The following is a 143,129-nucleotide window of genomic DNA, read 5'->3' as shown; positions in this document are numbered from 1 at the left end:
AGCTAGACTAACAAAGAAAAAAAAGAGAGAAGATGCAAATAAATACAATCAGAAATGAAAGGGGAGAAGTTATGACTGACCCCACAGAAATAAAAGGGATAATAAGAGGATATTATGAGAAACTGTATGCCAACAAACTAGACAATGTAGATGAAATGAACACATTCCTAGAAATGAACCTGCACTGATGCTACAAGGAATACATGAATTTAACAAACCAATCACTTTAAAAGTGATTGAATCTGTCATCAAAAATCTCCCCCCCCCAAAAAAAAAGAGTCTATGAGTGGATGACTTCACAGGTGAATTCTATTAAGCATTTTGAAAAGAATTAACAGAAATCCTGTTTAAATTCTTCCAAAGAATTTAAAGAAGAGGGAAAACTGCCCAACACATTTTATGAAACCAGCATCACCCTAACACCAAAGCCAGATAAAGACACTACAAGAAAAGAAAATTACATACCAATCTTTCTAATCAACATATTAGGTACAAAAAATTCTCAAAAAAAAAAAAACTTGCAAAGTGAATCCAACAGCATATTAAAAGACTTATACACCACCATTAAGTGGGATTTCCTCCTGGTATGCAAGGCTGGTTCGACATAATAAAATCAATCAACATAACACAACATTAACAAATTAAAGGAAAAAATGATCATCTCAGTCAAAGCAGAAAAGGCATTCGACAAAATCCAGCATTCTTTCTTGATAAAAGCACTTCAAAGATAGGAATAGAAGGAAAATTCCTCAATGTGACAAAAGGCATATATGAAATACCCATAGTCAACTTTGTATTCGATGGAGAAAGGTTGAAACTTTCCCTCTGAGATCGGGAACAAGACAAGGATGCCCACTGTGTTAGTCAGCCAAAGGGATGCTGATGCAAAATACCAGAAATTGGTGAGTTTTTATAAAGAGTATTTATTTGGGGCAGGAGCTCACAGATACCAGGCCTTAAAGCACAAGTTATTTCCCTCACCAAAGTCTATTTGGAACAAGATGGCTGCCAACGTCTGTGAGGGTTCAGGCTTTCTGGGTTCCTGTGGGCTCAGCTCCTCTGTTTACTCCACAAGGTCAGCTGTAGACTATCAGGCAAATGACTATGTTTCTCTCTCTGGGGCTCCAACTTCAGCATCAAACTCCAACATCAAAACTCCAACATTAAAAAAAAAAAAGCCCTCAACTCTGTTCTTTGCCATATCTTTTATCTGTGAGTCCCCACCCCTTGGTGGGGCCCTAATCATAACTCAGTCATGGCCAGGTACAGATCAGATTACAAGCATAATCCAATATTTCTTTTTAGAATTTATCAATTATATCTAACTGCTACACCCACTGTCTCCATTGTTATTCAACATTGGACTAGATGTTCAAGTAGAGCAATTAGACAAGAAAAAAAGGCATGAAAATAGGAAAAGAGAAAGTAAAAATTTCACTATTTGCAGATGACATGATCCTATGTTTAGAAAGTTCTGAAAGCTATTTGAGCTAATAAATGTGTTCAGCAAAGAGGCAGGATGCAAGATCACAACACAAAAATCAGTAATGTTTTTGTACATTAACATTGAACAATTCTAGGAGGAAATTAGGGGGAAATCCTTTTACAATAGCAACAAAAAAACCTCAAATACTTAGGAATCAATTTCTATATACAGAAAACTATGAAACAAAACTAAAAGAAATTAATGAAGAATTAAACAAATGGAAAGACATTCCATGTTCATGGATTGGAAGACTAAGTATTGTGAAGATGTAAATCCTACCCAAACTGATTTATAGATTCAATGCAATTCCAATCAAAATTCCAACAGCTGACTTTGCAGAAATAGAAAAGACAATTACCAAATTCATTTGGAATGGAAAGTGCACCTAAATAGTCAAAAGCATTCTAAAAAGAAGAGTGACATGGGAGGGAAATGCCTGACCTTGTAACATATTACAAATCTACAGTGGTCAAAGCAACATGGTATGGTTAAAAGGATAGACACATCAATCAGTGGAATTGAATTGAGCATATGGAAAGAAACCCTCACCTATATGACCAACTGTTGTTTTGTTTTTTGTTTTTTGTGTTTACAAACCTTCCAAGTCCATGTTAATGAGACAAAACAGTCTTCAACAAATGGCGCTGGGAGAACTGGAGCTCTATAACCAAAGGAATGTAAGAGAACACCTGTAGCAGTTTAATATTATTGATGAATTCCAAAAAGAAATATTGGATTATGCTTGTAATCTGATCTGTACCTGGGCATGATTGACTTATGATTAGAGCATCGATTCCCCGCCCCTTGATGGATGGGGACTCACAGAAAAAGGGCATAGCAAAGGACAGAGTTGGAGTTTTTGATGCAAGGATTTCTGATGTTGGAGATTTGATGTTGGAGTTTGATGCTGAAGTCCTGAGAAGTAAGCTCACAGAGGAAAGAGAATCCAGCCCAAGGAAGAAAGAAACCTTGAACCCAGAGGAAAGCAAACCCCAAGAAGGTAGGAACCCAGGAAGCCTGAAGCTTCACAGATGTTGGCAGCCATCCTGCTCCAAATAGACTTTGGTGAGGGAAGTAACTTATGCTTTATGGCCTGATATCTCTAAGCTCCTACCCCAAATAAATATCATATATAAAAACCAACCAGTTTCTGATATTTTGCATCAGAACCCCTTTGGCTGACTAATAAAATGCCTGTCTCACTCTCTACAGAAGAATCAACACAAAATGGATCAAAGGCCTAAATATAAAAGCCAGGATCATAAAACTACTAAAAGAAAATGCGGGGGGACATTTTAAAGACCTAGTGGTAGGTGGTGGTTTCTTGGACCTTACACCCAAAGCACACACAACAGAAAAAAATAGATAAATGGGACCTCCTCAAAATTAAACACTTTTGCACCTTAAAGTACTTTCAAAAGGGTAAAAAGTCAACAGACTCAATGGGAGACTATTTGGAAATTACATGCCCAATAAGGGTTTAACATCCATGATATATAAAGAAATGTTATAACTCAACAATGAAAAGACAAACTATCCAATTAAAAAATGGGCAAAAGATTTGAATAGACATTTGTCCAAATAAGAAATACAAATGGCAAAAAAATGCAAAAAACTTTCAACATCACTGATGATTAGGGAAATGTAAATCAAAATTATAGTGAGATATCTTTCCACACCTATCAGAATGGCTGCTATTAAAAGACAGAGAACTACAAGTGTTGGAGATGATTTGGAGAGATAGGAACACTTATTCTCTGTTGGTGGGAATGTAGAATGGTACAGCTATTGTGGAGGACTGTTTGGCAGTTCCTAAAGAAGTTGAATATAGATTTGCCACATGACCCTGCAATTCCACTACTGGCTATATACCCAGAAGAACTGAGAGCAGTAACATGAACAGACATCTGCAATTTTCATAGTGGTGTTATTCATGATTGCCAAACTTTGGAAAACAACCCAGGAGCCCATCAGCCAATGAATGGATAAAGGAACACTCTCTCTTTCTCTTCCTTTGTGTATCTTCTAGGTTTCTGTGTGAGTGTCCATTTATATAGCCCACCAAGGGGCAGGGACTTAGCCTGAATTACATCCTACTGATGTAATAGTGAATCAAAGCCTTAATCTTAACATAATTTAAGCAAAGATATCTCAGCTGAATCTAATACAATCAAAGGAGATCAGACCCAGAGGAACAGAACAGTTTACAAACATAATCAATCTTTTTAGAATTCATAAATAGTCTCAAATGGCCACACTCCACCTTCTGAATCCCAATAAGACATTACAATATTCAAAAAAATCCTTAAATCAACAACAAATGCTAAGTTCAATGTCAGCCTACAGCTTAGGTTGGAAGAAGCTGGGCCCATGGAGCCTTAAGAGGAAGAAGGAGAGGCTGGGCCCACCATCTTACTTCAACACGTGGCAACTGACTTGGGTGAGAAAGTACCTCTCATGATATCTTGAGTTGGACTCCTTACGGCCTTGTAACTGTCAGCTTTTACCCCCAAATAAATACACTTTATAAAAACCAACAAATTTCTGATACTTCATATCAGCACCTCCTGACTGACTAATATAGAATTTGGTACCAGGAGTGTTGGTTACTATTTGCAAAGCCAATATGTGGCTTTCCAATTTTTCTGTAAATCTAAAACTATTCTAAAATAAGAAGTTTACCTTTGTAAAAAAACATTGTAGGAGAATGGGGAAAAGGCCACATATTGGGAGAAAATAATTCTAAATTCCATTGTATTAAAGGACACATATCCCAAATAATTTTTTTTAAGATTTATTTTTTATTTATTTCTCTCCCCTTCCCCACCCCACCCCCAGTTGTCTGCTCTCCATGTCCATTCACGTGTGTTCTTCTTGTGTCTGCTTGTATTCCTGTCAGCAGCACCCACATCAGCTCTCCATGTGTGCAGTGCCATTCCTGGGCAGGCTGCACTTTTTTCATGCTGGGTGGCTTTCCTTACAGGGAGTACTCCTTGTGCATGTGGGTCCCCTACATGGGGGACACCCCTGCATGGCACAGCACTCCTTGCATGTATAAGCACTGCACGAGGGCCAGCTCATCACACGGGTCAGGAGGCCCTGGGTTTGAACCTTGGACCTCCAATGTGGTAGGCAGATGCCCTATCCATTGGGCCCAATCCACTTCCCAGACAAATAAATTTTTAAAAAATCTTAAAACTCAACAATATGAAAAAAAACAATGAAAAATATGTAAACAATTTTAAGACATGACATCAAAAATGATATAGACGTTTTAAAAACTTCATTGAAGTATGTATTAGTCAGCCAAAGGGGTGCTGACACAAAATACCAGAAGCCTGTTGGCTTTTATAAAAGGTATTTATTTGGGGTAAGAGCCTACAGATACCAAAGCCATAAAGTATATGTTACTTCCTCACCAAAGTCTATTTTCACATGTTGGAGCAAGATGGCTGCTGATGTCTGCCAGGGTTCAGGCTTCCTGGGTTCCTCTCTTCTCAGGTCTTGCTTCTTTCCAGGATCAGGGTCCTCTCTTCCCAGGGATTGCTCCTTTTTGGGCTCAGGGTTCCTATCTTCCCAGGGCTTGCTTCTCTTTCCTCTGTGCACTTACATCCTGGTACTCCAGTTTAAGACTTCAGCATCAAACTTCAACATCAAAACTCCAACATTTAAAACCCTCCAACTCTGTCCTTTGCCATGCCTTTTATCTGTGAATCCACACCCACCAAGGGGTGGGGACTCAACACCCTACTGACATGACCCAATCAAAGCCTTAATCATATTTAATCATGCCCAAGTACAGACCAGTTTACAAACATGGTCCAATGTCTATTTTTTGAATTCATGACTATATCAAACTGCTACAAAATATATTATTCATACATGAAAATATATAAACAATAAGTATACATTAAAATTTGTGAACTTATAAAACAAAATGCATAACATCATACAGGGCTCCCATACACCACCCTATCAGCACCTTGCATTGTTATGAAACACTTGTTACAAATTATGAAAGGATATCATTAAAATCACTAACTTTGGTCCATATCTTACATTTGGTGTATTTTTCCCCCATCACACCCTATTATTATTTTTAAATATGTTTTTATTACAGAAGTTGTGAACTTACAAAAATCATGCATATTTGTAGAATTCCCATACAATACCCCTTCACCAACACATCACACCATGGTGGAACATTTGTTACATATTATGAGATAATATCATCAGACTATTATCACCAACCATGGTCAATAGCATACATTTGGCACACTTTTTCCATACCCCTGTATCAGTTTGATATGGTTATGAATTCCAAATATAGATACCAGATTATGTTTGTAATCTGGTCTGTATCTGGCTGTGATTAAGTTATGATTAGGGCTTTGATTGGGCCATGTCATTAGGGCATTGAGTCCCCATCCCTTGGTGGGTGGGGACCCACAGATAAAAGGCATGGCAAAGGACAGAGTTCAGGGCTTTTTCATGTTGGAGTTTGATGCTGAAGCCTTAAGCTGGGGCCTCAGGAAGTAATCTCACAGAGGAAAGAGAAGCAAGCCCCAGGAAAAGAGGGACCCTGAGCCCAGGAAGAAGCAATCCCTGGGAAGAGAGGAACCTTGAACACAGAAAAAAGCAAGACCCTGGAAGGGAGGAACCCAGGGAGCCTGAACCCTCACAGAGGTCAGCAACCATCTTTCTCCAACACATGAAAATAGACTTAGGTGAGGGAAGTAACTTATGCTTTATAGTCTGGTATCTGTAAGCTCCTACCCCAAATAAATACCCTTTATAAAAACCAACCAATTTCTGGTATTTTGCATCAGCACCCCTTTGGCTGAATAATACACACACACCCCTTACCATTACAGCACATCTTTGGCATTGATGCAGGAATATTACAGAATTGCTGTTAACCACAGTCCATATGTCACATCAATTGTATTTTTCCCATACTTCTCTACATTCTTACCACCCTGCAATAGTGACATACATCTGCTCTAGCTCACAGAAGAACACTCTTGCATCTGTACCATCAACCACAATTTTCATCCGCCTCTGAGTTAACTGTGTTAACACAGTCCCTATTCTCTAGCTTTCTTTCAATTGACATTTACATCCCTTGACTACCCTTTTCAGCTACAATCACATTTATAAACCAACTGCTGCTCACTATAATGTATTACCATCAACTCTATCCATTTCCACACTTTACAGTCAAGTTAATTAAAACTTCTACATACATTAAGCATCAGTAGTCCTTCTCAGCCCTCCTCTTAGCTCCTAATAACCTATACTCTGGGTTTTAACTCCATGCATTTATTTTTCATATTTAGTTCATATTAATGAGACAAGGCAATATCTGTCCTTTTATGTTTGGCTTACTTCACTTAGCATAATGTCTTCAAGATTCATCCATGTTTTGTGCCCCAATTTCATTTCTTACTGCAGCTTAGTCTTCCATCATATGCATATACCAAATTTTGTTTATCCATGCATTAGTTGATGGACACTTGGCTTGTTTCCATCTTTTGGCAATTGTGAATAATGCTGCTATGAACATCAGTGTGCAGATGTCTGTTCATGTCACAGTTTTCAGTTCTTCTGGATATATCCCTAGTAGAGGAATTGCTGGATTTTATGGGAGTTCTATATTTAGCTTCCAGAAGAACTGCCAAGCTGTCTTCCACAGAGGCTGCACCATTTTACAATTCCACCAACAGTGACGGAGTATTTCTATTTCTTCACATCCTTTCCAGCACTTACTGTTTTCTGTTTTTTTTAATAATGGTCATTCTATGTGATGTGAGATATTTCATTGTCATTTTGATTTGTATTTCCCCAAAATGATATGGAACATTTTTTCGTATGCTTTCTTTGGCCATTTGTATTTCCTCTTTGGAGAAATGTCTATTTATTTATTTTATTTTATTTTATTTTATTTTATTTACTTTGTAATAATATTACATTAAAAATATATATATATATGAGGTCCCATTGAACCCTACCTCCCCCACCCCACCTCTCCCCCCCCTCAGCAACACTCCCTCCCATCATCATGACACAGCCATTGCATTTGGCAAGTACATCTCTGGGCACCCCCTCACCCCATGGTCAACGGTCCACACCATGGCCCACACTCTCCCCCATTCCATCCAGTGGGCCCTGTGAGGATTTACAATGTCCAGTGATTGCCCCTGAAGCACCATCCAGGGCAGCTCCATGTCCCAAAGACACCTCCACCTCTCATCTCTTCCTGTCTTTCTCCATACCCATCAGCCATCATGTCCACTTTTCTCAATCCAATGCCACCTTTTCTATGTGGACATTGGATTGGTTGTGTCCATTGCACCTCTATGTCAAGAGGAGGCTCAGATTCCACCTGGATGCTGGATGCAATCCTCCCACTTTCAGTTGTAATCACTCTAGGCTCCATGGTGTGATGGTTGTCCTTCTTCAACTGCATCTTAGCTGAGTGTGGTGAGCCCAATAAGTCATATTGTAGGTGCTGGAGTCTGTTGAGGCTCAGGACCTGGCTATCACATTGTCAGTCCAGAGATTCAAATCCCCTAAATATATCTTAAACCCCGACACTAACTGCACCTCCAGCACATTAGCATGAAAGTCTTATGAAGAGAGATCCCATCTGAGTCCAGATTCGTCACACATAAACACCAGTTCCAAAGAGGGGCCATCTGACCTGGTAGTTAACCCCATCGGCCATGACCATAACTCCCATGGGTCTCTTTAGCCCTCGAAGGAACCGATATCTGGGGGTTGTATCTGCTTTATCTGTCTCTCTGACTCTGCTCAGTTGTGCATAAGGGCAATCCTTCTGACAGCCTCCAGACTCTTTTTTAGAGACTCGTAGCCATATAAACTCATTTCTCCTTTCCATTTCCCCCTTACATTAGGTCAAACAGCATTTTAAAGTCATGTTATTTTATGTAGACAGGGATATTCCGCTGATCTGCGTTGAACCTTCCGTATGAGGTCATTTTCCAGTTGCGTCATCAGTTGGTAGTTGATAGTGGTCCCTCGGTGCCAGGGAGACTCATCCCCGGGTGTCATGTCCCACGCTGGGGGGAAGGCATTGCATTTACATGCTGAGTTTGGCTTCAAGACTGGCCACATTTGAGTAACATGAAGGCTGACAGGAGGAAATTCCCAGGCACAATGCTGCTCTAGGCCTTGTTCTTATTTTAGGCTTATCAGCTCCCAAGCATAGTCATTAGCATTATGGGCTCACTGTTGAACCCTCACTCCCTCCCGGTCCCCGCCGCTGCACCTGGGAGACTGTCGCTGCTCCCCTAGGGACCACGACAGAGCACCACTGGCCAGGAACCCAGTACCCCCCCTGCTGTGGTTTTTAATTGTTGCCACTATGAGTATATCCAAAGATTGCCATGCACCCTGGACATATGTTCTGTACTATTTAAATCTTTTGCCCATTTTTAAATTAAGTTGCTTGCTCTTTTACTGTTGAGATGTATGATTTTTTTATATAGAATAGAAACCAAACCCTTATTGGATATGTGGTTTCCAAATATTTTCTCCCATTGAGTGTGTTGCCTTTTCACCTTCTTAATGAAGTCCTTTGAATCACAAAAGTTTGAGGAGGTCCCATTTATCCATGTTTTCTTTTGTTGCTCATGCTTCTGGTGTAAAGTTTAAGAATGTACTACTTACCTACCTGGAAGATCTTTTCCTACATTTCCATCTAGGAGCTTTATGGTTGTTGCTTTTATATTTAGGTCTTTGATACATTTTGAGTTAATTTTTTTGTATAAGGTGTCCTCTTTCTTTCTGATATGGATATCCAGTTCTCCCAGCACCATTTGTTGAATAGACTGTTCTGCCCCAGCTGGGTGGGTTTGACAGGCTTGTCAAAAATCGCCTGACTATAGATGTATCTATTTCTGGACCATCAATTCAGTTCCATTGGTCCATGTATCTACCTTTATGTGAATGCCATGCTGTTTTTACCACTGTAGCTAGGTAATACAATTTAAAGTCCAGAAGTGAAAATCCTCCAACCTCACTTTTACTTTAAGATGTTTCTGGCTATTTGGGGCCACTTATGTTTCCAAATAAATTTGATAATGGTGTTTTCCATTTGTCACTGGATGGACTGTGGGAGAGTGTGGGCTATGATGTGGACCATTGACCATGAGGTGCAGCGGTGCTCAGAGATGTATTACCAAATGCGATGAATGTCTCATAATGATTGAGGAGCTTGTTGTTATGGGGGGAGGAGCGGGGTGAGGGGGGTGGGGAGTATATGGGGACCTCATATTTTTTTAATGTAACATTAAAAACTAAATAAAGGCAAAAAAAATAAGAAACACACACAAAAAATGCTCTTGGAATTTTTATTGTGATTGCATTGAATCTATATATCAATTTGGGTAGAGTTGACATCTTAATGATATTTAGCCTTCCAATCCATGAGCATGGAATAATTCTTCCAATTACTTAGGTCTTTTTAAAAATTTCATTTAGCAATTTATTGTAGTTTTCTGAATAGAAGTGTCTTACATCCTTCGTTAAGTTTATTCCTATATATTTGATTCTTTTAGTAGCTATTTTAAGTGGAATTATTTTCCTGACTTCCTCCTAAGATTGCATTTTACTAGTGTATAGAAGCACAACTGATTTTTGCATATTGATCTTGTAGCCTGACACTCTATTCAAATGGTTTTAAAAAATCAAATGGTTTATTAGCTCTAGCAGCATTGTTGTAGATTTTGGGGACTTTCTAAATATAGGATCACATCATCTGTGAATAGCAAAGTTTTACTTCTTCCTTTCCAATTTGGATGCCTTTTTTCCCTGATTGCTCTAGCTAGAACTTCTAGCATTATATTGAACAACAGTAGTGAAGTGAGCATACTTGTCTTGTTCCTGATCTCAATGGGAAAGCTTTCAATCTTTCATCACTGAGTACAACGTTAGCTGTGGATTTTTCATATATGCCCTTTATCATGTTGAGACAGTTTCCTAAAAATCCTATCTTTTTCAGTATTACCAAGGATGTTGTATTTTGTCAAATGCCTTTTCTGTGTCAATCAATAGGATCATGTGATTTTTCTACTTTGATTTATTAAGTGGTGTATTACATTGATTGTTTTTCTTGTGTTCAACCACACTTGCAGGCCTAGTATAAAACCCACTTGGTCATGATGAATAATTCTTCTAAGGTGTTGTTGGATTCAATTAGTAAGTATTTTGTTGAGGATTTTAGGTAAATGAGTCTGTAATTTTCTTTATTTGTTATATCTTTACCTGGTTTTGGTATTAAGGTGAAATTGGCTTCATGGAATGAGTTTGGTAGTGTTCCTTCTTGTTCAATTTTTTGGAAGAGGTTGAATAAGACTGGTATTAAATCTTCTTGGAGTGCTTGGTAAGACTCACCTGTGAAACCATCTGGTCCTGGGCTTTGCATTTTGGATAGTTGGTTGATAACTGTTTCAACCTCTTTACTTGTGATTGGTTTGTTAAAGTCTCCTATTTCTTCTAGGATCCATGTAAGTTTTTCAGACATCCTAGGAATTTTTCCATTTCATCTACACTGTCTAGTTTTTTGGTGCACAGTTGTTCATAGTACCCTCTATGATTTCTTTCATTTGCATCTTCTATTTTTGTCAGTCTAGCTAAGGATTTGTTGATTTCATTAATCTTCTTGAAGAACCGACTTTAATTTTTTTAATTCTCCTTTTTTAAATTTTGGTTCTCATTTCATTTATTTCTGTTCTGATTTTTGTTATTTTATTCCTTCTACTTGCTTTGGGTTTAGTTTGCTGTTCTTTTTCTAGCTCCTCCAACTGTGGAGTTAGGTCTCTTTTTCTGCCTCTTGTTGATTTCCAAATTTATTCCATTATGATCAGAGAAAGTCCTTTGTATAATTTTGATCTTCTTAAATTTATTGAGATCTGCTTTGTGACCCAACATATGGTCTATCCTGGAGAAAGATCCATGAACACTTGAAATAATGTATATCTTGCTGTTTTGGGGTGCAATGTTCTGTATATGTCTATTAGGTTTAGCCCATTTATCATATTATTCAAGCTGTTTCTTTGTTGATCCTCTGCCCAGATGTTCTATGAAATACAGAGATTGTGTCTTGAAATCTCCAACTACTATTGTGGAGACATCTATTTCTCGCTTCAGTTTTGCAAGTGTTTGCTTCATGAATTTTGAGGCATCCTGGTTAGATGCATATACATTTATAATTGTTATTTCTTTCTGATGAATTGCCATTTTTATTAATATATAATGTCCTTTCTTGTCCCTAATAACAGATTTGCTTTTAACGTCTATTTCATCTAAGTGTAGTTACTCCAGCTTTTTTTTTTTTTTTTTTTGGATACTGCATGCATAGAATATCTTTTTCCAAACGTTCACTTTCAATCTATTAGTATCCTTGGATCTAAAGTGAGTCTCTAGTAGACAAAACATAGAGGGTTCACATTTTCCTATTCTTTCTACCAGTTTGTGTATTTTGACTGGGGAGTTTAATCCATTAACATTCAATGTTATTACTATAAAGGTAGTTCTTATTTCACTCATTTTGACCTTTGTATTTTATCTGTCTTATTTTATTTTCACTACTCTTTTTACATTTTTAGTTACTTTTACTGATACGATATTCATTTCTAGACTGTCTTCAAAGCTTCTCTCTCCTTTCTTTTCATGCTGCAGCACTCCCTTTATATTTCCTGCAAAGCTAGTCTCTTCATTATAAACTCTCTCAGTTTCTGTTTATCTGCAAATATTTTAAACTTGCTATCATTTTTGAAGGACAATCTTGCCAGATATAATATTCTTGGCTGGCAAAATTTTCTATTGCAGTATATTATACCATATAATAAATATATTATACCACTCTTTCTTGCCTCCATGGTTTCTGATGAGAAATCAGCACTTAATCTTATTGGGTATTCTTTACATATTATATATCACTTTTTTTCTTCCTGCTCTCAAAATTCTTTGTCTTTGGTATTTGACATTCTGATTAGCATGTGTCCTGGAATTGGTCTATTTGGATTTATTAAGATGGGTGTCTGTTGTGCTTCTTGGACATGGTTATCTATATCCTTCAATAGGGTCAAGAAATTTTTTCTATTATTTCTTCAAATATTCCTTCTTCCATTTTCCCTTCTTTTCTCCTTCTAGGACTCCCATGACACTTATGTTTGCATGTCTCTTTCCATCATTTAGTTCCCAGGGTCCATGTCCAATTTTTTCCATTCCTTTCTACATTTGTTCTTTGTATGTTCACTTTGGAGACCACATCTTCAAGCAGATTTGCCTCCTCAAATATACTGTCATATGCCTCTAATTTATTTTTTATTCCATTTATTGTACCTTTCATTCCCATAAGATCTGCTGTTTTTCTATGTATGTTTTCAAATTCTTTGTGCTCACCCAGTGTCTTCTTAATATCCTTACTCTCCTTAGCTATGTCATTGAATTTATTAAGGAAATTTGTTTGATCATCTATGATTAGTTGTCTCAATTCCTTTATATCATCTGGAGGCTTACCTTGTTCCTCTGACTGGGTTATATCTTCCTGTTTCTCTGTATGGATTGTAATTTTTTTTTTTGGTGTCTTGGCATCTGGCTTAGTAGATGCATTTATTCTGGGTACAGTTTTTCTCTTTAGTTTAGGGCTTTCTTGCACTTTCTTCCTTGCCGGTTATGCAGTCAGAGCTAAGGATGTAGTTGATGCTGTGAGCTGTGGAGGCTGAAGCTGCCTGTGTTGCTCCAGGAATCGATGAAGCTTCTCCCACTTTTCTCTTCTGCCAGGGGTAGGGACGGAGCCACAGCTGCGAGCAATAATCCAAGTTCAGTAGGCCAAGACCATCTGTAGTTTGCTTGGAGAGACTAATGAAGCTCCATGCCCCTTCCTCTCTGCCTGGGGCAGGGATGGAACTTCAGGCCTGGGCAGAAATCTATGCTGTATGGGTCCAAAATGACTGCAGTTGCCTGGGTAGACTGATGTAGCACCACCAACACCCCACCAGGGGTGGAGATGGACCCTCTGGGGTGCCCTACAATCTAATATGGGTGGGCTGAACATGCCTATAGTTGCCCTGAGAGGCTGAGTGAATACTGCCCCTTCGGCCCTTTTGAGAGTGGGAATAGAATCACTGCTTCCCAACAGTCTGTTCCATGCTGACCCAAAGTGCTTGTTGTTTCCCAGAGAGGCTGAGGAAAGACCAGCCCCCTCCTATTCTATTATGGGGTGGGAGTGGATTCATAGGTACCCACCAGTTCAGTTACTGCAGGCCAAATGTACCTGCTGTTGCCCAGATTTGCTGAGGAAACACCAGCCCCCTCTGATCCCATTAGAGGTTGTTGGTGCGTCCAGAGGTGTCTAACAGTTCAGTCTGTGTAGGCAAGTGCCTGCCATTACCCAGAGAGGCTGAGGAAACACCAGTCCCCTCCTATCTTATGGGGGGGATGGAGAGGTGGAGATGGAATTGAAGGCACCCAACAAATCAGTTTGTGTGGGCCAAAATTGCCTGCAGTTGCCTGGAGAGGCTGAGGAACACAGCTCCTCTCCTATCCTATTGGGGTTCAGGAATGGAGCCCTAGGTGTCTCGCCATTCATTCTATGCCAGCTAAAAGTACCTACAGATACCTGGAGAGGCTGGTACAGATCCCTGCAGCTTTCTCCCTGCCAGAGGTAGGGCTGGGGCTTAGGCTAGAGCTGCAGTCTAATCTGGGTGGAGAGAAGCTGGTCCCTACCAGAACTGTTGTTTTCAATCAGTCCCAGTTCCCTTCATGCCAGGTGGTGAGGGGTGTGTGGGGGGTAGGAGATAAAATAGTGGCTACTGGCCTCTTTTTGACTTGGACTTTAGCTGTTCTCAGGGTTATACTTTAGCTAGCCAAATTTACTAATCAGTAGCTGAAGTCAGTGCCCAATCATCTCTTCCTTCCCCACTGTTTCAAAATGGAGCTTCCAACTTGAGCCACAGAATAGCTCCCAAGCCAGCTTGCATTGCCAGTGGAGTATGGGCACCAGCCCATGTGGTGTGGAGTGCTCTACTCATGAATCTTCTCTGCAGATGGGTTGTGTTGCAGTTTGATATGGTTATGAATTCCAAAAATAGATACTGGATTATGTTTGTAATCTGTCTGTACCTGGGTGTGATTAAGTTATGATTAGGGCTTTGATTGGACCACATCATTAGGCCCTTGATGGGTGGGGACTCACACATAAAAGGCATGGCAAAGGGCAGAGTTTGAAGGTTTTTGATGTTGGCATTTGATGCTGAAGCCCCAGGAAGTAAGCACACAAAGGAAACTAAACTTGGAATTTGTAAATCAGGATTGAATATGCAGTCATCTCTGAAAGACTTATGGAATGTCTTACTGTCTGATGGCTTGGACACCTGCTTCTTGCATGCTAAACCAACAAGGTTTTTGAGAGAACTGTATGAACAAAATCACTGTTAGCTTGGACTAAAAGGGACTTGGAAAGGAGAGATTGAAGAAGAAACAGCTTTAGGAGGAAAATCATGGGAGCTGAGATCTGGATTTAAGACATTACCTTGCTCCAAGAGAAGAACCCCACCCATGTGTACAAAGAGGATGAGTTTGCCCCAGCAGTTGAAGAGGGTGGATATTCCAAAGTGATATTCTGGGAGAGTTTTGTCACCCCAGGGTACAGGAAGGGTGTAGCACATTCCCCAAGGATTAGGCAGTTAAGATCACCACCCCACAGGTCTGAGAGGGGTGGACCTGTCCACCATGGATTAGGGAAGGCCAGGTGGTCAACTTATTATCTGAGAGGGCTAAGCCTCCATGCCAGAGTTTAGGGAAGGCCATGTGGCCAACTCGGTGCTCTGAGTGGGTTAAGCCTGTTTGCCAAAGGTTAGGGGGAAAGTTGTCTTCACGTCACTGTACTAGGGGGATTAAGACTAACCCACAGATTTGGTAATGTGTGGCAATCACTCCAACACTTTTGGAGGGTGAGATCTGGAGCTTGGTCAACACTCAGGTGCTTGAAGATGGTGGAACCAAGAAAATAGGTGTTCGGGAAGCATGTGGAAAGGGTGGGTTCCCATAAAGCACCAAGGAGAAGAAAGCATGATCTTAAGAATGACTCTGACTGAAATCGAATGGAGGATGCCCTGCAGGTTTACTGAAATGTAGAGGACCTGTGACTCAGGTTTCCGATTTCTCCTTATTGTAATGAAAACATTTATCCTTTGTCCCTTTGTGTATTGGAAACAGATAAATTATTTTGTAAGTTTCAGAGGTCTATAGCAGACAGGACTTTGCCCCAAGACAAACTGTATTTCCTTAAATTGATTGTGATATGATTTAGTACTTGCATTGTTACCGATTTAAGGTTTTTTAAAAAATATTGTAGTCTTTTTGGATTTCAGAAGATGGAATGTAGAAGTTTGATATTCTTATGAATTCCAAAAATAGATATTGGATTATGTTTATAATCTGGTCTGTACTTGGGTGTGATTAAGTTATGATTAGGGCATTGAGTCTCCACCCCTTGATGGATGGGGACTCATAGATAAAAGACAAGGCAAAGGGCGGAGTTTAAGGGTTTTTGATGTTGGCATTTGATGCTGAAGTCTTAAGCTGAAGCCCCAGGAATTAAGGTCACAAAGGAAAGAGAAGCAAGCCCCAGGAAGATAGGAACCCTTAACCCAGAGAGAAGCAAGACCTTGGAAGGGAGGAACCCAGGAAGCTTGAACCCTCACAGATATTGGCAGCCATCTTGTTCCAACATGTGAAAATAGACTTAGGTGAAGGAAGTAACTTACGCTTTATAGTCTGGTACTGTAAGCTCCTACCCCAAATAAATATCCTTCATAAAAACCAACCAACTTCTGGTATTTTGCATCAGTATCCCTTTAGCGGACTAATACAGGCAGTCTCCTCCTTATTCTTTCAAGGATGTTGCAGGATGCTCTTCTTGTCTCTTGGAGCCCCCAAACAGGTGCTTTAGATAGCTGTGGGTGTTTACTGACTGCTGTGTAGCAGGAGCTCACTCTTGGAGCTTCTTAGTCTTAATAAACAGACTTTTAAAAAAACTTAAAAAGATTATCAGCATCATTTTTCATTAGAGAAATGCAAATATAAACTGCAATAAGATTATACCATACACTTTTAAGAATGGCTAAAGTGCAAACACTTAAAATCACCAAATACTGGAAAGAATGTGGAACTATCACTCATTGCTGGTGGTAAAAAATTGTATAGCCACTGTTGGGGATTGACCCATGCTCCCCACAAAAAGCATGTTCAGGTCCCAACCCCTTATCTGTGTTGTGGTTATGAATGCGTTTGTAAATAGGACCTTTGAAGATGTTATTAGTTAATGTGTGTGCAAACTGATTTAAGGTGGGTCTTAATTCAATATGACTGAAGTCCTTATAAGCAAAAGAAATTGAACACAGGATAGAAGCCATGGGAAGCAGCCAGAAGCCAGAAGTCAACAGAACCTGGAAGAGAAAGAAGACATGTCCATGTGCACTGCCATTTGATGGGAAAGCTGAGGGATTCCAAAGATTGTCCATAAGATACTGATGCCAGGAGGAAGCAAGCCTTCTAGCCTCTGAAATGGTGAGCCAATAAATTCCTGTTGTGAAGATAGCCCATTGTATGGTATTTGTCTTAGCACCAGGAAACTAAAGCAGTCACTTTAAAGATATATTTTATTTTATTTCATTTTTATTTATTTCTCTCCCCTTCCCCCACCACCCCAGTTGTCTGTTCTCTGTGTCCATTTGCTGTGTTATTCTTTTTGTCCGCCTCTGTTGTTGTTAGTGGCACAGGAATCTGTGTTTCTTTTTGTTGCGTCATCTTGTTGTGTCAGCTCTCAGTGTGTGCAGCGCCATTCTTGGGCAGGCTGCACCTTCTCTTGCACTGGGCGGCTCTCCTTATGGGGCATACTCCTTGCGCGTGGGGCTCCCCCACGTGCGGGACACCCCTGAGTGGCACAGCACTCCTTGTGTGCATCAGCGCTATGTGTGGGCCAGCTCCAAACGGGTCAAGGAGGCCCGGGGTTTGAACCGTGGACCTCCCATGTGGTAGACGGATGCCCTATCCACTGGGCCAAGTAAAGTTAAACATAGATATGATAGTTAATTTATGTGTCAACTTGGGTAGTTTGTGGTGTTCAGAAGTTTGGTCAAACACTGGCCTAGTTGTTGCTGTGGAGGTATTTCATAGTCAACAATGAGTTGACTTTAAGTAAAGGAGATTACCCTGAATAATGTGTGTGGGCCTCATCCAATCAATTGGAGCCCTTAAGAGACAGAACTTATGGTTTCAGGTAAAGAAAGAATTCTTCCTCAAGAATATAACATCCACTCCTCCCTGAATTTCTAGGGTAAGGAATTCAGACTCAGGTGCACAAAATTACTCTTACTGGAATTTCCAGCCTCCTGCCTGTCCTACAGAATCTGGACTTACTAGTTCCTACATATTACATGAGTCAATCAATTCCTTATAATAAATCTCCAACACACACACTCCCACACACATCCTGTTGGTTCTGTTTCTGACTGATACAATAAACCTACCACAAGACCCAGCAATTTTACACCTAGTTTTTACCTAAGTGACCTGAAAACTTATGTTCACAAAAAACTCTGTACACAAACATTTATAACACCTTTATTTATAATCATCAACCAAGACTTCCTACAAGAGGTGAATGGGTAAACAACTGTGGTACATGCACAGACCAAAACTGTATTCAAAGCTGAAGCCACCCTCAAACGTTCCAGGATGAGGAAGTTTGGGAGGCCACTTCTACCAACTAGTCAGGGAAAACTAAATGCCAGTTTTTAATAACACTTTCAAAAGCATACAAAAAGATAGGGAATTAGACAATTCATTTTCCCCAGCCAGCTCTCTTTGATTCAAAGATCAGAAAAAGACTGCCGGCCTTTTATGAAAAGAACACTTGAGCCAAGCTTACTTAAATATCAGCAAATATCCTAAATAAATTAGTAGCATATACAAAACAGTAGGGAATTAATGAATAAACAGGCTGTGCCCAAGAAGCAAAAATATTAAACGTTAGAAAAAAACTTTCAATTGTAATTCCCTACATACAAAATAGAAGAGGAAAAAAAATATAATGATCATATAAATGGGTAAAGAAAAAGTCTTTGAAAGAAATTCAACACAAGTTCAAGGTAAACACTCCTAGCAAACTAAAGTTAGAAGGGAACATCCATTTCCTAACATGTAAAGCAGCCTACATAAATGTCAAATGTTAGACGCACTCCCATTAAAGCCAGGGACAACGCATTGATGTATGCTACCTCTTTTACTATTCAAAATTGCTCTGGAACACAAATCCACAGTTATAGATATCAAAATAGATAATAAGTATGAATATTGGAAAGAAAGAGATAGTATTAGGTGACAATATTGTCATCTACCTAGAAAATTCAAATGAAGAGGCACATTGAATATTCAAATGAATAAACAACTTTAGAAAAATAGTATATGGAAGATCACTGGAGCAAAATCAAGAGACTTGCCACAGAAAAGCAATAACTATTTAGAATATGTAATAGAAAATATCCCATCCATAACAGCAAAAATATCCAAAAATTATTAAGAATAACAAAAATGTACTGATCTTTTTGGTGGCAAAAATAAATTTTCCAGGGCGGCGGACTTGGTCCAGTAGTTAGGGCATCTGTCTACCACATGGGAGATCCGTGGTTCAAACCCCGGGCCTCCTTGACCCGTGTGGAGCTGGCCCATGCACAGTGCTGATGCACACAAGGAGTGCCCTGCCATGCAGGGGTGTCCCCCGCTTAGGGGAGCCCCACATGCAAGGAGTGCACCCCGTAAGGAGAGCTGCCCAGCGCAAAAGGAAGTGCAGCCTGTTCAGGAATGGTGCCACACACACTGAGAGCTGACACAACAAGATGACGCAACAAAAGAAACAGATTCCCGTGCTGCTGACAACAGAAGTGGACAAAGAAGACACAGCAAATAGACACAGAGAACAGTCAAACGGGGGGGGGGGGGGGAGGGGAGGGGAGAGAAATAAATCTTAAAAAAAAAAAGAATAAAAGTTTCCAAATAGATTCAAGTAAAAGAGACCACAGAGAAAAATAGCAGGATTCCCTATTAATTGATGGGGACCAGAGCATTGCAAATATGTCAATTGTTCTTATATTATTTACATTCAAAAGAATGAAGTTAGACCTCCACCTCATACTATACACAAAAATTAACTTTAAATAGGTCAAGGACCTAAACATAAGGGCTAAAATAATACAAATCTAAGAAGAAAAAATAGGTGGAAATCTTCATAACCTTGAATTTGACAGTGATTTTGCAAATATGACAACAAAAGCATAAGCAACAAAAGAAAAAAATAGACAAAATAGACTTTAGCAAAATTATAAACTTTTGTATGTAAAAGGATATTATCGAGAAAGTGAAAAGACAGCCAACAGAATGGAAGAAAATAATTTCTAACCATATAGCTGATAAGGCTTTAATAACTAGAATATATAAAGAACTGCAACTTAAAACAACAAAAAAAAGACAAGCGACCCAACTAAAATATGAGCAAAGGACTTGAATATACCTTTCTCCAAAAATATATACAAATGGTTAATAAACACATGAAAAGATGCTCAAAATCATTGGTCATCAGGGAAATGCAAATCAAATCCACAAAGAGATATCATGTTACATCCACTAAGATGGCTATTATTTCAAAAAACAACAACACAAAATAAGTGTTGGTGAAGGTGTGGAGAAATTGGAACGCTTATACATTGTTGGTGGGATATCAGAGCTATCAGGCTAAGCTCTCCCCACACTTAGGCCTTAGGGGCTCAGGGAGTGAGGGCCTTGGTCTGTAGAGGGCAGATTTAGGTTAGTAGAGGGAGGAGGCCCAGGCCCTTACAGGTGTCAAGGTGAGGACCCTGAGGGAGAATTGAGGGGACCTCCCATCCCATATAGAGGAGCCCTCACAGAATCCATCTTTCTACCTGATGCCAAATCTGGGAGGCCTTGGGACATGTTGGCCAGATGTGGTATCCAATGAGTTCTGCCACAAGAGAGGGAGAGAGGCAATAGCCTTGGTCTGAGGGGCACTCCTTCAAGTATGCAGAGGTGGCCCTGGACCTACCAGACATCAAGGTGAGGATGAGGGAGGTCCCCACAGAATCCAGCTCCCTCATGGCTGTCAGTTCTGGAGAGCCCAGGGGCATGACTGCCTGGTGTGGCATGCCCTAAAGTCTGCCTCTGGGCTCGTAGAAAGGTTAGTACCTTGGTCTGAGGGACCCAGATTCAGGTCATCACAGGGAGAGGGATCAGGCCCTGCCAAGATTCAGTGGTGACCCTGAGGGAAGACTGATGGGGGCCCCCATCCCAGACACAGGGGGTCCCACAGAAACCCCTGCCTGCTAGCAGCATTGGGAGGCCTTGGACTGCGTTATCCTAGGCAGAGGTCCTCCTTCCACCCATTTCCTCTTCAGAGGTCTTGGGGACATGGTGGCATTGGTCTGCAGGACACATTATCAGGTCAGCGGAAGGGAGGCAGCCAAGAACCTCTAAGGAGTAAAAATGAATACACTGAGGAGGACTGAAGGTAATTTCCACCCCAGACAGATGGGGCCACACAAAAATCATTCTCACCCCTGTTATCAGTCCTGGGGACCTCGATCATGGCTGTGTGGATGTTCTGTGCCCTCACTTCTACCTTGAGGGTTTCAGGGAGGTGAGGGATTGGTTTGAGGGGTTGGATTCAGGTAAATAGAAGGAGGACCCCAGGTCCTGCCAGGTGTCCAGGTGAGGCTAGAGGGGAACCCAACCCTGCCCTGCCCCTTCTGTCAGCCATGGGGAAACCCAGGAAATCGTGGCTGGATGTGTTTCCCTCACTCCCTCCTCCAGTTTCTCATAGAGGTGAAACCTGGTCTTAGGAGGGTCAGCAGAGCAAAGAATCTCCTCAGATGAGGACAGAGGGGAGCCCCAACCCCAGGACAAAAGGATGCCCACTGAGTTTGGACAGCTCTTACTGTAAAAACTGGGAGGCCCTGGCAGGTGGGCCCAGCTGTGGGCCCCCCCTCACCTCCTCATCAGTCTCAGGGGTGTGAGCTCTTGTTCTGAGGGTGTCACCAGATGTCAGCAGAGGGGTGGAGTTGAGGGCCTGCTGGAGAAAAAGGATTCTGAGTGACCACTGTCGGGACCATCCACCCAGGGACAGTGTGAACCCCACAGAACCCAGCACGTGGAAACCCAGGGCCATTCTTGCAGTCTGCAGCCTGACGAGACCCCACCATTCTTACCGGGGAAAGAACTGAGAGGTGAGGGCCTTGGTGTGAGGGATGTGTCCTCAGGTGAGCTGAGTGGAGGCAGCCCAGGAAGTGCCAGGAGTCAAGGTGAGGTTCACACTCAGTGTTCAAGCGCCCCACCCGCCCGGCCACAGTGGGCCCCACAGCACCCAGCTCCACCCACCTTCACTCAGCTCTGGAAGCTGGCCAGCTGCACCCTGAGGAGCCCTCCTTCCTCCCTCAGGTTCTCTGGGGACAGGCCAACTGGGAGGCCCTCAGGAACCCCCTAAAGAGAAGACTTGTAAGTCGGCCTTCATTAAGGGTGCCAAGGTGGGGTTTCTCAGCTGAGATTACAGATGCTTTCCTTTTCTTCAGGCCTTTGGCCATCACCCACCTTCCTGTCTGCTGCCCCTGGCAGTCATCATGCCTCATGGTCAGAAGACTTGGCTCTGGAAGTGTGAGCAATGCCTTCAGGCCCAAAGGGAGACACAGGTAGGGCCTGGTGGGTGCAGGGCTGGAGGTCTCCTTCTCCTCCCCCCTCATATGCTCTAATGCCGGGCATACCAGAAATGATGCCTGCTACTGGGATCCTGAGTAATCCCCAGGATCCTTGGGGACCTTGCTCCACTGCCCTGGCAGCTGCTCCATGGAGCCCATCAGATCAAGACTCCAGCCGCCAAGGAGAGGAGGGTCCAGGCATGTCACAGTTCCAGCCAGACGCTGAGTCCTTGTTCAGAGATGAAACTGATGATAAGGTGGCTGATTTGGTGAAGTTCCTGCTCCTCAAATATCGAATGAAGGAGCCCTTCACTGGGGCAGAAATCACAACCCACAGGGACCACTTTTCAGTGATCTTTGGGGAAGCCTCTGAATGCCTGCAGCTGGTCTTTGGCATCAATGTGAAGAAAGTGGATCCTACCAGCCAGTGGTATGTCCTTGTCAGCATACTGGGCCTCACCTACGATTGGATCCTGAGTGATGGTCATAGCATGCCCAAGACCAGCCCTGGTGATGGTCCTGGGTGTGATCCTTCTGAAAGGCAACTGCCTCCTGGAGGAGGAAATCTGGAAATTGCTGAGTGTGATGGGGGTGTATCCAAGGAGGGAGCACTTCATCTTAGGGGAGCCCAGGAAGCTCCTCACCAGAGACTGTGTGTGGGAAAAGTACCTGAAGTACCGGCAGGTACCTGACAGTGAGCCTATATGCTATGAGTTCCTGTGGGGTCCCAGGGTCCATGGTGAAACCAGCAAGATGAAGGTCCTGGAGGTTTTGGCCAAGGTCTATGGTACTGTCCCCAGTGCCTTTCCAACACAGTATGAGGAGGCTTTGAGAGATGAGGAAGAGTAAGCCGTGAGCAGTGCAATTTCCAGGCCCTCCTCCAGCAACCTCTCCTCCCCCTAGAGAAGCCTGAAGCCGAGTACTCAGTCCCTGGCTGAACAGGGCAGTCAGCCGTCTAAGGAGTGGAGGGCCAGGCTGGGGCTGCAGGATACTGTGTATAACACCTTTGTTCCTCTTCTGTAGGGGTGAGTTAGAGATGAACCTTTTATTTTCCTTTCTGGTATTTCTCAAAAGTTGTTCATTTTAATAGAAGGTACATTAGCTAAAGAAGATAAGTTTATGAAAGACACTGAGTACACATTTTTGCTGTTTATCTAGCTCAGGGGAAGGACTTTTGTTATTTTGTAAAAGAAATTGGGAAACCTTCCATCTTATTTTGTGATCTGAAACAAGACAGCATGGCATTGGGGAACAGGTCTTTCTTTGGAAATGAAGAATTCAGCAATAAAATAGAGGAAAAACGTAAAAGATAGTTCATTGGTTACCCTTACCCTCCTCAATCTCCTATAAAATTATAAGCTATATACCTGGATTTTCTGGGCTTCTTCAAGAAGGTAGGCCAAAGTAAATCAGTAAGACCCCTGCTCACTGGCTTCTTTGTCTCCCAGACATGAACTGGGTGACTGTCTTCAGAAGGCCCTGTGTCAGGAGTGGAATACTACCATAAGCAAAACCCCCTCTATCTGTAGCATGGTAGAGAATAGGAGCAGCAACAGGATGAGGAATATGGTGAAATATTCTCTAAGACCTAAGAACAAGTAAAAAGAAGTAAGAACGTGAGACTCCAGGCGAGAACAGTCAAGTGTAAATGCCCTGAGTCAAGATATCTTGGGACTTTGAGAAACTGGACTTCTTTCTGTGAAAAGTACTTGTAATTCAGTCAGGTGGTGTGGCAGGGGCCAGACCCTCAGATAGGGTGTCTTAGAGATGAGAGAAAAATCTGGGGTGGAAAGCTACTCTTAGGAGCTACACTTGGATCCTGGATAACCCAGAGAGCACTGTTCACCTGGGGCAGGTATCGAAGGTGTCCTGTGTTCTTGTTCTAATGCAGTTGCACACAGTGCAGGAACTAGGTGTTTTGTAGGCATCGTCTGCAAGGACTTCACAAGAAATAAAGAGTCACTCACTCAAGGTGATGCCCAGAAGCCACTAGGCTCTTATCAAAGGACGTTTCAATTAGATTATTTTGAATGTAACTTGGCCAACTCTAGGCAAGGGCTAGATTTCTGGTGAGGATCTAATGAATGAATATAGTGGTTTGGATGGAAGATCAGCTGTAAAGGAGGGAAGGAATTGGCCCTTGACTGAAATTCTAGGAGCTTTGAGCTACATCTAGCTGCAAAAGATGCCCTGGCACCCAAATTAAATAACAGATCCTCTAAGAAGAAAGTTTACTGAGTCTTATTTATGAAGCAGCATTTTTGATTGATTATTCTGTGTCCTGTTGAGCTTCATATTCTCTGTGATCTCCTGGATAATAACAAAATTCCCAGAAGAAAGGGTGGTGGAGCCTAGGGTTAAAATAATACTACAAATAATTGTCATTTGTCAAAGATCCTATCTATGCCAGGCACTGTGCCATGTGCTGTAACACATTCCACAGACTCTATCAGTCCTAGGAGACAGGGTTCATCCAACCCATTTCACAGATGAAGAACTTAAGGCTCATCACGCTTGGTAATTTGTCATGATGACATGGCTAGTGAATGACAGAGCTGGGACTAGATGCCTGGTCTGAACTCATCTAGAGTCTTCACTGTTCCCACAAGGAACAGAGCTAGGAAACAAGGCCCAACAGGACATCCCTTGCTAATGAGGGGCATTGGGCAGTCAGGGCAGAGCAAGTGCCAGAGTTCATGAGAGAGACCACATGCAAGACCAAGTCCAGAGGACCCTAGGGAGGCTGTCATGCAGGGTTCTGAATCCCAAATTCAGCATAGATGGAGAAGGGAGCAGGAGGGGAGAAGACAGGGACTCTGAGTGGCGGGGGGGTGGGGGGCCTGTTATAGAAATGGGCTTGGGGAACCTCTGAAGCATCATTACCAGCTGTAAGCTGCAGGTGATTTGAGTGGGCAGGTCTATTGGATGAATAGGCCAGAAGCATGCCAGACATTTCCAACCCTCGCCCCCACCTCCTGTCAGAAAGAACGTAACTGGCTCCCCTGCAGCATTCAGGTGATCTATATCTATCTCTTGAATACTCTAGTGGTTCATTGCCCCCTAGCCAGTGTCCCAGGGCTGGGAGCAGTATTGCAGCTCACTGTACACAGATATTTCCCCCCTGTGTACAGTGGACTCCCTCCCCAAAAGTTGGGGCTATGAGTGACTGGGGTAGACAACTGATGACAGTTGAGACAGGCCAGGAATACCAATGGGCAGCAGAAGGGAGAGTGGAGATGCAAGGAGGGAGAAATTGGAGGGCGAATGCCCTGAGATTAGTTACCTCACAACTGGGTGTAGACATGTCTTGAAAACTGTTCCAGATGGTGTCCAAAGCTCAGACTACCTCCCAGTTTCTAAACTCTCAGCACAATAGAGGGCAGGAGTCTGGTGGCTATGATACCTGACCTACATTGTCACCATCTGGGATAGAGATTTGGCCCTAGGTGCAGTCATCTGTGGGGTACATGAAAAACCCAGAGAAATGGTGTGCTTTCCTATGAAACTGAGGTGACAGGGATGTGTGGGTTCCAAGGCAGGAAGCATCATGGATTTTCCCATTGAGAGCATTCCTAGATGTCTGGGGCTAGGGAGATGTCCAAAATGACATCCTTAGTGAGGCTATTCCATAGGAATTCTGAAGTTGAGTGAGCAGTGGTAGCACTTTGGGCTTCTTTCATGGAGGTTGAGGGCTCTGGCAGGCAGCAGTCTCCAAATTTTGAATCAGTGAATGTGACCCTTGGTACTTTCATTGAGTCATTCATTCCTTCACTCACTCATTCATTCTCTAGGAAACAAAGGCTGGTGCAGGGGGGACTAGTAAGGAAGAACCTCCTGCCACAAACCAGGGGGACAGGGGAAGAGGGCCTAAAGGAGGGAGGTGGCAGGCAAGGCCAAACAGCAAATCTTGCCCCATGGATGGCCTCAGACCTTGGAGCTCCATAGTCAAGAACTCAGCACTGTTCTCTTTTGCTGCAAGGTGGGGTTGAAGCCTCAGTGAGTCAAGACTGAAAACTTTCCTTTTGGGGCCGAGTCAGCTGTGCTCAGGTCTCCTGACCATGGTGATTTGGTTCAAAAGGCAGCAGAACATTGGGGTCATATCTAGGGGCTTTTGGGGCATGTGGGAAACAAAGGCATGCTATTTCCATGGTAGCAAGTTACTTTCTGACCACTGGGTCATGCTCTCCCTGGAGATGTACGTGCAGGTGGCTAATCTCTCTGGGAAACATAACATTCCAGTAGAATCCAGACTTGATATCTCAAGTAACCTGGGCAACAAGATTTATGAGTATACTTGTTTCAATAACATAATAGAACATCTTAGGCTTTAGTTACTCTCTTATCCACTGTGCACTGTGTTTTCATTAATGAAGTTATGGGAATAGTTAGCTAGAATAGTTGCTAGTTCTCACGGTTGCTTGAGGTATATAAAGAAGCCCCTGATGTTAATAAACTTGTCCGATGAGCTTGAGAAATCAATGCTCTCAGAAACCCTGATCCCAATCTCTCTTTGTCTTTCATTCCCGATACCCTTCAGGTCCGTGACTCTGACATTTGGCACCCACTGTGGGGACCGAAGTAGTGACTGCAGCAGAGATTCTTCCACAACAGTATCGGGAACGCGGAACTGAAAACCTTCCTGAAAGGTTGAGACGTCCATCAAAGGGTGACTCGAGTCTGACCACACAGTGGTAAGAATTTTAATTAATCCTGTTTTCCGCTAGCATCAGGGTATGGGTAATCTACCAGGATGGATGGAAGAATATTCACAGGTACTAAAATCTCTTTTAAATACTGTCGGAGTCTCAGTAAAAACTGCTAATTTACTTAAATTTTTTGCTCCAGTACAAAAAACACTGTTATTAGTTTCAGCCACAAGGAAAAAACCTTTTAAATCTTAAACAGTGGAAACAAGTAATGAAGGCGCCACTTAGAGCATACCAAAAAAGAAAAACTATACACCTGTCGGTGTGGGCTTTAGGACAACAAATTGCAGCAGCCTTAGATCCTTTATAGTCTAAAGAAGGAGAAAAAGATGAAATAACTATATTTTCTAAGCCCATAAGTAAATTTGAAATGAAAGAAAGTAAATTGGAACAAGACAGGAACTTGAGGTGAATGGGGAACCATCAGGTTTTTTCCCTCATCCTGATATTAACCCTTTCATCAATAAAAGCTCAGTGAAGTATCCTAATGAAATATCTTCTGTGTATCCAGTATAATCCTCTGCACCTACTGAATTGCCTTGTTACTAAGACTAAATTAGAAATATTTTCAGATGGTGCCGATGCTTTGCCTTATGTTAAACAATTATTATCTGCTTTCCCCATAACATTACATGTGATACCACCAGATACAAATAATTTGCAAGGGGGTGTCAAGTTTCATCCTGAGCCAATACCTTTTAAACTATTGAAAGATATAAAACGGGCAAAGACACTAAACAAAGTCCTTGTTAGTGAAATCAGGCTTGTAAGAAAACTCTCTGTTAAAGTGTTAACTAAGATAAGGAAACGGTTCTGGCAGCAACTCTGCAAACACTCTGCTGTCTATATGACAATGTAGCTGTGGGCTAGTGGGGGTTAATAGAGTTAAGCCACTGGAAAAACAAAACAAAACAAAACAAAACAAAACAAAAAACATGGCAACATTGGTGTTGTTTTATTTCCATGCTAATTCTAATTGGGCTTATTTAACCAAGATAATAAAATTAGTACAAAATTTTTATCAAGGTTTAAAAAGGAATTCTCAGTTTTAAATCAATAGTTTACTCCTTAACTTCAAGTCTCAGTATAGTCTTACAGAATAATCCAAAAATGTGTGTAAACGGTCTGTCTAAACTGCTAAATTAGAGCTTAACTACATTTATGCTGCTCAAGTTATCTTAACTGATTGCTGATAACTAATAAAAATGTTTCCAAGTACAAGCTTGCATGTTACAGGCAACATGGATTCCAGAAGAAATCCTAATAAGAACTTAAAAACAGCTATACCAAGAAAGTAAGAATTATGAGTTAATTGCAAACTGTATGTTTCTGTTAATGTGTTGTAATTGTTTTGTGTCTGTTCGTTCAATGTCAGTGTATATTTTGATACCTCCGGATGGTAATATAAATTAATAAAAATTTTTTAAAAAAGAGCTCTATTCAAATGGCCAAAAATTAAATAAGTGCTTATATTAATACTTAAGTTTAAATGTTAATAAGATCTCTACAATGATAAAAATTGTAAGTCTTGATTAACAAAATTACTGTAAGTCCTTTTATAAAAAGTTGTTCTTGCCTAGATTAAAATAACTTATTTTTCTTCACAGGATATGAAGAATGTAAAACTTAAATGAATATTAAAAAGATTAAAAGTTTGTGAGAATGCTAACTGAAATTTAATAAGTTTTTGCAAAAAGGTGTGTTTTGTCCTAAAGTAGGATGGTTAATTTTCATAAACTCTTGGAACTTAAATCCATGTAGCAAGTTATAGAAAGTATTGTGGTAACTTTAAGAAATATGTTATGTAAAGGTAAAATTTGTCTTAAAATAATATAATTATAGTCTATATGGTTATAAATAATTATAAAAGGTCTTATGAAGCATTGTTTAAATTAAAGTGTTTAAATGGCTAATCACAAAAAGTCATTATTAAGCAAACCTGAATTAATAATAATAATAATAATAATAAAAGGTAATTTTATAACAGGAAAGCTTGGCAGCAGCCAGCCTCCCCAGCCAACTTGCTTCTAGGGGACTGTTTCTAATATTGCATGCTAGTAAGTATTTAAAGTGAAGAAAAGTTTATTATTTTAACAAGCTTGTTTAGTGTTGATGGTTTATATGTTGTAAGAAGTTTACCTGGTAACTTAGTATGTAAGATATATAGAATGTGTTTTTATTATTAAGGAAATAGGAGATGATTTTGTCCTACGATAAAATGATTAATTATTGGGAAAGAGTAGAATGTGGAACAAAACCTAGGTGAATACTAAAAGTGTAGAAAGTTCGTGGAAAAGAAATTTTTATGATTAAAGTTAAATAAAATTTGATGGGTCTATCTATAAAATTTTAAAAGGTTTAGTATCAAATAGTATACTAATGCAAAGTTAAAACTTTGTTCTTTCTCAAAGCCTCTCAAATCATTAATCTGTTTTGGTAAAAGTTTCCTGAATAATCAGTATACAAAGAAAGTCTGTTTTATCAAAATAGCTTCTTGTGCTTTAACCTCATCATTTCCTCGGTGTTCCAAGAAGGAAAAGTTTTCTCTCTTTTAAAAGAACATAATGTTCAAAACTGCTTTCTCAAAACTAAATCCTGAAAAATAGCCTTTTATTCCAAACTAATTATAAGAGATTTGTTCTTTTACCTTGAAAGAAAAATTAAAGTAATAGTTAAGTTCATTTAATATGTTATAAGTCGAATAGAAGGTGTTTAAAAGTGTTATAAAATGAACAAGTTTTTTCTTTCCTTTAACCCTCTGTTAACTAAAGTTGTATGAGTAAAATGTTCCTATAAATGCTTAAGAGTGTATAAAGTTACCAATATTTCAGCATAATATTAAAGAGAAGTACAATGTGGTTAATTATGGTTTTAATAATTATAAGAGTATGTGTCACAGAAACAACCTCTTATCATAGATTAAAGTAACAACACTGTAGTATGCAGCTATCCCAGACATTGCTAGTTTATTGCAAGAAGTTAATGTCCAGCTGTGTTGCTATCACTTTGTTTTAAAACTTGCTAAAACTTTCTTTAGTGTCTTCTTAAACAACTCAAGCCAGCTGCATTCCTCTATCTGTAAAAAACCCAACAATAGACTTTTGCAGTGCTTTTCAGGGCTATGTGCATAGCCCAACCATCTTGTACAGTATTTACTGATAATAGTAGTAATGGAAAAGCAGCATACGTTACTTCTCAAAAAGAACAGGTTTGACAAACTCCTTATTTGCTCAACGCACAGAGCTTTCAGCCATCATTAAGGTTTTACAAAAATTTCAAAAACCCTTGAATATTGTCTCTGATTCTGAATATGTGTGTTTAACTGTAGCTCATATTGAAACAGCTCATATTTTTATTACTAATGAATTATCTCAACTTTTTGCCGGCCTTCAAGCTCTCATTCGGCAAAGAAGTCGGCCCATATATATTACTCATAGCTGGTCTCATTCTTCCCTTCCTGGTCCTTTAGCTACACAAAATGCAAGAGCTGATTTATTAGTAGGATGTTTGCAGGATGCCAATAAATATCATGCATTAACTCATATTAACACTAAAGGACTTAGACATAAATTTCCTCAATTAACAAAACTTCAAGCTCAAGAATTATTTGTACCTGTCCCACCTGTGGACCCTTAACTACAGTGCCTTTTCAGGCTGAGACTAATCCCAGAAGCCTGGCTCCTAATCAACTGTGGCAGATGGATGTTACTCACATACCATCATTTGGTAAATTACGATATGTCCATGTTTGCATTAATACTTACTCTCATTTTTTGTGGGCTACTGCACAAAGTGGTGAACATTTTCATCGTGTTCGTTCCCATTTATGGTCTGCTTTTGCTGTAATGGGACGCCCCTTGAAAATGAAAACTGATAATGGCCCTTCTTACACTAGTAAGTCTTCTGCTTCTTTTTGTTCTACGTATGCTGTTGAGCATATTACTGGTATTCCTTATAATACTACAGGTCAAGCCATAGTTGAACACAGCCATCATACCCTAAAAACTATGCTTTTAAAACAAAAAGGGGGAGATAATGGTATTATAACACCAAAAGATCAATTGGCAAAAACTTTATTTACTTTAAATTTTCTTAATGTTTATAATTCATTGACACCTGTGGAATGTCACTTTGGAAAATGTCAAACATCTACAGTGGATGCAGGAAATGAAGATCAACCAATATTCTGGAAAGATATTTTAAGTAATGAATGGAAAAAAGGCAGGATTAAAGTATGGGGGAGAGGCTGTGCTCTTGTCATTTCAGAAAATGGAGAACAAATCTGGTTACCTGCGAAGAGGATTAAACCTTGGAATGAAGAGATGGGGTCTCCTGCAACTTCTGATGATGGTGATCGTAAGTAATGAGGAAGCTGCCAGTAATTACACTTATTGGGCCTATCTACCTAACCACCCATTACTTAAAGTGTTAACCTGGAAAGATCCATTCTTTCATATATATCTGAATAAGACCCATATATTCCCTGGACCAAATGATGATCGATTGCCAATTAAACCCTATGAGGAAGGACAAAGAATCTATAATCTCTTATTACCATTTGATTATTGACCCTTATGCATTGGTAACCATCCTTCCTGTATGTATGTTAAAAATCGGGCCATAACTATCTTCAAATTAATTACAGGACATTGTAGATCCCCCCAGGGCCCACTGGATGGAACGTGGGAGAGTGTGGGCTATGATGTGGACCACTGACTACGCGGTGCAGTGATGTTCAGAGATGTACTTACTGGGTGCAATGGATGTCTCACGATGATGGGAGAGAGTGTTGCTGGGGGGGGGCGTGGGGGGTGGGGGCAGTGGGGTTGATTGGGACCTCATATTTTTTTAATATTTGTAAAAATAAATTTTTTTAATAAAAAATAATAATAATACTCAGTTTATTGTGACTTTATTTCCCTCTTACGATTTAATCATGACCAAAAATCCTTCTTATGATTGTCTGCAAAAAAAGTAGGGATAAAGAAGGATGGCAAGAGTGCCATATGGGAAGAGGATCTGTCGTTTTTAATGATTCCTATGGAATAGTGTGGGAGAGTGCCCCTATGGGTAGTCCCTCTCCACATAATGACAGATATATTGGTATGGTCTAAATAGTAAAGGACCGCAAATTAGTAATATACAATATCCATTTCATGAATCCTTAAATCATGATGAAAAAATAAATTATACTAAAAATAATAGTGCTTGGAAACAGAAAGGGAAATGGATCCCTTCTCGATGGTGTAATGTTACACCTATACATATTCAAGGGAACTTATGGAAAGTTTTTCTAGAAATAGCTCCTACTATAGAATGGATTGGGAATAATAGTAAGTATGGTCAGTATTTGCATTTAAATCAAATTCATCATCTTCAGGCGTGTGTAAGAGATCCTTATGTGTTTGTGATTGGAAAATTATAACAGAATGCTCTATTTTATGAAAGTGGGGCCTTGCATACTTGTTTGTCTGAGAATATTTTACAGAATGGAGATTTCATTACAATGGCTTGAAGGCAGCGGGGATCGTGGATTCCAGTGCGACTGAACCGAATTTGGCAATCATAAACTGAAAGTCAACTGCTGTTCCATAAGGCCCAAGAAATCCTGAAGCACTCAAAGCGATTTGTGGGACTGCTAATAGCTGGCATATTAGGACTGATTGGTGTCACTGCAGCTGCCGCTACAGCTACCGTGGCCTTTCATGAGATGGAGCAGACTCAACAATACGTGCATGAATGGCATAAGAATGCTAGTGACTTATGGCATAGTCAAGAACATATTGATGAAGAATTAAACAGTAGAGTTAGTGATTTAGAATCAGCAGTTTTACATCTCAGAGATCAAGTATATAACTTAAATCTACTAAGGGGATTGAAATGTGATTGGAATGAAAGTAACTTTTGTATTACTCCACTTGCTTATAATAAGTCTATGTTTGATTGGGAAAAGATTAAAAATCATTGAATAGGTCATAAAGATAATACGTCATTAGAAACAGAAGAATTACAGAAAAAGATATTAGAAATGTCTCATAATCAGATTTATGTAGCTGAAGATAAGGATATCTTTAATGATTTAATTTCTCATATTAATAAGTTTAATCCAGTAGATTGGTGGAAGTCTCAGCATTTTTTATCAGCATTAGGAATAGGACTTTGTGTATTAATCTTGTTGCTTATTGTGGTTGCTTGTCTGGGACGAGAAATATGCCGAAGACTGCACCATGTTGACGCAATGGGACAAGCTAATAATTTGGTACTTGTTAAAACCCTGATATAATTCCCCATGGTCAGAGCGCTTGGCTGGTAGTCAATGACGGGTAAGACTCTCAGAGGAGGGCAACCTAAGATAGGCACAGCCACCCTGACTAAAACAAAAAGGGGGAAATGTGGGAAACAAAGGCATGCTGTTTCCATGGTAGCAAGCTACTTTCTGACCACTGGGTCATGCTCTCCCTGGAGATGTACGTGCAGGTGGCTAATCTCTCTGGGAAACATAACATTCCAGTAGAATCCAGACTTGATATCTCAAGTAACCTGGGCAACAAGATTTATGAGTATACTTGTTTCAATAACATAATAGAACATCTTAGGCTTTAGTTACTCTCTTATCCACTGTGCACTGTGTTTTCATTAATGAAGTTATGGGAATAGTTAGCTAGAATAGTTGCTAGTTCTCACGGTTGCTTGGGGTATATAAAGAAGCCCCTGATGTTAATAAACTTGTCTGATGAGCTTGAGAAATCAATGCTCTCAGAACCCCTGATCCCAATCTCTCTTTGTCTTTCATTCCCGATACCCTTCGGGTCCGTGACTATGACAGGGGCACTGAAAAGCAAACCAATAATTTTTTTCTAAGGGTCTTGCTCTTGATAGACATCTAATAAAGAATGACTGATGGCCAAAGGCCCCCAGAGTTGAAATTCTGGGACCCAGAAGGCTTAACTGAGGGAGACCAACATTTCCATAACGTCTTTCTTAACTAGACTGAAGTTAGCACTGTGACTGTTTCACCTATAGGATTTAAGACAGGCCTGAAGCCTTAGATGCTTAATCCCAGTGGACACTCTTTGACTCTTAAAACAAAGAGGAAAGTTAGCTAACAGTCCTACGGAAGCCATAGGCCTATGCCAAACAAAACAAATACCTACTCTTTGCTGAATGCCAGTGCTGTGATTTCCCAAGTCATTTTGTTCAATACAATTTCCCTCCATTCAAATGGACAAATCAGCAGAACTCATGAGATAATGAAGGCCACACAAAACATCCTTTTCAGTCTTTTAATAACTCACTTAAGACAAGATAGCTGGGTATGTGACTGAAGGAAGTTGGCTATCTTAAATGAAGACACTAGGGGCATCTTTCAGAGATGCCACCAATGGCCTCCATTGAAATTCTCAGCCTATTACATGTCCCAATAGTGTAAAACTATATCCTTTAACGAAAGTTTTGTAAACCTCTGTTTAAAAGCATGACCAGTGACCAAACCTGGATCTACATGTGGGGGTACAATTCAGGATTATGTAAGGAAAGGGTTAAGGTGAATTTTCACATAAACGGGAAGCCATAGCTGGCTCTGCAGGTGAAGAGGGGAGGGAAAGGGGTTCTAGTGGCTTTGGCGCCAAGATTTTGAAAAGTGGTGCCAAAGTGAGGGGGGGCCAATGGAGAGAAGCAAGCGCGGGGCCAAAGTGAGAGGGGCCAATAGTGAGAAATGAAGGCGGGGCCAAAGCGAGGGTGGGGCCAAAGTGAGGGGGACCAATGGTGAGAAATGAGGATGGAGCCAAAGTGATGGTGGCCAATGGTGAGAAACGAGGGTGGGGCCAAAGCAAGGGTGGCCAATGGTGAGAAGAGCGGTTGGGGCCAAAGTGAGAGTAGGGCCAAAGTGAAGGGGGCCACTTGTGAGAGGTGAGGGCGAGGCCAAATCATGGGCAGGGCCAAAGTGAGGGGGGCCAATGGTGAGAAGCAAGGGCAGAGCCAAAGTGAGGGTGGGGGTCAACGTGAGGGAGGGTCAAAAGTGAAGTTGGCCACTGGTGAGAAGTGAAGACAGGGCCAAAGCAAGGTCAGGGGTCAAATGGACTGTGGCCAATAGAGAAGAAGTGAGGGTGGGGGCAAAGAGAGGTTTGGGACCAAAGTGAAGGGAGCTACTTGTGAGAAGTGAGGGCTCAGCCAACATGAGGGGGGCCAATGGTGAAAGGCGAGGATGGAACCAAAAGAGGGCAGGGGTCAAAGCGAGGGTGTCCAATGGTGAGAAATGAGGGTGGAGCCAAAGCGAGGGTGGAGCCAAAGTGAGGGTGAACAATAGTATGAAGTGAGGGAGAGGCCACAGCGAGGGTGGGGCCAAAATGAGATGGGCCAATGGTTAGAAATGAAGGCGGGGCTAAGAGATGGCATGGGGAAAGTAAGGGGGCCAATAGTGAGAAGTGAGGCCAGGGACAAAGTGCAGGGGGGCCAAACTGAGGTGGCCAAAGGTAAGAAGTGAGGGTGGGGCCAAGGCAAATGTGGGGCCAAAGTGAGAGGGAGCAATAGTGAGAAGTGAAGTAAGTCTAAAGGGAGTGAGGCCAAAGCAAGGGTAGCCAATGGTGAAAAGTGAGGGTGAAGCCAATGCGAGGGTGGAGACAAAGCGAGGGTGGGCCCAAAGTGGAGGCCGCTATATTAGTCAGCCAAAGGGGTGCCGATGCAAAGCACCAGAAATTGGTTGGTTTTTATAAAGGGTATTTATTTGGGGTAGGAGCTTACAGATACCAGGCCACAAAGCATAAGCTACTTCACTCACCAAAGTCTATTGGGAGTAAGATGGCTGCTAACATCTGCAAGGGTTCAGGCTTCCTAGGTTGCTACATTCCTGGGGTTTGCTTTACTCTGGCTTCAAGGTTCCTTCATTCCTGGGGCTGCCTTCTCTTTCCTCTGCATGCTGATGTCCCAGGGCTCCAGTTTAAGTCTTCAGCATCCAACTCCAAAATCAAAACTCCAACATTAAAAGCCCTCAACTCTGTTCTTTGCCATATCTTTTATCTGTGAGTCCCCACCCAATAAGGGGTGGGGACTGGGTGGAGACTCAATGCTCTAATCAAAACTCAATCATGCCTAGGTACAGATAAGATTACCAGCATAATCCAATATTTCTTTTTGGAATTCATCAATTATATCAAACTGCTATAGGGTCCAATGGAGAGAAGTGAGGGTGAGCCAAAGAGAGGGTGGGGCCAAAGTGAGGGAGACCAATGGTGAGAATTGAGGGTGGAGGCAAAGAGGGCATGGTTCAAAGCGAGGGTAGACAATGATGAGAAGTGAAGGCAGGGCCAAAGTCAAGGTGGCCAATGGTGAGAAGTGAGGGTGTGACAAACAAGGGGGGCAAAAGTGAAGTGGGTCAATGCTGAGTAGGGTGAGTGGGGCAAAATGGAGGGCAGGAATTAAAGCCAGTTTGAAAAATAGTGAGAAGCAAGGGTGTGGCCAAAGAGAGGGGGGCCAATACTGAGAAGTGAGGGAGGGGCCAAAAGGAGGGGGGATCCAAAGTGAGGGTAGTCAATTGTGAGAAGTGAAGGTGAGGCCAAAGAGAGGGCATGGCCAAAGTGAGGGGGCCAATGGGCAGAAGTGAGGGCAGGGCCAAAGCGAGGATGGCCAAAGTGAAGGGGGGCCAATATTGAGAAGTAAGGACAGGTCCAATGTGAGGTTGGGGCCAAAGCAAGGGTGGCCAATGCTGAAAAGTGAGGATGGGGCCAAAGTGAGGGTGGGGCCAAAGTGAAAGGGGCCACTTATGAGAATTGAGGGTGAGGCCACATCTTGGGCAGGGCTAAAAGTGAGGGGAGCCAATGGTTAGAAGTGAGGGCGGAGCCAAGAGAGGGCAGAGCCAAAGAGAGGGTGGCCAATGGTGAGAAGTGAGGGCAGGGCCAAATAGAGGATGGGGCCAAGATGAGGGGGCCAAAGCTGAAAAATGAGGGCAGGGCCAAAGTGAAGGCTGCCAGTGATGAGAAGTTAGGGTATGGCCAAAGCGAGGATGGGGCCTAAGAAAGTGGGGCCAATAGTGAGAAATAAGGCGGATGCCAAAGCAAGGGTACAGCCAAAATGAAGGCAGCCAATGGTGAGAAATGAGGGTGTGGCCAAAGACAGGGGGACCAATGGGGGCAAGTGATTTCGATACCTAAGCGATAGCACAGGTCAAAGAGAGCGTAGCCAATAGTGAGAAGTAAGGGTATGGCCAAAGTGAAGGGTGGCGAAATGAAGGGACCCAATGGGGAGAAGGAAAGGCAGGACCAAAATGAGGATGAGGCCAAAGTGAGGGGGTCCAATGATTAAGAAGTGAGGGCAGGGCCAAAGTGAAGGTGGCCAATGTTGAGAAGCAAGGGTGTGGCCAAAGCGAGGTTGGGGCCAATGTGAAGGGGCTCCAGTTTAAGTCTTCAGCATCCAACTCCAAAATCAAAACTCCAACATTAAAAGCCCTCAACTATGTTCTTTGCCATGCCTTTTATCTGTGAGTCCCCAACCCACCAAAGGGTGTGGACTGGGTGGGGACTCAATGCCCTAATCATACCTCAATCATGCCCAGGTACAGATCAGATTACAAGCATAATCCAATATTTCTTTTTAGAATTCATCAATTATATCAAACTGCTACAGGGGCCAATGGGGAGAAGTGAGGGCAGGGACAAAGCGAGGGCAGGGATCAAAGCGAGGGTGGTCAATAGTGAAAAGCAAGAGCGCGACCAAAGTGAGTGTTGGGCCAAAATGATGGGGGCCAATGGTGAGAAGCGAGGTAGGGGCGAAAGCAAGGGTGGATCCAAAGCTAAGGGGGCCAATGCTGAAATGTGAGGGCAGGACCAAAGCGAGGGCAGGGGTCAAAAGAGCCTGGCCAATATTGAGAAGTGAGGGCAGGGCCAAAATTAGGGTGGGGCCAAAGTGAAGGGGGCCAATGGTGAGAAGTGAGGGCGGGGCCCAAGGGAGGGTAGAGCCAATAGTGAGAAGTGAAGGCGGGGCATATATGAAAGTGGCACTGAATTTGAAAAGCTCCACCAGGATTGAAAGTGGCACCGAGCCCACCCAGCCTCCTGGAAAGTATGGAAACTGGTAATTTCCTTAGACATCTCAGATAGGCTGTAGCCCCATTCAATGGGGAACAGGGGTGGGACCCTTATTTAGGTTTAAGGTATAAATGTCAGTGTTTCTTAGTTTGGCATGCCTGCCATTTTATCTGGGTGCACCCATTCTTGCAAGATCATTAATAAAATTCTTTTCTCCTCCACAATCAGATGAGCTTTTGTTATCTTACAGATGCTGCTTTCTTTCTAACAACTTTGGGGGCTCATCTGGAATCCGAAGCTTCAGATGGATCCCCCAGAGTGAACAAGAAGGCACACTCTGCTGATTGAATGGTCTCAGACTCCACCATTGGGGGCCTGCCTTTGACAGCTGGAAGGACCGGAGATCAGATATTTAGATAAACCAATTGTGGAAGAGAAAAGGGGAAGGGAAAATCTGCCTCTCAGTGACCAGGCAACCCTGTGCATGGGTCAAGGTAAGAAAAGGGACTGTCAAGTACTGCTTTGGTGGTGGGGAAATTCTGACGAGCCTGGGCTTGAAAGAAACCCAGACAACACTCAGAATGGGGAACAGAGGCAGTCAGTCCCAGGGAGGGGGTATCCTCCGTAAAGTCCATTAGGGAGGATGTCGGAACACTGCACCAATAATGATTGGACCAAGGGCAAGCAAATGACTGCCCAATGTATTCTGGCCAAAATATGCGGCAGACAAGGACTGGCTATGAGACGACCTTGCTTTCATAATTATTTTCGTGTTTTGTCTGTTTGTTCAGTGGATGTTTTAATACCTCCAGTTGGTAATATTAAAATGACAATGAAAATTCTTAAAAGAGCTCTATTCAAATGGCTAAAAATCAAAAAAGAACTTAATAAAGTACGGAAATCTTTGAAATACCCAAATTGAAATGAATAGTTTATTCTTTACTCACAGAATAGAATGAGGGATATGAGACTTAAGAAGATATAGAAAGAGGCAAAAGGATTGTGGGAGTGCTGACTAGAATTTGGTAAGTTTGTTTGAAGGAATGCATTTTTTCCCTAAGATAAGATTGCTGGTTTTCATAAAATCAAATTGGAAGTATGTAGGACAAAACTTGAATGTATATAGCAAGTTGTAGAAGGCATTGCAGAAGGTAGCATTAAGTAAAGGAATGTATTTTGTGAAGGCAGAATTTATCTTGAGATGAAGCATCTATTGTCCATGTGGTTATGGATAGTTTTTTAATTATTTTTTTCCTTATTTTTTTAAATGTTATATTCAAAAAATATGAGGTCCCCATAAACCCCCTCCCCTTTCACCCCACTCCTCCCAAATCAACAACCTATTTTATCAACATGGGACATTCATTGCATTTAGGAATACATTTTGGAGCACTGCTGCACCACATGGACAGTGGTCTACATTGTAGTGTACACTCTTCCCTAGTTATAAGAAGTTTGTAGAAGAAACGTTGAAACTGAAATATTTGAATGGCTTATGCCAGTAAGTCATTATTAAACAGAAACTGAATTGATTTTCATAACAAAAAGTAGTTTCATAACAGGAAAAACTGTCAGAGGACACCTCAATCTGCATTTGAAAGTGGTAGTAAAGGAGGATAATTTTTAATCCATTGGGCATCTGTAATGATGAGGTAAAATACTTGTTAATTAATGTCATCATGGTGAAGGTGTAGAAGTAAAAATCTCCATGGTGCTGAAGGGCGCTATGCACTAGGTCAGTTGAATACCACAGCCAATCTTCCTAGCTTCTCTCTAGGGTCACTGGTACTGCAGCATGCTGCCTTTGTGAAGGATATGCTAAGTGGAGCAGTGATTAGCAGAGTGCTGTGAGTAGAACTTAAACATAATTAGCATTATGGCCTGCTCCCATGTAGAGACAACTTGTCTGGTGTTACAAACCTGGAGCTTAGATCTATTAACTGCAACTCAAAAAGAAACTGATACATTTGTTAATGCACTGATTGGTATTATGTACTGTACCTGTATCTCTCCTATTCTAGATATATGCATGATGGTTATGGTGATATTTTTCAATATCATATGCAGACAAATATTGAACATGTTAAAAGGTCCTGGTAACTTCATTTTCTAAGTAGTTAATGAACATGCTTAATCCAAGTCTGCCTCCTAGCCCTCATTCTAAACCCTGTCCCTTCATATCCTGGGAAGGACTGGCACACCCACATGCCATCCTGCTAGGGCTAAGCATTTTCCCACCAGGAAGGAAACAGCAAATGACGTAGCTGGGAGCCAATTCAGCTTAACCCCGTGAAGAAAGTCTATGGGTAACCTTTTCTCAGCTAGGACCTGGAAACCAGTTTCTGATGAAAACCTGCAAAATAAAGCCCATCAGCTTTGAGAAGATGCAGCCTTTAGGCACCTGGCCTTTTCTATTTTTGTGGCCCACTGTCCTTTCAGTGAAACCCTATATCCTCAAAATTCTAATTAAGTTTATTTCTTCCATCTTGTTAGCCATACAGGGATTTCAGCCAGTTTCACCCAGGGTGCCATAGTCGTCTTCAACCATGATAGACTAGCAGGAGGGTTTTACACCTTGTGAGGTAAGGCCTCCTGCCCCTAACCAGCGGGAAGCAGTTACAAAAGGCTGACCATCATCCTTCACCACCCCTTTAAGAATGAAGGTTTAAGCTCTCAGGGGTAGATAGAAGCTTTAGAAGGGCTCAGAGATGTATTCACCAAATGCAATCAATGTCTCATGATGATGGAGGAGATTATTTTTATGGGGAAAGGAGTGGGGTGAGGAGGGTGGGCAGTATATGGGGACCTCATATTTTTTTAATGTAATATTAAAAAAATAAATAAAAGAAAATAAAATGAATAGAAGGTAAAAAAAAAAAAAGAAGGGCTCAAATGGGCACTGAAGCAGGCCCCTGTTCCAGCCATTCCATCCCTTAAGAAACCTTTCTCCAGGGGATGGCCTAGATGTGTTTAAGCTGTGGTGGCAACCACTCTCCTGACAGAAGAGAGCAGGAATCTGACTTTTGGGGGAGCCTTAGTCCATTAGCACCCCTCGTCAGGTCAGAACTATTCTGTCTCAGAAAGCAGGAAGCTGGTTGACTTATTCCCAAATTCTGAAGAATGAGGCGATCCTAATGGAAAAAAATGACTTGGTATTGACAACAGACCACAGCCTAAACCCAGCCTCCTTCCTTTGGAAGGGATTTGACCAAATGGAGGCTCCTGAGCATAACTGTTTAGACCGGATTGAGTATCAGACCCAAGTCCAATCTGACCTAGAGGAACTTCCCCTGCACTTGGGGGGAAAATTATTCATAGATGGGTCCTCCAGGGTCCTAGAAGGAAGGAGGCACAATGGCTATGCAATTGTAGATGGACTAACTTGTGAGGCGAAAGAAGCTGGCCGATTGCCCAGTGACCAGTCAGCTCAATCTTGTGAATTGTATGCGTGAAATCAAGCCCTCAAATTATTAGAAGAAAAGGATGGTACAGTCTACACTGACTCTAAGTATGCCTTTGGGGTAGTCAACACCTTTGGAAAAATTTGGGGAGAGGATAGAATAACAGCAAAGGAGAAGGGCCAGTCCACGGGGAATTAATAAAACAAGTATTGGCCAATCTACTCTTAACCAGGGAAATATCAGTGGTATGTGTAAACAGACACCAACAGGTCATACACTTGAAGCAAAGGGCAATAGGTTAGCAGATGAAGAGGTTAGGGAAGACTCCCTCAGTTCCCCTTTGAAGTTGATGATCCTGATACCATCCATTCCCAAAGAGTAAGCAGTCCCCACATTCTCTGAAAAGGAGATGAAAGAGCTGGAGCGGTTAGGAGTGACTCTAGATGATCAAGGAAGGTGGTTCCTGCTGAATGGAAAGCAAATGTTGAATAAATGAGTGATGAACAGGTATTAGCAGTCTTACACCAAGGGAGTCACAGGTCTTGTGTGATCTGTTTCTTAAATATGTTGGATGTGTGGGCCATTATACTACAGCTAAATGAATAAGTGAACGATGTATCATTTGCCAAAGGTCAATAAGAAAGTTTTATGGAAGCAAGATCGAGGGGGAAGGAGCCAGGCCTTAGGCCAGTCCAGAGCATTCAGGTTGATTACACTGAAATGCCCCTAGTGGTCAGCTAAAGTATGTTCTAGTTATTATAGATCATCCAAAAAGATGGGTGGAGGCATATTCTCTGTCCTCAGCTACAGCATCAGGAACTTCTAAAATTATCCTTGAACAAATCATTCTTCATTATGGCTAGTGGAAAATATAGACCCTGACAACGGTAGCCACTTAACCTCCTGTGTACTACAGGATGTTATGAGAAAGCAGGGTGTCACATGGAACTTCCATATACTGTGGCACCCACTGTTTTTAGAGAGAGTGGAGAGAATGAATCAACCTTTAAAGAAGCATCTTTCTAAATTGGTTTTAGAAACAAAGTTACTTTGGATTAAGGGCTTACCCATAGCCCTATTAAGGATTAGAACTGCCCCTAGGAAAGAACTGGGAATCTCTCCTAACAAAATGCCTTTTGGCTTGTTTTTTCCTAGGAGGATAGAGACCTCCCTTCCTTATAATAGAAGGATCTCTTCTTTAAGAATTATATACTGGCTTTGTTCTCTACTTTGTCATCCCCCAAGCATCGTCGATTGCTGGCCCAGATCCCTCCTCTCAAATTCACTGTCCATCAACACCAACCCAGCAGTTGAGCCTGAATCAAGTCATGGAAGGAGTCCAAACTTCAGCCAACCTGGGAAGGACCCTATCAAGTTTTGTTGACAACTGAAACTGCAGCACGGACAGCAGAAAAAGGCTGGACTTACTACTCTCGAGTAAAATGACCAGTACACGAACCAGACAATAAGTATCCAACACCGTCCAAGTCCTGGGAAATAACTCCAACTTCAGATCTCTTAAGCATCACTCTGAGAAGGCAATCGTTGGGAGGGCATATCAGAAAGGGAGAGGGACTGGTCAGACTCCATATCAGTGAACTTTGTGGGAAGATATCCCTCCACTTAGAGGGAAGGCTATTATTTATATCCACCTTGACTAGTGCCTTAAGAGACTAGCAGATGAAGGATTTAAAGTTTCTGAAAATGAGAATAATTATACTGACTATGATGTTTCAGATTCAGGTCATGACAAGCCCCATTAAACTGACAGTAAAAAACCTGAAGGCCTAGAGTCTCAGACTGTGCAGTTTGACTCCTGCCAAGTGATAAGGTTTGGAGATTTAGGATAGCAGTGCTGGCTGAGTGGGCAAAATAAATATCTATGTTTGCAGTCACTGAGGGGTTATCTCAGCCTACCCCCCGTCTCAACTGGAGCTGTGTGGTGGACCACCAAGTACAAGGGGTGGACTGCCAGGAATGGAGGATGTCATACTCACTTGAAACCGGAGGAGTGGGGTGAGGGGGGTGGGGGGTATATAGGGACCTCATATTTTTTTAATGTAATATTTAAAAAATTTAAAAAGACAAAAAAAATAGCCTTTTATAAAGGTAATACCCCACCAGACTGCAAAAACCTCCAGTGTAACCCGGTAGTAATAACTATTACAAAGGCAGAGAAATTCAGCAACAACAGCCATTACTATTATCCTGAGTTGATGGGATGGGGGTGGACATTACAGGTAAAGATCCTCTGGGGAAGTTCCGGTATTCGAGTCCTTCCTTCTCTTGTGGATATGATGTCACCAACATCCCTTCCAGCTAACCCTTCAGAGATACCAAGGGAAAACCCACCAAAGGCCAGTTCCCCAATGCAGAATGATCCCAAAGCAGTCAGGATACTTAGGACAGAGGATTTAAAGCAGACCATAAAAATAGGGACAGGATATGAAGATGCAAGTGACTGGGTAGAATGGGTCAAATATACAGCCCAGAGTCTGAACAAAAGCAACGGCTATGCTTGTGTAACAGGCCGGCCCACTGCTCATATTGTACCCTTTCTGATAGGAATGGAAGAGCATGAAAGGGAGTTTAAGTGCATGGTGCTCCTCTTCCAGAATGCTACTCCTGGTGAAATTTGTAGTACATTGTCCTCTCTCTTCCCTCCTGTCAAAAAGGGAAACATCAAAGCCGTACTGGCTTCCTACCCTGGTGCCAGAAGTCCCTCTGCCTGTCTCTCTAGATGGGGAAAACAGCTCCAGGATCTTGGAACCATGGCCTTGTGTACACGAGTATGGAACGTGAAGATAGCACTGGCAATTTCTCCAGTTTGGCCATACCCTGAGCAGACCTTTGGTGGTACTGCGGAAAGGACACACTCTGACGGGTGTTACCTGAGAAGTGGGGAGGAACCTGTACTCTGGTTCAACTGGCCATCCATTTACCCTTGCATTTGAAAAAGAGGAAGAAAGACAAAACCAGGGAAAGAGAACAAAAAGAAGTTTACTTGGTTCCTTTGATGACCAAATTTATCTAGATAGTATAGGAGTTCCCTGGGGAGTTCCCAACGAATTTAAAGCTAGAAATCAAGTAGCTGTAGGATTTGAGTCATTCTTGTTCTGGTGGGTCTCCGTTAACAAAAATGTGGATTGGATTAACTATATATACTATACTCAACAAAGATTTACCAATTACACTAGGGATGCAATTAAGGGAATAACAGAATAGTTGGATGCTACTAGCCGAATGGCATGGGAAAAGAGGATAGCCCTAGACGTGATGCTAACGGAAAAAGGAGGTAGTTATGATTAGAGCTAGTTGCTGTACCTTCATCCCCAATAATACTTCCCCAGACAAGACTATCATCAAGGCCTTGCAAGGCTTACCAGTCTTATCTGAAGAGTTAGCAGGAAATTCTAGCATTGACAACCTACTCATGCGATGGTTAGAGAGCTTATTTGGAAAATGGAAAGGAGTGGCACTGTCTGTCCTGACTTCCCTTATCATCATGGCTGGGCTACTCATAGCAGGTAGATATTGCAACACTCCATGTGCCCGAGGGTTAGCTCAAAAACTCATTAAAACAGCCCTAAGCAAACAGATGCCCATAAAGCACAAGCAAAACAACTTGTACCCCCTTAAGGAAGAAGATCTCTATGATGAAGAATGTGAGGATGCTCTCGGCAGATTTGAGAAACTAAATTGTGAAAACTAAGAGTCTAAAAGAAAGAGAGGGGATTTGCAGGAAAGTGTTAAGAATTATTCTTCTGGGGAATAATTTTCACGTATGTGAAAATTATCTTCTGGGGAAGCCAGAGTTGGATCTCCTGGGGAAGCCAGAGCCAGATCTACTGTTCAAGGAAGCAGGGAAAGGGGTTCTAGAGGCTTTGGTGCCAAGAATTTGAAAAGTGGTACTGAAACAAGGGAGGACCAATGGTGAGAAGTGGGGGTGGGGTTAAAGGAAGACAGGCCAATGGTGAGAAGTGAGTGTAGGGCCAAAGCAAGAAAGGTCAATGGTGAAAAGTGGGGGCGGGGCCAATAGTGAAAGCAGCGCCAAATTTGAAGTGTGCCAGGAGTGACAGCTGCACCAAGCTCGCCCAGCCTGCCAGAGTGTAGAGAGTGTGGCAGCGGCAACTAAGAGTGGGAATAGGGTAACTTAGTTAGACGTCTCGGATAGGCTGTAACCCCTGAAGTACTCAATCAGTGGGGAACAGGGGAGGGACTTGTGTGTTAGTTTTAGGGTATAAATATTATTATTTCTTGCTGTTTTGGTGTGCCAGCCATTTTATCCAGGTCGTGTGCCCGTTCTTGGAAGAATGTTAATAAAATTCTTTTTTCCTCTACAATCGGGTGAGCTTTTGTTCTCTTACAGGTGCAGCTTTCTTTCTAACAATCTCATTGTGGTAATGGCCGGAGGACATGGTGGTGGGAAGTGGAAGAGCGGGGCCGACAGTGGTGGATGGTGAAATACTTTGAACATATAGCAAACCCTAAGATCAAGTAATTAAGAAGGCTCGTAGCAAAGGAGGCCCAGCCTGGAGGTGGGAGGCCAGATATCTGGGTAGGGAGCTGGTGAGCTAATACCCTGAATAGAAGCTAAAGAACACAAGTGAAAAAGGAAATGCCACTTTATAGGCAGCTGCTACAAGGCAGTCCATTGATAAGAAAAGTCACTGGCTAAACTCGAATGTTTAGGGACAGTGATTTTGGAAGGGGTGGTTAAGGCAGGTGCTCCAAAGGGAGCATGCCCTTGGGCAGTGAGCACAGTATCTACGGAGAAGAAACAGGAATTAAAGAAAATCCCATTGTGATCTGTAAAGGGATGAGATTTGGAGCCAAGCAGAGCTCAAGGTGAGCATCCCAAGAGCTGTGGAGAATGTGGTCATCCTATCATGAAACCTATGCTGCTTAGGCTAATACTGTGCTTGAGGAGCAAGGAGCGCTACCACCATGACCAGGCACCGCCCCACTCTGGAGATAACGTGACTGAAAGGCAATAAAACATGATTCTTTACTTGGGCCTATCTTGAGAAGGCCCAAGTAACTAGCAAGAGCAGCTGGAACAGGGAGCTGTGGGTGGTGGGCAAGGAAGTAGAGGGGAGGGAGAAAAGAAGTTTTATCACCTGAGATGAGGTCAACTAGCCTGGTAGGGACCACCATCCTTGGGGAGGTAATCGCCCAAGGCCTAGGGCAGTCTTGGCAGTACCTGAGCCTAGTCAGAGAGGCCATCAACAGGCCTGCCTTTAGGTGTGGGGGTGGAAATAGGATCATGGTTTCTCAACTAATCCAGGGCCTGGCCCTGTGAAAACAATGTGCCTATCAGCAGACTGGGGCCTTTCTTGGGCACTTGAATCTCTTTCTACACTTTCAGAAAAGTGAGAAGCTGGGGTCCCTGCCACTCATTCCCTTCCCAACACCTACCCAGGGAGACCCAGGCTGTGAGCCATCTTTGTGACATCACATGACAAATAAAGAGGATGATGACTTAAGCAGCTGGTTGCCCCACTACCGAAGCTCTAGAATTTTGTGGACACTATTTATTGGGCATCCCTGGGCTCACAGACGGCACTTTTGACCCGACACGACAGTGATAGTCTTGGGTACAAAATGCTCCTGATGCTAGTCTAGCACCATGACTACTCAGGGTAACAAAGAGAGAGATAAAGTCAGGCTGCCCCCATCTGCTGATGGAGAGCAAGAAAGAGAGGCCCCATCTACTTCATCATCTGGTCTGAATGTGGAGTCCAGGGAGTTTCCAGACCAGCACAGTGACCAAGCTGAGAGCCAAGGTCCAGGATCCCCAGACAACCCACAACCACAAGATCAAAACCAAAGCTCAGCAAGTGTGGAAGAAAACAATGATATTCTTGGGCTCACCTTCCCGAGAAAGCTTTGGATGTTGGTGGAGAACGACGCATTCAGGTCTGTGTACTGGAGTGAGAACGGAGACAGTGTGATCATCGACGCGGATCTTTTTCAAACAGAAATTCTTCAACGGAGCGGTGCAGAGCGAATTTTTGAAACAGACAGCTCGAAGAGTTTCATCCGACAACTTAACCTCTATGGATTCAGCAAAATACGCCAAACTGACTCTTCAGCTCACTCTCAAGAGAATAAAAGAATGATGGTAAAGTACACAGTTACCCATTTTTTCTGTTACTTGAATGGCTTCATAATATTTCAAGATGCTTGATATACTGAGAGTTTATGTTTCTAAGGATAACTTTTTAAAAACATGGGACATTATTTGTGAAAAAATGAAAGTATAAATTTTGAAAGTATAGATTTCAAAGTATACTTTGAAAATATAGATTTTGATATTCAACTACAATCCCTTTTGAGATAACCTGCAGGCATGACTGAAATCTCCAAGAGGCCAGTTAAGATCATACTTTAACTCCTTAATCTATGAATAGATTTAGCTTTAGTGAGCTCATGATTTATGGCATAATGAAACTTCCCAGGAATTTTAAAACAAAAATCTTTTCTCTACAGCAAAATGAGACTGTTATGATTTGGGAGTGGGGTGGGGTGGGGGGAGGAATGACTATGTTTTCCTAGGATAACTAAAATGTTTTACTTTGTTTCAGATCTACCGCAACTCCAATTTTAAGAGAGACAACCCTCTGCTCCTCCAAAATATTCAGAGAAAAGGTAACTTCAAAAACACCGCTGAGCCAGTGATCTCTTCACCAGCTCCAAAGAGAAAGAAGCAGGCAGCTGCTACAAGACACTCGCCGAGAATCCACAAGAATAATCCCACGGAAGAAGCTGACCAAAATTCCCAGGACGACCCCCCAAATGTCCAGGGACCCAGTAGCACCCCAGCCGTCATGTTCTCTAGTGTCTGGGCTGTGAGTAGCGTAGTTGGGCCTCCCGTGGAGAGCAGTACCCCCACTCAGCCCAATGTCCCAGGTGGGGAGGGCACCTCCCAGAATGTTACGCCTGCACCCCAGGTTCCCGCTGAAACCGTAGGGGCAGTGGCACCGCCCCCGGGCCCCATGGTTTACCCAGACAGTGTTTCCCTAATTTCTTTGTTCAACACCTGTTACTCGATCCTGCTGGCTGCCCTGTCAGTCATGTCTCCAAACGAGCCCTTAGAGGAGCAGCAGCAGGAGACTACCCCAGAATACTGCTGCGCGTTCTGCGAGCATTTCAAGGACCCTCCACCTCAGTAAACTCACAGGCCACTGGTTATTACTGACCAACACGGCCATTTCATAACGATTAATTCTATTTCCTGCTTTAATAAAGAAAACCAAAACCCCACAAGGGTAAATAAACATTTTTAATGTGAATTGCGAGTCCATGTTGTTCCTAACCCTCTACACTGCACACAACTCATCGGCGTAAGCCAGAGGCGGAAAATCCTTTCCCAAGATAGGTTTTAGTTTCCGTTGTCTTCTTTCATTTCGAGAGGCAGAATTTTTCATATGCCCAGCAAAAGCTTTTACTAGGGAGTGCTGAGGGCAAGCTGAAGAGCTGGTGCCCTGAGACAGACTAGCCTCACAGCTGACCTCTGAGTATCACCTGACATTATCAATAGGGCTTCAAATGGGAGATTCTTTTCCTCACAGACCCCCTCAATCTTGTTAGGAAATTTCTGACGAAAACAGTTGAGAGTCTCTAGAGCAAGATTCAGGGGGCCTCCACAAGAGGCCATCTGCCAAGGGTTGCACTGCCACCATACTGAGGCTCGGAAAAGAAGGGACATTCCAGCCAATGTCTGGAGGCAGGAGGGCGAGCCCATCGTCCTCGCAGACAAGGACCAGTAGATACCTTGTTAAGAAATGACACACAGGGAAACGGACTTTGGCCCAGTGGTTAGGGCGTCCGTCTACCACATGGGAGGTCCGAAGTTCAAGCCCCGGGCTTCCTTGACCCGTGTGGAGCTGGCCCATGAGCAGTGCTGATGCGCACAAGGAGTGCCGTGCTACACAGGGGTGTCCCCCGCGTAGGGGAGCCCCACGCGCAAGGAGTGCGCCCGTGGGGAGAGCCGCCCAGCGCAAAGGAGGGAGCAGCCTGCCCAGGAATGGCACCACCCACACTTCCCGTGCCGCTGACGACAACAGAAGCGGACAAAGAAACAAGACGCAGCAAAAAGACACAGAAAACAGACAACCGGGGGAGGGGAGGGGAATTAAATAAATAAATAATAAATCTTAAAAGAAAAAAAAAAGAAATGACACACAAGGAAAAAGAAGCAAAAGCTCTGCTACAAAATATTACTATTTAGGACTTTTCAAAGTCAATGTCTAACAGGGCTCTATTTAGGATGTCTTCTCTGCACATGAAGTAGCAATGTAATATGTGTAACAAGCATGCTTCATGAACCAAAGAACACTTCTAGAATAAATCAAGGGTAATTTTGAAGAGCAGACAGCCACCCTTTCAAATTCTGATATTGTCTTCACTGTGCATCAGCCCATCCATGGCTGATATCAGGGAAGAATGCAGTCAGTTCCCAGTCCTAGTCTTTTCACAAGGTCCCTTGGGTGCTGTTCAGAAAACAAAATCTGAGTTTTGACCAGAACAAAGAGAACGGAAATTATTTAAGGGAGCCCCAGAACACTAGTTATTTTCAACATGTTTATTTGTCCATCCAGAAATTAGCAGGCCCAAAATCAGTGGCAGTGCTGAGATTCTTACTGGCAGCTTCTCCTTTTATGTAAAGGTCAAAGTTGATAAGCCTCAAGAGACATCTCACATCAATGCTACAATTTCTTCCATTACTAATCACAATAGTTCCATAGCACAATATAAGTAAGTCCACTCTAGTCCATACTCTATTCCTCCATCCTGTGGACCCTGACCAAATGCCATGAATGTCCCACGATAATGAAAGAGGTTGTTGATGTGGGAGGAGTGGGGTGAGGGGGGTGGGGGGTATATGGGGACCTCTTATATTTTTTGAATGTAACATTCAAAAAAAAAATAAAGGGAAAAAATAAAGATATCTCACAAAGAAAGCCTCACTCCATGCCCCCCTTCCCTTCCTCTAAGCAGAGACATCTATTTGCAGGAGCAGCACTCCCAAATGCAATGGCAATTTCAGTTTCACCTGATTTATATATGTGCATCATGATGGCGAAAGCCCTTTAGCTTGTTTCTCCATAATGTTCCTCTCAGGAGCCCACACTCCTCATGCCTCCTGCTCTGAGGGGATCAGGCACTCCGGGATGTCTACCTGGAATATATCCTTTCCCCCTTTCCTAGGTATGGGCTCCAGTAACCACCTGGGGTTTGAAATCACGGTCAAGTACTTCTGTTTCAGGTTGGTCAGTACAGCTTGATTTTCGAGCTCCACAACCTCGTCAGGAGCTAAGTCTTCAGGACACTGCAAAGTTTCCCCAATGTCAATGAGTCCTGCACACAAAGAGAGAAACAGATATTTTTCACTTCCATAAGCCAGAGATTGTAGGTGTAGCATGGTTATTCAAAGTTACCAGCACTATAGGCTAAGAGGATACCACCAAAAGGAAATTAGAATTGAATCCCTTTTACTGAGCATTTTACAATGTTCAAACTCTGTTCAGGGAATTTAGGGAAAGGTAGAGGGAGGGCTCCAGAAACGAAGACATGGAGAGGCTTGTCCTCAGTGAACCCACACAGATAATGGGCAGGTCCAAGTGGAACTGCCAAGGGCAGCAGTCAGAGATTGGAAGGGCACCAGCCACAACACTTGATACCTGATAAAGATCATCATCAAGTGACGATGGCAGATGATGCCTAAGCTGCTCACCAGGTTAACAGGTGCTGACACTAACGTCACAACTTAACACCCAGAAGTCAGGGGACTTGCCCAGGATCTCGTGGGCAGTGGGGGTGGGGCAGGCATGTGAACCCAGGTAGGCAGCTATCTCTTAAGAGGCCATCGTAATCTGCTGTGTGCCACCCTCATGGTCTCTGACACACATGCATACCTGGCTGAATGCCAGAGAGAAGTATGGCCCTGGCTCAGCCTCTCAGATCACAAATGGAGAAGTGAGGCCTAGAATGGAACGATTTATGCAAGGCCACAGTCTGCCTCGGGCAGAGCTCCAGCTGGATGCCTAGGCCTGCCGCCCCCTGCCCAGTGCCCCTAGTACCATTCCACTGCCCCACTGATGATGTGTTGCTTAAAGAAACTACAGCAAATACAAAACCAACTATACAGAAAAGAAAAGCCATGAAAACACCCGAGCAAGATCCTGGGTGGTAGCTTTTGGAGGTGTCTGAACAACATTTGGCATATTGCCACTTGCCAGCAATCACGCCTCGGCCAAATTTTTCCCCTTCCTGAAGCAAGGTCTGAATCTGAGCAGGAGTCATCCTGAGTCTCTCCACGAGCAGCTCCCGCCAGCCATTGTCTTCCCAGTCCCTGTGAGCGATGTGGATGGCGATGGTACAGTTCTGGTGGTTGCTCAGCAGGGGGCGCCAACGTGTCTCCATGGTCTTGACTCGGTTTAAGACAAAGCCAGCATAAGGCTGCCGGAAGGAGAGGCAGCCAAACTTCATCTTCCACGAGCTCTCTGGTCCTCAGGTGGCCTACAGAAATACAGAATCACAACATGCAAATAAGACCCCTGGGGACCCCTGAAATTCTACAGACCTTGCTGGTCAGGTAGAGGAAAGCATTCACTCCTATTTATCAATACTCAACCACTTACGTCCCATGCTGTGGCAGGCACAAACAGAAGGGGTTGGGATTTGGATGACTCTTGTTCATCCAATGGAATCTTTGGGGGGCTCACAGGATAGGGTAGGGAGAGGGTGTGGTGAGTGGAACAACAGAAGTCACACAGAGCACTAGGGAACACCAAGGAGGGAGGCTCCCTCAGCCCAGTGGGGGATCAAGAAAGTGTTATTAAAGATGTGTGGCTCTAGCCCTCCTCCATGCCCATAGAGACAATGCAGAGCTCTGCTTCTTCTCCTATCCCACCCTGCCCACACCACTAAGGTCCTGCAGGGCCCCTATCCTCCTGGCTCTACCCAAGTGCTCAGCATACAACCCCAGCTCGACCCTCGGCACACCTAGCAACCACACAGGACCATCGTCAGGTCCCTCCGGCACAGTCCTTTTGGGTGCTGGGCACCTCAAGCCCCTTCCTCTACCACGGCTCTCCCACTGACAGCAGATGGCCCTACCCACAACCTGAACTGAAAACCACAAGGCCATCAGGGCACGACCGAGAGTGAGAGCAAGAATGACGGGCAAAAATACAGACTCGCCTCCTCTGTGCCAGGCCCCGGGGCAGTAGTGGTCCATGGATAATGGGATTTAACCCTCAAAAGAACCCTGCTCAGCAGCTAAGGAAAACGAGGTGCTAGGAGGGAAGCAATGGGCCCAGGGCGACATGGTACCTGACTCCACACAGCCTGCCCTCTCCTTGCCTCCTCTGTGCTCACACCTTGGGAGACAACTCCCTGCTCCTCGGTGAAAGGCAGAGCCGGGACTGGAAGGAGCCCAGGCACAGCAGCTCGTGGCGCCTCAGTTCCCACATGGCTGTTGAGGCTAGGAGAGGAGGGACCGAGAGCAGCTAGCCCAGTTCTCAGCATGTAACAGGACAGTCCCAAATGGTGGCTCTCATTGTCATTCTTATGACAGTACCTGCAGCTCCATTCCCTGGCTCATTACCCCACATAGGAGCTCCTGCCATACCCCCACAGTGGTTACTCTCTCCCTCTCTACCACTCCTTTTTTTAAGTACATAAACTTAATCTCAACTGTCTATCATTAAAACAAAACAAAAACACAACAGGTCCATCCTCAGAAAACCGGCTGCTTCACCCATCTCCCTGTGATCAGTTTTTCCCTCCTTTAATCACCCCTCATCACCACCCCCCAAATGAGCTTGCCATAACTCATATCTGATCAGGCCACTTCCCTGCTTAAACCCATCAAGTGTGGCCCAATATAGTCAGAGGAGTGCACAGGCCTTGACAACGCCCACCAGGCCTTCAGAATCTGCCTCCTGCTATTTCTCCAGCCTCTGATACCACCATTTCTTGCCCCACCAAACATGCCCTTCATCCGCATTGTCCTAGCTGTATATTCGGGAAGCATCAGGTTCTCATTCACCTTGGGACCCTGACATAGGCTTTCTCCCCTTTGCCTGGCTGAGTTGGCACATCTTTCAGGATTCAGCTCAGATGGCATGTCTTCCAGGAATCTTTCCTGTGCCAGCTTCCGTGCCCAGCCCTGGGCTCACAGAGCAATCTGTGCCTCTATCAATCAGAAGGCCACACTCATCAGTATGCCTGTCTCTCCTCTAGATGAGAGCTTCCTGAGAGAAGCGTCTATGCCTGAATCCCCAACACCAAGTAAGCTTTCCTACTGAACACGCTGAATAAATGAAAGAGCAAGAGAACCAGGCAGTAAGACTCTTTTGGAGAGCTTCTGTAGATAAGGAAGAATAAATATGCAATATATTCACTAGTGCACAGTGCATTTCACAGCTAGGGCCTTTACTCTTCTTTCCAAACTGAGAACAGCTTTACTAGGTTTTTGTTTGTTTGTTTTCTGACTACAAAAGGAACACAGGCATACTACAAAAAGGTTAGATCACATACAGTGGTATGAAGAGGGATGCTTTTTCCAGAGGTCACCAGTGTAACCTCCCAGAACTGCTGTTTACACATATACAAGAAAATGCACATGTGATCAAAAGGCATCCTGTAAACCCTGCTTTCTGGAGCACAAATTTTCCATTTAACAGCATCCCAACTACATTCTTTCATTTCTGTACATCATCTATCTTATTTTTCACTACATGCATGGTATCCCATTGTTTAGCTGCCCCATAATTTACCTAACTGTTCCCTTACTGGTGAAATGTCACAGATTGCTTCCCATTCCATTTTCTGTCACTATAAATGACATCATCACAAACATTTGTTGTCTAAAAATATGTTCAGGAAGATGCCTAGGTAACGTGGCATGCACATCTAAAATCTGGATATGGGGAAACGGACTTTGGCCCAGTGGTTAGGGCGTCCGTCTACCATATGGGAGGTCCGTGGTTCAAACCCCGGGCCTCCTTGACCCGTGTGGAGCTGGCCCATGCGCAGTGCTGATGCGCACAAGGAGTGCCGTGCCACAGAGGGGTGTCCCCCGCGTAGGGGAGCCCCATGCGCAAGGAGTGCACCCATAAGGAGAGCTGCCCAGCGCGAAGGAGGGAGCAGCCTGCCGAGGAATGGCGCCACCCACGCTTCCCGTGCCGCTGACGACAACAGAAGCGGACAAAGAAACAAGACGCAGCAAAAAGACACAGAAAACAGACAACTGGGGGAGGGGAGGGGAATTAAAATAAATAAAAATAAATCTAAAAAAAATAAAATAAAATAAAATCTGGATATGCACTACCAACCTGCCTTCCACAAAGACTCTACTAGTGGATGTGCCACTATCCATGGGCACCAGTGCCATTTCCTCACACAGTTGCTGACTTTGACATCATCATTCTGCGTACTCTTTGCCAACCTGATGGGTACCAAAGGATTGCCTGCTGTGGTTTTCACTGGATTTAGATTACTTATGAGGGGGGTTAAATATCCCCCATGTGGCCTGGCCATTTCTATTTCTTCTACTGGGGTATGTGTCTAGACTGGAGATTTGCCCAGTTTCCACCATTCAGTGTCTTGACCAGCCCTTTTCCAGCACCTCAAAAGCACAAGACTCAAGGCTGAACTGTGTGAGTGAGTCTCTCGTGGGAACTGACGAAAGTGTAAAGTTACATCTCACATGCTGCAGGGTACCTGCTTTGTGTGTTGAGAAGGAAATGCTCTTCCACTTGTCTCAGCTTCTTCACCTGCACCATGACAAGAGGGATAATAAGAAAAGATCATGAAGCATGAGATAGCAACAGTAGCATGTTCTACCCAGCAGGGTTTGCAGACCAAGGAGAGCTAGAAGGGCCCGACTGATGGGCACGTGCACACAGAGGACCACCTCACTCAAGGTTCTGCTAATCATGGCAGCTGCTCCCTCCTGCTCAGTTTGGGTCAGGAACCACATGATGCACCAGCCAGCAGTACAGATAATCATTTCCTGTCAGTGGGCCGCATTCTTAGCTAAACACCAACCGGGATCCAAGAGAAGAAAAATGACACCTCCCCCTCCATTGTGCATGGCAATGATTGGCCTTTGGCGGCCCCCAATCCCGTTCTGCTCAACTTGCTTGGATTCAAATGCCTTGGTAGACCAACCTGGGGAGGGATGCCACAGGTAAAAGAGCCAGGCACTGCACAGCCTCGGGTCTTGGTGAGTCCCTAGCCTAAAGGCCAAGTGCGAGGCTGGGAGGGCAGGGTAAGGGCTCGAATCAGTGTGTGTGGACGTGTATACTTGCCTTTCTACACACAGTTCTGTGGATACTGCCGGGACACACACTGAGAGGCTCGAGGGTGTGAGATGGCGGCAGGAGGAGGGGACAGAAAAGGGCGGCCTCGGCTGCTCCCAACCCCTCAGCCCGGGGAACAACAGCCAGGGAAATACCGTGCCGAAGGCGGGGTCGGTCTCACGACCTCCGGGTCAACCCCGCCCTGCGACCACTGGCCAGGAAGACCGCTCCCTCGGCCAAGGCGGGGCGATGACGTGGGCCGCGTAGGGAGGGGCGGTCGCCCGGCCCGCGTCGCTGCTGCGCAGGTGCCGCAGGTGACCGTTAACAAGTGATAGGTGCCCTCCTTACCGGTCGAGAAGAGGACGTTCCTTCCTGGTGAGAGAGCAAGTAAATAAGCACGCAGCCACGCACGGACCACGCACGTACGCACGCACGTACCACGCACTTACGCACGCACGTACCACGCACGTACACACGCAGCCTGCGGTATCCAGGCACGCACGTACGCAAACACGCCACGCCAGGCCCATTACTCTCTCGGAGACGCGATTGCGGCTGGGGGGTCGAGGCCGGCGACGTGGAAGGCGCGAAAGAGAAGGAGAAAGAAGAGCTAGGGGAGGAGGAACTGGGGCGGAGCCGGGCCGAGCTGGTTGTGGGGGCGGAGCTGCAGGAGGAGCTGGGCTCAGCAGGGAGGAGGGGGAGTGGGCGGGGGGCGGAGCTGTGAGAGGAGCGGGCTGTGCGTGGGGACCGAGCGGGTGGGCGGAGCAGGGCCGAGCTGGCTGTGGGGGGCGGGCGGAGCTGTGGGAGGAGCTGGGCCGAGCTGGTTGTGGGGAGTGGGGCAGGGGCGGAGCAGGGCCCAGTGGTCTGTGGGGGGCGGGGTGGGGCGGAGCTGTGGGAGGAACAGGGCCATCCTGGCGCGGGGCGGGGCAGGGACAGGGAGGGGCGGAGCAAGGCCGAGCTGGTTGTGGGGGGCGGGGCTGTGGGGGCGGGGCTGTGGGAGGGGCAGGGCTGAGCAGCTTTGGGCGGGGGCCGGAGCGGATGGTTGGAGCAGGGCCAAGTTGGGGGCGGGGGCGGGCAGGGGTGGAGCTGGCTGTGGGGGACGGGGGCGGCGCTTGACCAGTTGAGCTACAGAATCCAAGAAAGGCCCTTTTTTTTTTTTTGCTTTTATTTATTTGTCTTTTTAGAAATGATACATCAATCGCAAAAGATGTTACATTAAAAAATATGAGGTTCCCATATACCACACACCCCACTTCCGCACTCCTCCCACATCAGCAACCCCTTTCATCATTGTGGCACATTCACTGCATTTGGTGAATGCATTTTGGAGCGCTGCTGCACCGCATGATTATAGTTTACACTGTAGTACACAGGGCAAGCAGTGCCCTTTTGAGCCCCCGTGAGGTTGGGGGGTCCAGCCCGCACACCCAAGGCAAGAGTCAAACTGACCACCTTGGGGCCCTGAGCGACCTAACCTTAGTGTGTCCCTTGGAGGGCACCAAGGCTAGCAGGGAGGCAAGTACTTGGACCTCTAGAACCTTTAGTCCTGCCTGGCAGGGCTAAACACCCCCTGCTGGCTCTCCTTTCTTGAAGCCACTGTCTGTGACTGCCAGGATGGTCCTATATAGGACCATCTTCATAAGGTCTTTTTTTGCAAGTGAGGAGAAAAATCCCCAGTCTTTTTAAGTGCTGCCATTCCTCAGACCCAAGGTGTGTAAAACAACCTATCTTCCCCTTCCTTCGCCCTCCACATTTACTTGATAACCAAGTTCTATGTCCCTGCCCTTGAAGTACCAGATAAAAATAAATGCTCCCCCTCTGGTGTCCCCACTGCCACTTCCCGAGTTCAGGCCTTGTGACCTGGTGCCTGTGCTATTGGTAAATAGTCCTCCACATCTGCCTCTGGCCTCCTGTCTTTCCTCGCCCTTCCCCACTGCGTCATATCAACTCAGTTTCAAATGGCCAATGTGTATTCAATCTCTCTCTTTTTTTTTTTCCAGGTACCAGGGGTCAGGGATTGAATTGGGACCTCATATGCAGGACTGACACTCTGCTGGTGAGCTGCATCTGCTCCCCTGAGTTGGTTTTGTTTTTGTTTTCATTTGTTTTGCTTGTTGTTTGTTTTTTGTTGTTGTTGTTATTGTTGTTTTTAGGAAGCCCTGGAGACCAAACCCTGGACCTCCCATGTGGGAAGCAGGTGCTCAGCTGCTTGAGCCACATCTGCTCCCCATCAATCTCTTTTTGAAAACCCCGCCAAGTCTTCTGTTTAAGGCCAAACAGCTCGGGGGAGCCTGAGAAGGCGTTACTCATCTGGTTTATGCTGGGCTCCCTAGTGCCTTAACCCAGGGTGCTCTACCATGCCTCCATGCTTTTGCACATGCAGTTCCCGTGGCCTGGAATGGCTGTCCTCTTCCTCTGACAAACCCCTGTTCCTCCTTCAAGGCGCAACTTTAACATCATGTTCCCTACCCCACCCTGAAAGAGTTAGGTATTTTGCCTCTTGAGTTCTGCATTTTGTACCTTCCTACCTACATTCCTTTCTTCGGTGCCTCTCACCAGGATTGTAATCCATCTCTGAGTCTGTGGCTGGCAAGGTCTTTGAGCCCCTTGAAGACAAGAACTGTGTCATTCATTTCTCTAAGCTGGGCGCTGGGGACACAGGAGGTGCTTAGTAAATGTTGACTCACCAAGGATGACTTTCTCCCCTTTTCTAGTGAGAGGCATCTACTCTTGGTGAAGCTGGAGGAAACCAGAATACTGGAGGTGAGATGAGGTGAGGGGACGGGGTAATTTGCTCATGGGACTTCAGGTCTCAAGGCTGCAAGGGAGATTAAAGCTCCCTGGGTCCAACTCATCTGTGCAGGGGAATCCTCCTTGGCCCAACCCCACGAGTGGTTACCAGTTTCTGGAGGAACATCCCAGAACCTCCTCTTTGGAGTTTCAAATCATGAACTGGGGGTCCCATAGAATGGTGGGCTGTTGTTCCTGCTGCACCCTATTGTTTGAAGAACTAGACCTTTCCTAATGAGTTAGATACTCAGTGACATAAGGCTGTGAGTGCAGGAAGACCTCAGGTGGACTCCCTTCTCTAAGCCTCCCAGCTCCTCGCTCTCATTAGTATGCCAAGAAGTAGGGTGGAATTAGCACGTGGGCTCATGATCTCCCACAGGAGCAGAACAGCAAAGGACCCAACTGAGGTGTGGTAAGGGGAAGAAGTCCAAATATAGTGGCTGCAGTCTGTTCTCCAGCTCGCAAGGCCAGTTCACCACCACAGTGGATGAGCCTAGGAAGAATGGCTTCACCATGTTTTGGGGAGTGGGGGGAACTATTTGACTACCCCTGTGTGGTAGTTTGGAGCTGTATGCACCCCCAGAAAAATGTGTTCTTAAATCTCATCCATTTCTGTGAACTTGAACCCAGGGTTAGTAGGACCTTTGGATGAGGGGGCTTCAGTTAAGGTGTGGCCTTAATCCTATTACTGGAGTCTTTTATAAGCAGAATGAAATTCAGATGGAGAGAGAGAAAGCCCCGGAGGGAGCAGCCAGGGGCTGAACATCAACAGAGCCTGTAAGAGAAGGGAGAGACCAGGAGATACCGCCTTATACCTTGCCTGTGACAAACTAAGGACCAAGAATCGCCAATGGCAGCCAGCCCCAGAACACCTCAGTCTCTGGGGAAAAAAGGATCACCTTGATGATGCCTTGATTTGGACTTTTTCCTTAACCTCAAAACCAGGAGCCATTAAATTCCCATTGTTTAAGCTGAAACATTGCATGCTATTTGCTTGAGCAACCCAGAAACAAAAACACCCTGTGTGGCAATTTGGTATTATTTTATGAATCCGAAAAAGAGAAAGATTGTGTTTGTAAACTAATCTAGTCTTCTGGGTGTGTTACCCTTTAACTGTATTAAATTCAGCTGAGGTGTCTTTGATTAGATTACCTGTTAGGATTAGGGCTTTTCGTTTGATATGTCAGTGGGCATGACTCAGGTTGAGTCCCTGCCCCCTTGCTGGGTCTGATATAAATGACACACAGCCTGGCACACACATGCAGAGAAAGCCCTGTCATTTTTTATCTTATCATGTGACAGAAAGGAAATGGCTTAAACAGCTGAGGCCCTGGGGAGAGAGGAGTCATTTGCTTGATACTTACAGCTGAGATTGGGAAGAGAGCAGACCAACAAGACTGATCTAGGAGACTGGGAAAGAAACAAGCCCTATGCTAGGCGAGAGAGGACTACAGGATCACTTAAGCACCAAGCCTCAAGAGGAAGAGAAAGCCCAGAGAGGAAGGAGAGACCAGGCAGAGGTCAGCAACCATCTTACTTTAACACATGGCAGCTGACTTTGGTGAGAAAAATCAAGTTACAGGAACTCTTCGTGAAGTCTGGATACTAATCCCATGTTGCAAATATCTCCTCCCCCTGGGGCACTTGTTTTCTCCTCCCTTTGCAAGGCTGTTTTTGCCTCAGTGTTCTCCTTGACCCTCCAAATTATAAGTGAACCCTCAAAAGTCATGAAGTGTCCCACTGCTCCTCTTGCCTGATGCCCTAACCCCTGCTATCCTGCCACCTTGGATGAGCTTGCCCTCAAGGAGGAGGTGCTTGTGCTGCCGGTTAGAAAAAGTCCCCTCTTGCCTCTTTAATTTATTCATCCACTTAGCTTTGGTTTTGTGCCCTAGACTCACACAGGAGAAGCCCTGTAGCAGCTGTGCTGTTATGTGAAGACAGGAACTCCTCGTTTCTTCTGCGCAACCTTTATCCCCTGATCCTGAATCTTGCCAGGCAGCTTTCTTAGATTCCCACCTGCTAGGACAACTACCACACAATGGATCGACTAAAACAATGGGAATTTATCATCTCTCCTTGCTTCACCACGTGCCCCCACCCCCCCCCCAGATCAGTGGCTGGCAATCCTGGAGGTTCCTTGGCTTTCCTGTCACATGGTGATGTCTTCTTTCCCTCCAGGTTTCCTGCTGACTTCCAGCCTTCAGCTCCTCCCCTTAGCTTTCTCTTTTTAAAGCTTCCAGGTACAGGACTAAGACCCATCCAGATTCAGTTGCCTGAACCTTAACAAAAGTCCACATCTCCAAAAGGTCCTATTTACAATGGGTTCACACCCGCAGGAATGGGTTAAGATTAAGAATGTGTTTTTTTTTTCCTCGGGTACACAACTCAGTCTACCATACCCCTTTCCTCTCTCACCTTATGATAGTACAATCTTCATCCTAGTCAGCAACGACCCGTGCGCCAGGCCCAACCATACTGGAGCGAGGGGTCCAAAACATCATGCCCTAGCCGAGTGAGCATGTGGTCCAACTTGTTTACATGATTCAGATGTCAGGGGGAACTAGAGAACAAGTTGCTGGCTCATAACCCTGGTTATGCGACTTGAATTAGCAGATGAATGTGTTCTGTGCAGAGGACCCATTCAGCATTCAGCCAAACCTTGAATCTCTGCATGCTTGCTGGGGCAACTTTGGGAAGTACAGAAAAGTATATGAAGAATGAAGTAACAGAACACTTGGAGGGCCATTCCCCAGAGGTGAGAACATTTATAATTCAGGCATGGCCCCAACCCCCACCGCCCACTCTTTTTCTCTGCATTTTTTTCTTCATTCAGTTTTTCTTCATAGCACTTCATTCTATATTACCATTTTGTCTCATACTTTTCTCACTTATTGTTAAGTTAGATCCCATGTTCTGAAAGGTTCTTCCAGAAGCATCTCACTAGCTCTCCTGCTCATTCTGGAGTGTACTGAATTCCAGTCTCTCCCTTCTGAATAGCCAATTGATAAATCCTCAGGGAACAGATCATTGCACCTTCAATCCAATGATATCCTCTGCTCAGAAACTCAGGCCCAGCGGGTCTTCCTGAAGCAGATATGGGGTGGAGTTTATTGAGTCTCCAGATATCAGTGTCAAATCAGACACCATGTTTGACAGCCCCAGAAATGTCTGCTGATTCCCTTTTCCCCACTGTTCATTTGCTCAGTACATTGTTGTAAGTTCTCTCTCTCTCTTTTTTTTCTCCTATTAACAAGGACACTTGGAGGGGGAAGATTTTGAAGCTGTGCTCAAAGTATTTTGCTGCCTTGGTAGGTCTCAGAGCCAGTCTCCCATCCATGTTTGGCTACAGCCATCCACTATCACTGTGTCCCTGATTTCTGGAGCCACTCTACTGCCAGGTTCAAGGCCAAGCCCTCCGCCTTTGGGCCCCAGTGTTGAGACCCTGGGGCCCAAGCTACATCCACATTCTGTTTGTGTCTACGCAAGCTCCTGCTAGTGTAAAGGAAGTTATACTCTTTTGTGCCCCACATTTATGTCTTGGCCCATAGAGAGGACCATTTGAAGCCTACTCTTCTCCATCTGTTTTACTTTTTCTGTCTTGTTAAGGTGGGAGAAAGGCTGCCATCCTCCATGCAATTGGCTGGGTAAGTATCCACCCGTAGACCTCATTTTTCCTAGGGTCTAGGCTTGGGGACAGTATAGGATGGCTATTCACTGGCAACATTTTGATATTTGATCTTTATATGACTCCTATTTACTACTATGCTGGTTGACTTATTGGCAGAGAAAAGGGTTCACTGAAAGATCCCTTAAGACCCTATTCATTGGTCCCTTGGCAAATTCTCAGACCCCTTCCTTCCTCCAGAGAGCTTCTTCCTGCTGCTGAGAGCCCTATGCTGGCTGTGGCAGCATCTCCTCAGGGTCTGTCCCCACACCTGTAGACCAAGAAGGACTGCTATGCTGTGTCCATGCTGCAGCCTCAGTCTCCAGCCACTTCTGACCCCCGAACACAACTCCTGTGCTTAGTAGGATGCCCCCCTTCCATATCCTCATCCAGAAACCTTTGCCTGGGAGTCAGATGTCCCTCCAAACAGCCTCTTGATCCCCCCCCCCCATTTTAAGTTTCCTAGGCTGCTCAAGCAAATATGATGAAATGGTTAAACAAAGGGAATTTATTTACTTACAGTTTTGAGACTAAAGGGAAGTTCAATCAAGGCATCATCAAACTGATGCTTTCTCTCCAAAGACTGGCATTCTGGGGCTGGCTACCAGCAATTCTTGGTCCTTAGCTTGTCACATGACAGTGTACATGGTGGCCTCTCCTGGCCTCTTTTCTCTTCCAGATTTTGTTGATTTCAGCTTCTTACTTCCTGTGGCTTTCTCTGCGTCTGAATTTCATTCTCTTATAAAGGACTCCAGTAATGGGATTAAGACCCATCCTGATTGAGGTGGGCCACACCTCAATAGAAGTAGCTTCATCAAAAGGTCATAGTTAAGTTGGGATCACACCCACAGGAATGGATTATAATTTAAGAACCTATTTTTCTGGGAGTACATACAGCTTCAAACTACCACACTCCCCCATCACCACTCAAGGGCCCCCTGCCCATCGGTCATCATTCTCTTAGCTATATCATCATTCCTTCCCTTTTCTCTGGATCATCCTCCTTACATCATACTTGGGCCTCACTCTTCCCCATCTAATAAAGCCTTTTCTGGGTCTCCCTCACTGTATCCTCTCATTTTCCCCCCTTTCCTTCAATTCCAGTCTTCTCTTTTTTTTATTGTCTTTTTTTCCCAAAGATACATAGATCATACAAAGTTTTACATTAAGAAGTAAGGATTCCATAAATCCCCACTTCCCACCCCCACACACACACTCCTCGCACACCATCAAAATCTTTCATCATTGTGGCACTTTCATTGCATTTGATGAATACATTTTTGGAGCACTGCTGCTCCACATGGATTATAGTTTACATTGTAGTGTACACTTTCCCTCAGTACATTCAGTGGGTTATGGCAGGATATATAATGTCCAGCATCTGTCCCTGCAGTACCACCCAGGACAACTTGAAGTCCTGAAAATGCCCCGACATCACATCTCTTCTTCCCTCTCCCTGCCCTTAGCAACTGCTGTGGCCCCTGTCTCCACATCAATGATGCAATTTCCTCTGTTGCTAGAGGCACAATAGTTCTTATAAGAGACGTCTACACTGACTGTCTCCTCCCCATCCAGCCTACTGTTGCTCGTAAGTGGTTCCATGAGAGCAGGACTGTGCTCTCAAGTCCAGTCTGTATCCCCATGACGTGGCTCAAGGCCTAGCACATAAGAGATGGACAGTGGATATATGGTGGATAGATGAATGAATGAATGAATGAATGAATGAATGAATGAATGAATGAACGAATGAATGAACAAACACCACTCTGACCAGTTGTTGTATGCTGCCTTGGGTCTCATTTTGTCACCTATGAAACAATGAGGCTGGCAGGACTGGTCCAGTTCTGGCATGGGATCATGCTGAGAAGGACTGGGGGACTCACTTCATTGAATACTTGCCAGGGTGCTATAGCACCCTGTCCCCTGGGACCTGGCCACCTCCCTGGTCAGCAGGCCCCAGGTCAGAAGTGGCTCAGGTGTGGAAACTGAGCTAAGAGTCATGACTCATTTATTGGGACAGCTGCCCTCAGCCCTCTGCTCCTCCGTCCCAGTTCTCTTTTGTGTGTCCATTGTCAGCTGTTCCTTTGTGAGTGGCCCATCCATTGTGCACCGAGGAAGGCCACATGGTATTGACTGTCTCTGTTCCTCTCTGTGGGTCAGGCCACCTTGTCACTAGTGTCAGTCATTAGATCATGGTGGTGCCACCTGACCCCTGCTGCTGGGGTGGGGGAGGGGGTAAAGGCCCTCCCAGCCCCTTGTTCTCAGTGAGCCCAGTTCTGCCAGACTCCTGCAGTGAGCTAGCACTATCCTCTGGGGGCCCCCCAGGATGGCAAGTCCTGTTTCCCAGCTGGATGTCCCAAGTCCATAAATCTCCCTTATCTGGTGTTAGGTTCCAGAATCCTGGGGCAAGCACCCTCAGAACCCCATCCCATGGAGACCACCCAGCTGCTGCAGATACATGCTGGTCCCGCAGCTACTCCAGGGGTGGTTCTTTCCTGCCCATCAGGCCCAGCGTGCCCTGCGTGTGTTTTGCTGTATATGACTTTGCTCTCATTAGCAGCCTGCCAGGGGGCTAAACTGACTGGTACTCTGCCTGGGACTTGCTGCATCCAGCATTGCCATTCCCATGGCAAACTGGGACAGTTGATCACCCTACTGGCAGCCTGGAGCTGAGGGAGGAGCAGCTCATAGGAGGGAGCTTCTGTGATATTTTTTTTCTCCCATGGGGGTGAGAGGTGTGTGAGAGGGCTGGGCCCCTGCTGCCAGCTCAGAAGTTCCAGAGACATCTGCGGAATCCAGGTGTCCCTATTCTATGTGTTGGGGACCCAGGTGGTCCCTGTTAGGCGTCTGATGTTGGCTTAACAGACCTGCCTTGGTTGAGCCTTCAGCCATCTTTGAAGTGCAGCCAGTATTATGAAATCATGGGTTTGATCTTCAAGTTTGCTGCTTGCCCGCTGCCTAAGATGAATGTAACTCTGTAAACTGCCAGGAAGCCTCTCTGATGCTCCCATTTAGTTGTCAGTGGTTTGTTCATAGTTTTCAGTTTCTCATTATCCCCTTGTGGGAGGGGACACTTGAGCTGGGTCTTGAAGATAAAAAGGATTTTGTTAGGTAGAAAACGGGGGAACCTCAGCCTAAAGGGGTCAAGTGCATTGAGGGAACCAAGAGATCTTTCCCAGATGTTGCTCTGCTTCCTGCTACTTGACATATAAGTGCTGGAACCTCTCTGGCCTCAGTTTGTCTATCCATCAAACGGGCAATAACAAGTTCCCTAAACTCCTGAGCTTGCTGTGAGCACTGAATGGGCCTTTGTTGTCAGCCAGTGCTCTGTAAGCCCCGGAAGGCTGCAATCCTAGCCCAGCTATCCTCAAGGCCGTCCTTTCCTGCCTCCTTGGCTGTGGCCGCTCCCTCCACTCCAGCAGTCTGGACTCCTTCCTGCTTGCCTGCACTGGGTGCCTCTGCCCTCCATGGTGCTCTCTCACGGAGCATGCCCTGCCTCTCCCTTCCTGTGTCCTCTGGAAGCCTTCCCTATCTCTGCCAGCCTGGCCTCAGATCTGGAAGGTCTTCTGAGGAAGGCAGACTCTGAGCTGTGCATTGAAGAATGGGCAGGATTTTGAAGGTGGTGAGGCAGGGGTCCACTCCCAAGAAGGCAGCTTTAGGGTGGGAGGGTGGGAGATCAGAGGTGGTAGGAAATCTAGCCCAGGAGAAGGATGGGGGGCAGAGGTGCTTTCCAGAGCTCATCTGCCCTGGTCCTTCAATCAACTTGGTGAGGTGGTTGTTGTTAGATCTATTTGCCTGATGGGGACCCTGGGGGGAGGAAAAGGTCAGGTGGCTTGGCTTAGCTCTCATGGTTGGCTGGTGGGAGAGTGGGATGCAATGACTCAGGATCTGCCAACCCCAGAGTCCGTGCAGCCGCAGAGCAAGCTGGGAACAGAAGAGGTGCACTCCAAGCCTGCTTAGCGGCCTGCTGCCCTGAGTTATGAGTGGGGCTGGTCCCGGGCCCTGCCATGTTCTTGGCCAAGTCCTTTTGCTACGCATCTCCTTTCTCATCTGCAAATCCAGGGGCTCAGCCTCGGTGAACCCTTCAGCCCCTTGCAGCTCCAGCACTGTGTGACTTGGTGACTTGGAATTGTGTTGTTTGTCCATCAGCTGGTCCATATCTTCCTTCATATTGTAGGAAGTATTCTTCTACTTGAATCAAAAGAGTAGACATTTTACAAAATACACTTTACTGTGGTAGCCAAAACATCAGCTGTTTACTGAAGGATGTCTGGAGCAAGGAGAGGCCAAATTAGCAGGGATATTGGGGACCTGTGGTAAGAGGCATAATCCTTAAACTTAACAGCCCTGATCCCTCACTTGGGAACTTCCAAACCCAGCATATACATTTTGTCCCTGCACTTGAGAGTTCTGCTTGATGGATTCTCCAGCATGAGCTGGGGTACAAAAGTTTCCAACATTTTCTTTCACTGTCATCTGTGGATCTGAGTAGTCCAGGTCATTGTCACTTTAAAAACTGCGTAACTCTTAATGCCCAGCCCTTCCACAAACATCTTTGTTCTAGGATAAGAGCCTGGCTCAGACAGGGATTGAGCCTCTGTTGGGCCTCCCTGGGCAGAAATATAGCACAAAGTCTGTAGCATTTTCATCACCGGGGGAAGAGTTCACTCTCTGTGATCTCATGGGAGAGAGCGAGCATAAGGACACCTACACGTGGATTCTGCCTAGGCTGCCTGTGTGTTTTTCCTTTAGAATTGAGCTGTACTGTAGCCCTACTACATTGCCAAAATGTATCTTAGCTGTGAGTGCAACTCTGTGCTGAGTTCTGCTAGTTCTTCAAGTTCCAATTATAACAGACAAGAAAATTAGGAATAACATAATACAGAGGCGTATCAGGCTATTAATTTAAAGACATGATGTTCCTTATTATTCTGAATTTTGATATGTTTCTACTTTTCCAAATGTGTATTTTGTTGAATTTCTTTTCTCATGCTCAATAAATATTCAATTTTTTCCCAATTTTTATATTCTGATTCTTCAAAGGAGAGCCCAAATGCTATACTTTGGCACTCACAAAACCTGGATCTCCCTCTGTCTTGGACACAAGACTCGCTACCTCTTGTTGATTTTGTTTTTGTCACACCATATTTCATAGATGGGCATATTAAAACCCAGAACAGAGAAGTCAGGGTTACTTGGTAAAATTGCAATAGGATCCAGGCCTTCTGACTCCCAATTTAATGCTTTTTCCTTCCATTCCATAAATGGAAAGAAAGTATTTTGGAATACTTTGGAATGGAATGAAGTATTTTGGTGATTTGTCTATAAATGAAGATTATAGTGTGTTGGAAGTACACTTCTCAGGAGACTGAAGTTCTAGCACTTTCTCTTTCAATAGATGGGAAACCTTGAATGAATCTCTTCTCTTTGTGGGACACATTTTCCCCTTTTGTAAAATGAAGGAACTGAACTAGATGGTCTTTGGATTCCTTTCTCTCTCTGACATTCCCTGAGTTTGTCCTTTTCTAGAAATGCATCACATGATCCTAGTTTAAACCACTTGTCTTCAGGTCCTTGGGTCTTCCTCAACTCTAAAATGGTACTAAAAGACACACCTCTCCTGGTTGTTGTGAGGAAGACATTAAATGCACTGTTCAGGTTAAAGCAGGTGATCAAAAGTTGCTTCTATCCTCCTGCCCAATCAGGAACAAAGGTTTTCCTGTCTAATCCTTGCTCCTCCTTGGAATAAGAGTCCCTTTTATCAGCCGACCTAAAATTTAGGAAGGAAGAAAATGGAAATGTACATACCCTTCTCGTAAAACGTTTATAGAAATGCAGTGAACAAATATTAAGTGTGCAGATTAATGAATCTTCGCAAAGTTAACACACCAGTATAAACAGCCTTTATATAGAGAAATAGAACATTGTCAGAGCACCAGGACTTCCCTGTTGTCCACACCCTCATAAGTCACTTCTTTCCCCCAAAGGGTAACCACTGTTCTGACTTGTAAGAGCTCTGATTACTTTCTGTAAATAGAATCCTACATGATGTACTCTTGTTGTCTGGCTTCTTACATGTATACTGTTTGTGAGATTCATCCATGTTGTCACATGAGCAGCAGTTCCTTTATCCTCATTGCTGTTCAGTAGTCCATTTTGTGACTATACCATGACTAATTTATCTGTTCCACTGTTTGTGGACATTGGAATTATTTCAGTTTTTTTCCTATTACGAATAAAGTTACTATGATCCTCCTTGTATTTACTTTCTTAGGTGAATATATGTTTCTGTCAAGTATATTATCTAGAGATGAAATTGATGGCATATTGGATGTGCATACGTTAGCAGATATTGCCAAATAGTTTTCCAAAGTGGTGGTAGCACACACCAGCAAGATATGAGTTGCAGTTACCCTTTGCCTTTGATAACACATGCTGTCACGTATGTGGGTATACAGGGGTATCTTATTTTGCTTTGCTTCATTCACGCATTCATTTATGTAGCACAAACTTCTGTGATATACAGCTGTATGACTTTTTAAAGATTTGTTTATTTACTTAGTTATTGTTATTACTTTTTATCCTCCCTCCCCAGGTGGTTCTCTCCTCTGTCCGCTCATTGTTTGCTCTCCTTCTCCAGAAGGCACCAGGAACCGAACCCAGGACCTCCCACATGGGAGGCGAGTGCCCAAGGGCCTGAACCACATCCGCTCCCCACAGCTTTATGACTTTTTCTAATGCATAGAGTTAGGTATACATCCCCACAATCAAGGTACAGAACAGTTCCATCATCCCGCAAATAGCCATATGTTGTGCCTTTGTATTCAACTCCTCCCCCTTTCCCAATCCCTGGCAGCCCTTGATCTGATCTCCATCCCTATAGTTTTGCCTTTTCTATATTGTCAAGTAAATGGAACTATATAGTATGTAGCCATTGGAGTCTGATACTTTTCACTTAGCAAACTGCCTTGAGAATCATCTATATTGTTGTGTGTATCAGTGGTTTATTACTTTTTATTGTTGAATATAGTAGTCCATTGTGTCGATGTACACAGTTTTCTTATCCATTCCCCAGTTTAGAGACATTTGTGTTGTTTCCAGTTTTTGTTTCTTATAAACAAAATTGCTATAAAGATTTCTGTATGGTTTCTAGGTTCAAGTTTTCATTTCTTTTGGATAAATATCCATGAATGGGATTACTTGGTTATATGGTAAATGAATGTTTACCTTTTAAAAAATCTGCTGTTTTTGTGGAGTGGCTGTATCATTTTGCATTCCCATTAACAGTGTATGAGAGTTCCAGTTGCTCTGTATGCTTGTCAGCACTTGGTATTACCTGGTCAGATATGTGATTTCCAAATATTTTCTCCTATTGAGTCAGCTGCTTTTTCACCCTTTTGACAAAGTCCTTTGTGGTGCAAAAGTGTTTAATTTTGAGGAGGTCCCATTTATCTGTTTTTGTTGTTGTTCTTGCTCATGCTTTGGGTGTGAGGTCCAAGAAACCACCAGCTCCACAAGATCTTGAAAATGTTTCCCTACATTTTCTTCTAGTAGTTTTATGGCCCTGGCTTTTATATTTAGGTCTTTGATCCATTCTGAGTTGACTCTTGTATGGGTAGTGAGATAGGGAACCTCTTTCATTCTTTTGGTTATGGATATCCAGTTCACCCAGCACCATTTGTTGAAGAGACTTTTGTCCCAGTTACATGGAATTGGTAGGTTTGTCAAAAGCCAGTTGACCATAGAGGTGAGTGTCTGTTTCTGGACTATTCTTTTTTTTTTTAATAGTCTTTTTTTTTTAAAGATACATAGATCACAGAAAATGTTACATGGAAAAATAGAAGAGGTTCCCGTATACCCCACATCCCACACCCCCACTCCTCCCACATCAACAACCTATTTCATCGCTGTGGCACATTTATTGCATTTGGTGAATACATTTTGAAGCACTGCTGCACCACATGGATTACGGTTTACATTATAGTTTACACTCTCCCCCAGTCCATTCAGTGTGTTATGGCAGGGTATATAATATACAGCATCTGACCCTGCAGTGTCATTTAGGAAAACTCCGAGTCCCAAAAATGCCCCCACATCACATCTCTTCTTCCCTCTCCCTGCCTTCAGGAATTCCTGTGGCCACTGTCTCCACATCAGTGATACAATTTCTTCCATTGGTAGAGTCACAAGAGTTCTATAGTAGAATACCAGTGAGTCCACTCAAAGTTTTATAATATTTTTCTTTTTTTAATATCCCAATTTATCTTTTAGTTTTACTAAATTAGTATGTATTCTATTTCTGATCTTTAAACCTATCACTACTGTTTCATTGTCCTACTAATTGAATTTGGCAATATGTTAGGCTTCATTTTTGAAGACATTTTGGACCACAGAGGGGTTCAAATATGGCAGGGGAGGAACACTGGTGTGGAGTGTTATTGATGAGGGACACATGGTTGGGAGGGAGTCCTCCAGGGCATGTGTAAAGGGTATATAAAAATGTTCAGATATTCGTTGGGTATTTTCATAGTAGTTACAGTTACAAATGACAACTGAGGTAGTGCTGACTTCCTAGCCAGGGGAGCTCTGTCACATTCCTCCATGGAACAACAACAGTCCCCCAAGTGCAAGGGCAAAGACCAACAAAGATGGATGGTCCAATGATAAGCCCTTAATACTGATGACTATGCTTATGAGCCTGTGTGCCTGAAATTTCAACTAGGCCCAGAGCTGCAGGGTATATACCTACGAGTTACCTCCCGAGTGCCTCCATGTTGCTCAAATGTGGCTACTCTCTAAGCCAAACTCGGCATATAAATGCATTACCTTCCCCTCTGGCATGGGACATGATTCCCAGAGATGAGTCTCCCTGGTGCAGAAGGATTACTACCAATCACCATCTGGTGATGCAACTATGAAAAGACCTTAAATAAAAAGGGAAAATGGTAGAGACAAATGAGTTTATATGGCTAAGAGACTTCAAAATGAGTGGGGAGGTCATCAGAGGGGTCCTGCTTACACATGTCACAGCAGGATCCCAGAGACAGCCAAAATAGGTACAACCCCAGGGACAGGTGCTCCTGAGGGCTCTGGAGACATACAGGTTCTATGGTCATGGCAGATGGCTCTGGAGTGTGATGGAGTTGGACTCACATGTGACCTTACTACACATGCCTCTTCTGTCACTTTTACTGAATCTGTGGTTGGCCCTGGGGTTGGTATATACTCAGGAGACTTGAATCTCTGGACTGGCCATGTGCCAGCTGGGCCCTGAGCCTCAGCAGAGTTGTAACTCCTATTCTCCAATTCATTGGACTTACCCAGGTCAGCTAACAGCAACATGAAGATGGTTAACCACCACACCAGGGAATTGAGAGTGCCTACAACTGCAAGCAGAAGAATCACATCCATCAGCCATGTGGAATAAAATGTGGCCTATCAATTCTATTCCACTGATCAATTGTCTATCTTTATGCCAATACCCTGCTGTTTAACCATTGTAGCTTTATAATAGAGAGTCCTCCCACATTGCACTTATTTTTTCAGGATTTTTTTTTTTTTTTTTTTGCTATTTGGGTCCCCTTTCCATTCCAAACAAATTTGGAAACTGTCTTTTCTGTCAGCTGTTGGAATTTTGATTGTTATTGCATTGAATCTATAAATCAGTTTGAGTAGGATTGACATCTTCATGATATTTAGTCTTCCAATCCATGAACAGAGAAAGTCTTTCGATTTGTTTAGGTCTTCTTGGATTTCTTTTATCAGTGTTTGGTAGTTTTCTGAATATAGGACTTTTAAATCTTTTGTTAAATTGATTCGTAGGTATTTGAGTATTTTTGTTGCTATCGTAAATGAAATTTTTTCTTGATTTCCTCCCCAGATTGTTCAATACTACTGTACAAAAACATTACTGATTTTTGCGTGTTGATCTTGTATCCTACCACTTTTGCTGTACTCGTTTATTAGCTCAAGTAGCTTTGTTGTAGACATTTTGGGAATTTTCTAATATAGGATCATGTCATGTATGAATAGTGAGTTTTACTTCCTCTTTTCCTATTTGCATGACTTTTATTTTTCTCTCTTGTCTGATTGTTCTAACTAAAACTTCTAGTACAATGTTGAATAACAATGGTGACAGTGGGCATCGGCGTTTTTCTGGATCATAGAGGGAAGGCTTTCAACCTTTCCCCATTGAGTACGATGTTGGCTGTGCCTTTTATCATACTGAGGAATTCTTCTATTCCTATCTTTTGAAGTGTTTTTTATCAAGAAAGCATTCTGGAAATTATTGAATGCCTTTTCTGCATCAATTAAGGTGATCGTGTGGTTTTTTCCCTTAACTTAGTTAATATGTTATTTGTATGTTGATTGATTTTCTTATGTTGAACCAGCCTTGCATACCAGGAATAAATCCCACTTGGTCGTAGTGTATAAGTCTTTTGATATGCTGTTGGATTTGATTTGCAAGTATTCTGTTGAGAATTTTTGTATCTATGTTCATTAGAGAAACTGGTCTGTAATTTTCTTTCTTTTTTTTTTTTTTGTAGTGGCTTTATCTGTCTTTGGTATTCGGGTGATGTTGCCTTGATAAAATGTGTTGGGTAATTTTCTATCCTCTTCAATATTATGGAAGAGTTTAAACAGGATTGGTGTTAATTATTCTCAAAATGCTTGATAGAATTCACCTGTGAAGCCATCTGGTCCTGGACTTTTCTTTGTTAGGAGATTTTGGATAACTGATTCAATCTCCTTAAATGTTATTCTTTTGTTATTGAGTTCTATATTTCTTGTAGAGTCAATGTAGCTTGTTTGTCCATTTCTAGGAATTTGTCCACTTCATCTAGGTTGTCTGCTTTGTTGGCATACAGTTTCTCATAACATCATCTTGTATTAGTCAGCCAAAAGGATGCTGATGCAAAATACCAGAAATGGGTTGGTTTTTATAAAGCTTAGTTACCAGGCCATAAAGCCTAAGTTATTTCCCTTACCAAAGTTTTTTGCCACTTGTTGGAGCAAGATGGCTGCTTACTTCTGCCAGAGTTCAGGCTTCTTGGGTTCCTCTTTTCCCAGGGTTCATTTCTCTTCAGGCTCAGCTCCTCTGTTTTCTCCACAAGGTCAACTGTAGACTATGAGGCTCTTTAGTCTTTACCTTATTCCACAAGGCCAGCTATAGACTATAAGGTGACCAGCTCTGTTTCTCTCCCTAGGGCTTCTGCAGTATCTAAGGAGCCATCTCAATTCCTGTGTGTTCTTTTCCTGTGTGTTCACTTTCCGGGTTCCAGCTCAAAACTCCAGTATCAAAACTCCAACATCAGAACTTCAACTCTGTCCTTTGCCATGTCTTTTATCTGTGAGTCCCCCCCCCCATCAAGGGGTGGGGACTCAACACCCTACTGATGTGGCCCAATCAAATCCCTAATAATAATTTAATCACACCCAGGTACAGACCAGTTTATAAACATAATCCAATATCTATTTTTGGAATTCATAACTGTATCAAACTACTACACATTTTATAATTCTTTTTTTTCTGTGTGGTCAGTTGTAACATCCCCTCTTTCATTTCTTTTTTTTAATTTTTTTAATTTTTTAAAAGAAGCTCTAGAGTACTTAAATGTTACATCAAAAATATAGGGGATTCCCATATACCCCACCCCCCACACACACTTTCCAACATTAACACCATCTTCATTATTGTGGTACATTTGTTACAATTGATAGACACATATTGAAGCATTGCTACTAACCATGTCTGTAATTTACATTATAGTTTACATTTTGCCCCACACAATTGTGTAGGTTTTGACAAAATGTTTAATGGCCCGTATTTGTCACGGCAGTGTCTTGCAGGATAATTCAAATGTCTCCAAAATGTTCCCATATTGAACCATATTCTTTCCCCCCCACCCCCACCCCGAACCTCTGGTGGCTACTGCCTTTATAACAACTAATACAAGTTCTTCCATTGCTAGAATAATAAGTCTACCATAGAAAAAGAGTAGAATAATAATAAGTCTACTTTAGTCCATTGTTCATTCCCCAATCTTGAGGATTTGGGGATGGTGATGCCCACTTTGTTTCTGATTCAGAGGGGCCTTGGATCCCATGGCGCAGTTGGATAGAATTGTCTTGCTTGCAGTTGTAGATACTCTCTGGTTTGGGGATACTCTCTGGGTAAGACTAGTGAACTGGAGAGTAGGTGTTGCAACTCTGATCAGATTCAGGGCTCAATTGGCATATGAACAGACTGAAGATTTAAGTCTCTTGGACATATATTTAACAAGTATAGTGCTAATAATAGGTTCAAATAAAAGGGACATGTGACTCAGGCCAAGTCCCTGGCCCCTTGGTGCACTGATATAAATGGACTCTCACTCAAGAAGATGCACAGAAGTGGACACAGGAGGAAAAAGAGCTCCACAAACATGGCTGAGGAGAGAAGTTTGATCCTGTGACCCTTGGGAAGAGATGAGCAATATGCCTGATAGTTCACCATGCTGAGAAAGCCCAGAAAGAAACAAACCCTATGCCAGGCTGGAGCTGAGGGAGAAGAAGGCTGAACCTTCACAAAGATTGGCAACCTCCTTGCTTCAACATGTGGCAACTGACTTTGGTGAGAAATCAACTTTGAGTTGGGCTTTTTAGGACCTTGTAATTGTAAGCTTTTACCCCAAATAAATACCCTTTATAAAAGCCAAAAAAAAGAGCCTTGTGTAGGGAAACTATAAATTACTCTTAATTCTATTACATTGGGGAGCATATATTCCAAAGTGAGGCCTGCTGGCAGGGTGCCAAATTCTTGAGATTGTCTGCCCTGCTTATAGTCTCTAGATGTCTCTAGAGCCCTCAGGAACCCCACTGTTTGAGACACTGTTCACTGTGGCAGTCAAATGAGATCCTGCTGAGACGTGCATAAGTGTAACCTATGCAATGATCTCTGACTCACTTTGAAATCTCTTTGCAATAAAAACTCATTTGTATTTAATATTTCCCCATTCTGGTCAAGGTCTTTTTCCAGATGCATCACTAGTCATTGCTTGGTAATAATCCCTAGGTGCCAGGGAGGCTCATCACCAGGAGTCCTGTCCCACTCCAGGGGGGGAAGGTAGTGCATTTATATGCTGAGTTTGGCTTAGAGGGAAGCCACGTTTGAGCAATGAGGAGGCTTTCAGGGGGGTAATTCTTAGGCAATATATAATACTAGCAGAACTCACCGGGATGAGAATTCAGTATTCTTCAGTTATTGTGTGGGTCTCTACCCACCAAGACAATGCCCCATGAACATTTGAACATGTTCATATGCCTTAGAGGCCCCCCTTTCATTTCTGAATTTATTAATTTGCATCTTCTCTCTTTTTTCTTTGTTAGTCTAGCTAAGGGTTTCTCAATTTTATTGATCTTCTCAAAGAACCAGCTTTTAGTTTCATTGATTTCATTAATTTCTGCTCTAATCCTTATTATTTCTTTCCTTCTGCTTGAGTTGGGATTGGTTTGCTGTTCTTCTAGTTCCTCCAGTGTTCAGCTAAGTCTTTGATTTTAGCGCTTTCTTCTTTTTTAATATAGGCGTTTAGGGTTATAAATTTTTCTCTCAGCACTGCCTTCACTGTAGCCTCCTCCCTTTTCCTGTGAAGGAAATAATTCCACTCCATTCTGCATCCTCAGTAACCAATCCTGTCAGTAGGGAGGGTGTTTGGGAGGGTTGGATCTCCTTAGTCCCATGCTAGCCCCCAAGGCAAACAATGTCATGGCCCCAGGTCTGGAAAGGCTTGTGGGACACAACAGACCAAATCTGTGACCAAATGCTGAATCAACCTTGGGCTGTGTCCCTCTGTCTCCCCTTTCCTGGGGAGGTGGACTCCCATGGCCCACTCTGTCCTTTGCCACTGGCCAGAGTATGGACGGCTCAGTGCTGTATGTTCTGGGGGTGGGGGACTGGACACTGGCAGCTGCAGCTTTTACTCACAGAGTTTTCCCATTTAGATTCTTTTCCTCTGCCCCACCCCCCCCCCAGGTGGTATCCAGCCTTTCCCTTGTGTTCTAAGCCCTAGAACATTTTTTTTTCATACCATTTCTTCCTGTCCTCTAGCTCTTTTTCTGGGAGAGAAATGAGTCCTTGTCTCTCTAATCCCCCATCTTCCCAAAAGTCAAGGAAGTTGTATTATTTTTCAACTTTCTGTTGGTGACTGGACCAGCCCTCATTGCTGCTCCATTCTGCCAGCTCTGCCACCAGTGCTACATGCCCCAGCCCCTCAGCCACTGCTATCATAATCAGGACTGTGTAATTGTTTTTATTTCAAAATGTTGTGTAGCTGGAATTATGGGAGTGGATGTGGCTCATGTGGTTGGGTGCCTGCCATGTTCAGTTTCCAGGCAAGCAATGAGCAGACAATGAGCAGACATTGAGCAAAAACAATGAGCAAAATCAGCAAGCAGACAATGAGCAAAAAAACAACAAGCAAGACAGTGAGCAAACAATGGACAGTGAGCACAAAAACAAAACAACCAGGAAGCAGATGTGGCTCAAGCAGCTGGATGCCTGCCTCCCACATGGGAGGTCCTGGGTTAGGTTCCTAGTGTCCCCTAAGAAGGAACAAAACAGACAATGAGCAAGAACAATGAGCAGAAAATGAGCAAAAACAGCAAGCAAACAGATGAGGGAGCCATCTTGGGGAAAAATAAAATATTTTTTAAAGTGCTATAAAAAATGTTATATAGCTGGAATTATGAAGTGTGTGAGGGTTCTCTAGAGAAACAAAATCAATAGGAGATATATAGATTGCTATAGATAAACTATGTTGTGGGTTGAATTGTGTATCCCCAAAATATATATTGATGTCTTAGCCCCCAGTCCTGCACAATTTGGCCTTATTTGGAAATAGGGTCATTGCAAATGGAATTAGTTAAGATGAGGTCACATTAGTGTGGGTGGGCCCCCAATCCAATATGACTGGAGTCCTTATAAGAAGAGAAGAACAGTCAGGAAAAAGGGAGAAGTTTTATTTCATCTTTTCCAAATGATATGCCTTTTATTTCCTTTTTCGCTTACTGCATTGGTTAGAACTTCTAGTGCTCTGTGTAGTATAAGCGGTGAAAGCAGACATCCTTGTCTTGTTCCTGAACTTAAGAGGAAAGCATTCAGTCTTTCACCATTGAGTATATTATTAGCTGTAGGTTGTTCGTAAATGCTCCTTTTCATGTTGAGGAAGTTCCCCTGTATTCCTACTTTGCTGTGAGTTTTTATCATGAATGTGTGCTGATCTTGTTAAATGCACTTTTTTGTATACATTGACATGATCATGTGATTTTTCTTTAGTCGAAAACAGTGGATACATTGATTGATAATTAAATATTCAACCAGCTTTGCATCTCTGGAATAAACACCACTTTATTATTGTGTATAATTATTTTACTATACTGCTAAATTCTATTTACTATTATTTTGCCAAGGAATTTTACATTCATGAGTAGCATTTCTTTTTTCTTTTTTTCTTTTTTCTGTCTTCATCTGACTTTGGTATAAAAATGAATTGGGACGTGTCCCCTTCTTGTCTTTTTCATGAAGAGATTGTGTAGAATTGGCACTAATCTTTCCTTAAATGTTTGTTAGACTTCTGCAGTGAAACCATTTGGATCTGGAGATTTTTTTAAATTATGAATTATTTTTCTTGGTAGTTAATAGGGCTATTCTATTTCATATTGAGTGAGTTGTAGTATTTCATGTTTTTTGAGGACTTGTTCCATTTTATCTAAGTTTCCAAATTTATGTAGAGTTGTTCACAGTATTCCCTTATCCATCTGATATCTTCAGAGTCTATAGTCATTCCCTGTTTCATTGTTTATATTGGTAATTTGAATCTCTTTCGTCAGTTGTGCTAGAGGGTAATCAATTCTAGTTGATACATTTAAAGAACAACCTTTTTTTGTTGATCTTCTCTACTTTTTTGTTTTCAATTTCATTGATTTATGCTCTAATATTAATTATTTCTTTCCTTCTGCGTTCTTTGGTTTATTTTTATTTTGGTCTTCTTTTCCTAGGTTCTTGACATGGGAACTTATTGGTTTTAGACTTTTCTGATATATGCAATTATTGCTATATATTACCCTTTCAGCACTGCTTTAGCTACAGATTTTGATAAGTGTATTTTCATTTTCTTCCATTATAATGTATTTTTTTGAAATTTCCCTTTGTCCCATGGATTTTTAAAATGTGATATTTCATTTCCAAGTGTTTTGAGATTTTCCTGTCCTTCTGTGATTTATTTTCTGACTTTATTTCATTGTGGTAAGTGAATATACAGTGTGATTTCTTTTTTTTTTAATTGTTGAGGTTTATTTTATGGCCCTGCATATCTTGGTATATGCTCCATGGGCAACTGAAAAGAATATGTATTCTGATGTTGTTGAGTGGGGTGTTTTATTAATTTCAGTTTTCAATGAGATCCTGTTTGATTATGGTGTTGTTGAGTTCTTCCATATCCTTGTTCATTTTATAATTGTTTTATCAATTGTTAAGAGATAGATGTTGAAATCTCTATAAATTATGAATTTGTATATATTTTTTTCTTTCAGTTCTATCAGTTTTTACTTTGCATATATTGTAGCCCTATTGCTTGGTGCATGTACACTTAAGATTGCTGTGTCTTCTGGGTGGAGTGACCCTCTTATCATTGTATAATGCCCCTCTCTGTCTCTGGTAATTGTCTTTGTGCTGAAGTCTATTTTATCTAATGTTACTATATCAACTCCTGCTTTTTTTGATTAATGTTTCCTGATGTGTCCTTTTTCATCCTTTTACTTTGAAGCTGCCTATATCATTATATTTAAAGTTTCCTATACAGAGCATACAGCCATACTTTTTTTTTTTTTAAAGATTTATTTTTATTTATTTAATTCCCCTCCCCTCCCCCGGTTGTCTGTTTTCTGTGTCTTTTTGCTGCGTCTTGTTTCTTTGTCCGCTTCTGTTGTCGTCAGTGGCACGGGAAGTGTGGGCGGTGCCATTCCTCGGCAGGCTGCTCCCTCCTTCGCGCTGGGCGGCTCTCCTTATGGGTACACTCCTTGCGCGTGGGGCTCCCCTACGCGGGGGACACCCCTGTGTAGCACGGCACTCCTTGCGCGCATCAGCACTGCGCATGGGCCAGCTCCACACGGGCCAAGGAGGCCCGGGGCTTGAACCGCGGACCTCCCATGTGGTAGACGGACGCCCTAACCACTGGGCCAAAGTCCGTTTCCCCAGCCATACTTTTAAAGTCACTCTTCAAATCTCTGTCTTTTAAATGGTGCATTTAGGCCGTTTACATTTAATGTAATTATTGGTACATTAAGTCTTAGGCCTGCCATTTAATTTTTGTTTTTTGATTGTTTGTTTTCTTTTTCCTGCCTTCCTGTGTTTACATTGAAATTTACCTTGATTTACCTATAGTATTTTTGAGTGTGACTCTCTGTATAGCTTTTTAGTGGTTTCTCTGAATTGAATTATATATACATAGCTTATAGTCTACTAGTGCCATCATTTTACCAGTTTGAGTGAAGTGTAGAAACCTTACCTCCCTTTTACATTCCTTTATTCTCCCCTGCTTATAATAAAATTGTCTTAAATATTTCCTCTACACCCATTGAGAACATGAGTTCATGTATATTTTTATTTGGGGCTACTTACTTTTTAATGTGAAGTGGATCACCAGATGCCCTACCTGAAGCTTTACCCATTGGGAGGATTCCACTTACCACTCTCTTATATGGCTACATTTGGTGGCAGTTGTGATTCAACAAAAATCCATTTTCAATTTGTACCCAGATATCAAGCTGACACATACATGACTTAAGCTCAGCATTTTTCAGCATTTAGCAGATGGTAACAAGGCACTCCCTGTTCCATTAGTCTTATGGAACAAACTAAAGGAGACACCCTGGTACAGGAGTGGCAAAGGATATAGGAGTTTACGTCATTTACTTGTAATATTTGCCCTACTTGTATCGGTTTCCAGATCACCATCTTATGATGGTTATTTTCCTTCTTAGCTTGCCAGGGCAGGTGTAACAAATACAAAAGACTGGTTGGCTTAAACACCAGGAATTTGTTGTCTCAGTTTTGGAGGCTAGAAGTCCAAAATCAAGGCATAGACAGGATCATGCTTTCTCTGAAGTCTGTAGCATTATGGTGGCTTTCCAGCAATCCATTACTCAGTCTTTGCTTCCATCACATAGAAGTCTCTCTCCACATCTGTCTGCTATTGTGTCCAAATTTCCTCTGATTATATGGACCCTAGTCATATTGGATTAAGGCCAACCTGATTCAGTTTGGCCTCACCTTAACTAATCAGATTTTTTAAGATCCTATTAACAAATGAGTTCACATCCACAGGAATGGGGTTTAAGACTTGTGGTATTTTGAAGCTTTTGTGGACCCCAGGGAAAAAATTATGTCCTTGGAGCTAATCCATTCCTGTCTATGAACCTTTTGTGGGTAGGACCTTTTGTTTAGGTTACTTCAGTTGGGGCAAGGTCCAGGGTGGGTCTTTTTTTTTTTAAATATTTATTTATTTATTTATCCCCCCTGTCCCCAGTTGCTACTCTCTGTGTCCATTCGCTGTGTTCTGTGACCACTTCTATCCTTATCAGCGGCACCAGGAATCTGTCTCTTTTTGTTGCATCATCTTTTTGTGTCTACTCTCCATGTGTGCGGCACCATTCTTGGGCAGGCTGCACCTTCTTTCGTGCTGGGCCGCTCTCCTTATAGGGGGCACCCCTTGCACGTGGGGCTCCCCTATGTGGGGGACACCCATGTGTGACGCGGCACTCCTTGCATGCATCAGCACTGCACATGGGCCAGCTCCACATGGGTCAAGGAGGCCCAGGGTTTGAACCATGGACCTCCCATGTGGTAGGCAGATGTCCTATCCATTGGGCCAGGTCCGCTTACCTAGGGTGGGTCTTAATTGTCTTACTGGAGCCCTTTATAAATGGGATGAATATGGAGAGACAGAGAAAGCCACAGGAGCTAAGAGAAAGCCAAAGGAAGCCAGAAGATGAAGCAGCAAAACCTGAGAGAAGGTAAAGAACAGATGCTGCCATGTGCCTTGCCATATGGCAGAGGAGTCTAAGTTCACTGGCAGCAGGGCTTCAGAGAGAAAGAATCACCTGATGATGTCTTGATTTGGACATTTTCATGGCCTTAGAATGTCAACTTGCAAGCAAATAAATCCCCACTGTAAAAGTCAACCCATTTCTCGAATGTTGCATTTCAGCAGCCTAGCAAACTAAAACAGGACTTGATCATGTCTTTATGGGAGGTATGATTCGATCTATAACAGTCCTCCCTCTGGAACCCCAAAAGACTTGTTCTTTCTACATGCAAAGTATATTCACCCCATTTCAACATACCAAAGGCCTTAAGGCATTTCAGCCAAACCCTAATCTAAATCAGTCAAGGATGTAGTCTACCCTGTCTGTAAAACCTGGAAAACAAGTTATCTGCTTCTAATGGTAGTACTGGTACAGAATAGAATTGCCATTTCAGAAGGGAGAAATTGGAAGGAAAAAAGAGGTCACTGGGCCCAAGGAAGTCCAAAACATGTCAGGGTAAATGCCATTAGATTTCAAGGCCTGAGAATAAAATGTGGCTTGATGCTTGGTCCTGTAGGCCTACTGGAACAGGAGCCCCACCTTCTCCAAACACCTGCGATGGTGGCCATGCTCTCCCTGAACACTGGGGTGGAGTTCCCACTCTCTCCAAACACTGGGATGGGCCTACTTTCTCCAAACAATGGAGCAGCAGGCCCTCTCTTTTGGCCTAAGGACGTCTCTTCTACCCAGATCTCTGCTTCCATGATCCTGCCCTTGAAGTCATTCTTCCCTCATTCATGCTATCTCATTCTTTTCTAGTTCAGACTGTCAGTGTTTCTGCTGACACAAAATTCTCAAAGACCTTGTTGGTCTTCCATACAATTAAAACTATCAGCAAAAAGGATCTTCTATATCTATTTCCTGGATAATTGCGTTTGTGTTCCTGACTTACTCTGAGATGTTTCTTTGATCCATGAGTAATATGCCTCATCTCTTCAGCACAAACTTGCAGGGAGACTTGTTTCTTAGAACTCATCTCTTGAACATTCAGGAAGGTCCCTGTTAGGGCTACTTCTGGCCATAGTTCCAGAGCATGCTATCTGTATAGGCTGAGAAATTTCCAAATAATGAAATTATTTTTTGCTTAACAGTTCAGTCGTCAATTAATCTCTTTCCTGTTGCGTTTTACTCTAAGTTGCAAGAAGAAACCAGGCTGCACTTCTATACTTTGCTCAGAAATCTCCTCAGCTAAATATCCATGTCCATCACTTACAAGTTCTGCTTTCCATTTGACATCACAACATGATTTCACAAAGTTCTCTGCCACTTTATGACGTGGATAGCTTTTCCCTAGTTGCCAATAATACAGTTATCATTTCTTTCTAAGGCCTCTAAACAATTGCCATCCACATCCAATTTCTACTAACATTTTCCTCAAGGCAACCTAGGCTTTTACCATCAAGGGTCTCAAAATTCTTCCAGCGTCTACCCATTACCCAATTCCAAAGCCACTTCCATATTTTCAGATACTACTCCTGGCACCAGAAACCATCTTGGTTTGCCAGGCTGTTGTAACAAATACCACAGACTGGTTAGTTTAAACAGCAGTAATCTGTTGTCTCACAGTTTGGGAGGCTAGTATTCCAAAATCAAGGTGTTGGCAAGGTCACAGTGTTTCAAAGAAGTCTGTAGAATTTTTATGGTGGCTTGCCCACAATCCATAATTCAATCTCTGGCTCTGTCACATAGCCATGTCTATCCCCATCTGCCTTCTGCATTCACATGTCCTGCTTGTAAGGACTCCAGTCCTATAGGATTAAGGGCCACTCTGTTTCTAATTTGCCCCACCATAATCATGTACATCCTATTTACAAATGAGTTTACTTCCACTGGACTAGGGATTAGGGCATTAACATGTATTTTTGGGGACTGGTGGAGGACATGATTCAATTCATATCACTATGGGACCCATTCGACTTGTGGATCTGAAAGAATCTAGCACACAATGGGTAGTGTTGGACACATATTCATGGGATATGTAACGACAGATGGTCTGACTCTCCCAAAATGCCAGGAACACACCAGGTGATGTTTTCCTAAAGGTGTATAATTATTTGCTATAGATGGCATGATTCTGCTTCAGAACCTTAGGTATATAAGTTATGATTCCCACATTGGAGCTGCTCTAAAATCTACATATTACCATGTCCCACCTGATATCATTGAGTCTTCCCAGTCATAAGGCTCAAACAGGAGAATTGCTTATCCTACAGTCTAGGCCTGTGACAGAGATCTTCCCTTCTCTGAGCCCCAATCACTCCAGGCATCCTTCCCTTTTGGAGCAGTATGCTCACATATAGAGTACACTGCTTCCAGATCCAGAGGGGCCTACACAGCATTGTGCTTCCTTCTTAGTGGTGGGAGGTGGGAGATGCAGTAATATGTCCCTTTCTTTAGAGGGTATAACACAGCATACCTTAGTTTGCTAGGCCCCTAAAACCTTCACTGATAGGGCAGTACATTGAATCTTTGCAAGGTTTGTCTATGACCATCTCAAGTGCATGTGTCTTTCTGAGGCTCCAACATACCTGCTACTTGCTGCTCATCCAATATAGTAAACCTGATATAAATGATAAAGTAGACATATGAACCTAGAGGAGATATTTGTAGTGGCTAATCGCATCACCTGTGGTACACCAGACCACACCATTTCCAAATCATGAGGCATCTACCATTGCTCATATGTGCTGGAAAAATATTTCAGTGTACAGACTTCCTGCTAGGTTTGTCCACAGCTTCTTTTTTTTTTTTTTAAGATTTATTTATTTATTTCTCTCCCCTTCTCCTCCCCGCCCCAGTTGTCTGTTCTCTGTGTCTATTTGCTGCGTGTTCTTTGTCTTCTTCTGTTGTTATCAGCGGCACCGGAATCTGTTTCTTTTTGTTGTGTCATCTTGTTGTGTCAGCTCTCCGTGTGTGCGGCACCATTCGTGGGCAGGCTGCACTTTCTTTCGCACTGGGCGGCTCTCCTTACGGGGCGCACTCCGTGCGTGTGGGGCTCCCCTACACGGGGGACACCCCTGCGTGGCAGGGCACTCCTTGTATGCATCAGCACTGCGCATGGGCCAGCTCCACACGGGTCAAGGAGGCCTGGGGTTTGAACCACAGACCTCCCATGTGGTAGACGGATGCCCTAACCACTGGGCCAAATCCGCTTCCTGTCCACAGCTTCTTATTGCTGGAAGTGTTTTACCTGGTATACAGAAATCCACAAATACTCCCTTCTTCAAGAGGAACCTCACCCAGAGGGACTTAACTTGGCCCTGCTGAGCGTGCTGGGCAGATTGTCCCTCTGGGAAAGGGGCAGTGGAGGCAACAGATCACTTTCCTAGTGCACTCCCACAGCAGCAGCAGGAACGAGAACACTGGTGTTTACCTTCCAACTTTTGCTGTTTGGCTGCCATTGCTTTTGGCTTGGGGGTGGGTGAAAGAGGTGACAGATGCACCTGGAGCCTTATGGGAGGACTGCTATCCTCAGGGAGAGACTCAGAACCAACTTGTGTGATGGTGACTGGAGTGAGGTGGCCTGGGCTTCTAAGCAAAAGGTGAGAGCAGCTAGCTAAGTTACCATGGAGAGTGAGGAGTGGGAGTCCAGCAGTGAGTCAGAATGGGGAGATAGGCAGGGAGCAGGGGGAGGGTGGTGATGTGCAGTGCTGGAAACAGGCCAACCTGTGGCCAAGACCTCAGGCTCTTACTCAACGATACCACCAGGGATGCCCAGGTATACAGGAAGGGTCTGCAAAAGGAACCCTGTCACTGGGTCAGGCCTGGAAGAAGGTATGTAGACACCAACTACCCAACCCACACACATGGGTTCCTATGTCCCCATATTCTGAGCTGGTGGAAGCAACCATGGAAGGTACCATGCACAACTGCACTCACAGCTAAGTGCCATGCGGTTACATGTTACTTCTCAGGGGTCACAGGGCTTGTACAGTGTCCCAGCTCCTCTTCCTAAGGACAAAGGACCTAAGATAGAAGGTGTTAGTTTTTTGGGAAGAAGCAAAACTTTACTTGGGAGAAGACTGCGAAAGGGTCATATCTTGGTCATAATTTTGTTGTCCACTGTGTATTCTTCCACTATGGACTGCTCTCACTTTTATCCTGAAGGCCATTCACCTCCTCCCGTCCCCAATGGGACAGAAACCACCATCCAAAGAAACTGCTTACCAAACCCTCAAATTCTCAGACATGCACTCACAGGGTTGTGATCCTGAAAAACTACTAAATAAAACAGCCTGCGGGAGAGGGCACAGGGAGCACAGCAGCTAGATCATGAGGGAGGACGGCCTGGAGGGATGAGAAGTCCTTAAAATTGGAAGGAGATCTTGACATGTTAAGTGTGGGGGAGCTAAGTGGGAGAGACTCTGAGGACCAGCTTGAACCCCTCCTCCTGCACCCAACTGTCTTACATCCTATGAGCAATTGCAGCTTGAACACTTAAAACACTCTGATAAAATGGTAGGAGGCACAGGCATCCCTCCTCACCCTCCTGTGAGGATGGGGGTGTGAAGTGAATCCTTGCCCCTGCAAAGGTGGATTGAGCAGAACCAGCAGGGACTTTGCCAAAGAGTGGGCAGAGGGGCCTTAGTGTCACTGCGATGCTCCACTGCTCTTGGCTTTCCACCACCACAGAACCCACAAGCAAACTCTCAGTGTCAAGTGAGGAGTTAATCATCTGCAGGAAAAAACAGTCATTGGTGTATAGAAGGTAACCAAGCAACCTACTGAGGTCTCCAGCAAACAGCTTTGGGGGCTTATCAAGCAGATGTCAAAGATAATTAGTGTGATTTAGTCCTCACTCAGGCATCAGAGAGAAGGGCGGGAATAAGCCCCTTGAACCGCAGATAATTGCCTCATTCTAAGTGACAGTATCTCCAAGGCCCACCGAGTAGGCAATGGTCTTGTGGGCAGGCTCCTGACAGGATTTGGTGAGGAATATCACTATGGTAAGCTGGCTCGAGCTCACCCAAGGCTCTGCAGTCTTCTGGATGGCATTCTGCAGCAACTCTCCTTCAGAGCCCTAAGTCATCACCTCTTAGAAAAAGAGCTAGGCAGGCTACAGGTCCAGTGGAGGGACCCTTGCATGCACAAGCTTCCTTGCAAGTGGCCAACCAAATTTTCTCAACTGTCATTTCCCAGACTGTGGCTCCCTCTAATAAAGAAATGCCTGGCATTATCAATAGCTGAAGATACCCTCACTCCTCAGTGTATGGGCAAATCCCCACACCTAGAGATCCCCAAATATACGTGGTCAAAGGCATTCTGGAAGAGGAGGCTGTGGAATGCCAGCTTGTCAATGTTTGGGGACCTCAGAAACTTGTCCCTACAACTACCCAGGGTTGAAGGTGGACGTGCTCTTGAAGGCACTATTAGAGAATGAAGGAAGTAGGACAGGGCAGAAAGAAGAGCTGAACTGTGATTTGTTTGCATCAGAGGCTGGAGCCAATCCCATGGGGAGCCCCGTAGTTGGGATGTTACTGGTGAGATGTCCCAAATAGAAGCACATGTACCTGGCCTTTGTATTTCCCCATTCCATGGATGCCTTGACAAGTCTTTGGAGAGGGATTGAGCAATGGCTCAACATTGTCCCTTGGCAGCTAGGGGATTGAGTGCCTCATTCATGAAATAGGTTTCTGGGCGGCACCAGAGCATCCGCTATAGTCCATCTCTTGCAATACTCAAACCTATGTACTGTAGATGCTCTGTGTGGATCACAGAAATCCAGACTAACCCACTCCCTTCTCCAAGAAGAACCTCATCCAGAGGGATTTAACTTCTCCCTGCTGAACATGCTGGGCAGACTGTCCCTTTGGGAAAGGGGCAGTGGAGGCAACAGGTGACTATCCTAGTGCACTCCCACATCAGCAGCAGGAACGAGAACACTGGTGTTTACCTTCCAACCTTTGCTGTTTGGCTGCCATTGCTTTTGGCTTGGGGGTGGGTGAGACAGGTGACAGATGCACCTGGAGCCTTATGGGAGGACTGCTATCCTCAGGGAGAGTCTCAGAACCAACTTGTGTGATGGTGACTGGAGTGAGGTGGCCTGGGCTACCAGGTGAAGCGTGAGGGTCAGAGCACAATAGCTGACACTAGAAGCCTACCACATCCTGTGTTTGTGTGGTCAGGGACAAAGGAATGGAGCAGAGTGGGTGGGGCAGGATCGGTTTTGCGGGTCCACAGAAATTACCTCTGGTTCTTGAGAGACTTAAAGGGGAAGCCTTTCCCAGGCACTCAGATACCAAAGAGGTCAACGGGCAGAATGAGACAGCTTCTAAGCAAAAAAGGTGAGAGCAGCTAGCTCAGTTACCATGGAGAGTGAGGAGTGGGAGTCCAGCAGTGAGTCAGAATGGGGAGACAGGGAGCAGGGAGTGGCAGCGGTGTGCAGTGCTGGAAACAGGCCATCCTGCGGCTAAGATCTTGGTCCCTGACTCAGGAGTACCACCAAGGAAGTCCCAGAGTGCAATTGCTATAAGCAGGGTCCCTGCCACCTGGACAAGCCTGCAAGAAGGTGTATACATGCCATCACTCCAACCTCAACCCACTTGTTTGGGTTTCTAAACATACATATTCTGGGATGGTAAAAGAAACCATGAAAGACAACATGTACCACTTCCCACACACCTGTGGAGCCTGTGGGACATTGGGGGTGTCTGGAAACATGGGGCTTGTACAGCGTCCCAGCTCCTATTCTTGGAGCACGAAGCCTAAGATAAAAGATGCTGTTTTTAAGTCTGGTGGATGCAAAGCTTTACTCGGGATGACTATGAAAGGGTCATGTCTTGAAGATATAATCTGGTTTTTCATCGTTTCATCTCCCACCACGTGTTGCTGTCACTTTTATCCTGATGGCCATATCCCCTTCCCCTGCCTCCAATGGCACAGAAACAAAGATACATAGAAACTGTGGACCTAATGCCAAGAGTCTTAGATGTCTGCTTGCAAGGTTTTGCTCCCACAAGTGACTAGATAAGACAGCCAAGGAGAAGGGAGGAGGGACGGAACAAAAACTTGACCAGGAAATGGAGGATGACCTAGAGGTACTAGGAACATGTGCGAATGGAAGGAAAAGTTAGAGGCTGACATAACACATATGGGGGGGGTGCTTGGTGAAAGAGACCCTGAGGACAAGCTTGGGCCCCTCTTTCTGTCCCCAGTTGTCTCGCATGCTGCAGGCACCTGCTGTTTGCCCCTGAGAAAACAGTGGGGGACCAGGACATCACCCCTCAGTGGAGATGAGGGTGTGAAGCGAGACACCACACTTGCAGTGGTGAACTGAGCAGAATCAGCAGGGGATTTGGCTGAGAGTGGGACCAATGGGTCCTAGTGTCACTGACACCCCTATTCTTTTATTTTTTTTTTAAGATTTATTTATTTCTCTCCCCTTCCCCCTATTGTCTGCTCTCTCTGTCCATTCGCTGTGTGTTCTGTTGTCACCCTTGGTGACACTGGGAAACCGTGTGTCTTTTTTGTTGTGTCATCTTGCATCAGTTCTCCCTGTGTGCCACGCCACTCCTGGGCGTGGGCACAATCCTTGTGCGTGGGGCACCCCCACATGGGGCCACCCCTGCGTGGTACAGCACTCCTTGCGTGTGGCAGCTCTGCGCATGGGCCAGCTCACCACACAGGTCAGGAGGCCCTCGTCTCGAACCCTGGACCCTCCCCGATGGTAGGTGGATGCTCTACCAGTTGAGCCATGTCTGCTTCCCCCTTCCCTATTCTTGACATTCCACTACCACTTCCCATCTGAGAACCCACAAATTATTTCTCAAGTCAAATGAGGAATTTAAACATCCTCAGAGAAAAAGAGGAATTGGATCTAGAAGATAACCAAGCACCCCACTGGTTTCCTCAACAAACGGGTTGGGGGTGGGGGGCGCTTATCAAGCAGATGTCAAAGCCAGTTAGTGCAATTTGGGCCTCAGTCAAAAGAGCTACATCTTCCATGTGAGTCAGGGAAGAAGTCAGCCCCTCAAACCAGCAGATTATTGTATCCTTCTATATGATACCATCTCAAAGGCACACAGAGCAGGCAGTGTTCTTGTGGGCAGCTGTGTGAGGGGACTCGGGAAGGAATGTCATCATGGCAACTGTTCAAGCTAGCCTGAGGGTCAGTATGGCTCTGAAGCACCCACCCTTGGAACCCCAGGCCACCAACTCTTTTGTAGAGAGATCTGGACAGGAGTCTGTCCTGAGCACATTAAATCCAGAGTGCACCCTCCCTCCAACTAAAGAAGAGGGGATCCTTTGCATGCACAAGCTTGCTTGCAAGTGTCCAACGATATTTTCCTCAAACATCATTTTCCAGATGATGGATTACTCAAAAACAAGGAAATGTCTGGCATATTCAGTGCCATCTAACAATAGCTGAAGGGACTCCCACCCCTCAGTGCATGAGGAATACACCCACACTTAGAAGTCCCAGACATACCTGGGCAAAGGCATTCTGCAAGAGGAGACTATAGAATGCCACCTGGTCAGTGTTTGGGGACCTCACAAGTTTGTTCTTATAACAAACAGCACAAGGTCAGATGTGGAAACTCTCTTTAGGGAAACACCTATAAGGGAGTGAGGGAAGTAGGACTGGACAGAAGGAAGAGGTGAACTGTAATGCACTTGCATCAGAGTTTGATCCAGCAGTTGGAATGGTCCTGCGAGAATGTCCCAAAAAGCAGCAAATATACTGGACCTTCGTACGTCCCTGCACCACTGACACCTTGACATCTCTTTGAAGAGAGACTTCATTGTATATTCTAGGCAGATGTGAAAATGAGTGCTTCAGTCTTGGAGTGGGGATCTGGGTGGTACCACAGCCTCCACAAAAATCCATCCCTTGTGATCTGCTTGTTCCTGAAGGAAGTTTACCTCATTTCAGAGCATCCCCTCCAGGATTCTGGTTGGTTGATTTTCCTAGGGCAGTTCACAAGAGGAAGGAGTATGAGACAAATTTTGCCCCACTACTACAGCTCTTCTTGAAGCCAGACTTATACTCATGGTCTCCTTTATCCTCTCCTCTCCATCCTAGTGTCCTGTCACCCTCAGGCAGCTCCTCTGCTGATCTCAGTAGCTTATCTGGTGGAGTAACACGGACCTTCATCCCTGAGAGTTCTGACCTTCTGGGTCACCATTCCCTTCTAAGGCCATTGCAGCTGCTCTGGCCTTCACTCGGATCATCTTAGTGTTAAAAGATATCCCTTTTCTTCCTCATTGTGGCCTCTCATGATGATTAGGGTCAATTATACTTTGACATGAGGTGTCATCTCTCATTACCTCTTGGGCCCATAGCATGAGGAGCCCAAAGTGCCCAGTTGGTAACCTTGATTTGTAGTTCAATGGGATTCTTACTTGTTTTCTGGTGGAAGCCTTCCATATTGGGAACTGGGATGATTAGCTAGCATTGTACAGTATTGTAGCCATGAGCCACATGTAGCTACTGAGTACTTGAAATGTATCTAGTGAGAATAAGGAACTGGATTTTTAACTTTATTGTAGTATATTTTGTTTATATTTAAATAGCAAAATGCGTTTATTAAGTACTTTATTGTACAGCACAGATGACGACACATGGAACCTAAAGTTGTAGGGGCAAGAAGCGCAAATTTCCATGTGGGTCACTAGGAGTAATAGTTATGTGGTCAGTCTAGCTCTGAGTTCATGGGTTATGTGTTCTACCACTTGTTGTGAAACAGTGATCACATATTTATGGAGTATACTGTTGCCCAAAGGATGGCACCCTGTCTTCACATGGTATCATCACCAGTTTTGTATCTCATGAACACTTCAAAGAAGCCATTTTTGTTTAATAAGACCAGCACTTCTGGGAGGTACAATATAAGGTACTATCTGTGCATCCCTGGTCATACACCCACTTCAAACCTTCTTTTCTGTAATGTGGATCCCTTCATCCCAGTATATCTTAGGTGATATCCTATGTCAGGGGATCCAACACCCTGTAAGCCCTTGGAATGTGGTGATGAACATGGCTCTGAAGGCAGGAAAATCAAACCCATACATGCAATGTGCAAAAATTCTAGTAAAGATGAATTTCTGCCCCATCCATGATAGAAAGGGTGTGATGTACTCTATAAGCCACAAGAGGTTGCTTGGTGTCCAAGAGGACTGATGCCATGTAGGAGACTCAACATTGGTCTCTGTTGCTGGCAGTTAAAGATTTGGCAGCAGAAGTAGTTAGATATGTCTTGGTGTGTGGGAGCCCATACTGTTGACCTAACACAGAGTATCCATCCCTACCACCATGGCAACTTCATACATAAGGCTATTGTGCCAGCAGTGGGTTGGTCAATGGCAAAGCCTGACTGATGTCAACTAGTCAGGTCATTCTCTTTACCTGGTTTACTTTGTTAGTGTCTCTGCTGCAAATGGAATTGGTCTTGCTCCATTGAATGCGATGGTGGGTGATCTCTGGTGGGCATGAAGATTGTGATACGCAGATGTTTTAGTTTGCTAGGCTGCTATAATGTCATATACCAGAAATGGGTTGGCTTTTACAATGGGGATTTATTTGATTGCAAGTTACAGCTCTCAGGCCATGAAAATATCCAAATCAAGGCATCTTTAGGCAATGCTTTCTCCAGGAAGACCAACTGCCATAGGTCCTTGACTTCTCTGTCACATGGGAAGGCACATGGCCACATCTGCTGGGCTCTTCCTTCTCCTCTGGGCTTCCTTGCTTCAGCTTCTGACTTCCTCTGGCTTTCTCTCTTCTGTGGTTTCTTTTCCTCTCCATATTCATCCCATTTATAAAGGACTCCAATAAGAGGATTAAGATCCACACTGAGTCATGCCCTACTGAAGTAACCTAATCAAAAGTATCCACCCACAGGAAAGCAGACTTGGCCCAGCAGTTAGGGCGTCCATCTACCACATGGGAGGTCCACGGTTCAAATCCCGGGCCTCCTTGACCCTTCTGGCGCTGGCCCACATGCAGTGCTGATGCACGCAAGGAATGCCTTGCCATGCAGGGGTGTCCCCCACATAGGGGAGCCCCACACGCAAGGAGTGCGTCCCATAAGGAGAGCTGCCCAGCACGAAAGAAAGTGCAGCCTGCCCAAGAATGGCGCCCCCCACACAGAGAAATGACACAAGATGACGGCAGCAAAAAGAAACACAGATTCCCGTGCTGCTGACAACAACAGAAGCGGACAAAGAAGACGCAGCAAATAGACACAGAGGACAGACAACTGGGTGAGGGGGAAGGGGAGATAAATAAATAAATCTAAAAAAAAAAAAAAGTATCCATCCACAATAGATTCACATCCACAGGAATGGACCAGCTTTAAGAACATGATTTTCTGGGGTACGTACAGCTTCAAACTACCACAACAAATCTTCACATTTAGTGCCCATTCCCTTAGGTTCATTCACATGGCTCTGCCCCAACTGCTTATCCCAGTATTCCAATAGTTCTCATTCTAGAATCTCTGTCCAGCTGGTCAATATATTTTTTGCTGCTTGTGATTCCATTTATATTCCTATTTTGGGCCACTTCTTTTTTTAATGCGAAGTGGGTCATAAGATATACCATTGAGAGGAGTTCCACTCAACACTTTTTATGGCCGCACTTGATTGAGGTCACAGTGCAACAAGAGTTCACTTTCGCCTTGCACCCAAATATCAAACTGCCACATCCAGGAACTAAGTCAGCATTTCCCCTCCACCAGCAGCTAGTCCAAAAGATCTCACTGTTCCATTAATCTATAGGAATTAACTGAAGGTGAGACGCTGGTGCAAGAGTGGCAGATGACATTGGGTTTTAAGTCACCTGCTTGTAACCTTTGGTCCTGCTTGAATCTGATCCCAGGTCTATCACTTCCATCTTATAATGGATTACCATGAGACCCACCTGAATTTGTAGATCTATCTGAACCTGGCTCGTGATGCATAGTGTTGGTCACATGACTGTGGGATGTCTAATGAGCCAGTGCTTTATCTCTTCCCAATCACAGAGCAAACAGGTGGGTGTTTTTTTTAATAGAGTGTAATTACACACTGCAGATGGCATGGTCGTATTCCAGAACTCTAGGGATATACGTCCTGAGTCTGTCAGTTGGGCTTGCTCCAAACTCTGCACGACACTTTGTCCAACCTGGTATCATTGGGTCTTCTCAATCATAATGCCCAAATGGGAGAAATGCCTGCACTACAGTCTGGGCCTGCTTCGGAGCTTTTACCTACCTCTGGGCCCCACTCAAAGCTGGCAACCTTCTCTGCCACAGAGTAAATGTATTAGGGCAGTATTCCCCCATACGAAATACACTGATTCCAGACCCAAAGAGGGCCTTCAAGCATTGTGCTTCCTTCTTAGTGGTGGGAGGTATGAGATGTAATAATTTGCCCCTTTGGAGAAGATAACCCTGCATGCCTTAGATTGCCAGACCCCTGAACCCTTCACTGATGGGGCGAGCCCTTGATTCTTTATAGACTTTTACCTATCCTCTGAAGTGCATGTCTCTTTTTAAGGCACCCAACATACCCACTTCTTTCTCCTCCAGTCTGTTTAACATGATGTCATTGATATAGTGGACCTTGGAACCTGGAGGGGGATACTTGTACTGACTAATTCCTTCACCTATTATACACAAGCCTCCCTCTCCCCCAATATCAGGAGGCATCTACCACTGCAGAAGGCCTATGCTGGGAAAGCTATTTTCAGTATACAGAACTCATGCTAGATTTGTCCAGAGCAGGGGCAGGATTGCCAGAGCTCCCTGTTGCTGGAAGTGCTCATTCTGGAGTGTAGGAATCCACAAGGACCCATTCCCTTCCCCAGGAGAATTCTCATCCATTAAGGGACTCCATAGAAATAACCTATGGCTCCTACAAGAGCTTAAAAGGGTGGGTTTTATTGGGCACTCAAATGGCAAAGAGGTTGGTAATGCAGAATGTGAGCTAGCCTCCAAGCAAAAGGTAAGAGCAGCTACCTCTGTTTCCATGGAGATTGAGGAGGGAGAGTCAGCAATGAGTCAGGATGGGGAGACAGGCAGGGAGCAGGGATGGGGCGGTGATATGCATGCTGGAAACAGACCAACCTGTGGCTGAGACCTCAGTCCGCGATTCAGGGGAACCACCAATGACATCACAAAGTGAAGGGAGGGTCATAGTGAAGTACCCCAAACTCTGCCTAAAGGGTCCCTGCCACCAGCCAGGCCAGGGAGAGAGCGAATAGATACCACCACTCCCACCCCACCCCCCTCAACACACACACAGGTTACTGTACTTACATATTCTTTCTTTTGTTGTTTCTTTTGAAAACGGAATTTTTTTATTGTCTTTTTTTTTAAGACACATAGATAATACAGAATGTTACATTAAAACAATATAGGAGATTCCCATACACCTCACTGTCCCCCCTCACCCCCCCACTGCTCCCACGTCAACAGCCTCTTTTCATCAGCGTGGGACATTCATTGCATTTGGTGAATTCATTTTGGGGCACTGCTGCACCGCATGGATTGCAGTTTACATTGTAGTTTACACTCTCCCTGTCCTTATATATTCTTGGCTTGTGGGAACCACCATGGAAGATAACACATACCCCTTCACTCACAGCCGCAGGGCCTGTGGGGATTGGGGGTTACTCTTCTTGGGACACAAGGCCTGGACAGTGTCCCAGCTCCTATCCTATTGTTGGAGAGAGAACACTAAGATAGAAAATGCTTTTATTTTCTGGGGGATGCTCTACTTGAGGGGGATGATTGCAGAAGGGCCATATCTTGAAGACATAACCTGGTTGTTTTCTGTGCATTCTCCCATCACACATTGTCCTAAGACCCGTTTCCTTCCTCCAGCTTCCATCAGGAGAGAAACAGAGAGCCAAAGAAACTGCTGTCCTGATGCCAAGACTCTCACAGGCAGGAGGGCACACGAGACTGAGCCTGAGGGAAGGGGAGAGCATGGGAGCAGCAAAGTGACCAGGATGGCCTAGAGGAATGAGGAGCCATGAATTCAGAGGGACAAGCCAAGCCCGACATGGCATGTTTTGGGGATGTGAGTGGAAAGGACTCTGAAGACAGGTTTGGGCCCATGTCCCATGGGCATCTGCGGTTTGGACACTTATAACTCTCCCTGAGAAAACATCAGGGCGCCAGACATCCCAGCTCCCAGGAGGGGCTTGAAGGGAGTCCTCGCCTGTGCAGGGGTGGATGGAACAGAATTGGCAAGGATTCTGCCCCTGAGTGGAGCAGAGGGGTGTTTGTACCACTGTCACACACCCCTGTTCTCGGCTTTCCACCACCATGTCCCTTCTTAGAACCCACAATCTGAATTCTCAGTCACATGCCGATTTGTTTCTGGCTCTTTTTGCCAGGTGGAAGGCCAGAACTTGGCAAGTGAATTATTTGGTGAATTCTCCCATCCAGGCTGTGCCTCATCAAAGGCTGCCTCGCCACCATCCTGGACTTGGCATGGCTGCATTTTTTCTGTGAATACAGAGAATTTTCCTCCTCTTACCTTGTCTGCCCTGGGAACTGGCAGACATGGCTTCTCAGTCCAGCTCTGGCCTGACCTGCCTGGGAGGCCCTGGCTTCCCACCTGTGGGGTGTGTGCATGAGTGCACATGCATGTGTGACTTCATGCACACATGTGCCCATGTGTGTCTGCGTGGGGGGCTTGGAGGCAGGGTGATCTCTGGGGCTGACCACAACCTCTCTGAGTCTTTGTCGCATTCTTCAGCTACTTAGCCTCCTGCTTCCTCCATGAGAGGCAATGGTCAGTCTGACAGGTGAGATAGAAAATTGCCCTCTTGATGTAAAGAAAGCATGTGGAAGAGGGCCTCTGTTTGGAGGGGGGATTTGCTTTCCTGCCACCTCCACACCCCCAATTCAGGTGTACTGTGGAAATGTTGGCCTAGGCTTTTCAGAGATTTTCCTAAGCTATGAGGTTTCATCCATTGCCTACAGAGGAAGGAACATGAATGCATGCATGTGTGTGTGTGTGTGGAAAATGGCCATGCTCGTGCCCTCCACAGGGGGAGCAAAGCAGGAAGCACAAGCTTTGTTCTATTGTTGTAAACCTAGAATTGCCCTGGCGCCACCACTTGCAGGCTCTGTGACACTTTACCTCTCTGGGCCTCAATTTCTGCATCTATAAAATGGGCACAATATTCCAATTCCTCCCACCTGCTGCCCCAGAGTAATAATATCTGTCCCTTTGCAGTCTACCTCTTGGGGATGAGATCAAAAGAGATGATGTGTGTAGGAGTGGTTTGTGGACTGTAAAGCTCTCTGCTCCTAGGAGAGTGAAGATGCATCTCTGTTCCACCAGGAAGGCCAGGACAATACTAAAGAGTGTGGGGATGCTGGCCTGAGCCCAGCATCTGCAGCTGGCAGTGGGCAGTCAGTGAGAAGCCTCCAGCTTGGATGGGGGGGAGAAGAGAGTGAGAACATAGGCCCCTGGTCCAAAAGGTCCTACGGGATGTGGCCTGGTTGGGGACCCAGGTACATCCATTGTTTTTTATTTTTTTTATTATTATTATTATTTTTTTGCTTAAATAAGGTAGAAGTTTATTTTGTTCTCACAAAATAGTCTGACAAGTCTAAACTGTCAAGGCCATTCTACTCCTTTTGCTCATTCATGGACTTAGAATCTGTAGCAGTTTGATATTGTTTAGGAATTCCAAAAATAGATATTGGATTATGTTTGTAAACTGGTCTGTTCCTCTGGGTGTATTGGTTTGTATTAGGTTCAGAGATTTCATTTTACTTTATTAAATTAAGTTTGGGGTTTTGATTTGGCCACATCAGTAGGACATCAAGTCCCCACCCCCTTGTTGGTCAGGAACTCACAAAGAAAACTAAATGACAGAGGGGGGAGTTAGAGTTTTGATCCTGGAGCCCTGGGAAGTAAATACACAGAGAAGCAGATACATGAGGAAAGAGAGAAGGCTCCATTAGACATGGCAGAGGCCCCAGGAAGAGAATGAGCCTGATAGTCTACAGCTGACCTTGTGAAGAGACCAGAGCAGCTGAGCCCAGAGAGAAATGAGCCCTGGGGAGAGAGACAAACCTTATGTTAGCCTACAGCTGAGAAAGGAAGAAGCTGGGACCATGGAGCCTTAGGAGGAAGGGGAAGGCTGAACCCTTGCAGACAGCACCTGCCATCTTGTGTCAACCTGTGGCAACAGGCTTTGGGTGAGAAAGTACCTCTTGCAGTACCTTGAGTTGGATTCTTTAGGGCCTGGTAACTGTAAGCTTCTACTGCAAATAAATACCCTTTATAAAAGCCAACAGATTAATGGTACTTTGCCTCAGTACCCCTTTGGCTGCTAGAATAGAATCCTACTGTCTTATTTCTCTGCTTATCTCTAGAATGGCTTGTCTTTTCATTTTCTTATTGCTGTCTTTTTTTTTTTAGTCTCTAATTTTTTTAACATTTATTTTAATTTTTTGGCTTCCACAACGGGAATTTATTAGCTTACAGTTTTTATATCAATGTGAAATTACTCAGTTAACACAAGATAACTACAGTAACAATAAATTGGCTTTAGTCAGTAGTTACACTTGCCCCCCTTATTTTTGTTCATTTCTCAATCTTGAGGGATTTTGGACAATGTCCCTCTGCTTCCAGCTGAGAAGGGACGAAGATATTATGAGGCAGAGGAGTGGAATTGTTTGGCTTGCATTTGAAGATACCCCTTGCTTTGGGGATGGGGCCATCCATGGACTTTTATCAAAGATGGATAGTGGCCATGGGGCCAATGGGGAGGCAGTGAAAACTGACCCCCAGGGCTTGAGAATCAGGGGCTGTGTTGGTGCCTGGGATTCATAAGGCCAGGAGCCTCTTCCCTGCTCTCTGTAGGAAATGATGCCAAGCTCTGCTGCCTCCTGGGTAATACAGTCCACAATCTGTTATCTAAAAAGCTCTGGCCACCAAAAGTCCTTAACCTATACTCTTGGGTGGCAAAACTTAAAATGAATGAACCTAAGCTATTCCTAGTATAAAGAATTTTATTTTTTAAGTAACTATGTGGAAATGCATAGAGTTGATGGGAATACATTATAATGTGTTATAACACTGCTGATTTATAAACGCGATTGTGGCTGAAAGGGGCAGTCTCGGGAGGCTAATGTTAATTAAAAGACAGCTAGAGGATCATCTAGGGCCTGTATAATATAGTGATTTTGGTGATAGACAAGGATTGTGGTTAATACAAATACAAGAATGTTTCTCTATTACAAGGTGTTAAGACTATGATGGGGAAACGGACTTTGGCCCAGTGGTTAGGGCGTCCGTCTACCATATGGGAGGTCCGCGGTTCAAACCCCGGGCCTCCTCGACCCGTGTGGAGCAGGCCATGCGCAGTGCTGATGCGCGCAAGGAGTGCCGTGCCACGCAAGGGTGTCCCCCGCGTGGGGGAGCCCCACGCGCAAGGAGTGCGCCCGTGAGGAAAGCCGCCCAGCGCGAAAAGAAAGTGCAGCCTGCCCAGGAATGGCATCGCCCACACTTCCTGTGCCGCTGACGACAACAGAAGCGGACAAAGAAACAAGACGCAGCAAATAGACACCAAGAACAGACAACCAGGGGAGGGGGGGAAATTAAATAAATAAATAAATCTTTAAAAAAAAAAAAAAAGACTATGATGACACACGGGGAAAATACAACTAATGTAATTTATAGAATATAGTTAATGATATTTTAATATTTGCATAGCAAAGGCAAAGAAGGTACTATATCAATGCTAAAGGTAAAAAAAAAAGAATATGGAATATAGTTTTATGAGATGTGAATATGATCAAGCTTTTTTTTTTCATTTTCTTCATTAATAAGGAGACCTAACCAATCTGTGCTCATGTAGTCATCCTGTGGAACACTGGAGAAACAACTGAATTTGTCTTTAGGATTAAATAAGAGAAATGTGCCTGCACAGGATTTTTAATTTAAAGTAATGCTTCCATAATTTGTTACACCGCCTTTTGCCTGTTATTTTCTTTTTTGAAGTTGAAATAAAGTTTGTCTTAAAAAAATAATGAAAAATTTTTTTGTGTGAAGCTGTGTGTATTTTGCTGCAGGAAAGTTAACATGTTTGCAGGCCCTGCCAAGGCCTTCCTGATGTACTCGGTCTTTGGGCTGCGTCACCTTCTGGAATTCCGAAACCCATCCGGCCCCAAGGCTTCTGGATGGAGGGCTCAAGCGTTAAAGATACTAACACCAGGAAGAGCCAACATGTGTTGAGGACTTAGCAAGATTAGGGTTCCCGGATATATGTCCAGCCTAGATCCAGGTTCCCAGATGTGTGTCCGGCCTCCAGCCTTTGTCTAGGAGGGAAGCCCTCCTCAGGACAGGCAAGACTGAGACCCTACCCCAGGTCACTCTGGGAGGCTGGATATCCTACCTCCTGCTGACTCTCAAGGACAAACCGCGCCAGGAGAGCAAAATCTCATGTGGTCCCAACTATCCTTTTACTCACTGGAAATGGGCTGAACATAGAGCTAAAAATAGGAAGAGCCTTTCGCAAATGGATGTGTCCACCAGTCGTTTATGTGGCTGAACATCTGCCCACAGAGTCTTGCTTCGGGAAATCACAAGCCTCATGTGGTCTCCCAGGCAATCCCACCATACTTGGGCCTACCCGCACAATTCTGGGGTGCTGTGGAATTTAAGAGCCTCTGATTTTGTGAGTTAGGCGATGACACCAGAAGTTGGCAGCATCAGCTCACCCAGTCACTACTTTGAAAGCATGTCCTTCACAAGGGCCAAATGGAAAACACAGCAGAAGAGGCAAGCTGAAAGACCACTACACTGCAGCCTGGTCCAAATGACTCTGGGTAGCCCCCTCTGTCCTTGGGAAGTCTCTGGGTTATCTTTCGATGGGTGAAGTGGCGCCTGAAAGCAACTTTCCTAGGAAGGTTTCTAACGATCTCATGTTCATCGCCTCCGTCTTTTCCTCAAATGCTGTCCTCCCCGTGGGGCATCTGCATGGAGATCTCACTATGACTAGCAACTATCCTGAGTGACGCGTAGTGCAGTTACACATTCATTTTCTTCATCACCGAAACACTACTGAGTGCAGGGGCTAAGAGGGGGGCTTTGTAGCGAGCTGGGACTGATTTTGAAGTCCTGCCTCTGTCACTTCCTAGCTGTGTGACCTTACACAGTTTGCCTCCATTTCCTCATCATGTGGTGTCCGTTTCTATTCTCCTCATTTTGCAAGTCTCCATTTGTGCATCTGTACACTGGGGCTAACAACAGTACACACCCCCTGAGGTAGCACTGAGGATCTGAGGAGTTGAAAAGTCTGGGATGAATTTATTGAACCAGTGTCTTCCGGAAAAGAGAGGCAAAAAAATTGGTGTTGGGGTCTTTTGTCTGCCTTTGAGCCCCACCATGGCCTGCCCCATGGCATAAGAAGTGCTGATTCCACTCCACCTCCAGCCTGCTACCACACCCCTCTGGGAATTTATTTTTTTAAGCAGTTTGGTGTTGAGATAGATGACAAGTTACATTAGAAACAGAGAAACCAAATTGTGGGAGGGCACTTGGGAAAATACCTGTCAGGCGGCTGGGTGGATGTACCTGAGGGCAGGCCAAAGCCCTACGTGCTGCAGACTGCGGCTTTATGACTGGAAACCTTTCCCTGGCCTAGTTGGCATTCCTCCAAAGTTCCCCAACCACGGCGTGGGGCTCAGCGGAGCCAGCATTCGCTGTGGCCATGCTGCAGCTGGGCTGGAGCTGGAGCCGGCCAGGAAGGTTGAGACCTGGACTTCCACAGGTGATAGTCAGGCCAAGGAGGCAGATCATGTGCCAAAGTCCCTGTTTACTGAGTGCCTAGGGGGGCAGGGAGGGGGCCGTAGGCAGCCTGCTAATGGGCTTCACATTTCCTAGTGCCCGGTCACACGGCGGAGCTAGGCATGGGAAATCAGATCTGCCTGATGGCAGAAGCCATTGTACAATACCGCAACATGCAGTTTGATCAGGGACCTTGGGCAGCTGGAGATTCTTGTCCCAGAGTGCAAGGGGATGGCTAGGAAATGGGGGTTTCAAGGCCCTGCTCCTGCCCCAGGTTCCAAGGCAATGCTTGGGCTCCAGGATTCAATAGAGGGAAGTCCTGGTGGTGGACCTGGAGGACTTGCAAAATCTTTATATGTGAACATACCTGCCTGTTCACAAGAAACTTCTCTGATGCATCTTCAACTCCTGAGTGTTTTTATTGGTCCCTCAGAGATTCTCAGGAAAGGTTTCCCATATTGATAGACTTTAATGGTGTTACAGAAATATCACATCACACTGATTCCACAAAGGGTAAAGCCCGCTGCTTCCCAAATGCCACAGCCCTTCAAATGCAAATCAGATGACAACATGCTTCATGTTAGGAATTCATGTCTTGGTAAAAACAGAATTGAAATTATGGCAAAGCATGCCATCCCTTCTAGAGCCATCCCATAGAACACAAGGCCCTATTCTCCTCACCAAGCCTGCAAGGTTGCTCTCCTTGCTCCAGTTTTTTGGCCTAAACTACTGACTTCCTCAGGGCACTCCTCTGAGGTGACGCTGGTAATTCAGTGCGCCTCTGAGATCCCTCACAGGCTTTGGCTTCTCCCTCAAAGGCCTTCTATTTCAGGCTGTCTGTAGCTGTTCCTTCCCAAGGATGCCCATGACAGGAGGTCCTGGAGTCTGAGGAGCAATGACCTTGTAATGTTGGCCAATGCTTGTTGTCCCCTGGCTTTTACTTCAGAAGTGCCACTCCTGTTTCCCTAACAGGAGCAAATGGGCATTGCCCCAGTGCAGCTGTGAGCTCTCCTTGGCAGGAAATACCTGCTTGCCAGAGCCTGAGTGAACGGGCATGGGACGCCAGTCGAGCCACAGGCCTCGAGGTCTCGCCATGGTTTTGGCTCTTGGGCCTGAGGGCCCAGAAGCCTCTGGCCTCACACAGGCCCACCCCTGGAAGCCCTCCACTTGGAAACCTCTCCTTTATTCCAAAGCAGCCCTTGTTTTCCTTCAGGGAAGCGCTTTGTAACGACAGACCCGGGGGAATAAGCCCAGTCCTTCCTAGGTTAAAACAAGAAGGAGGGGAAAACTAGGAGCAAAGGGAATGATGCAAATGGGAGAACATGTCACACCGACTGCGGTCACACTGCGCTACTTCTCACCCCCTCATTTGACATTTCTGCTTCACTTCTTTTGTTTCAAGCTTATGCTTTACAAAATATCGTTTTTAAGGAAATGAATCACCTTGTTCAAGCCCCTTTGGTGCTGCTAACCAGAGCTTCGGCGTCCCCTGGTGGAGACTTTTAGAAATTTTTCTACTTTGCAGCTCTGATGGCACCTGAGCTTGAGCTGGTTCACCCACCCAGAGCAGAGCTGGCTGAATCCCTGAAAGGCTTGAAAGAAAAGGACTGGGCTGGGCAGGGCAGGAGAGGGGAGAGGAGGAGAGGGAGAAAAACTGTTCAGAGCATGAGGAAAGATGTTCAGAAGCAAACAGAACTGTGACTGCCCCTTCCATAATGAGAGAATCAACTTGCCTTATAAAATACTTGGCATAGCATGTGACCCTGGGTAGATGCTTGGCAAATGTCAAGGCTGCCTCAATGCCCAGCCCCTCCTCGGCCCCCTCATGTTTTACTTTGACTTCTCAGGAAATAAAATTGCATTAGATCCTGGTTCTGATCCAATTCACTTCCACTCTCGAACTTTGAGGCCCTGGCTACTGCACCCTCAACCTCAGGGCACCCCGGGCACAGCTCTGTCCATCTGCACAGTCCACATGGCTTGAGAAGTGAGCCCCAGCGCTGTCCCTTACATCTCGAGACCATCTCTGGGGACCAGGTCCTCTGCGCCCAGCACATTTGGTGGCAATCCCAGGCCACATCGGGCCATTTCATGCATTCACAGGGTGAGAGAGCCCCACAGTAGGGTCTGGTGAATCCAGAACATTCTCCCTTCTCAGCCAGTGAATTCAATCAGGCCTCTTGTTTCGTGAGTCCTGGAAACCCAACAAATGGTGCTAGCCCTGGGGATACAGCAGTGAATCGAAGGGGCATTGCCTGCCCTCCAGAAATAACCGTTGTACATTCCTGGATCTAGGGTGTCAGGCAAGTCTCAAATCTGCACCTGAATCCTCATCCTTCTACCATTGTGGCAGGGTATTGGGGAATAAATGCGGATTGACCGTGGCCTCCTGCCCTCACTCCCTGGAGGCAGAGTCAAAGGTAGGGATACAATAGAAGTCCAGATCTGTGAAACTGGCAAGAAAGAAGCCACCAGCAAGCTCACAGCATCTGTCTATGAGGAGGAATAGCGTTGCCTGGGGCCTGGGAAGCTCACCTGACAATACTAACATTCAGGTACTCGGGCCTCCCCAAACATCTAACACAGCCTCGCCTGCTCCTGGCACTTGGAGCACCCTGCTTCCAGGCAGCCATATGGCTTGCTTGCTCCCTCACAGCCTGCAAGGATTTGTTCCAATGTCATTTGACTAGGGAGGCCTTGCCTGGCCAGCTACCCCACAGAAAATAATGAGCACCCCGGCCTGCTTTATTTTTCTCCAGGTCGTGGATGCTCACCGCCATTCTATAGGTTTTGTTGGTTGGTTTGTCCAGAGCCGGGATTCCCGGCTGCAGCGCCGCCCACAGCACCTGGTACACATATTTAGGGTAACTCACGAAGGTTTTCTGGAACACATGGAAGGGAAAGGGGGACCTTTTGGGTGGAGGAAGAGGGGAGGTCTCAAAGGGCCATCCTGAAGGGGCACGGCATCTGGACTGTCCGCCAGGCAAACCGAGCTGTGCGTGGAGAGACCAGGAAAGGGAAGGGCTTTCACGTCAAGCCAGTGCACGAGCCAAGGCCAAGGGCGGGAACCCGCTGGCTAAGGAAAAACGGTGGGGAAAGCACATCGTTGCAAACATCTGCGTAGGTCCGGCCGCAGCTGCCGGCGGGTCCCCGGCAGCGCGCCACCGCGAGGGGCCGACCCGAGTCCGCGCGGGACCCAGGCCCCGCCCTCTGCGGCTCGGATCACGCGGCCCGGCCTCGCGCGCCGCCGGGCCCCGCCCCCCGGGGGGCGGGGCGAGGGCGAAGCGCGCAGGCGCACTCGGGCCGGTGGCCCGGTGGGCGGGGCCGTCGCCCCTCCGCGCAGTCAGATCTTCCCGACGCGGTGGCGGCGGCGGCGGCTCGCGGGCCCTCCCGCCGCAGCCTGCCGCCACCACCCCGAACGGCCGCGCGGGAGCAGAAATGCCGCCGCCGCCCGGCCCGAGCCTGCTGCGGCTCGGCCTGATCCTGGGCTCCGTCTGCGGCGCCTTCGAGTCTGCGGCGCACGGGAACTCAGCCCCAGGTGCCGCCCTGGCCCGCCCGCGGGGCTCCCTCCCTCCTCCCTGCCCTCCAGCCTGCCTTCCTCCAGGCTTCACTCATTTTTCCCTCCTTTCATCCATCCGTCTGTCCCTCCAGCCGTCCTCTTCCTTTCCTGTCTCCCTCCCTCCTCCTAGCCTTCTCTACTCTCCATCTTTTCATCCATCCTTCCCTCCCACCTTTCCCTTTCTCCATCCATCCCTCCTTCCCACCCTCCTTACCTCCTTCCCACCATCCCTCCATCCTCCGCTCCCTCCCACCGTCCCTCTTGCCCTCCTTCATCCGGGCTTGAGGCCCTGACAAAAGCCTGACCCAGCCACCTAGGTCTTGGGCTTCTTCCGGGCACACCACGCCCCCAGCGCCATGGAGGCAGAGCGCGGGGCATACACTCCCGATGCCAGCCCTCCACCCAGTGCTCTGCAGGCCCTCTGTGGGCACTGGCTGCGCCAGCAAGGTGCAGGGGCCAGCCTTGGGCCTCTCAGAACCCCAGCACCCACCATGGCGTAGGTGTCCCTGTGGGTGATCTCACCAAAGCCTCCCTTGCTCCCTCCCTCGCAGAGGCCCTGAATGTCCTCCTCATAGTTGTGGATGACCTGCGCCCCACTCTGGGCTGTTATGGGGACAAGCTCGTGAGGTCCCCGAACATCGACCAGCTGGCATCCCACAGCCTCCTCTTCCAGAATGCCTTTGCCCAGGTATGTCCAGGGACCTCTAGGTGCAGTCGTGTGCCTTGAAACTGAGGGGTGGGAGTGCCTGGGGCTGTTGTTCTTTGGCACCGTCAGTGCCAGCTATTGCTCAGTTAGAGGGAACCATCTCCTGGAAGGTGACAATTAGGAAAATTCATATGTCCGCTTGCAAAAAAGCTTGTGCAGGTGAGGGTGTCCCTCCCCCTTAGATGGAGAGTGCTGCACTTTGGCTCTCATGTGCTCAGGCTGGCCCTGCGCAGCTCTCCCATCAAAAGAGGTGACGGCCTGGGGCTTATAGGAGGTGTGTATGCGGAGCCATCCTGAGCCCTGGGCGAAGTGGAGCCACCTTGCCATGGTGGCATTCCTCCCCGGGTCCCCTCAGAGGGCTGCCCCTAAGACCACTGCCTGCTCTGTGGGCCGTCGAGATGCTGTCAGATGCTGTCACGGGGAGGGCTCTGATAATCTGCTGGCTTGAGGGGCTGGTCCCCTCCCTTTTTCTCACCAGGAAGACTTCTCCCTGGAGACTGTGGGAGGCTCTGACAGCTGCATGACTCAGCCCCCCAGGCTGTTTGCTGAGGATCTCAGGAGGTTGCTGGGTTACCTTCCAAATACCAAGCTGCGTGTTTCTCTGGAGCTGTTTCACTCTGCTTCTGTTCCCCAACAGCAAGCCGTGTGCGCCCCCAGCCGAGTGTCCTTCCTTACTGGGAGGAGACCAGACACCACGCGCCTGTACGACTTCGGCTCCTACTGGAGGGTGCACGCTGGGAACTTCTCCACCATCCCGCAGTACTTCAAGGAGAACGGCTATATGACCATGTCGGTGGGAAAAGTCTTTCACCCCGGTACTGCTTGCTGCCCCAACTCCGGGTTCTCTTTGGATTCCTGCATGAGCAGGGAAATCCCCTCTTGGGGTTGGAGCTGTCTTTGGAGGAGACCACCACTGCCTTTTAAAAACCATTACTTCTGGGGAGCAGGTATAGCTCAGTGGTTGAGCACCTGCTTCCCGTGTACGAGGTTGTGGGTTCAATTCCCGGTACCCCCTGAAAAGACCAAACAAACAAAGAAACACCATTACTTTTTACCTAGGTCTCATGTGCTCACCAGAAGTGGAAAAGGGGAGCCGTGTGGTTCCTTCGACACCTCAGGCCTTCGGAAGGGCACTGGCCAGGGGCTCAGGAGCGCTGGGTGTGAGTCTGGCTCTGCCCCTCACCCACTGCACTTGAGGGTCTCTGTCAGCAAAGTCAAGGGGTGGGCGACACTTTGTGAGGACCTTGCAGGCAGCTGTGACAGCTGTGCCAAATGGAGGGGCTGTCATCTGGCAGGGACCACTGCCTACTGCCTGTGAGTTAGGCTAACGAGAGGAGGGCTGCAAATTGGTCCCCGGGGCCAATAATGAGTCCTGATTGTTAGCACTGCCCGATTAGATGGGTCCATTTAATGCCAGAAGGGGGTTGCAAACTGCAGACCAACTGAAAAACATTTTTTTTCTATTTATAGAAATAATGTATGTTCATTTGGCAGAAAATTGAAACCCAAGGAAAGTAGAAACTTCAGAACAGAAGTCATTTGTAAGCCTAAGGAGATTTGAGATCATCCTGTGCATATAATTTTGTATCCTGGATTTATTTAACACATAAAAGTTTTTCCCAGTAGCTGCTCTTCCCCAAAAGTCATTTTTTATGGCAACCTCATAGTTAAACGTTCAGTGATATCACAATGTAGTCGGCCATGGGATACTGAAGTTGGTTTCAGGCTTTCACTATCAAACATCTCTGGACTCCAGCAACATGGGTTCTACACCCAGCAATGCCACTTCTTAGCTCTGCCATTGACCTTGGGCAAATTGTTCATCCCCTTTTCTGTGAAGCTGGAGTAGTGGCTGCCCTGATTACCCATCAGGTAGCACCCAGATCTGGGCCAGTTAATGAGCATGAAAGTACATTGAAAACCAGACTGCCTCGTCGATGGCAGCACTTCTCATTAGAAGGGACAACTTGAAAGTTTCCAGTAGCTCTCCCTTTGCTCGCTGGTCATCCTGGCAAGCTCAGCAGCCCTCTTCTGGCACCCAGCTGGCCAGTACAGTTTGAAGGTGACATTTGGCTGGGCTAGGTCAGGCGCAGATTGGAAGGTGAGTCTGTTGGGTAACACGAAAGGCCAACATCCCTAGAACTTTCTGCCCTTTGGTATTCACCTGGAGACACCCCTCGCCTGAGCCCAGCTAGAGAGAGGTGAGGAGTCTGGAGAGAGGAGGAAATCCAGCAGTGGGAGGAGAGAGTGCTTCAGGAAGGGAAGGCAGACAAGGCCCGGGCCGTGTCATTTGTCCTTCTCCCTCCTGACTGTTTGGTCTTGGAATCAGGCTCTGAGTGCCGAGTCTTAGCCAGAGAGCCAAACTGGTGCCTGTCCTCCTTGTGGCAGCATATTCTTCCACCGTGTCTTTGTTCCCAAGACCTTGTTGCATCACCGATGGGCCTGCTCAAGGAGGAGGGCCTGGTACCTGCCAGGTGGCCACTCCTTTAATCCTTCCAGCAGCAAGCAAGATCCCTTGTCCTTGCCCTCATTGCCCTGGGAGGGAATTGAGGCTCAGAGAGCTTGCATGTGTGCTCAGGGCAGCATGTAGATTTGAACCCAGGTCTGTCAGCCTCCATGGTGCTCTTTCTACCCTGCTTGCTGGGTTAATAAGCCCCACATTCCTGCCCCCCTTTCCATCTGGTCCTGCCTCCTCTGCCACTCCCCTGTGGACCCCCAGTGTGTCACTGAGTGGGTGGTGCTGTTTGTCCTGTGCTTCTGACTCCAATACCCTCTGGTCTTCCTGGCTGAGCTCCACAGGCAGCGTTTCCTTGAGTTCCCCTGGCCAGCTTCTCTGACTTCTAGAAGCCCTTCCTGGCAGCCTCACCCTACCCCCATCACCTCTGTGCTCTTTTGATAGCAGCTGGTCTTTCCTTGGTTTCTCATGTTGTTATTTGGTCTTTCCAAATAGACTTTAAACTCCTAAGCTTGGGGGTTGGGGTCTCTGCTTCGTGAGTGAGCACTAAACCAGGAGTCCTGAGGCACGGATTTGAATCCTCACTCGCCTATCCAGGGAATGGTTGGCGAGGGACAAGCGCTGACCTCTGAGCATCTCTCTTGCCACCCGGCCACCGGCGGCCCTAGTGCCTCTGCTGCCCCCTCCAGAGGGTGGGTGAGAGGATCCAGGATCGTTACATCCACGAAAGGCTCCAGCGTGTACTTTGAAGGATGGTGCTGCTTCCCAGGCTGGCTGATCTGGCCCTTTGAGGCCTGCCTTAATTTCCTGGGGCTACCCTAACCACATACCGACCGGGTAGTCTTAAACAACACCAGTGTGCTCTCTCCCAGTCATGGCAGCTGGAGGTCTGAAATGAAGTTGTCAGCAGGGTGTGCTCTCTCTGCAAACTGAAGGGAGACACCTTCCATGCCTCTTCTTGCTTCTGTTTGGCATCATCTCAGGGCCTTCTCCCCTCTATCTGTGACTTCTGCCCCCTTAAAGGACACCAGTCATTGGATTAAGGGCCCCATGGACTCCAGTGTAACCTCATTTTAGCTCCACCAATTCCATCTGTAAAGACCCTATTTGCAAATAGGATCACATTTGCAGGTACCGGGGATTAGGACTTCCACATAGCTTCCTGGGGGACCCGAGTTAGCCCTTAACAAGGTCCCTCCCTCAGACTCTAGCACAGATGGCCTGGGCTCTGGGGACTGGCAGGTCAGCTACTAAATACTCCAGTAGGGACATCCCATCATTGGGCCTGAGCTCCTGCTTTTGTAGATGAGGAATCCTAGGCCCAAAGATGGGAAGCGATGCTTGCCCAGTTATTTCCGCAGATTTCCTTTTAGGTAGGAGGGGGCGTTGAAAGACCCTCCGTGTTTTGTTTCAAGACTTGCTTTGTTTTCCCCTCAAGGAATCTCTTCCAACCACAGCGACGATTCTCCGTATAGCTGGTCTATCCCACCTTATCATCCCTCCTCTGAAAAGTATGAAAACACCAAGGTAAGGAGGTGAAAGCAGCTCTGTTCTGGAAAGGGGGCGTTTTTCTCCTCTAGCAAATGAAGGCCAGCTATCGTGGGTGCTCCGTGGCCTTCCGTGCTGACTATACAGTGAGCTCTGCAGCTTTCGTTTGGAAGCAGTGCGTTGGGAGAGACCAGTGTTGGGATCTTTCCCATTAGAGGCTGGTAGGTACTCCTTGCTCTAGAACCTTTAGCGCAAGCATGTGAAATTCTTTCAATGACTACTTGGTGCTCACTGCAGTTAAGGCTGTGTGTCAGGGCTTGTGGGAGACACCGAGACACTGGAGAGAAAAGAGTCCCAAATTCGTGCCATCCATTTGTCTGTCCCTGTCTGTACATCTGCCTGATATTAGGGAAAAAGGGGGAATCTAGGAAGAAACTTAATTTTGGTTCAGAGGAACCCGCAATGTATGAATAAAACTAAAACCCACATTTAAGAACCTTAGGAAACCAGCTAGAGAACTGAAATGGCATGACACTCCTGGAGCTTTTGGAGGCATTGTTGTGGGGAAAGATGAGAACATTTTTGGGGTGGGGTGTGGGATGCAGGGTATTGCTCTACATTCTTGACAACTTTCCATTTCAGAATACCATGAAAGCTAAAGACACTGGTCTTTGGTTTGTGAAGTGAGAAGGACAGAATGCATTTAGAAGGTTCCACCTCAGTCCCTCAATTCCTGGGAGCCATCTTGCTTGTCCAGGGGTGGGCTGGCCAAGGCAGGGCTGTGAGATGGCACCCCTTTTTGAGGTGGAGCAGCCACAGCTGCCACTGGTCCTGGGTCTCTACTGTAGAAGCCATGGCCAAGGCTCACTTTGACCTTGTGGCCTGCATGGTGACCTTGGGAAAAGAAGCAGTAGATTCCGTTCTGTGATGGTGTAGCTAAGGATCTGGAAATTCCATGGACTGTAAAGTTACCTTAGCCAATTGATTGCAACCCTGTCACTTTCATGGCTTAGCATGTCTTCAATTTGGAAGACAGTTTTTTTCTTATTTTTTATAGAGATACAATTCACATGACAAAATTCTCCCTTTTAAAGTGTAAAGCCCAGTGGTGTTGAGTGTATTCACAGAGTCAGGCAGCCATCACCACTCACCAGAACATTTCATTACCCCAAAAAGTAACTCCATCCCCATTAGTAGTCACTTCCCACTTCCCCCCAACTCTCAGTCCTAGACAGCCACTTGTCAGTTTTCTTTCTCTGTGCATTTGCCTACTCTGGGAATTTCATAGAAACAGAGTCATATAATATTTGTCCTTTCACATCTGACCTCTTTCATTTAGTGTAATGCTTTCCAGGTTCATGCATTTGGTGTCACGCATCAGAGCTTTGTTCCTTTTTAAGACTGAATAATATTCCATCATATGAATATACTACTTGATTTTATCTATTTAGTCATCAGTTGATGGATATCTGAGTTTCTGCATTTTTGGCTATTATGAATAATGTGGCTATGAACCTTTGTGTACCAGTTTTTGTGTAAGCATTTGCTTTCAGTGCTTTGGGGGTATATACCTAGGAGTAGAATTGCTGAATCCTCTGGTAACTCCATGTTTAGCATTTGGAGGAACTGCCAGCCTGTTTTCCAAAACACCTGCACCATTTCATCACCTCTGCCCCAAGCAGTGTGTAAGGGTTCTGATTTCTCCACCTCCTCACCAACATCCGTGATTCTCTGTCTTTTTGTTTATCGCCATCCTAGTGGGTATAAAGTGGTATTTCATTGTGATTTTGATATGCATTTACCTAATGACCGCTGAAGTCGACCATCTTTTTGTGGGCTTGTTGTCCATTTGTAGAACTTCTTTGGAGAAATGTCGATTCAAATCATTTACCCATTTTTAAATTGACATTGTTTTATAATTATTGTTTTAAAAAAATCTTTTTTTTTCATTGTCAGTTCACCATTGTTTCTTTTAACTAATTAGAGACGTAGGATTCACCACAAGAAGGCAGTAATGGGTGGATTACTGGCCCCTGCCTGGAAAAAAAGAACTAGTTCTCTGCGTCAGTTCTATTTCTGATGTGCCTGTCTAGTTTGAATGACTAACACTTAATGGGCTAGCAACGTGGCGTTAAATGCACATGTGTGGCCTGCGTGACTTTGATCTGCTGCTCCAGAAGCCAGCTTAATCTATTTTGTTTTGAAAGACATGTAGGGGGCAAGATGGAGAGCTCCATGCCAACCTGCTATGCCCTGTGGATGTGGCAGATGTGCCCGAGGGTACCTTGCCGGACAAACAGAGCACTGAGGAAGCCATACGGTTGTTGGAGAAGATGAAAACATTGGCCCATCCATTTTTCCTGGCCGTCGGGTATCACAAGCCACACATTCCCTTCAGATATCCCAAGGTGAAGAGCTGGCCGAGGGTCATTCCGATACGACCACTACAGCTTTGTCGGTTGTTGGGGGTGAGGGGTTTGTGTAGCAGAAGTGGCCACAGCCTACTGCTCCCCATTACTTGAATGCCTGCCAGGCAGTAGCATACTTTGATGCAGGTCTTAGGACATGTAAGAATCTCATGGGAATCCCTTGGCATCCCCCGTTCCACCACTGCAGGGTTTTATTGTCTTTCCTTGAACGTGGTAAACAAATGTCTGCTTGTCGCCACGGAGAAGTGAGTCAGAGCTGGCAGCCCAAACCTGCTGTCAGGGATGGTCCTTAGAAAACAATTCCAGGAAACACTAAGCCCTCTTCAACAACTGCCTTTTGTGCCTGACCCCGACAAGGCAGATCCCTGATCCTTTAGGCACGCCGGCACCTCAGACCCCATACTTACATATCATTTAGTGCCTTTCCCTTTCTGTAATCTTTTCCAGCTTTTCCCCATTGTGTTTGCCCCAAGGCCTGAGTGTAACCCGTCCTCTTGACTTCACAAAGACTGCCCCTTATTTGTAATGAAAGTAGAGACCAGAAGGTCTACTCTTCGGTACTATAAGTAGTGAGGGACCTTGCCTTCTTCAGCCTGAGGGAGCTCACCTTCCTAGCAGGCGATGGCAGCCCCCTTGCATGGATCACCTCTGCCTGTTGTGCAGAAAAGAGTTACCGTAGCAGGTCAGAGGCTGCTCTCCTTAGAAAGGCCTGCCTCCAAGCCTTGCCCTCGGCTGGCTTTGGGAACTTGGCTTTCACGAGGGCTCTCACCCGTCCCAGACCTGGTAAGCGTGGCTGCCTGGGCCTTGACTCTACAGACAACGTGGTCTCTTGCTGAACGCCTGCTTTCCTTCGAAAAGCCTGGAATTTGGGTGTGTGCTAGGAAGAGGGCACCTGCATGTCCATCCCTAAGCACTGCCTTAGGTACTGAGTCTCTAAAGGGCTTCCTTGTTGGCCACATTTCACACGGACAGTCTCAGCTCACTGCTGGGGACATTCAGCATGTCCCATGTGACTCCACTGGCCGAGGATTCTGGGCCCTTGTGCTTGGTGTTTTGCCCCCCTCTGCCTTATCCCTTGGCTGATTTTGCCCAGAGTGCTTCTGCTGCAACGAATCATAGCTGTGAGTAGGACTAGTGCTGAATCCCGGGAGCCCACCTCGCAAACACCCAAACCTGATGGTAGCCTTGGGGACCCCCGACACACCTCTCCACACCTTTCCTAGTTGGCGACGAGGTAGGGACTGGGACAGGTCAGGCATGGGCTTGTGTGCAGGGAGAGAGCTTTCACTACCTGGGTTGTAGGAAACAGAAGTTGTGAGATTTCTTGGCCATGGGCATCTTGTATGGGTGACGTAAGGCTGATGACTTCCTGGTGAGCATTAGCGTGTGGCCATGTGAGAGCAGCGTGGGCTTGGAGAAAAGGCAGGAAACGCCGAGAGGGTCACAGCCTGATGCCTTTGCCGGCACTGTGACAACTGTCCCTTTGTGTCTTTTTTCCCCAAGGAATTTCAGAAGCTGTATCCCTTGGAGAACATCACCCTGGCTCCTGATCCCCATGTCCCTGCTGGCCTCCCCCCAGTGGCCTACAACCCTTGGATGGACATCAGGCAGCGGGAGGACGTCCAGGCCCTAAACATCAGTGTGCCCTATGGCCCAATTCCTGTGGACTTTCAGGTACCACCGACCTCCTTGAGGGAAGCATAGGGCCCATGTGGCATGATGTCCCTGATGAAACCACTTTTCTCAATGGCCCTGCTGCGTAACATCTTACTAAGAACTTTCTCTGTACCAGACGCCATGCAGGGTGCCAGGGTGAGGGTAGGGGGGTCGTCTGTAGGTCTTTAGGATACAGGCAGTGGCGGCTGTATCCAAGAGTCTCCCTCCATTTCCAAAGGAGGGCACATCCAGAGAACACGGTGACTTACAGGATGTGGGTACAGAGGTGAAGACGCCTGAGCAACTGACTGTCACTAGCTCCTGGGGAAGATTGTCTGATCCAGGTGACAGGTCATCAGTCAGAGGGTGGTGGGCAACTTCTTCACAGATAAGAAGGCTGGGTTTGTTGGTCACGACAGGTTCCCTCTGGAGGTCACGGGAGCCATCTCTTTCAGGGGTCGCTTAGTGAGCAGGGCCTCAGTGTAGAAGGGAGCCAGGGCATTGGTATGTGGATGGATCGCCCACCGAGTTAGAATCTTCTGACTGACTCGTCAGCCCACCCTCTCTCTGGAGGGTACTGAAGACATGTTGACCCGCACACTTCCAGAATATTCTACACAGAGCCCTGCCTTTCTGTTACCTCATGGATGCTCATTGGACGGAAGAGGGCTGCGTTTTCACAAAAGTATGCTTCCTGGACCAGCTGCAGCAGTGTTGCCAGTAGGCCTTGTTAGAAATGCAAATTCCTGGCCCCACCCAGACTTTGGTAATTGGAAGCTGGAGCTGGGGCCTGAGGATGTGCATTTCCACAACACACATCAGGTGATTCTGATCACTCAGAAATTTGAGAACCACTGATCTAGAGCATAGGGTTTTTTGTTTTGTTTTGTATGAATACAATGATGTAAGATAATATGCAGGAATCTCTTGATACCCTAATGGGTTTGGCCCCAGAATTTCAACAGCAAGACTTTGGGTGTGAGGGATTCATTGTGTCTCATATCTGTTGGGTTCCTGAGTTTCAGATGGCCTGTGGTGAGCGTTTGGAAGGGAACAGGCTCATGGATTTGTTTGGTTCATGATCACACCTTGCGAGGGCTGCAATGTCCTTGTTGCTTGTTTTGGATCTCCACAGCTGCCCCTGAATATCTTATTCATGATAGTTACTTGAAATGACCCTTTAAAATGAACCGTGGGCCAGGAAGCCTGCCCAGCATTTTATGTGTGCTATCTCGTTTGAGCCCCGTGGGAACTTAGTGAGGTCCCTGCTGTCCTTGTTGTCCCATTGAGCAAAAGGCAGGGCAAGTTAGTGCCAGGTAGTGCCAGATTTCACCCCTGGGCATGTCTGACTCCAAAGCCCAAGTAAGTAGTTCTGTTGGTTCAGAATGGTCTGGGTTCAAATTCAGGTTCTACCTTGTACCGGTTGAATGACCTTTGTCAAGTGACTTTACTTCTGGATGCCTCAGTTTCCTTATCTGTAAAATGGAAGCAAGAGAGAGAAAGGTTTTCCGTGATAACACCTACTTCCGAGGTTTGCCGAGAGGACTGAAGAGAACCTGCAGAAGCCTCTCTGGCATGTCCTTTCACATAACACTGTCCATTGATGATGACAGTGTAACCTGTTGGCCTCCCCAAGGTGCCTAATGGCTGGTCTCCAGCCCCACAATCACCTTGGACTTGGGCCTGACTCACCCTCTCACTCATCCCCAAGGTCACCATCCTCTTGCAGCTTTGAGGGTCCACGTCGGTGCCCTGCCTCTTCAGCCCCCAGCCCTCTAACCCGGCTCCATTCGCGCCAGCAACCTCCGCGGCCACCCTTGGGTGTTTGTCAGCTCCCAAGCCTGCTCCTCTCTGGACGCCACCCTGACCACAGCTCTGTTCCATGTAGCTCCCTTAGCTCCCTTGCTCCATGCCCTCATTCCCTACATGCCTCTTGAGGACAACTCCTCTCCCCCGATTTTGGTCCCCACTTGGCATTGTGCCTTTTCTGAGAAGCTGAGGGCCCTTCAGCATACCTGTCCATTTGTCCTCCCACCTGCAGCACCCTGCTCCCAGGGATGGTCCAGCCACCCCCTCTGCTCTTAGCTCCTGCTCTGGAGAGCTGCTGGAGAGGACCTGCGCAGCCGTGAGCAGGAGTGTCCCTCCACCGCCCAGCCCCCGGTCCCAGCAGCCCAGCACGGAACTCTCTGCTCAGTTCCTCCTCTGTGCCTCACTGAAGTGACTCTGAACCCTCGCCACTCCGACGCAGACCTGTGCGCCCGCCCCTGCCCCATCTCTCAGGGCTGGCCGCACTTCCTGTTTCAGAAATGGAGGCTGTTGGGCCGGTGGGGGAAGGGAAGGGGACATACAGGACAGATGTGGCTTCAGAGCAGGGTGGGGCTTCTTGCCAGCTGTGTGACTTTGGGCAAGTTAATTAGCTCCTCTGAGCCTAGGGGTCCTGATGTGTAAGATGGGGATGGTGACCCTTGCCTTATGGAGTTTTCGAGGCGCAAGGGATCAGATGTGACTGCCCATAGGTGCTCAGTAAGTGGGGTCTTAGCAGTGGTGCATGCAGGGGTGCTGATCTCCCAGCCTTCTCCCTGTGACTCAGCTCCCTGCTCCCTCCTTCCCATCTTGGCCAGGTCTCCCCACCCCCAACTTTCCTGTCCTCCTCTAGGTCTGCTCCCTTTGTCCCTCCCACCTTCAAAAGCACCTCCCTTGCCCCAGCCGTCTCTGCTCCCCTGTCACTCCCTTCCCCAGGTCCAGGGCACCTTGTCCCTGGTCTGCCTCCTCGCTCCCCTCTCCACCCTGCCACCTCTCTCCAGCCACACTGACCTGCTCGGCAGCTCTGTTCTGATGAGTCCGTGCCAAAGCCCCCCACTGGGTATCTGGCCCAGGTTTGTCCCTCTGCAAATTCTTGCTCACTGTGCTCAAAGGCTTCCTCCCCTGGGAAGCCTTCCTCCCCTGGGAAGCCTTCCATGATGCCCCAGGCAGGCTGGAGCGCTCATTCACCCACGGCATCCCGGGGCTTCTCCAGAAATGCACGTGCTTCCTTGTCTCAATGCCCTCACCCGCCTGGCAGCTCATTGAGGGTGTGGACTGTGTCGGCCTATAGCCTGGTCTCCAGGGCCAGCATCAGCAGGATCAAGCCCCCTCGGAGGGGACCAGGGCCTGCCACACCCCTTCTAGGTTAGATGGCTGCCTGTGCGCTTCACCGCCCAGGGAGAGCAGGTGAGGCTCGTGATTGCCCTCACCCTGCCGGGTCCAGGTGATACGGCAGGGGCCGGGCACCCAGTGGAAGCAGGGCTGGTCCCGTGGGTCATCTCCCTGGCCTCTCTGCACCTGAGCGTGGATTTATCTCCTCCAACTTTCATGAACACACCTGGGGGAGAGTCAGCCCAGGAGGGGCCAGGGGCGCCTTTCTTCAGCTCCCGAGGTGCCCCCCCTGGGCTCGGGGACTGTGGCGCATGCCCTGCTCCTCCTGCACCCCTCCACCTCTCTTCTCCTGCCTGCTGGGAGTTGTTAGAAAGGAGCCATGTACCACAGCCACAGGCTGGGAAGATTGGCAGTTGCCACCTGCTGGACCGGAAAGTGGTCAGAGGAAAGGGCCTCCCAGGGCCGAGCAGGTTCTCCAGGGGCAGCCCTCCTCAGGGCACGCGTGGGTTTCTGCACACATGGAAGAATCTGCGAAGGAGGCAGAAAGGAACAGGAGGCGGCACATCCGTCTCTCGCCATCTGTGCTCCAAGCTAAAAGGTGACTCAGGGGAAGCGGACTTGGCCCAGTAGGTAGGGCATCCGTCTACCACATGGGAGGTCTGCGGTTCAAACCCTAGGCCTCCTTGACCCATGTGAGCTGGCCCATGCTCAGTGTTGATGCGCGCAAAGAGAGCCGTGTCATGCAGGGGTGTCCCCCACATAGGGGAGCCCCACACACAAGAAGTGCACCCCGTAAGGAGAGCTACCCAGCGCGAAAGACAGTGCAGCCTGCCCAGGAATGGGGCCGCACACACGGAGAGCTGACACAACAAGATGACGCAACAAAAAGAAACACAGATTCCCGTGCCGCTGACAACAACAGAAGTGGACAAAAAGAAGAACACGCAGCAAATGGACACAGAGAACAGACAACTGGGGCGGGGGAGGGAGAGAAATAAATAAATCTTAAAAAAAAAAAGCTGACTCAGATAGGAATCTTCTACTGGGACCTGCTGATCTAGCTGTGAGTGCAGGAGGACCTCGTTTAACACGAGCTCAGCACACGTGCCTTCAGGTATACGCAATTGGTAATCAGAGAAAAAAGGCAGAGAGAGAATGAAAATGTTTAAAAGTTCTTTCCGCGGTTAATTTTGTTTACTTATTGTTACTAGAGTGTTTATTTGCCTTGTTTATTAAAAAAGCACAATAGGTGTGTGGGCATAAGAAATACCTATGAAATAACGGGGTGCACTATTAGATATTAGGCATGACTTTCTGCTCAGGCGAAGGCTCTTAGAATGTTTTGCTCGTGTAAAACAAGGTCCCGCTGTACCTGGGTGAGGGGACACGGGCATCAGCTGAGGAGTGAGGGACAGGTTGGGGGTGCTCAGGAGAGTACGGTCTGTCTGGGTGCCACGGCGATTGAAATCACAACCCCTCTCATCCTCTATTGTATTTTAAATATGCAGCGGAAAATTCGCCAGAGCTACTTTGCCTCGGTGTCATATTTGGATACGCAGGTTGGCCACCTTTTGCAAGCTCTGGATGACCTTCAGCTGGCCAGCAGCACCATCGTGGCATTTACCTCAGATCACGGTAAGCATTTTGAATAAGCCCCTGTGAGTTGCTCAGAGCAGCTGAACTTTTCCATGACATGAGCTTTTTTTATTATTATTTTTTAATTGCTGTAAGCAGAGGAGAGTTCTCTCTTATGAATCGGTGGTAACCAAGCCCGGGGTCTCGGTGCTTGGGTGGTTAGCTTGTTAGTACAAGGACCTCTCTGTAGCTGGCAGAGGCCCTCGGGCTCAGAGTACCTGTAGCTGTCAGTGCTACCAAGAAAGTGGCTCGCATACCTACAGAGCTGCCACTGGCCAGGATCCTTCACTTTGCTCTCCCTTAACCTTTTAGATTCCAGCCAGCCTGGGGCAACAGGACCTCCCAGCTGGTGTCCTAGCCCGTGGCTCCCCGGCCCCTGCCCCAGCCCCAATGGGCAAAAGGCTGCCTCGTTCTCTTGGACAGAACTCTAGGGGCCAGTTGCCTGGGGACTCTGCCTCTCTTACTGAAGTCCACCAAACTGAAAATCCCTACCAAATTCCCCAACTCTCTCTAGAAGAAGGGCTCTGCCACACTCGTTGAGCTTGTGTGGGTTGGTGCCTGCTCTGTTAGATTACTGATAGGGGAGAGGTTCTTTTCCCTTGTGATCTTCTAAGAAGACCACTCTTGACACAGATCAGCTTCTGATCTAGATGCCCTTGAAGTCTCCCCCTCAGTTTACAGAGCAAGTGTTGTCTGCAGACTGAGCTGGGGGATCTCGTGCTGGATTACACATGATCAGGTGTCAAAACGTTAGCACAAACAGTGACAAGGAGTAGCATACACAGTTATTTAAAAGTCTTCTTGAATCCGAGGCAACTTTTTTTTTTGGTTATTTTTAATATCAAATACTAAATGTACAATCTTTTTTTTTAAAGATTTATTTATTTTTTTAAAATTTCTTTCCCCTTCCCCCACCTTCCCAGTTGTCTCCTCTCTGTCCATTCACCGTGTGTTCTTCTGTGACCACTTTTATCCTTATCAGCAGCAATGGGAATCTGTGTTTCTTTTTGTTTCGTCGTCTTTTTCTGTCAGCTCTCTGTGTTTGTGGTGTCATTCTTGGGCAGGCTGCACTTTCACGCATGGCGACTCTCCTTATGGGGTGCACTCCTTGCATATGGGGCTCCCCTACGTGGGGGACACCCCTACGTGGCAGGGCACTCCTTGCAAGCATCAGCACTGCACATGGGCTAGCTCCACACAGGTCAAGGAGGCCCAGGGTTTGAACCGCGGACCTCCCATGTGGTAGGCAGATGCCCTATCCGTTGGGCCAAGTCTGCTTCCCTAAGTACAATCTTTGTCATACATAGTTTTAGATCAAAAAGTGTGCCCAAACTTAAAAGGTATGTTTTTCTCTATTTATGGTCTGTCTTAAAAATGGACTGAGATATCCTTGGTGTTTTGGTTTTGTTTTTTTTTTATTTGAGCTATGGTACATATTCTGGGTTCACAGTTCATTTTTTGATGGACCACATTCCAAAGGTGAAAACCTGAGCTTGTGGGATTTGAGTCAAGTATGGGAAGGTATAAGGACTGGGCGGTGGTGACACCATGGCCTTAAGGGTCCCTGTTCAGTCAAAAAGGAGCCAGTCTTAGCAATCGAGGGATGTCTGAGTAGGGTCACTGGTCCCTCAGAACCCAGCGTCGGTGCCCATTGCCAGTTGCTTAGTCAAAGAGTTTTGAAATTTTTATGTTATTAGTTTAGTTTGGGAATATTTGCTTTTAGTTGTAGTAGGTTTCCTCATTCATGATAAATGTCCGACTTTGAATAAAGCAGTACTCAGGTGAAATCACCCTTTCGGTGGTAATTTTAGAGGAATTTCTGTTAAACAATGAGTTTTCATTTCCTTTGGGTTTTTTAAAAATTTTTTTTATTGACTTTGTAATAATATTACATTAAAAAAATATATATATGAGGTCCCATTCAACCCCACCACCCCCACCCCACCTCTCCCCCCCCAGCAACACTCATTCCCATCATCATGACACATCCATTGCATTTGGTAAGTACATCTTTGGGCACCTCTGCACCTCATGGTCAATGGTCCACATCATGGCCCATACTCTCCCCCATTCCATCCAGTGGGCCCTGTGAGGATTTACAATGTCCGGTGATTGCCCCTGAAGCACCATCCAGGGCAGCTCCATGTCCCAAAGACGCCTCCACCTCTCATCTCTTCCTGCCTTTCCCCATACCCATCAGCCATCATGTCCACTTTTCCCAATCCAATGCCACCTTTTCTATGTGGACATTGGATTGGTTGTGTCCATTGCACCTCTATGTCAAGAGGAGGCTCAGATTCCACATGGATGCTGGATGCAATCCTCCCACTTTCAGTTGTAGGCACTCTAGGCTCCATGGTGTGGTGGTTGTCCTTCTTCAACTCCATCTTAGCTGAGTGAGATGAGTCCAATAAATCAGATTGTAGGTGCTGGAGTCTGTTGAGGCTCAGGACCTGGCTATCACATTGTCAGTCCAGAGATTCAAATCCCCTAAATATATCTTAAACCCCAACACTAACTGCAACTCCAGCACATTAGCATGAAAGTCTTATGAAGAGAGATCCCATCTGAGTCCAGATTCATCACACATAAACACCAGTTCCAAAGAGGGGCCATCTGACCTGGTAGTTAACCCCATCTGCCATAACCATAACTCCCATGGGTCTCTTTATCCCTCAAAGGAACCAATACCTGGGGGTTGTATCTGCTTTATCTGTCTCTCAGACTCTGCTCAGTTGTGCATAAGGGCAATCCTTCTGCCAGCCTCCAGACTCTTTTTTAGAGACTCGTAGCCATATAAACTCATTTCTCCTTTCCATTTCCCCCTTACATTAGGTCAAACAGCATTTTAAAGTCATGTTATTTTATGTAGACAGGGATATTCTGCTGATCCGCATTGAACCTTCCTTATAAGGTCATTTTCCAGTTGCATCATCAGTTGGTAGTTGATAGTGGTCTCTCGGTGCCAGGGAGGCTCATCCTTTGGTTTTTATATCAGAAAATGAAATGGTGTCTAAAAGAGACAAACTGAGCTGTGATTATTATTCATGTTCTGTCATTCTGTGCTTCTTACGAACCAGGCTGGGCTCTAGGCGAGCATGGAGAATGGGCCAAATACAGCAATTTTGACATCACCACTCGTGTACCCCTGATGTTCTATGTTCCTGGAAGGACGGCTTCGTTTCCAGAGGCAGGCGAGAAGCTTTTCCCCTACATCGACCCTTTTCATTCCACCTCAAGACTAATGGAGCCAGGTATAAAATATGATGATGTGACATATCTATTGAATGAAAGTGACGTCCCTATTGGCTTCCATAAGCACCTTACTGAATCATAGGTTGGGATTACCCAGGCCACCTTCCTGCCCTGTGTCAGAATTCCTTCTCTGCCATTGTCCCATCTGCACACGTTCCCCGAGCTCCATCCAGGCTTGGGGTGGGGGAGCAGTGGCAAGCCAGAGCTGACAAGTGTAGACCCTGGCCACGAGGGGTCTTGGGGAGGGGAAGAGACAGGGGAGCAGATGGCCTCCCCAGGGTGGGGAGGGCTGTCGTAGAGGAAGGAGCCCTGTGCTCGAGTCCAGGGACAAAGATCTCGGGGTTGAGGTGACGAAGTGTTTTTGGCCCGAGAAACTTGCCGTTTCCCGAGAAGGAGTTTTGGAGGAAATGTTTCAGGGAACGATCAGAACCCTGGTGGTTCCAAAGTTAAAATCATCTCTAAAATTGCCAGCAGGCCGTGGGCCCCTTTGTTTTGCATCCTGTTACTGGATTAGTTAGCAGAGGGTGAGGCACAGAGTAGGTGCTATTCCTCAGGTTCTTTCACTAAAATAAACGTGAAAGAAAGAAGGGCAATGTGTGCATTTGCTTCCGTAACATAACAGATCCTTCTGTGCTGCTTCCCGCTGCAGGCTGGCAATCTATGGACCTCGTGGAACTTGTGTCTCTCTTCCCCACGCTCGCTGGACTTGCAGGACTGCAAGTTCCACCTCGCTGTCCCATCCCCTCATTTCACGTTGAGCTGTGCAGAGAAGGCCGGAACCTCCGGAAGCACTTTCAGTCCCATGACTTGGGAGAGGCACCGTACCTCCGCGGGAGTCCCCGTGAGTTGATTGCCTATAGCCAGTACCCCCGGCCTGCAGACTCCCCTCAGTGGAATTCTGACAAGCCGAGTTTGAAAGATATAAAGATCATGGGCTATTCCATCCGCACGATAGATTATAGGTATACTGTGTGGGTGGGCTTCGATCCTGATGAATTTCTGGCTAACTTTTCCGACATCCATGCAGGGGAACTGTATTTTGTAGATTCTGACCCATTGCAGGATCATAATGTATATAATGACTCCCAAGGTGAAGAACTTTCCCGATCATTGATGCCTTAAGTTTTGTCAACTGCCAAGGGCAACTTTAGTGTGCTCCCTTCAAGCTTGTGAGAGAATGGTTATTTTGTGATTTCCTGTGATATTGTTACCAACTCCAAACCTTCCAATTTAATCATTTGGACTGGGGCTAGGCTGAACTATTTTTTCTTAAACAGCACTATTCATTTATTGAACCAACAAATCAAAATTAGGTTATACTTTTGTAGATATTGAGACCAGTCATAACGAAACGTAACACTCAAGAAATGCTTTAATAATTTATGGATTTCAGTGCATTTCAGAAAGGAACCATATATCAAATGAAGTTCTATACTAAATTTGTGGCTCTTTTGCTTTAAATTTAATAATGTATTTTATTTAGCCCAATATATTGTTACTCCCGTATCAACATGGGATCCATGTCTCTTTCTAAAATGTCAAGGTCAGTGATAAAGCTAAAAAGCCAAAGCCTTAAATTAAGGCCTCTCTTCAGTGTTTGTTTCTAAGACCACAAGATTTCAGAATCGAAGGACAAAAGTGTGCATGAAGTGATTAATGTGGCATTTCTACATCAAATTTATTATGATTTATTATGACTCAATAAACTAGAGACATGAGATATATGAAATTCAGTTAAAATTCTTCAGCTACTTTCAGGCCCAAATGATAATTTATTAGCAAATAATATGGCCCTTCAACTCAAAGGTAATCTATTAAAAGACACTGCTATTCCAAATGAAAAAACATTTGAAGATGGAACTTTATCACTGGATTTCATCACTCAAAACGATATTAGTGGTCTCCTTTTATAGGGATGGTTGGGAGCAGACATCCATTTACCCAGGAGGCAAAAAATATTCTACTTCTCACTGGTAATTCAAGAAAGCATTCGTTTTATTAAGTTCTACATTGTCTTGTGTATTGTGAAAGCTGCATTAATATATTACTAGGCAATTTTCAGTTCCCCAGAATGTAGTTCTGTTTTCCCTAAATATAAAAAATAACCAGAACGTCAGGTGGTAGTAATACACTTTAGTCTATGTCATCTTCTATAAAAGGGATGGAGTATTTTACAGCTAATATTTACACAACATGTCGAAGGCGATTAGGAAACTAAACTATCAGTACTCATTGGAAGAGTCTACCTTTCTTAACATCTCACTTAGTCCTGTTTTGAAATACAAGTACTTTTTAGTAAATCTCTCTTTACAAATGCTTCACAATTTATAGGTAAATGTTTGTGAAACATAATACAGCAAGTTGGATTAAGCTGCTATAGTGTATCACATTGTCACCCAAACAGGCAAGATATTATAGTAAAAGATTACTTCAATTCAGTAAAATTTCACAGACAGATGTGATTCTTCCTCATTGGCCTATAGTAGCGGGAACACATTGACCCTCTCAGCAGTTAAATGGCAACAGCAATTTCCCTCCTGACCCGTTTCCAGAAGCCTTGGCTTTTGCGGACGGTTTCCTTTAGCTTTTTCTTTCTTGCTCTTCTTCATCCCCTCTGTTGCTCTCATCACCTCCACTGTGACTTTTATGATACAGTCTGTGACTTCCTCTCCTCCTCCGCTGATGTCAGATGTCACGGTAAGTTTTCACACAGGCTTGTCTTTCACACCCACGTGCTGCTCCTGGTTGGCTACCATCTGTAAACATTGTCCTCTCTTCTCCCTTTATTTCTTGAAGCACAGTTCTAGGATCAAAAGTCTTCACATTCTGTTCTCGATGGCATTGTAAGCTGAACCGGGCCGAAAGACAGTGACATGACGTGCACCTGTCACGTGCAGCTGCTGTCTTAGCCTTAAATCTGTGACCCTTTCTTCCAGCTGCATGTTCCAGGTCTAGGTCTACGGTGGGTGCCTTCGCATGTCTATCTGTCTCTAGAAGTGCTTCTGTCTCATCTCTTCTACGTGAGGGCTTAGCATGCTCTGTAGGTTTTTGTGTTTCTTGTCCTTAAATCATGCTCCTTAAAAGAAGCAATTCACATCCTGTGGCATGTTCTCCTAAATGACCTTACAAGTGATGGTTCCTTTTGGTGTTGCTGACCCCGAATGCAGTTTTCAAGCTGCTTTTCCTTTCCCTTTGCACATCTCCGGCGCACGTTGGGGTGAGCGGCCACTTTCTGGTTTTCAGATATCGAAGTGGACCACATTCCTTATCTTGACCTTGCCTTGGTTGCTTCTTCAGGCCCACTGTATTTTTTTTCCCCTACTGGATTTTATTAATGACTCTTCAGTCACTTTATTGGTAGAAATCCCCATTTCACATGAGCAGGGTTCATTTATCTGGTTTAGTTGCAAGAAGAATTAGTGGTCCCAGAAATTTTGCATGACCCTTGTTCAGTAGCTCTCAAACATGAGGGAGCATCCGAAGTAACTGACAGGCCCTCTGAGGTGCTGATTCAGCAGGTCTGGTGGAGGCCCTGAGAATTGCATTTCTTACAAGTTCCATGGTGATGCAGCTGGCCCAAGGATGACACCTTGAGAACCTACACCCTGGATCTGTACAGTCTAATACAGTAGTCTTAAATTGAAATTTAAGTTAATTACAATGGAATAAAAGTTTAAACAGCAGGGCCTCAGTCACGCCCACTGCATTTGAAGTGCTCAGAAGCCACTTGCAGCGGCTACTGCATTGGGCAGCACAGATCTGGAAAACTCCTATCATGTCAGAAAACTGGTGACAGACAGAACTGACCTAGATCATCTGTGCATTTGAGCCGGATCCACCTGGCTGCGTGCAGGTACCTGTCGTGAGCTGTGTAGACCACACGTTGGCCCGCCAAGCCTTGCCTGGAGGTGAGCGAAGCCTGTTTGCCTTGAGTGCAGAGTAAGGGAGTGTCACAATGGCAGCTGGCCTCTTCCCCTTCACTGCCATTGCCATTGCCTCAGCCCTTCCCACCTCCTGCCCCAGTAGTTGACCTCCCTTGCCTTTCTCCGCCCTTGTTCCTGAAGGAATCCACGTGTCTTCCTGAAATCCCGCTTTGATCCTGCCCTTTGAGAACACCGTCAGTGCCTACTACAGGGTCTTGTCAGACCTCCGCTGAGCAGTCAGAGTCTTCCCTGATTCCACAGATCCCCTTTCCTCGGCTGACCAGCTTAACAACTGGTCCCTCACCATCCCTTGCCGATCCCGCCCCCCCATCCACTCTTAGATTCTCTCCCCCCTCCTCTCTTGCCCCATCCATTTATCACCATTCTTCACAACCAGTGGCCACATCGCCAGGAGGCTGGAATTTTTATGACACCCTAGGCTGTATCGTGGGGTGAAATGAGCATTGCTGAGGGGTGTTGTGTTCACCTTACTTTAAAAGATTCTTTTTTATTATAAAATTGATAAGTTAACTGTAGAAAAATTGGAAAACAGAAAAGTAGTAAAAGGTTAAAGCAAAAAAAAAAGCTTAAATATTTTACCCAGAAATAATCACTTAATATCTTGTCTTTTTTGGGGTGTGACATTTTTACATGATTGTGATCATACTATCTTCTCTATCACACAAATTTATATACTTTTTCCCCCCACTATAACCAAAGCATTATGTGTGGTTTATTACAGACTTTTTGCAAAGATACTTTATACTGGTGGTAATAGATTTCATCGTGTAGTTTTTACCATAATTTGCTTAACCTTACTAACTTGGACTTTTAGATTTTTGGCTGGCTTGACAGTATTATAAAGAATGCCGTGATGGACAACTTTGTGAATAAAATGTTTTTTATGTATTTTTAATTGTTTCCTTAGGATAGCATCTCAGTGCCAAGTTGTCAAAAGCATCTCCATTTTGCTCTTCTCCCCACTTTCTTGCTGCCTTAGGGTAGTCAAACTGAAAAATAAAGCAAACAAGCATGCAAATAAAAAGCATAAAACCAACCAACCAACCAACCAACACCTACAATAATAAGTGAAAATGATATCCTGTTTTACTTTCTGCTTCTTTGCTTCTCAGTGACCTTGAGCACCATTCCGTCTGTGTGTCTGTCACTTGTTATTTCCGGTTGTATGAACCTGCCCTTGAATTTTGGTTACGGGTTTCACTTTTTTAAGTAATCATGCAAAGTGGTGTTTTCTCATGTGATTTTTCTTCCTGTCTTTTTCTGTGAAACATGGAAAACCCTCCCCAGTCTGGAGCTCGAATAAATATTCATTTGACTTCGCTTTTGTGTACGTGTGTGTGGTTTGGCTTTATATTGAACTTTCCCTGTCTCTCCAGAGTAATACACGCTCATTGTGTAAACTCTGGAAAATGTGAAAGATGGGAAGGATGAAAAGAATCCCGCCGCCTGAAAGATGGCCACTGTTAACATTTGTGCATTTCCTCCCACTTTTTCCCGCCCCTGTCCGTGTGCGCAGATACGGATGTTTCCATCTTCCTTAGCTGAAGTCTACCACCTACAATCACGTGTCCTGCTTTTGCAGGCCAGCATCACATTAGCGTAGCCTTTCGTGCCCTTGACAGTTCTCGGTTAGCCGTGGTAACCAGGGTACCACCCCACTCACACTCATCTTTAACCTACTTTAAAACACTCGGTTGCATGCTGGGGGGGGGGGGTTGTGAGTGAGGGAACTGGTTTCTCTGATTGATGGCAAGATGCTACCTCCTTCCCCACTCGGCACCACCTTCCCACAGCCTGCGAGGGTCCCCAGCCATCCGTACCTCACTATGGGAGGGGCTTAATATAAGTTCCCAAATGGGATCAGCACCAACTAGTTCTCGTGGCTCAGCGCCTTCTTCCCCGAGCCTGTCCTGCAGGTGGTAGCTCTTGCAGGGACTCACTGGGATTCTGCCCTGGGATCTGGGATTGAACTAGAATCCAGGTTTCCACTTCAGCCACGGCCCGTTGTCTCTCTTGACCTTGGGTGGAGCCCACTGCGGTGGAGCCCACGGTCAGCCTAACCATGCCCGGGCCGTCCTTGCTCTCAGGCCTTGTCTCTCTGCATGCTGCCGAAGCTCCAGCTGGTGGCTCTGTCCGTTTAACCACCTGCTACCGCAGATGCTGTTTTCCTCTCCCGCAGTGGCCACTCTCAAGGGCCTTGGCCTGGCCACTGGATGGCTTTTGTTTGGGATTGGTTTCCCGGCTGTTTCACCACGTCCTGCCTGAGATCGTTGGCAGCCCTGGTGCCAATTACCAGGCAAAGGTCCTGGACTTTGGATGGAGAGGCATCCAGGATGGAGAAGACACTTGGGCTGGCTCCGGGCAAGGTGCCTGGCACAGGCTGATGTGGCATGGTCCCGGCAGAGATCCACTGCCAGCAGGGAGCAAGGGCTTGGGGTCTGGAGTCCTCGGCACATGCGTGGAAAGGACCCGGACAAAGAGGCGCCAAGGCCGGGGCTTGGCCTTGGTTTATCAGGGCCCACGATTTATGTGGTCTGAAGGTTTTGAGCAGGATGGGTCAGCCATTTACAAACCCCCGGTGGTAACTGATTGTTCTTTCGGGTGTGTGTTTCCGAAAGAACCTTTGGCAGGTGATTCATAGTCGAAACTCATCGTCAACTTCACAAGTTTTATGAATTCATCTCTTCAACACCATTGAACACACGCTTGTATTTATGTTAAGTGCAGCATGAGTTATTGTGTGAATAAATTATATGGAATTTGCTGTTATCATTGTGTGCAATTCTAGCTGCTGTCTCCCGCTGCTTGGTGCTACCTTAAAATAAAATAAATGGAGCCATTAAAACACCCAACCTATTACCAGTCCCAGCCCCAAATCAAGGAGTATCCTTGACTGCAGGCAAAACAGTTCCTTTCCTCCGCCCCATGCTATCTACACCCCCTCTCACCCTGAAGCAGTCAGAGCAGACATTGTCCCAAACCCTTAAACATTGAGGAATGAGCAAAAATGGGGCGAGGAGTGTGTAACCGTGGACGAAAGCTGATCTATTGTTATTGTACTTAATTGAGTAGTTTGTAACTTTGATACAAATAAATATTTAAAATTTCAAAACCAGCTACTCAACCTTGTCCTCCTAGTGTGAGGACGGGGCGGTGGCTATGACTTGGCTTCCGGGGAGGAGCTCAGTTCTTAATGGTACGTGGGGAGTTGCCCTCGAATCTACAAGCCCGTTTCTAAATTTGCCCTGCAGTTGACAGACTCCCCAGAAAGAGGGAGGAGGAGGGTTGTCCAAATGTGGAGGTCCCCACTTAGTACATCATAAAAATTACCTTGACTTAGAAGTGTCCCAATAGCTCGTCTTTGGCCATGTTTTCTCAACTGTGGCGCGGGTGAAGACACCTAAGGCCTGCTTATCATGTTTGTGGAGGGAAATGAAGATCCCAGAAGGCACGGTAAGTTTCCAAGTGCCTTGGGCCAGGCTGGAAGGATGGGGTGAAGTATGCCCGATGTATTAATATTTCTTTGCTGCCTGGTTTGTTGTGGCTAGGTAATATATGCACGTGCTGCAAAGTTTAAAAGGCACAAAGGGAAATAAAATGAGTCATTTTCTCTTCCGTCCCATCCCCCAGCCTCCCCTTGTCCTCAGAAGCAAGCATCATTACCTGTTTCTTGCGAATCGGTGAAGGTTTCAAAGGACAAATGTAGGCCTGACACATAAATGTGAGCCCCAGGGTGTCAGGGAGGGGCAAACCAAAGGAGCAGGTCTCAGATGCAAACCTTCAGCCATTTTGGTCAATAGCTCTGTGTCGGGATGTCATGGAATGTAGTTGAAGGAAAAGTACAGGGAGGCCTTCTCTGTCCCCTCTGGCTCAGGCAGGTCTCATGTTGTGAATTCTCAAAGCACCCCAATTAACTACTGATTCCCCAGCACCTAACAGACAACCAGGCCAGTAGTAGGTGCTCAGTAAATACTTGACATGAATGTATGAAAGGAGATGTGATAGAAAACCTTTCTTGGAATTCATTACATTCTCGCTGAGCCTGGAAGGATGAATGGGAATCGGCCTAGGTTGGCATCTCTTAGTACAATCTTGAGTAAATGGAATATTCAAGAAGTAGGGCATTTAGGTTAATTGAAATATCTAGGTTTTTTCCATACTTGATTTGTAAACACTAAAATGCCAGTACTTTCGTATCTATATTCCCATTTTGCTGCTATAAATTCCCAATGGAGAAGCTGGAGCACGTTTTTTCCCTCTGTTTTTGCAGATGCTCTCCAGGCCTCCCCCGTGTCCCTTAGCCCCTGGCATTTCCGTGCCGCCTGGCTGCTGGGCCTCTGCTCCATGGTCAGCTGGTACCTGGATGAATGCATTTAGCCGGCAGTCAGAGCCGTCACCAAGATGTAGACAAGCAAGAGCGTGTTCAGGGGGACAGTTCCAAGATGGGTGGGGCCCCAACAGGGCACGTAAGGAACAGTCGAAGGACCTCAGGAAGAGAAAGACTTGGGGGGAAGGAGTGGGATGGGGGTGTGTGCAGCACTTTCTTGAAGTCTCTGGAATGCAGAGATTCTGCAGAGGCGGGATGGGAGACTGCTCAGTGGCTGGTTGACTTTTCTGACAGAGCTGCTCGTGGTGGGAAGAGCCCACTCCTAGGTGTGACGAGCTCTCTGTCACCTGAGGTATGGAAGCATCACCCAGGCTGGTGGTTCTCGACCAGGGATAGGTCTGCCCCTCGGGGGCATTTGGCAATGTCCGGCGACATTTCTGGTTCACCCAGCTGGGGGGTTATTACAACTGACGCGTGATGGATAGAGGCCAGGGATGTGACCAGACACCCTACAGTGCCCCAGACAGCCCACCACGGAGAGGCCCATCAGGCCCAAATGGCAATAGTGCCAAGATAGACATGCCCCAACCGAGGCCATCATTTAGCAGCCTCTCTGAGGCTTTTACGATTTGGGCAATGCACACTCAATTATTGCAATACCATGCTGATGATTGAAGGCGAGTGGTCCTTTTATAGAGCCTTGACATGATCTCTGCAGAGGGCAAGGAGCTTTCACTTAATGTCTTTAAAACAAACACATCCAGAACAGCAGGTGTTTCGAGTTCTCCTTCCTTCCTGTCCAGAGAGACCCTCCCATCTCAACTGTAGAAGAAAAGTTAGGCCTGCTGATTTATTTTTAAAACGGATATTGTACCTCTCCCTTCTTGTGAGCGGTGTTGCATATTCATCACAGAAAACTTAGAGAATATACAGGGCCATCCTCTGCACCCATTTGTTTTTCCTCATCCTATTTTGCAACCTGTTCGTCAGGATGCATGGTTTCTGAGGGTGCCCCCAGCTATGACACACATAGCAGAGGCTTTTATTTTTTTTCTTATTTTTTTTTTAAGATACCAGTTCCGGAGAATGAACCCAGGACCACGCATGTGGGAAGCTGGCACTCAACCACTGATCCACATCAGCTCCCCTGAATTGGTTGTTTTGTTTTCAGGAAGCACCAGGGATCAAACCCAGGACCTCCCATGTGGGAGGCAGGCATTCAATCACTCGAGCCACATCCACTCCCGCCAAAGCATTTCAGGGTGAGCAGAGAGGCCACTTCCTGGAGGACAGAACCAGAAGCCTCTGAGTCTCCCTCCTCTCCCGTGACATCTAATAAAGTTTTAAACTAAGCCTGCTGCCTCTCCCAACCTTGACCATCATGAATCTGTTTGCTGGCAAAGAGGCCTGGATGGGGCAGCAACCCGGACTGTGGATTTCTCCTCTCCAGTATATCCAGAATCCATCCCAGGCTCCATCTCCACCTCTCCCATTCCATACCACCATCTCCTCTCAACTCAGATCCACAGCCACCTGCTCTCCCATTCTTGCTGCATCTGTTACCCACTTCTCCACGCAGTTCCCAAGTCGACCTTTGCAAAACGCCACTCTGATTGCGTCACTGCCCACCGCTTGCCTCCCCAAAGGCTTGCCATGACAATGGGGGTACAGGAATGACACTTTAACCAAGACCTGGCCCCCGCTGACCTGCCATGCCTCCTTGTCCTAACCCCTTCCCTCCAGGTTCAGATCTCAGCTTGTCCCTCCTGTCCCCCAGGCATTCTTCCCTGACGCCTTTTTCGAAAGCTGGTTGCAGCGTTGATCACACCCATATGACTCCTTCTTAGCTCTTGGCCAACCTGTACTTTTTAAAAAAAATCTTTCAAAAAATGTTTATTAACTTTTAAAAGATACTTAGATTACTGGTATTCTACAGACTGTACTTTTACATTCCTTTGTGTAATGATTTCATTTATTTGCTTCCCTGGGAAGCTCCATGGGGGCGTAGATTGTCTGTTTTTCCACCATTCTCCCCTGGTTTGTGTTTGTGGGATGAATGAATACGGTCTTTTGAATGGCTGCTTTGTTTTCTATAATTTCGCTAAACCCTGATTGCTGACCCTTGAGCTGGTTCCCACGTTCATTTCTCTTATAAGCCATGCTGCACAGGGCATCGCCGCACTCCATATCTGCACAATTGTGGAAGCAGTAACGTATGTCCAGAGGGTGAAATTGTAGAAATAGAATTCCCAGGTTAAAGGCAAGTGTAGAGGACATTTGTCATGAGGTTGACTACCAGCATATTAAAAGGGCTTCTGGGAAATCCCCCACCCTATTGCTTTGAGCTGGGAAGCAGAGCCCACTTGCCACTGGAAGGGCACAGAATGCCAGGTGCTCACTTTCCCTTGTGGCTAGAGAGTGGGCGTGTGACCTTGACACAGTGAAACAGACACCCCCCTCCCCAACTTTGTACAGCAGGAGCTGCTGGGAAGCCAGGGGTGTGGCAACAGTGGGGCAAGCCATGGGCTGCCAGCATCCAGCAGTGGCAGCCGCAGTGTTCTCTCACGGGACAGTTTTAGTGGCAGGATTGTGCCTGTGGTCCTGGCAGCTGCCTTGTCACCTTTGTCCCTACCGGTTTTCATGGTCTGCGACTGCAGCCTTCTCTGGGATTCTGTGAACTACTCGATAATAGCCTTTGCCAAAACAAAACACAATCCCTTTTCTGCTTAAATTATCTGGAATCCATCAAGTGACTAATATGGTGTGTGCATTTGAATATTTGCAAGTTAGGGCCAAATTGTCCTCCAAAGAGGTTGCACAGCAGGGCACATGCTGTGTTTCTATCTTTCCTCTACTATTTACTTATTTATTATTTATTTATTTATAGTTGAGAAGTTGTGACTTAACTAAACAATCATGCATACCATACAGGATTCCCACACATCACCCCACCACCAACACCTTACATTGTTTTGACACATTTGTACAAATGATGAACGAGCATCTTCACAATATCACTGCTATCTAGAGTCCACAGCTTATATTTGGTGTGTTTTTCCCACAAAGCATCCTATTATTAACACCATGTATTAGTATTGTATATTGGTTATAGTTCATGAGAGAATAGTCTCATATTGGTACTGTTAATCCCAGTCCATCCTTCGCCACTGTGTTATATGGTCCCCTGCCTTGCACGATCCATCCAAAGTGTACACTCAGTGGCTCTCACTTTCATCACAGAGTTGTGCTGTCATTAGCTCAGTACATTTCAGAATGTGCTCATTACTCTGAAAGGAAAAATCCCATACTCCCTTACACCCCCCCATTATTGAGCCTTAGCATTGATAGAGTACCTTCTTTGCCATGGCTTTAAAAAATATTACAATATTACTGTTAACTCTGTCTAAGGAAGGAGGCATTTCTTATTCATTTCTCTATTCTAAGTATCAAATCCAATGCCTGGCACAATTTAGGCACTTCTGCATTTGCTCAACGAATGAATGAAAAGAATTGTCTTGAAAGAGTTCGTGGAAGATGGAAGGCAATAGTTAGGATCAGAGGATCAGAGCTGGGAGGCCACCCTTCCAGCTCCTTCGTCTACGCGGGGGAAGCTGGAGCCTAAAGGAGGGAAGTGACTTGACCAAGAATTTCCAGCTAGCCATGTCCGATGAGGCTTCTGTATTAGCCAGCCAAAGGGGTGCTGATGCAAAGGACCAGAAATCTCTTGGCTTTTATAAAGGGTATTTGTTTGGGGTAGAAGCTTACAGTCACAAGGCCCTAAAGAGTCCAACTCAAGGTACCATAAGAGGTACTTTCTCACCCAAGTCACTTGCCACGTGTTGAAGCAGTTTCTCTCCGAGGGTTCAGGCTTCCTCTCTCTAAGCTACAGGCTGGCATAGATCTTGTTTCTTTCCAGGCTCAGCTGTTGACTGTCAGGCGAATGGCTGATCGCTCTTCCCGGGGCCACAGGATCCATGTCTATGGCACACTCTCTTCCTGTGTATCTTCTCTTGTGTCTTCTTGAGTGCGTGTCTGCTTATATCAGCCCACCAAGGGGCCAGGGACTTAACCTGAGTTACACCCTACTGATGTGGTTGAATCACAGCCCTAATCTTAGCATAATTTAATCAAAGACATCTCAGCTAAATCTAACACAGTCAAAGGGGATCATGCCCGGAGGGACAGACCAGTTTATAAACATAATCCTTATCTTTTTGGGGGTTCATAAATCATTTCAAACTGCCATAGCCTCTGACCCAGGCAGCCCACCTCCTGGTCAGGTCCTTGGTGGCACAGCTAGAAGGGCTGCTGTATGCACCCCGTTCCTCTCTTTGGTTCTCCTGATCCAAGAGGTAGATTTCAGCTGAAATAATGCACAAATAAGCCTACCGAAAGCTCTGGAGCTGCCAGAAAAATCATCCTGAGGGAGGAGGAAAGGTGGTGAACACCTGCTTTCTATGTCACTGGAAAGCTTGCAGCATACATGAGAATCAAGCACTGGCCTCTGTGGCCATATATTTCATTTTCCTTTATTTTTCTTCATTGGTTTCCAATCAAAAGGAGAGCTGTGGTGGACAACCTCTTGCCCTGAGCTACGTGCATGAAAATTAACAAGCTTATGGGAGTCACGTGCTTTCAGTAATGGATGGGCAGTACTGTCCTTTCTAGGAAGGCCGTGGGTCTGTTGTAGGTCAGAGGTCAGAGGCCATGGGTCAGGGCCGAGTCTTAATTCCCCCAAGTATCCGTTTAAGCCTGGCCAACGGGTGGAATAAAAATCAATTCTGGGCTGAACGGTCTCTCATGCTATTTAAACTGTTGTGGGTTTTTTTTTTTTTTTTCTAGCACCACAGCTTGATAGAGAAAAATATTCACAAAGCCGAGTCCGTTTTGAAGAGAACATCTGTAAAATTGGGTCAGCAGATAATGTTACACGTTGGCATGGAAGATAAAACACAACTCTTGTCTCGTCGGAGCTTCACAGCAACAGGGACAAGCTTTTGTTTCCCCGTCTCGCGCTCGGATTTGTGCCTTGCGGCTTTGATCCCTGCACCCAGCCAAAGCCCACAGGCAGCCAAAGGGGCCACCGCCTTTCCCCCCTGCTTTAGGAACCGGCTCAACCCCGGGGCTGGAGAGGCGGTGTGTGCTTTCAACGGGCTCCACTGGAGGGCGCTGTGGCACCGAGAACGCGGCCAGGGCGCCCAGCTGGCGGAGCGGGTATCTCCAAGGAGTCCGGGCTGTCACACTCACACACTGACTGTTCCCGAATCCTAGTCCAGGATTTTCAAGACACTGTTATGAATTAACGAGAATAAAATGCTTGGTAGATGAAGCTCGGCTCTCTGATCGCCTCGGGTTGTTTCCTGACTGCTTCCGAACTCATTCCCCCTCCCCCACCCCCACCCTGGAACCGGGTCTCATTTGCATCCCCGGAAACACAGCCTTTCTGTAGGGCGAAAACGTCCTCCCAAAATGACACAAGAGGCGGAAATGTTGCAGTGGCAGCCTGCAGTATTTATTCGCAGGTACTTTTGCAAAACGGGATCTCCTCCTGTTTGTTCCATCAACCATATAAAATACAGGACGCCCAATTAAATTTCAATTTCAGGCCAGCAACAAATAATATTTTATTCTAAGTATGTCCCAAATATTGCATGGGACAGCCTTACACGAGGCAATTATTCGTTGTTGAAATCTACCTGGGGGGCGTGTATTATTATTTTACTTTATTGCCGAATCAGGTCACTTGGCTCAGGTCAGCTGGTCCGGTGTCACCCTGAGGGGAACTGGGAGTCTGGGGGTGGGGGCTTGTCAGGGTTGAAGCCAGGCTTCTGGTCCAAGGTGGGTGTCAATAAGTACCCCAAGGTCAGACAGAGGGCAAATAGGTGCCTGGACCTGCCTGCCGGACTCTCGGGAAGGGATTTTCTCACACAGAACGTGGACTGGGTTCCTCCAAAATGCATGTCCACTCGGAACCTCAGAAATGTGTGACCTAATGTGGAAATAGGGTCTTTGCAGATACAATGAAGCTAACACAGATTGTGGCGGGCCCTGAATTCAATGACCAGCATCCTTAGAAGAAAAAGGAAACATGGGCACAGAGATGCACACCCCGGGGGGAAATGGTCATGTGAGGACAGAGAAAGGGATTGGAGTTGTGTGTTTACAAGCCAAGAAATACTGAGGAGTGCTGGCGAGCACCAGAGCTGGAAGAGGGTGGGCAGGGTTCCTCCTTGGAGCTTCCACAGGGAGCACAGCACAGCGCCGCCCGCCACACCTTGATTTCAGCCTTCTGATCTCCTGAGCTGAGAGAGAAGCCTTTTCTGTTGCTTGAAGCCACCCAGTTGGGGGTCCTTTGTTATGGCAGCCCTAGGCAATGAAGACAGGAGGAACAGCTGGAGGTGAAGTTCCCCCAGATGCCTTCAGCTTTCTCCTGAATTGGTGTGAGATGATGCACTGGTCTGCAGCTCCAAGTCCCACTGCCCAGCAAAGTCTGGCTCCATCAAGTTCACCAATGGTTATCGTGTCCTGACTCTGGGAGGCCCTGGGGATGCAGGCTGCACTGAATGGGTCCTGCTACTGGTTTGATCACCCAGCAGTGGATTCAACTCTGGGTGGCCAGAGCAAGAGGGGCAGGCTGACAAAAGGACATTTGCATTATCTTATAGGGGGCCCCTCAGGCCTTGATGTTCACGTCCTCTGGTCCCTCACAAGGCTCTCCCATCTGGTTAGAGAACTCCGTGGTTCAGTGGTGTGATGGGTTGAAGCTGGGTGGACCCCAGATTAGGTTCTTCAAGCTAATCCATTCCTGTGGGGGGGGGATGGCCTTTTGTAGGTCCTTTTGATTATTATTTCAGTTAAGAGCCTTTTAATGAGGCTACTTCAGTAAGGCGTGGCCCAGGGTGCGTCCTGGAGTCCTTTATAAAAGGGATGAATTCAGATGAACCAAGCAGAAGCCAAAAGCTGAAGCAACAGAACCCAGGAGAGAAGGGAGAGCCCAGCAGATGCCACTGGGTGCCCTGCCATGTGACAGGAGCCGTGGCTCACTGGCAGCCAGTCTTTGAGAAGAAAACACTGCCTAGGTGATGTCTTGATTGGACCTTTTCATGGTCTCAGAACTGGAAGCTTATAAGCTAGTAAATCCCCACTGTAAAAGCCAACCTATTTCTGGTATATTGCATTTCAGCAGCCTAGCAGACTAAAACAAGTCAGGACATGCAGCCCTGGAATTTCTATGGTATCGCTTGGTTAAAAATAAACAAACAGATTTCCTGATGCACTGCCAATCTCTCTGGTCCCTCTTTTGCAATCTGCGTGGAGCTCCAGGTAGACCAGGAGAAATCCCGGGCAACAGGAAGCAACAGAAAGGGAAGAACCCACATGGATCTGAGCTAAGCCTCTTGAGAGCTGGATGACCTTTTGCAGTCACTTCCCCTCCCCGGGAAAGATCCCACTTTTTGATCACTGTTTGGGAACTTGTAAGAGAAACCATGGTGGATGGGAACATGCCCTGAATTTGGAATCGCAAACCTGGTTCAGCTACCCACTGGCTGTGTGGCCTTGGGGAAGTGCACTAACCTCTCTGAACCTTAACTGGTCTCCTCAAAAACAAAAGAGAGGTATGTCCTGCTTATCACATTGGGTTCTTGTCAGGAGATGATCAGAACATGAGAACTATCAAGATTGTCCAAACTCAAAGCATCAGAATGTTATGCTGCTGAAGTGTCACCCTGCATTTGGACAACCCTTCACCTTGGGTGTGCACCTTAGGGAGTTAATGGTGAGGCTGACTCTGGTCCTTGGTCCAGATGACTTTGGTTTACTATTGATAGCCTCCTCAAAGTGGCCTTGGCAAACTTTATATATTCCCTTAGGAGACAAGCTCCACTGTTTGCCTCTGGGAGCTGGGAGCCTAGGATTTGCTAGTTCCTGGCATCCTTGCTTCCCCATCTGGCCCTGCACTCCTCTCCTGAAAGTCCTGCAGCTCAGAGGTAGGAGTGAGTGGGCAGAGCTGGGCCTTATTTCCTAAGGCATCTCCACTAAGGCTCTGGCCTACAGCTGATCCCCTTTCTTTTTCTTCCTTTTCTCTTGAGATGCTGCATCTGTGTACACTGCAGACCCACCGCAAGGAGGGGTGGAGGGCGTCAGCTTTTTTCAAGGGACCTCGTCCAGGGCTCCATCCTACAGGAGCAAGTTGTCTTAATTTGCCACAGTATGGCCAATGCAAAGTTCCACAAATGGGTTGGCTTTCATCATGGGAATTTCTTCAGGTAAAAGCTTACAATTGCAAGGCCATGAAATGTTCAAACCTAGGCACAATCAGAGATGCTTTCTCATCAAAGTCAGCTCCTGGACATCCTGGTGTCCTGCTGTGTGGCCATCAGGCGAGACGTGGGTCTGCTGGCCTCGCACACCTTTCTCCTTGAACTTAGCTGTGACCAATCAGTTGTCTCTCCCTGGGGTTTCTCTCCTTGAGCTCAGCTGTGAGTGAAACTGTTGTCCTTTCTCTCACATGGCCAGGTGATCAAATATGGCAGCTTCCTTTTCATCTGTGTCTGTCTATCTGTGTGTCTCCATTTATATCAGAAGCAGCAAGAGGGCAGAGACCCAAGCTGGCTCATGCCTCACTGAGGAAGTCCAATCAAAAGACCCCTCATCCACAGGAATTAATTTGTTAAAAAGCATAATCTTTTTCTTTTTGGAATTCAAGAAAAGACCTTCAAACTGTCACACTAGTGTAGATAGCTTTTTCCCAGGAAAAGTCCCTGGGCTCCCTGCACCAGCCCGTTTTGCTACTGTTAATCCACTCACATTCGCCATCGCTGCCAAGTTTATCTTGCAAATTCACTTTCCCACATAGATGGCCGAAGATTCTGCAACAAGAGGAGTCACAACATCTATACGCACTTGGCCAAATGTTTGCATGAGCTGCAGGTTCACAGATGGGGACTCAACTATTTGAGAACACAACTAGCTTTAGGACCCTCTTTTTCTTCTTAGCTGGCTCCTGATAAGAGCACTGGAAGAAGAGACTTCAAAGGGAGTCACCTTGCCTAGAGGGTGTTCATTCGTTCTTTGGTTCATTTGCCCAGTCCATCCACATGAGCACCTACTCTTGGCCAGGCCCATGCTGGGCTCAGTGGGTTGGAGGGAACCTGGGGCAAGAAGCCTCAGCAGAGATTGGGCATTCGGGTCTGGGCTATGGGTTTGTCACCGGATTTCCAGCTCCAGTCCCTTGGGTGTAGAGTTTACCTTTTGTGTGGGGCTGGGGGTGAGGGTTTCTCAGTTGCCTCATCAAGTAATGGAGTAGGCTTGAAGTTGCACGGATGTGTGTAGTAGAGGTGGACTGGGAGGGGAAGACACAATTGACTCCAGCTTCATGGAGCTGGGGAAGAAACCAGAGGTGGGGATCTAGATGGACACTGCCAGTTGTGATTCAAGCAAGAAAGCCTGGCAATGCACTTCAGAAAGGTTTTGAGCTTCATCCAAAATAGGGAGGCACATAGGGTTTCCTCTTGCACATCAAGTCCTATTGATGGCACAGTGCTATTGAGAGTGTGTGTTGAGAGGGCTTGGCTGGGCCCAGAGGATAAGATCAGTTTTTAAAATTTTTATCCTAGTAAAATCTATACAATCCAACATTCCGCCTTTTAACCACATTCAAATATATAATTCAGTGCTGTTAATTATGTTCACAGTGTTGTGCTCCCATCACCACTATCCATGACCAAAACTTTTCCATCATCCCAAATAGAAACTTTGTACGTATTAAGTCCTAATTCTCTTTTCCCTGCCCTGTCCCCTGTTAATCTATATTGGAGATTCTGACTCTGTGGACACAGGAAGGGGGTGGTAGGTGTGTTTCTGCCAAATCTCCCTAGGTAGGCACTGTACCATTCAAACTTCTGTCTGAACACTCCATCTAAGTACTTTTGTGACTTGAGCAAGTCACTCCACTGTTGTCTAGTGTGGAGTCTTTAGTTGGAAAGCAGCATCGGAGTTCCGGCTTCCTCCGAAGTAGGCCCTGAAACAAGGATTCGAGCTCCAGCAGTTAATTTGGGATGTGATTTCGGGAAACACCTGTCAGGGAGTGGACAGTGAGAGGCAGGCAAGGGCAGGTGGCCAATTAGGTGTGTGATCATTTAAGTTTCCCCTGTGGGCAACTGCAGCTCAATCCTACCAGGGCCCTCTGGGGACCAGAGGAGAATACATGCCTCAGAGTTGTCCTGCTCAAGGGGTAAAGGAGCAAGGGAATTCTTACACTGACTCCTATCAGTCATTGGCTCAGAGTTGGTCCCTGGGTGGCTGGAGAGTGGTTAATTCCTGGTTCTTCAGGACTGCTATGAAGGCTCATAGATGGGACATTAGTGGCTGGAGAAAGTAAGCAGGAAAAGAGACTCAGGTGCTGGCAGTGGGAAGTTGGGCCAATGGGTACAGAAATGCCAGGGGCTAAGGGACAAGGGGGAGGACAAGGCAGAGGGAACAACACATCCCCAATCTCCTCCACTGGGAATTTGTATCAGTGAAATGAGAATATAGATATAAAAGTATTGGAATATTAGGGTTTACAAATCAGGTATAACTCACTGTTTAACTAAAAACCTAGAAGCTTTAATTAACCTAAATGCCCTACTTCCTGACTATTCCATTTGCTCAAGATTGTACTGACAGATGCCAGGCCAGGCTGATTCCTGTTCATCCTTCTGGGCTCAGTGAGAATGCCATATTTTACAGGAGCCCTTCCCTGTCCCCTCTGGCTCAGGCAGGTCTCCTGTTGGGAACTGTCAAAGCACATTGTTCTTTTCCTTTAGAATACTTGCTACTTCCCTAAAGGAAGGAACCATATCTTTCTTGATTACTACTGATTCCCCAGCACCTAACAGAGAACCTGGAACATAGTAGGTGCTCAATAAATACTTGACGTATGAAAGAATGTAAGGAGATGTGTCAGAAAACATTTCTTGGAATTCACTGAAAATTACTGAATACTGTAAAATAAACCCAGACAATGACTGAAACCAGGATCAGAAAGAATCTTTGGGAAACTGATTTAAGGAAGAGATAATGACTTTTTATCAAAAGGCAATTTTTCATAAGTGAATAGGTGCTTTTAAAGTACCTTGGGAAGGAAACGGACTTTGGCCCAGTGGTTAGGGCGTCCGTCTACCATATGGGAGGTCCGCGGTTCAAACCCCGGGCCTCCTTGACCCGTGTGGAGCTGGCCATGCGCAGTGCTGATGCGCGCAAGGAGTGCCGTGCCACGCAAGGGTGTCCCCCGCGTGGGGGAGCCCCACGCGCAAGGAGTGCGCCCCATAAGGAGAGCCGCCCAGCGTGAAAAGAAAGTGCAGCCTGCCCAGGAATGGCACCGCCCACACTTCCCGTGCCGCTGACGACAACAGAAGCGGACAAAGAAACAAGACGCAGCAAACAGACACCAAGAACAGACAACCAGGGGAGGGGGGGAAATTAAATAAAATAAAATAAATCTTAAAAAAAAAAAAAAGTAAATAAAGTACCTTGGGAAGATAAAAAGTAGATGGTCTGACCCATGAAATTATGTTCATGCCACTAAATGTCTTGGCAAACTCCTTCATGAAAAATAGTTTGTATCAGTCAGCAAGGGCTAGGTTATACTGTCATAACAAACAACCCCATATCTTAGAGGTATCATCATTTGCTTCCATGATCACCATGGCAGGGGACAAGGAACATGGAGCATTATGCACTGGCTCTTCACACTTCTACGAGGAAGTGACATCACCAGGCAGTGACATATCACTGGGAGGTGACATATCACTAGAATGTAATATGGACACTCACACCTTCTAAGGGGACAGCAAGTCCTATGCTCACCCACAGCTAACTTCTAGGGAGACAGGTTCCCAGAAGGAGTGGCAGAAATATTTTGTGAACAGCCTTAATGACATGGAGTTGAAAGTTAAATACCAGGCTAGATCATAACCACACACCCATAATTTATTCTCTCCCTGCATTTATCTGGAGGACATGAAACATCCTTGCTCATTGCACAGAAGGACAATACATGCATGTCACATTAGGATTCAGCCTGGCCATTGACATTCTTTTGGCTGAAGGAATGTGAGCAGACATAACCCACCACATCATAGCAGAAGCTTAAAGCACTTTGTGTATATTGGCCACTGTCTTACTCTTTTCCTGTGCCATATGAACATCATGTCCCAAATGAGAAGACACATGGAGCAGTGTTGACCTATAGCCAGTAACCTGTAATCTATATGAGAAACAAATGTTTTTGTAAGCCACTGAGATTTGGGGTTGTTTGTTACTACAGAAAAACTGACCAATATACTTCAGTTCAAGGCTGCCCCATATCCAAGGCTGAAAATTCATTCTCTATTTTCCATTCCAACCTGTGTTCAACCATCTTGTCCAGTAGATCTCTTCAGAGGTTCTGCAGTGAAGTTGAATGACAATGCAAAGATTCTCCAATAATAAAAGGCCAGGAACACTGAGAATGCCCCAAACCTGAATAAAAGCCTTTCTTTGTCCACCATACAATTCCTGGAAAGAAATGAGAGATCGAAATTAAATCCCCTTGCTTTTATAAGTTAGGGTCCAAAGAAGTTAAGGTCCAAAGCTGAAATCTCTTCTCCTTGTAAGTGAAAGACCAAACCTTAGAACTCCTAAGTCCAAAGAAATTAAAGTCCAGTATTTGTTCTTTCTAATTTCTTATTCGGCTCCATCTCAGCCACAGGGGTGCTTGATGTCTGGGTAGAGTAGGGCTGTCTTCAGTAGCTTCTGTCTGAGCTGTCTTTCCCTAGAGTGGATATCTCTCTTTGGGAGTTGAATTTGTCTCTTGTGCCCCACTTTTAGCACAAGACCATGACCATGCTGGTCTTCTATTCCACACAGCTTCTGACCATGGCCATCTGCTCCCATCATTCTTCTCAAAATACACTAGACACTAATTCCTCATCTTAGTGAATGAAACCAACCATCAAGCCAGAAACCTGGGTCTTATTGATGACTCCTCTTCTTCTTCTTGGCCACAAGAGCCAATCCATTACTGAGTGCTGACAATTTTACCTTCTACGCATCTTTTGTACCTATTCTTTTTCTATTACCATTATCCTAGTTCAGGTGCCCATTACCTGTCATCTAGGCTACAGCAATGGCTTCCTCACCAGCACCTGACTGCTGTTTTGAAATGGAAGTTCTTTCTACAATAATTGCAGCACCCCTCTCATCCACTTAGGGCCTACAAGGCCCTTCAGGATCTGACCCCACCTACTAATCCAACCTTATCCTTTCCAGATGTATCTCCTTTTCCTCCCTATCTCAGAGATCATGCTCAGTAGACATCATGATGTTACATACCCTGTCCGTACTCTTCTTTGTTCCCAGAATACTCTGATCAACCTTCCTCACTGTGCCTTCTCCTGCTCACCTCTTAAGACCCAGAACAGACATCACCTCTGCTAGGAAGTTTTACTCCCCAGGATGGTTTAAACAGCTTGCTTCTGTGCA

General features: G+C 45.7%; 3 protein-coding genes, 1 long non-coding RNA gene and 1 pseudogene across 14 annotated transcripts; 4 read left to right on the top strand and 1 right to left on the bottom strand.

Moving 5' to 3' along the window:
* The first annotated feature begins 22,331 nt into the window (after positions 1 to 22,331).
* LOC101428816 (melanoma-associated antigen 10-like) lies at positions 22,332 to 23,127 on the top strand (annotated as a pseudogene).
* Positions 23,128 to 46,965: 23,838 nt separating this feature from the next.
* Positions 46,966 to 48,698, top strand: LOC101428377 (heat shock transcription factor, X-linked member 3-like). Its single transcript, XM_004468225.4, has 2 exons — positions 46,966 to 47,527; positions 47,991 to 48,698. The coding sequence occupies exons 1-2, from the start codon at positions 47,033 to 47,035 to the stop codon at positions 48,576 to 48,578; spliced, it is 1,083 nt and encodes a 360-aa protein (XP_004468282.1). The 5' UTR covers positions 46,966 to 47,032; the 3' UTR covers positions 48,579 to 48,698.
* Positions 48,699 to 49,975: 1,277 nt separating this feature from the next.
* On the bottom strand, positions 49,976 to 56,307 carry EOLA1 (endothelium and lymphocyte associated ASCH domain 1). Of its 5 annotated transcripts, none has more exons than XM_058292367.2 (4): positions 56,067 to 56,304; positions 55,138 to 55,190; positions 51,645 to 51,927; positions 49,976 to 50,766 (listed from the first exon to the last, which is right to left on the bottom strand). In XM_058292367.2, the coding sequence occupies exons 3-4, from the start codon at positions 51,895 to 51,897 to the stop codon at positions 50,543 to 50,545; spliced, it is 477 nt and encodes a 158-aa protein (XP_058148350.1). In that variant the 5' UTR covers positions 51,898 to 51,927; positions 55,138 to 55,190; positions 56,067 to 56,304; the 3' UTR covers positions 49,976 to 50,542. The 5 variants fall into 5 exon arrangements, with proteins under 5 accessions (XP_058148350.1, XP_058148352.1, XP_071069249.1 ...); XM_058292369.2 differs by having other exon boundaries at positions 55,874 to 56,090; XM_071213148.1 differs by lacking the exon at positions 56,067 to 56,304 and adding an exon at positions 55,728 to 55,867.
* Positions 56,308 to 56,838: 531 nt separating this feature from the next.
* LOC111766500 (uncharacterized) lies at positions 56,839 to 99,282 on the top strand. Of its 6 annotated transcripts, none has more exons than XR_002798535.3 (6): positions 56,839 to 57,774; positions 58,433 to 58,481; positions 61,141 to 61,263; positions 61,763 to 61,816; positions 62,115 to 62,152; positions 95,100 to 99,282. It is a non-coding gene; the product is annotated as an uncharacterized lncRNA (long non-coding RNA). The 6 variants fall into 6 exon arrangements; XR_009184504.2 differs by lacking the exon at positions 95,100 to 99,282 and adding an exon at positions 81,812 to 82,153; XR_011647929.1 differs by lacking the exon at positions 95,100 to 99,282 and adding an exon at positions 81,812 to 82,153 and having other exon boundaries at positions 61,119 to 61,263.
* A 5,058-nt stretch (positions 99,283 to 104,340) lies between these two features.
* On the top strand, positions 104,341 to 134,952 carry IDS (iduronate 2-sulfatase). 2 transcript variants are annotated; one of them, XM_058292366.2, is made up of 10 exons: positions 104,341 to 104,572; positions 105,145 to 105,281; positions 105,937 to 106,114; positions 109,193 to 109,281; positions 111,450 to 111,650; positions 113,175 to 113,345; positions 117,971 to 118,097; positions 121,178 to 121,351; positions 122,002 to 122,193; positions 134,466 to 134,952. In XM_058292366.2, exons 1-10 carry the CDS (start codon positions 104,473 to 104,475, stop codon positions 134,570 to 134,572), a joined length of 1,476 nt encoding a protein of 491 aa, XP_058148349.1. In that variant the 5' UTR covers positions 104,341 to 104,472; the 3' UTR covers positions 134,573 to 134,952. The 2 variants fall into 2 exon arrangements, with proteins under 2 accessions (XP_058148349.1, XP_058148348.1); XM_058292365.2 differs by lacking the exon at positions 134,466 to 134,952 and having other exon boundaries at positions 104,400 to 104,572; positions 122,002 to 126,616.
* The last annotated feature ends 8,177 nt before the right edge of the window (positions 134,953 to 143,129 follow it).

This window comes from Dasypus novemcinctus, chromosome X (genome assembly GCF_030445035.2).
Source record: "Dasypus novemcinctus isolate mDasNov1 chromosome X, mDasNov1.1.hap2, whole genome shotgun sequence".
In the NCBI taxonomy this organism is placed as follows: Eukaryota; Metazoa; Chordata; class Mammalia; order Cingulata; family Dasypodidae; genus Dasypus; species Dasypus novemcinctus.
Note: the sequence above shows the minus strand (reverse complement) of the source record. Positions and strands in the feature narration are given on the sequence as shown.

Excerpts from the sequence above, each read along its gene's own strand:
- IDS (XM_058292365.2), top strand. The coding sequence starts at position 104,473 with ATGCCGCCGCCGCCCGGCCCGAGCCTGCTGCGGCTCGGCCTGATCCTG. Across the intron at positions 104,573-105,144 it reads GCACGGGAACTCAGCCCCAG|AGGCCCTGAATGTCCTCCTC; the intron begins GTGCCGCCCTGG and ends CCTCCCTCGCAG. Across the intron at positions 106,115-109,192 it reads GGGAAAAGTCTTTCACCCCG|GAATCTCTTCCAACCACAGC; the intron begins GTACTGCTTGCT and ends TTTCCCCTCAAG.
- LOC101428377 (XM_004468225.4), top strand. The coding sequence starts at position 47,033 with ATGACTACTCAGGGTAACAAAGAGAGAGATAAAGTCAGGCTGCCCCCA. Across the intron at positions 47,528-47,990 it reads AAGAGAATAAAAGAATGATG|ATCTACCGCAACTCCAATTT; the intron begins GTAAAGTACACA and ends ACTTTGTTTCAG.
- EOLA1 (XM_058292370.2), bottom strand. The coding sequence starts at position 51,897 with ATGAAGTTTGGCTGCCTCTCCTTCCGGCAGCCTTATGCTGGCTTTGTC. Across the intron at positions 50,767-51,644 it reads TGGCCGAGGCGTGATTGCTG|GACTCATTGACATTGGGGAA; the intron begins GCAAGTGGCAAT and ends CTTTGTGTGCAG.